The sequence below is a fragment of the Chlorocebus sabaeus genome, chromosome 1 (assembly GCF_047675955.1).
Source record: "Chlorocebus sabaeus isolate Y175 chromosome 1, mChlSab1.0.hap1, whole genome shotgun sequence".
In the NCBI taxonomy this organism is placed as follows: domain Eukaryota; kingdom Metazoa; phylum Chordata; class Mammalia; order Primates; family Cercopithecidae; genus Chlorocebus; species Chlorocebus sabaeus.
The window spans coordinates 53,636,056-53,763,389 of record NC_132904.1 but is presented as its reverse complement, the minus strand read 5'-3'; the positions used below and the strand labels follow the sequence as shown (position 1 = coordinate 53,763,389).

The window sequence follows — 127,334 nt, the reverse complement described above, 5'->3', positions numbered from 1 at the left end:
TCCCAGTGCCATCCTTCCTCCTTCCCCCCTCCCCACAATAGGCCCCGGTGTGTGATGTTCCCCTTCCCGTGTCCAAGTGATCTCATTGTTCAATTCCCACCTATGAGTGAGAATTGAACAGTGTTTGGTTTTCTGTTCTTGTGATAGTTTGCTGAGAATGATGGCTTCCAGCTGCATCCATGTCCCTACAAAGGACACCAACTCATCATTTTTTATGGCTGCATAGTATTCCATAGTGTATATGTGCCACATTTTCTTAATCCAGTCTGTCACTGATGGACATTTGGGTTGATTCCAAGTCTTTGCTATTGTGAATAGTGCTGCAGTAAACATACGTGTGCATGTGTCTTTCTAGCAGCATGATTTATAATCCTTTGGGTATATCCCCAGTAATGGAATGGCTGGGTCATATGGTATTTCTAGTTCTAGATCCTTGAGGAATTGCCATACTGTTTTCCACAATGGTTGAACTAGTTTACCGTCCCACCAACAGTGTAAAAGTGTTCCTATTTCTCCACATCCTCTCCAGCACCTGTTGTTTCCTGATTTTTTAATGATTGCCATTCTAACTGGAGTGAGATGATATCTCATTGTGGTTTTCATTTGCATTTCTCTGATGGCCAGTGATGATGAGCATTTTTTCATGTGTCTGTTGGCTGTATGAATGTTTTCTTTTGAAAAGTGTCTGGTCATATCCTTTGCCCACATTTTGATGGGGTTGTTTGTTTCTCTCTTGTAAATTTCTTTGAGTTCTTTGTAGGTTCTGGATATTAGCCCTTTGTCAGATGAGTAGACTGCAAAAATTTTCTCCCATTCTGTAGGTTGCCTGTTCACTCTGATGGTAGTTTCTTTTTCTGTGCAGAAGCTCTTTAGTTTAATTAGATCCCATTTGTCAATTTTGGCTTTTGTTGCCGTTCCTTTGGTGTTTTAGACATGAAGTCCTTGCCCATGCCTATGTCCTGAATGGTATTACCTAGGTTTTCTTCTAGGGTTTTTATGGTATTAGGTCTAACATTTAAGTCTCTAATCCATCGTGATTTAATTTTCGTATAAGGAGTAAGGAAAGGATCCATTTTCAGTTTTCTACTTATGGCTAGCCAATTTTCCCAGCACCATTTATTAAATAGGGAATCCTTTCCCCATTCCTTGTTTTTGTCAGGTTTGTCAAAGATCAGATGGCTGTAGATGTGTGGTATTATTTCTGAGGGCTCTGTTCTGTTCATTGGTTTATATCGCTGTTTTGGTACCAATACCATGCTGTTTTGGTTACTGTAGGCTTGTAGTATAGTTTGAAGTCAGGTAGCGTGATGCCTCCAGCTTTGTTCTTTTGACCTAGGATTGTCTTGGCAATGTGGGGTCTTTTTTGGTTCCATATGAACTTTAAAGCAGTTTTTTCCAATTCCATGAAGAAAGTCATTGGTAGCTTGATGGGAATGGCATTGAATCTATAAATTACCTTGGGCAGTATGGCCATTTTCACCATATTGATTCTTCCTATCCATGAGCATGGTATATTCTTCCATTTGTTTGTGTCCTCTTTGATTTCACTGAGCAGTGGTTTGTAGTTCTCCTTGAAGAGGTCCTTTACATCCCTTGTAAGTTGGATTCCTAGGTATTTTATTCTCTTTGAAGCTATTGTGAATGGGAGTTCATTCATGATTTGGTTCTCTGTTTGTCTGTTACTGGTGTATAAGAATGCTTGTGATTTTTGCACATTGATTTTGTATCTTGAGACTTTGCTGAAGTTGCTTATCAGCTTAAGGAGATTTTGGGCTGAGATGACGGGGTTTTCTAAATATACAATCATGTCATCTGCAAACAGGGACAATTTGACTTCTTCTTTTCCTAACTGAATACCCTTTATTTCTTTCTCTTGCCTGATTGCCCTAGCCAGAACTTCCAACACTATGTTGAATAGGAGTGGTGAGAGAGGGCATCCCTGTCTTGTGCCAGTTTTCAAAGGGGATGCTTCCAGTTTTTGCCCATTCAGTATGATATTGGCTATGGGTTTGTCATAAATAGCTGTTATGATTTTGAGATATGTTCCATCAATACCGAATTTATTGAGCGTTTTTAGCATGAAGGGCTGTTTGATTTTGTCAAAGGCCTTTTCTGCATCTATTGAGATAATCATGTGGTTTTTGTGTTTGGTTCTGTTTATATGCTGGATTACGTTTATTGATTTGCATATGTTGAACCAGCCTTGCATCCCAGGGATGAAGCCCACTTGATCATGGTGGATAAGCTTTTTGATGTGCTGCTGAATTTGGTTTGCCAGTATTTTATTGAGGATTTTTGCATCGATGTTCATCAGGGGTATTGGTCTAAAATTCTCTTTTTTTGTTATGTCTCCGCCAGGCTTTGGTATCAGGGTGATGTTTGCCTCATAAAATGAGTTAGGGAGGATTCCCTCTTTTTCTATTGATTGGAATAGTTTCAGAACGAATGGTACCAGCTCCTCCTTCTATCTCCGGTAGAATTTGGCTGTGAATCCGTTGGGTCCTGGACTTTTTTTGGTTGGTAGGCTATTAATCATTGCCTCAATTTCAGAGCCTGCTATTAGTCTATTCAGGGATTCAACTTCTTCTTGGTTTAGTCTTGGGAGAGTGTAAGTGTCCAGGAAATTATCCATTTCTTCTAGGTTTTCTAGTTTATTTGCATAGAGGTGTTTATAGTATTCTCTGATGGTAGTTTGTATTTCTGTGGGGTCAGTGGTGATATCCCCTTTATCATTTTTTATTGCATCTATTTGATTCTTCTCTCTTTTCTTCTTAATTAGTCTTGCTAGTGGTCTATCAATTTTGTTGATCTTTTCAAAAAACCAGCTCCTGGATTCATTGATTTTTTTGGAGGGTTTTTTTGTGTCTCTATCTCCTTCAGTTCTGCTCTGATTTTAGTTATTTCTTGCCTTCTGCTAGCTTTTGAATGTGTTTGCTCTTGCTTCTCTAGTTCTTTTAATTGTGATGTCAGTGTTTCAATTTTAGATCTTTCCAGTTTTCTCTTATGGGCATTTAGTGCTATAAATTTCCCTCTACACACTGCTTTAAATGTGTCCCAGAGATTTTGGTATGTTGTATCTTTGTTCTCATTGGTTTCAAAGAACATCTTAATTTCTGCCTTCATTTTGTTATGTACCCAGTAGTCATTCAGGAGCCGGTTGTTCAGTATCCATGTAGTTGAGCGGTTTTGATTGAGTTTCTTAGTCCTGAGTTCTAGTTTGATTGCACTGTGGTCTGAAAGACAGTGTGTTATAATTTCTGTTCTTTTCTATTTGCTGAGGAGTGCTTTACTTCCAACTATGTGGTCAATTTTGGAATAAGTGTGATGTGGTGCTGAGAAGAATGTATATTCTGTTGATTTGGGGTGGAGAGTTCTGTAGATGTCTATTAGGTCTGCTTGGTGCAGAGTTGAGTTCAATCCTGGATATCCTTGTTAATTTTCTGTCTTGTTGATCTGTCTAATGTTGACAGTGGGGTGTTGAAGTCTCCCATTATTATTGTATGGGAGTCTAAGTCTCTTTGTAAGTCTCTAAGGACTTGCTTTATGAATCTAGGTCTTCCTGTATTGGGTGCATATATAGTTAGGATAGTTAGCTCTTCCTGTTGAATTGATCCCTTTACCATTATGTAATGGCCTTCTTTGTCTCTTTTGATCTTTGATGGTTTAAAGTCTGTTTTATCAGAAACTAGGATTGCAACCCCTGCCTTTTTTTGTTTTCTATTTGCTTGGTAGATCTTCCTCCATCCTTTTATTTTGAGCCTATATGTGTCTCTGCATGTGAATTGCGTCTCCCAAATACAGCAAACTGATGGGTCTTGACTCTTTATCCAATTTGCCAGTCTGTATCTTTTAATTGGACCATTCAGTCCTTTTACATTTAAGGTTAATATTGTTATGTGTGAACTTGATCCTGTCATCATGATATTAGCTGGTTATTTTGCTCGTTGGTTGATGCAGTTTCTTCCTAGCATTGATGGTCTTTACATTTTGGCATGCTTTTGCAATGGCTGGTACCGGTTGTTCCTTTCCATGTTTAGTGCTTCCTTCAGGGTCTCTTGTAGGGCAGGCCCAGTGGTGACAAAATCTCTGAGTATTTGCTTGTCTGTAAAGGATTTTATTTCTCCTTCACTTATGAAACTTAGTTTGGCTGGATATGAAATTCTGGGTTGAAAATTCTTTTCTTTAAGAATGTTGAATATTGGCCCCCACTCTCTTCCGGCTTGGAGAGTTTCTGCCGAGAGATGTGTTAGTCTGATGTGCTTCCCTTTGTGGGTAACCCGACCTTTCTCTCTGGCTGCCCTTAACATTTTTTCCTTCAGGCTGCCCTTAACATTTTTTCCTTCATTTCAACTTTGGTGAATCTGACAATTACGTGTCTTGGAGTTGCTCTTCTCGAGGAGTATCTCTGTGGCGTTCTCTGTATTTCCTGAATTTGAATGTTGGCCTGCCTTACTAGGTTGGGGACGTTCTCCTGGATGATATCCTGCAAAGTGTTTTCCCACTTGGTTCCATTTTCCCCCTCACTTTCAGGCACACCAATCAGACGTAGATTTGGTCTTTTCACATAGTCCCATATTTCTTGGAGGCTTTGTTCATTTCTTTTTCCTTTTTTTTCTCTAGACTTCTCTTCTCGCTTCATTTCATTCATTTGATCTTCAATCATTGATACTTTTTCTTCCAGTTGATCGAGTCGGTTACTGAAGGTTGTGCATTTGTCACGTAATTCTCGTGTCATAATTTTTATCTCTATCAGTTCGTTTATGACCTTGTCTGCATTTATTATTCTAGTTATCCATTTTCATTTTTTTTTTCAAGATTTTAGTTTCTTTGTGCTGCATACATAGTTCCTCCTTTAGCTCTGAGAGGTTTGATTGACTGAGGCTTTGTTTACCTACTTAAGCCTCAGCAATGGCGGACGCCCCTCCCCTAGCCGCGCTGCTGCCTTGCAGTTAGATCTCAGACTGCTGTGCTAGCAATGAGGGAGGCTCTGTGGGCGTGGGACCCTCTGGGCCAGGTGTGGGATATAATCTTCTGGTGTGCCATTTGCTAAGACCCTTGGTAAAGTGCAGTATTAGGGTGGGAGTTACCCGATTTTCCAGGTGTTGTATGTCTCAGTTTTGCTTGGCTAGGCAGAGGGATTCCCTTCCCCCTTGTGCTTTCCAGGTGAAGTGATGCCTCGCCCTGCCTCAGCTCTCAGTGTCTGGCACTCCCCAGTGAGATGAACCCAGTACCTCGGTTGAAAATGCAGAAATCACCTGTCTTCTGTGTCACTCGTGCTGGGAGCTGGAGGCTGGAGCTGCTCCTATTTGGCCATCTTGCTCCTTCTTTTCTTTTCAAAGCTGAATAATGTTCCATGTTTTGTTCATCCATTCATCAACTGATGGACAATAAGATGATTTCTACCTTTTGGCTATTAGGAATAATGCTACTGAGAACATGGGTGTACAAATATTTCTTGAGGCTCTGCTTTCAATTCTTTTGGGTATGTACCCAGAAGTGGAATTTTTGGATTAGATGGTAGGTAATTCTGTGTTTAATGTTTCAAGGAGCCACCATACTATCTTCCACAGTGGCTGCGCTATTTAACATTACCACCAACAGTGTACAAGGGTCCGAATTTCTCCACATCCTTGCCAATACTTTTTATTTTCTGTTTTTATGATGCTGCCAATCCTAATGGGCTGAGGTGCTATCTCATTGTGTTTTTGATTTGCATTTCTCTAATAATTAGTGATGCCAAGCATCTTTTAATGTAAATATTGGCCATTTGTATATCTTCTTTGGGGAAATGTCTGTTCAAGACCTTTGCCCATTCTAAAATCAGGTTGTTTTTCTGTTATTGAGTTGTAGGATATTTTTATATATTTGGATAATAACATCTAATTAGATACATGATTTGCAAATATTTTCTCCTATTCTATGGGTTGCTTTTTCACTGGGTCCTTTGATACACAGCTTTTAATTTGGGGCTCATCCAATTGACCTATATTTTCCTTTGTTGCCTGTCCTTTTGTTATCTCCAAAAAATCACTGCCAAGTCCAATGTCATGAAGATTCCCCTCTATGTTTTTTAAAAGAGTTTTAAAGTTTTAGCTCTTATGTTTAGGTCTCTGCTCCATTTAGAGTTAATTTTTGTATATGGTGTAAGGTAAGGGTCCAACGGCATTCTTTTGCATGTGGATATCCAGTTTTCCCTGCATTGTTTGTTAAAAATAAGCTCTATTAACAAATACGTTTTTTTTTTTTTTTTGTATGTTGGTACATTTTTTGAGAAGTTTAGCTTCACTTTTAGATTGGTACCATGGAGAACTTTGTCCAGCTGTTGGGGATGGTCTGTAATGGGTGAGTTTCCTTAGCATTCAACCAGGGCAGAAGTTAGTGTGGAGAGATGGTTCTCCAATGCATACTTAAGCCATTGGTTGAATGGTTTGAAGAAAATTTTTTGTTACCTAGAAGCATAGATTCTGAGTCAAACTGCCTAGCTCCAGATTCCACATCTACTACGTATGGATAGTTACCTGGTCATGCACAAATTACTTACCTTCCCTGAGCCTCATATTTTCTCTCTGTATAATAAGGATAATAATAGTGGCCCTTTCTAATACTCAGTGACATTAAGAATTAAGTGAGTTAGTAATGAACACTTAAACAGTTTCTGACACATAATAAACATGTCATAAATGTTAACTATCATAGTTATTATTATTCTGTAGCTGTATTTGTTGTCTATACGACATAGCAAATTACCACAACCTAACAACTTAAAACAACTCACATTTTGGCATCTAAAAATCAATTAATGTAATGACCATATCAAGAAAAAAGGAAAAAAAACCGTATGATCATCTCAAAGGATTGCAGAAAAAAGTATCAAACAAAATCTAACACCTCTTCATGACAAAAACACTCAACAAACCAGGAATAGCAGGAAACTTCCTCAACCTGATGAATCTATGAAAGTCCTACAAAAAAAGATAACACCCGACTTACCAGTAAAAGACTAAATGCTTTCCCCCTAAGATTAGGGGTAAGACAAGGATATCTGCTTTTACCACTTGTATTCAACACTGTACTTTAGGTTCTCAACAGGGCAAATAGGCAAGAAAATGAAATAAAAGTCATTGAGATTGGAAAGGAAGAATACAACTATCTTTATTTTTTGATGACATGATCCTGTCTATAGAAAATCCTAAGGCACCTACTAAAAAATGATTAGAACTAATAATCAAGTTCAGCAAGGTGGCAGGATCCAACATCAATATACAAAAATTAATTGTATTTCTATATACTTGCAATCTGAAAATAAAATGAAGAAAAACAATTTTATATAGAACAGCATCAAAAATGATTAAATACTTAGAAATAAATTTAACAAAAAAGTATCAAATGTATACTCTGAAAACTGCCAAAAATTGTTGAAAGAAATTAAAGAAGATCTAAATAAATGGGAAAATATTTCACATTTGTGGGTTATAAGACTTAACGTTATTATGATGTAATCCCTCCCCAAATTGATGTACAGATTCAACATAATTCTACTCAACATCCCAGATGATTCTTTACAAAAATTGACAAGTAGATTTTGAAATTTATGTGAAAATTCAAGAAGTTTCAATAACAAGACAAAACAAAACAAACTTGAAAAAAAAACAAAGCTGGATGACTCCCACTTCCCAATTTCAAATGTACTACAAAGCTATAGACAATGTGGAACTGGCATAAGGATAGACATGTAGATCAACATAATAAAATTGAGAGGACAGAAATAAACTTTCATGAAATTTATGGTCAGTTGATTTTCAGTAAGGTTGCTAAAGCAATTCAGAGGGGAAAAAAAATACTCTTTTCAGAAAATGATGCTGGGACAACAGGAAAGCCAGATGCAAAAGAATGAAGTTGGAGTGCTGCCTTATATCATATGCAAAAATTAACTCAAAAATGAATCAGAGACCTAAATGTAAAAGTTAAAATTATTAAACTCTTAGGATAAAATATAGGGGTAAGTCTTCATGACCTTAAATTAGGCAATAGGTTCTTAGATATGACACCAAAAGCGCAGGCAACAAAAGAAAAAATAGATAAAAGGAACTTTATTAAAATTAAAAACTTTTCTATTTCAAAGGACACCACCAACAAAAACACAACCTGGAGAATGGGGAAAAATATTTGCAAATAATATATCTGATAAGGCACTTGTATTGAGAATACCTGAAGATCTCTTAAAACTCAATAGTAAAATGACAATACAATTTAAACATGGGTGAAGAATATGAATAGACATTTCTCCAAAGCACATAATGGTTGCACAACTAAATATACCAAAAATCATTGAGTTGTACACCGTAAATGGGTGAATTATATATCGATAAAGCTCACTGACACACACACATTTATTATCTCATAATTTCTGTGGGTCAAGCGTCCATGTCTGTGGGTCAAAGGTTGCAATCAAGGTGTCAGCCAAGGCTGGGTTTTCCTGAGCTTTGATTGGAGAAGGATCCACTTCCAAGCTCCCTCATGTTGGCAGAATTCATTTCCTTGTGGCTGTCAGATTAATGGTAACTTTCTTCTTCAAAGCTAGCAATGGAGAGAGAGAGGCTCTAACAAGATGGGTATTATATGATCATGTAAACATAATCATGTACATACTTCATCATCTCTACTGCATTCTGTTGGTTAGAAACAAGTCACACTTGCTGACCATATTTGAGGGAGAATTATTAAAAAGTGTTAACTATAGGAAGTGGGAATCATGTGGACCCTCTTAAAGTTTGTCTACCACAGTAACATTCTTAGGGCCAATTTTTATAATTAAGCAAACTAAATTAGTTTCTAGTACCATTTCTGATCCTAGTTTGTAGAGGAGCTTCTTGACTGCTATTTTGGGATTATTTTCAAATTTTTAACATATAATCATTACTATTAATTGTTACAATTTATGGAGTATTTGCTTAGGGGCTGACATTACTATGTACTTTTTATATATTATTCTATTTCATACTTGGAAAAGCCTATCAGGAAATACAGGCTCATTTCTTCCAAGGTCACATAGGTAGTAAGCGATGGAGCTGGAATTCAACCCAGATATTATGAATCCAAAGCCTACCATGCCTTTAAATACTATCATATAGTAATTAGATTAGTGTGTTTTTGTGTGTATGTGTGTTGTGTATGTTTTAAGCCTTAGCAATGTGTTATTATAATTTCTATTGGAGTAAGTCTAAGTAGAAATATCATTTATTGTTTAACTAAAAAGTGTTAGACATTTATTGGGCACTGGTGGTACAAGGCAAACTAAACAGACTGTTTATTAACTCTTGTGGTCTTAGACAACCTTGACCTACTTTGCTTAACGTTTTTTGTGACTATGTTATTTGGTACATAAATACATAAAATTCTTATAGCTTTCTGTTGGGTAGACTCCTCTATAATTATGAATTCACTCTTTTTGTCTCTAATAATACTATTTGCTTGACATCTATTTAAATATAGCTATACCAGCGTTCCTTTGATTAGTGTTTTTGTGGTATATCTTTTTCCATCACTTTACTTTCCTCCATTCTGTGGACTTATGTTTTGGGGTCTCTATTGTAAGTAAAGATTTTTTTTTTTTTAAACCTACTCATAAAATATTTCCTTTTAATTGGAATTTTTAGTCCATTTACAATTAATATAATTACTGATATATTTTGGTCTAAAACTTTCATCTTTGTATTAGCCTCATTTGTTGATATAGTCTGCCTCTGTGTCCCCACCCAAATCTCATCTTGAATTTTAAGCCTCATGTGTTGGGGAGGTTGCCTCTAGAGAGGTAATTGAATCATGGGGGCAGTTACCCCCATGCTACTGCTTTTGTGATAGTGAGTGAGTTCTCATGAGATCTGGTGGTTTTAAAAGAGGCTTTTCCCTCTTTGCTTGGTACTTCTCCTTCCTGCCATCATGTGAAGAATGACATGTTTGCTTCTACTTCTGCCATGATTCTAACTTTCCTGAAGCCTCCCCAACCATGCAGAACTGTGAGTCAATTAAACCTCTTTCCTTTCTAAATTACCCAGTCTTGGGCATTTCTTTATAGCAGTGTGAGAACAGACTAATACACTCGTTCTATGTTCCTCTTTCTCTTTTATTTCCTTCTTTGAATATTTTTTTACTTTATCTTTTATTCACTCGTTTATTATACATTTTTAAAGTGGTTACCCTGGAGATAAAGAAGAAAAATCCTTTTCTTTTTTTGTCACTTTCTGGCTGATGTAACACTTTAAACCCTCCTCCTTTCTTACGTACTATTATATAACTATCTATATTTTTAAAGTATTATAGGATATTATTATTGTCCCATTAATTCAATTTTGATTTAGATTTATCCATGTATTTTCCCTTTTCATTTGCTCTTTACTTATTTTTTGTCTTTTTATGCTTCCTTCTGTGTGTAGTTGTCCCAGTATCCATGGGGAATTGGTTCTAGGACCTTCTGTGGATACCAAAATTCATAGATGCTCAAGCCTCTGAGATGAGATGGTGTCACATTTGCATATAACTTGACTGCTATTTTGGGATTATCCTCCTGTGTACTTTATATTATCTCTAGATTACTTATAATATGTAAGACATTGTAAATGTAATGCAAATACTTATTACTCTGCACTGTTTAGGAAGTACTAACAAGAAAAAAAGTCTGTACATGTTTAGTATAGGTGCAATTTTGTTTTGGATATTTTCAGTCTGTGATTGGTCGACTCTATGAATGCAGAACCCATGGATATGAAGAGTCAGCTGTATTTTCTTTTAGTTCACCAGTTCCCTCTCATCTATCTATAATATGCTGCTAAATATATCCATTAAATTTTTCATTTCAAATTATTGGAATTTTTTATTCTAGCATTTCCATTTAATTCTTTTTGATAGTTTTTCTGCCAAAATTTTTCTATTTTGATATTTAACCTTTAAATGTTTCAAAATGATTATTTTAAAATCTGTGCGGGATAACTCTAATGTCAGGACCTTTTTTAAGATTTATTTTTTATTGTATATATTTAAGGTATACAAAATGATATTTTGATATACATGTTGACTTGATTTGGCCCTTTGTCCCCACCCAAATCTAATTTGAATTGTACTCCCATAATTCCCTTGTGTTGTGGGAGGGACCCAGGGGGAGACAATTGAATCATGGGCGCAGTTTCCCCCATACTGTTCTTGTGGTAGTGAAAAAGTCTCACGAGATCTGATGGTTTTATTAGGTGTTTCTGGTTTGTGCCTTCCTCATTCCCTCTTTGCCTGTTGCCATCCATGTAAGACAGGACTTGCTTTTCTTTGCCTTCTGCCAGAATTATGAGGCTTCCCCAGCCACTTGGAACTGTAAGTCCAATTAAACCTCTTTCTTTTGTAAATTGCCCAGTTTCAGGTATGTCTTTGTGAGCATTATCTATTTCTTGTTGACATTTTCTCCAAAGATTCAGTCTTTTGGGGTACCAACCAAAATCCTTTGGGATTTATTGAATCCCTTCTTCTTTGAAGACCGTGAACTTCACTTTTTGTCACTCTAGCTCTGTGGTTTCTGAAAATGTTGCTCAGTTTCTCAGCCTCTCTACCATTGCTTTTACATTTAGAATTGGCATTTAACTCTAGGGAAGCCTCAAATGCTAAGCTAAACTCTTGTATTTTTCCATTTTATTCTTACCATTCCCTAAAATTTTTATAATCATAGTACTTTTACTATGTCTCCAAACAGATTTTTAAAATATTTTGTTTAGATTGTTTTATTGTTTTTAGAGAAAGATTTGGACTCAAACAACCTAGTCTGCCATTGCCAGAAGTAGGGGCACCACTTAGTTTTTTTTAGATGTTCTTCTGGGCTTGACTTACTGTGCAAAATAATACCATAGCCTCAGAATTTAAAATAAGACTTTTCTGCTTACTATGGAAGAAAGGAGGGAAGTGCTTACCAACCAGAAGTTTGGTGACCACCACCATATCCTAGATCTTTAGTCCCTGAAAATCATAGCCTTTTTTTTTTTTTTTTTTTAATGCACAAGTATAGTGCAAGATCTCCTCTGATAACTGGCTTATGGTTAGCAAGAGAGGAGTTGGTGTTTTGGTACTCAGGTAGGAAAAAGCTCATGATACTCAGGGAAAGTGAGGGAAACCTAATAGTCCTGCATTAGGGAATTTCAAAAAGTTTTTGTAAGAGATACTGACAACATACATTTTTGAGATATCTATCATTTTGTTGAGATTTTAACTTTCTTGACAAAATTTTATATTTTGTACATCTTTCTTTGTTATATCATGTTACATTACAGAGAGAGATGAAGGACTTAATTCTTCCTCACTTGGTACTGGCTAGTACTGTTTCAGCTGGGGAAGGAGACTTGGAAAATAGTATCTTTTCCAATATTTAGTAGACAGAAGGGAAGGCATTTATCTCTTTGTTCTAGCCTGCTTTCAGAAAGGACTGGAGAACTTCTGAAAAAGTTCTCTGACTTCTTGGAAACACCCTACCCAAACAATGACTTTGGCTAAAATTCATGCTTTTCTTGGGGCCAGCTGATTATTCCCTAAATAGTGTGCTAATGATGAAAACCTTCCAAAGTGGCTGTCATCTTGAGTGACACAATCATAGCCTGTGTACAAACCCTTGATAAGAAAATGGAAAAGAAAAAAAAATCATCAAGATAAAAAAATTGCCTGAAGATAATGATGGTGAGCAATGAATAGTGAAGGGCACAGAACTGCTTTGTTTTCCAGGGATGGGAAAAAGAGGCAGAGAGGGAAAAGTTCCGTGTTGATCCCAGGGGACAATTCCTTACCTTCATTGTTCATCTTATAGTCAAGTGAGGAATGGCTTGCATGACAAGATACTGCATGGAAAAAGCCTGGGCTTTGGAGGATAAGGAAGACCAGGTACTGGTTCTACCACTTAATCAATACATGATCTGTGAATATTATTCACATCTTTGAGACTCATCTGTAAGATGGGGATAATTCTTCCTTCACTGGCTTGTTACGAGTATGAACGTAGAAACACTGTGAATGTGTAATATTTAGCAGCATCAGATAGAAAAAAGAAAAGCCTGGTTTGGTTACTTTATTGTTATGGTTAAATGTGGATTTTGGCAGCAGGCAAACTTGAGTTTGAATCCCACTTTCTACTTCCTCATCTTTCAGAATTAAATGAAGTGATGTATGTGAAATGCTTGGTGTAGTTTCTGTCATACAGCAAATAAGGGTTTCTGTGCCCAGTAAGGGTTATCCGCTATTATTGTTGTGGTGATGATGATGATGATGATGCTAATGATGATGATGTAGGGGATCTGCTTATTTGTTTTCACCCATTTGGTGATCAGAACATTGTTTATTATAGTCAGATTTGGCTCCCTAAGTCCAAACATATGTCTTTAATTAAATAGCATTTTAATGTAAGATCTAAATAGATTGACAGAAGAATTTCGGGTGAATTTCTGAATTCATGCTCTAGAATGAGAATTAGATACAGTTCATGCTACCTTAACCTCAGCATAAACATATGCAGCCAATTATAAATGACCTAGAAAGTGTTCTGAGGAAAACATCTACTGGTTCCTCACCAAGGAACAGATGAACATCCTTATCAGATAAGTTATGAGGATATGTTTGTTTTCGCTTGGCATGTATTTCTCTTACTCCATTCTAGAGAGTCCTGTCTGTGCCATCTGATGCTCTTGTTTTACAGTATTTGAGCTGAGATCCTACCTTCCTGTATATCAAGAACCTTAACATCACAGTCAGCTCTTGATTATCTGAGCCGAATAGACTGGTTTGACAAGCAAGATAGAGCAGTGACCTGGTAAGTGCTTACCTTCCTAGAAGTACTAGGAAGCTAAGTGGATTGCTATTTACCCTCCCTGCGTTGGGACTAGGAGAAGGGTGACAAAATCTGTAGCTGAGCTTAAGAGATGATAGAGAAGCTGAGAAGGAGAAAATACTCCACTTTAAAGGAGGTTGTAGGCCTATATGCAGAGTTAAGTTGGCAACAGAAAAAGCATTGAATTTATGTTTTAATTATTTTTCTACTTTCCTTGACATTATATTGCCTTTCTTTTTTCCAGCTTCTTGATTTAAATGCCTAATCTATTAGAGATAATATATATATATAGGGAATGAAAGAGATGAAAGGGAATGACTTTTCTTCTGAATAATGCTTTGGCTGGACCCTACAGGGTTGAATATGTAATTCTTTTTTTTTTTTTTTATTACTTTTCAGATATTTGATACATCAGTTAGGATTCCTTCTGTAGCAAATAACAGAAAACTGACAATTACCTTGAGGAGTTATTTTTTCCTAAGAAGTTTGAGGTAGGAGGGTTTCAGGGCTGGTTTATTCAGCGGTTCAATGATACCATCAATGACGCACATTATTCTGATCATTCTGTTCTGCTACCTTTAGTATATGGGGATTGTTCTTAAGTAAGTTTCTTTCATGTTGGTAAGGTGCAGCTTTGAGTGTCACATGCCCATGACAATTTTCAGACACAGAAAGGGGACAGTTTCTTTTTAGCACTGAAGTAAACCTTAGCAAGAAGACATTCATCTGACTTTCCTTCAAAGTTCATTTGTCAGGATGTTTCAAGTGACCATTTCTAATCGCTAGTGGTAGGAATGAGACCGCTATGATTTGATTCAGACCAAACAAGATTCTACCCCCTAGAAGCAGGAGTGGAACCTGCCTCACCTGAAACAGATGGCTTCTTGGAGAAGAGGGAATATTTTTAAAAATCAGGTAAAATTTGAAATAAGATAGGAAGAAAGAAAAAATGGTTATTGAAAATGCAACCAGCATGGGCTGCTACTTCCTGCAATTGTGGTTTTAGTTTCCTCTTAAACTTAGGAGTTATGTAGGGTCTTAGAGAAAGTTTTAAAGTTTAAAAATGGTTGAGGATTTTGGTTTGTTTCTACTTAATTTTGGATTGTGGTTAATAATGTGGTTTGATGCTTTTACTTTTTAGAATTTTTGAGTTGATTTTTGTTTAAGGTATAGAGAATGTTTGCATTTTATGACTACATGAGGAAAAAAGAGTAGTTTCTGTTCTTGGGTCGATATTGTTAATTACATCATTCAGATTTTATATGTTTCTATCTTTTAATAACTTGATATTTTTCTAAATGTTCTATTTTAGAATAATTTTACATTTACAGAAAAGTTTGCAAAAATAGTACAGTTTCCCCACACCTACGTAGTACAGATGGTTTCCCTTTGCCTATCTTTCCTGAATGTTAATCAGCATAACTGCAGTATATGTGAAAAAAACTAAGACCTTAACATGGGTACAATTCTGTTATCTAAATCTCAGAGTTTGTTCAGATTTTACTAATTTTCCCCGCTAATGTTTAACTCGATCTTTAACAACTGAGAAAGCTGTATTAAAATGCCTCATTGCTATTGGATTTTGGCCTCCTTTTACTTTGCATTTCTGGTAATTTTTTTGGCTTTGTATGTTTTAATTCTGTATAATTTACCACGTACAACTTCAAGATAATTTTATGTCAATGCAGATCTTATCCTTCATCAGTACAATGTGATCTTTTAAATCCCATTTAATGACCTTTTTTTGAACTCAGCATTTTCTGAGGAAGACAAACCCTGACTTTTGTTTTTGTTTTTAAATTTTCCTAGTATTCCTTTCCTATTCTTTTACTTTCAGCTTTATGAGTAATTTTGTTTGGGTGGGTATAAGTCAAGGTCCTGGCAGGAAACAGATGCCATGCTCAAATTAGGTAACTTGATGAGAATTTAATAAAGGGACTGTTTAGAGAGGTGTGAGCAAGGGTGTGGAGAAACCACAGGGACAGCGTATCACCCTTGGACTTAACCATTGGGCAACATTACTACCCCTTCTTTGCCTGACAGAGCCTGAAGAGAAGGTGCTGCCTAATGGCAGCTGTGGCCCTTGGAGGCGGGAGGCAGCCCACTGTGGTGATCCTGCCCAAGGGAGCCAGGGAGATAACGCCCCAGCCTCATTCCCCTCCCTCCCGCCCTCCCTCAGACCTTAGGCTGGTGCTTCCTCTGACCAAGCCCACCTGGAAGCTGGAGGCAAGGCCGTGTGTGAATATATTGGTATTGGTTGGCCTCCTGGTTCACAAAGCAGTGCGGTGTAACAGAGTAGATCTGGAAAGCAAATGAAAGCAATCTAGTAAAAGTTGTGCTGTTTTTCTATAGATCATTTACAGCTAGATTTAGTTCATGTTAAATCTAATCTGAGAATTCTTTTTATGCATTAGGTTAACTTTTTATTTTTATTTATTATTATACTTTAAGTTCTAGGGTACATGTGCATAACGTGCAGGTTTGTTACATATGTATACTTGTGCCATGTTGGCGTGCTGCACTCATCAACTCGTCAGCACCCATCAACTCATGTTAACATTTACTGTTGTAATAGATGTGTTTAGTTTTTATCTGTCATCTAATTTCTATTTTCTGCTTTTTTAAATTCTTTCTTGTTATTTTCTAGTATTCTATTGTTGCATGTTTGTTTGCTTTTTTATCTTTTCTGCTTCATTAATTTGGGCGGTATTCAGCTTTACTACTTGGTAAGTCTGCATATATATACTTAACATAGTTAAACATAATAGCCATGTTCCTTATAATGATGTTTCAGTCAGTGGTAGGCTGCATCTACAGTGGTGGTTCCATAAGATTACAATGGAACTGAAAAATTCCTGTCACCTAGTGACACTATAGCTGTTGTAACACTGTAGCTCAATTACTTTATTTAAAAAATAAATGTACTGTAGCCTAAGTACACAGTGTTGATAAAGTCTACAGTAGTGTACAGTAATGTCCTAGGCCTTCACATTCACTCACTACTCGCTGATTCACTCAGAACAGCTTCCTGTCCTGCAAGCACTATTCTTGGTAAGTGTCCTATACAGGTGGTACTATTTTAAAAAACTTTTATACTGTATTTTTACTGTACCTTTCCTATGTTTAAATACACAAATGCTTACTATTGCATTCCAGTTGTCTGTATAGTAACATGTTGTGCAGGTTTGTAGCCTGGGAGCACTAGGCTACCATATAGCCTAGGTGTGGAGTAGGTTGTATCATCTGTTTAGGGAAAGTACACTCCGTGATGCTCACACAATGATGACATCCCCTAACAGCACATTTCTCAGAACATATCCCTGTTAAGTGACACATGACTGTGCTCTTAGTCTTAGATTATCAACTTTATAGATTAAACAGTATCTGCAGACAGCCCCATCTCCCATGAAAGATAAAAAAATAGTATATGTACTTCCTCACGCATCCCTACTTGTTAAGATTTTGTTGGTATAATCTGGGATTTTTGTTTCAGCTTATAATACATACCTTTTTCTAACATGGTTTTTATGTCAAGAATTGTACATTTCACCTTGTGTTTTGTAATTATGATAGCTTTAGTGACAACACTTAAAGGCTTACAAGGATTCATTGCTCTGGGTAACTGCTCTGGGTAACATAACTGTCAAGTCATTGAGGCCAGATTCGGTCCTGTGCTGTGTTCTTCCGTTTTGGAGTGAGCTAGTCATCTTTACATAAAATCTTAGAGGTTCCTGGCTTTTGGCTGAAAGGCTTGTTATTTTTTCCTCCCGCCCAACTAGGCCTCTTGCCTTATCCTGAGGGACATCTTCTCTTGTTTCCCTCCCATGCTGTGCTCAGGAAGTTATTTGCGCTGGGGAAAGGTAGCTTTCTGTGGGACATTCCACATTTTTCCTCTGCGCCATTTTAGCCGTGGTTCCTCTTACTCCCATTTGTGTGGTAGGGTGGGTATCAGTAAGATTTTAAATAATGTTTTCCTTTTAGTGTTCATGGTCCTGTTTTGCATTATCTTTGTCAACTCCTAGAGTCAAATAATTTTAATTTCAGTTATGAGATAATAGTTCTTTGTGGTGTGAGACTGAGATCCTTACAGTTTCAATGTTGATGGTATATTTGCTATTTACTTTACTTACATAGGTTTGTTCACTTATGTAGGTTTTGGATAAAGAAGTTTTATAAACTTGCCCATATACTGTCATCTTTTCCTGAAATTTTTTTAATGGTTATTTTCCCCAGCTTTATTCAGGTCCAACAGACAAATAAAAATTATATATTGGAGGTGTACAATGTGATGTTCTGATGCACATATACAACATATACTTGTGAAATGATTGCCACAATCAAACTAATTAATGTGTCTATCGCCTTGGTAATCTTTTATGCTTTTTTTAATAAAACACATTCACATTTAAATTTTGAACCCATCTGATACATATTTTTCTGTGTGGTATAAACCTGACTTCATTTTGGCCCAATGTTAGTGTTTTGTACCAATATAGTTTATTGAATAATCAGTTTACTCACTCACTTGAAAAACAACCTCTGCTGTGAGCTAAATTCCCATATGTACTTGAATTTGTTTTTGGCTTTCCATTGGATCTCACTGATCTTACTGATTTCTGTCATTGCTCTACCTCCTCCCCACCACTCTAAACCCACTCACTGTGTTTCAGGTGTGACTGCCTGAGCCATTAACTGCTCTTGAATTCAGCATTGCCTATCCTTTTCCTTCCCCTTAAAGCATGTTTTCTGTCCTCCTTTCCTGTCTGGCCCATCGGTGCCTCTCATTCAGAGATACTCTGAGTTTTCAGAGTCTCCTGTCAACCTCTCACTCAGTTTGGACTTCTAAGAGACCAGGGGAGGCTTCCAGGACCTGAGAAGTCTGTTCCCATCCATAGTCCTGGCATAGAGGATGAAAGAGCTTTGCAGGGTATGAGCTTTCAAACATCTCCCACTCACAGATCCCTCTACTCCTCCCTACACGGTAAAATAATTACTCCTTCCTCAGAGCTCCAGCATGACCACAGGGAGGCCCACACTCTCAGACTGCCTCATCTCATCACCAGCAAGGTCTTGTCTAAGAACTGCTCTGTAGAGCTATTTAAAATTTGTTGGTGGGCTTATCTTCTCCAATCCCATGCATATATGGATGACTCCACAAGCTTCCCAGAAAAGTGCATAGTTGAAGACACACTTTACTATGTGTGACTGTACAGAGCTGCACGAGGACCCTCAATCTTTGAGGAATTTCAACTTTTCAAGAATTTTAGATCATTGGAACAGAGGCATTGGCAGAAATATCATTTTTTCTGTTTTATTTAAAAGGGATAATTTTAGGGAAAATTGATATTTATGATATAGTTACATTTTTAGCACTCTATAAATCTGAAGCCATCCTGATAGCTGCAGAACATAAAAATGTATTATGGATAACTTGGTTTGCTCATAAAACGGTCATGTTTCACATATTAAATGTCAAAGTATGGTTTATGAAGACAGCAATTATACTTTTACTAATTGAATTGACATTCAAACCCATTCCAGTTTATAAAAGAAAGAATGACAACACAGTAGTGTTTAAGGAACAGAGCACCTCAGAGTACTTCTGAAAACAGCACATTTCTTTGTTTCTTTGTTTTGTGTTTGTATTTCAATAGCTTTTGGGGTACAAGTGGTTTTTATTACATGGATGAATTATAGAGTGGTGAATTCTGAGATTTTAGTGCACCCATCACCTGAGTAGTGTACATTGTACCTAATGCGTACTTTTTTTTTAATCCCTAGCCACCCTCCCACTCTTCCCCTTCTGAATCTCTAAAGTCCATTATATCACTTCTTATGCCTTTGTGTACTCATAGCTTAGCACCCACTTATAAGTGAAAACACATGGTTTTTGGTTTTCCACTCCTGTGTTACTTCACATAGAATAATGGCCTCCAACTCCATCCTAGTTGCTGTAAAAGACATTATGTTGTTTGTTTGTTTGTTTGTTCATTTATTTATTTATTGAGACGGAGTCTTGCTCTGTCATCAGGCTGGAGTGCAGTGGCATGATCTTGGCTCTCTGCAACCTCCACCTCCCAGGTTCAAGTGATTCTCCTGCCTCAGCCTCCTGAGTAACTGGGACTAAAGGCACCCGCCACCACGCCCAGCTGATTTTTGTAGTTTTAGTAGAAACAGGGTTTCACTATGTTAGCCAGGATGGTCTCAATTTCTTGACCTTGTGATCTGCCTGCCTTGGCCTCCCAAAGTGCTGGGATTACAGGCATAAGCCACCGTGCCCAGCCTATTTTATTCTTTTTAATGGCTGGGAAGCATTCCATAGTGTAAATACACCCCATTTTCTTTATTCATTAGTCATTGGGCACCTTGGTTGGTTCCACATCTTTGCCATTGTGAATTGTACTGCTATAAACAAATGTGTACAAGTGTCTTTTTCATAATAATGACTTCTTTTCCTTTGGGTAGATACCCAGTAGTGGAATTGCTGGATTGAATGGTAGATCTACTTTTAGCTCTTTAAGGAATCTCCATACTGTTTTCCATAGAGGTTGTATTAATTTACATCCCCACCAGCAGTGTGCAAGTGTTCCCTTTTCCCCACATCCATGCCAACATCTATTATTTTTTGACTTTTTAATAATGACCATTCTTGCAGGAGTAAGGTGGTATCTCACTATAGTTTTAATTCGCCTTTTCCTGATGATTAGGAGGTTAAACATTTTTTCATGTTTTTTGGCCATTTGTATATCTTCTTTTGAGGAATGGCTATTCGTGTCCTTTGTCTACTTTTTAACGGAATTATGTGGTTTTTTTTCTTTGTGATTTGAGTTCCTTATAGATTCTGGATACTAGTCCTCTGTTGGATGCATAGTTTGCAAATATTTCCTCCCAATCTGTGGTTTGTCTGTTTACTCTGTTGACTATTTCTTTTGCTGTGCAGAAATCTTTTAGTTTAATTAGGTCTCATTTATTTATTTTGTTTTTGTTGCATTTACTTTTGGAGTCATAGTCATAAATTATTTGCCTAGGCTGATGTCTAAAAGAGTTGTTCCAATGTTGTCTTGTAGAATTTTTATGGTTTCAGGTCTTATATTTACGTCTTTGATCTATCTTGAGTTGATTTTTGTATATGGCGAGAGATAGGGATGCAGTTTCATTCTTCTACCTGTGGTTTGCCAGCTTTCCCGGTATCATTTATTAAATAGGGTATCCATTCTCCAATTTACGATTTTTAATGCTCTGTCAGAGATCAGTTGGCTGTAGGTATTTGGCTTTATTTCTCAGTTCTCTATTCCGTTCCATTGGTCTATGTGTCTACTTTTAGGATTTTTTAGGTATACAGTCATATCATCTGCAAACAGTGATAGTTTGATTTCCTCTTTTTCAATTCAGATGCCCTTTACTTCTTTCTCTTGCCTAATTGCTCTGGCTAGAACTTCCAGAACTCTGTTGAGTAAGAGTAGTGAAAGTGGACACCCTTGTCTTGTTCCTGTTCTCAGGAGGAATGCTTTCAACTTTAACTGATTTAGTATGATGTTGGCTGTGAGTTTGTCATATATGGCTTTTTACATTTTGAGGTAAGTCCTTCCAGTGCATAATTTGTTGAGAGTTTTTATCATAAAAAGGTGCTGGATTTTGCCGAATGCTTCTTCTGTATCTATTGAGATGATCATATAGTTTTTGTTTTTAATTCTGTTTGTGAGATATATCACATTTATTGATTTGTGTATATTAAACCATCTCTGCATCCCGGGGATAAAACCCATTTGATAATGATGAATTATCTTTTTGATGTGTTGTTGGATTCAGTTTAAGGGAGGAGACCAACCCTCATATTGTCTTATGCCCAATTTCTGCCTCCAAGGAAAGAAGAATTAAAAACTAAAAGGCAGAAATGAAATCCACAGGCAGACAGCTCGGTGCCGCACCCTGGGCCTGGTAGTTAAAGATCAACTCCTGACCTAATCGGTTATGTTATCTATAGGTTACAGACATTGTATAAAATGCACTGTGAAAATCTCTATCTTGTTTTTTTCCGATCTAATTACCGGTGCATGCAGCCCCCAGTCACGTACCCGCTGCTTGCGCAATCAGTCATGACCCTCTCACAAGCACCCCCTTAGAGTTGTGAGCCCTTAAAAGGGACAGGAATTGCTCTCTTGAGGAGCTTGGCTCTTGAGACAGGAGTGTTGCCGATGCCCCTGACTGAATAAACCCCTTCCTTCTTTAATTCGGTGTTTGAGGAGTTTTGTCTGTGGCTCGTCCTGCTACAAGTTAGTTAATATTTTGTTGAGGATTTTTGCATTTATCAGGGAAGTTGGTTTGTAGTTTTCTTTTTTTTGTGGTGTCCTTTCCTAATTTTGGTACCTGGGTGATACTAGCTTCATAGAATGTTTTAGGGAGAATTCTTTCTTGCTCAATAGAAATTTCTGGAATAGTTTCAGTAGAATTGGTACTAATTCTTCTTTGAATGTCTGGTAGAATTCACCTATGAATCCAACTGTCCTGGGCTTTTTAGGTTGGCAATTTTAAAATTACTGATTCAATCTCGTTGCTTGTAACTGGTCTATTTAAGGTTTCTATTTCTTCCAGATTTAATCTAGGAGGGTTGTATGTTCCCAGGAATTTGTCCATTTCCTCTAGATGTTTTAGTTTGTGCACATAAAGATGGTCATCATAGTCTCGAATGATCTTTTGTATTTCTGTAGTATCAGTTGCAATGTCTCCAGTTTCATTTCTAATTAAGCTTATTTGGATCTTCTGTCTTCTTTTCTTGGTCAGTCTAGCTAGTGGTCTATTGATTTTATTTATTTTTTCAAAGAACCAGCTTTTTGTTTCATTAATCTTTGATTTCTTTTTTGTTTAAATTTCATTTAGTTCTGCTCTAATTTTTGTTATTTCTTTTCTTCTTCTAGTTTCAGGTTTAGTTTGTTCTTGTTTCTCCAGTTCCTTGAGGTGTGACAACAGGTTGTCAATTTGTACTCCTTCAGACTTTTTGATATAGGCATTTAGCACTATAAACTTTCCTCTTAGCACTGCTTTTGCTGTATCTCAGAGGTTTTAATAATTTATTATTATCATTCATTTACATTTTTTTTTAAATTTTCATCTTGATTTTATTGTTAATCTAGATATCATTCAGGAGCAGATTATTTAATTTTCATGTATTTGTATAGTTTTAAGGGTTCCTTTTGAATTTGGTTTCCAGTTTTATTCCATTGTGATCTGAAAAGATACTCAATATAATTTTGATTATTTTAAAATTTATTGAGATTTGTTTTATGGCCTATCATAGGTTCTATCTTGGAGAATGTTTCATGTGCTGATAAGAATAATATATATTCTACAGATCTTAGGTAGAGTGTTCTGTAAATATTCATTCATTAAGCCCATTTGTTCTAATGTGTCATTTCAGTCCATTGTTTCTTTGTTGACTTTCTGTCTCAAAGATATGTTTAGTGCTGTCAGTGGTGTATTGAGGTCTCCCATATTATTGTTTTGCTATTTATCTCATTTCTTAGGTCTAGTAGTAGTTGTTTTATCAATCTAAGAGCTCCAGTGCTTGGTGCATATATATTTAGGATTGTAATATCTTTTTGTTAAATTGATCCCTTTATCATTATATAGTGACCATCTTTGTCTTTTTTTTACTGTTGTTGCTTTGAAGTCTGTTTTGTCTGATAGAAGAATAGCTACTCCTGCTTGCTTTTGGTTTCCATTTACATGGAGTACTTTTTTCCACCCTTTTACCTTGAGTTTATGTGAATCCTTCTGTGTTAGGTGAGTCTCTTGAAGACAGCAGATATTTGGATTGCAATTTTTTATTCACTCTGTCATTCTGTATCTTTTAAGTGGAGTGTTTAGGCCATTTACACTCAACGTGAATATTGAGATACGAGGTATAGTTCTCTTCATCATATTAATTATTACCTAGTTTTGTTTTTCATTGTGTTATTGTATTATAGGCCCTGTGAGTTTTAAGCTTTCAAGAGGTTCTATTTTGGTGCATATCAGGCATTTGTCTCAAGATTTAGAAATCCTTTCAGCATTTCTTAGAGTGCTAGTTTGGTAGTGACAAATTCCCTCAACATTTGTCTGTCTGAAAATGACTTTATTTCTCCTTCATTTATGAAACTTAGGTTTGCAGGATATAAAATTCTTGGCTGACAGTTTTTTTTTTCTGTTTATGGGGGTTAAAAATAGGACCCCAATCCCTTCTGGCTTGTAAGATTTTTGCTGAGAAGTCTGCTGCTCTAACTTCAAAGAGCAGTACAATAAAAGCATCAGGTAACCTACAAAAACTGCTCTTGGAATTCTTCCCTTCATGTTGACTTTAGATAGCCTGATGACGCTATGCCTTCGTGAAGGTCTTTTTGCAATGAATTTCCCAGGAGTTCTTTGAGCTTTTTAGATTTGGATATCTAGATCTCTAGCCAGGCCAGGAAAGTTTTCCTCAATTATTTCCTGAAACAAATTTTCCAGACCTATTATTTTCTCTTCTCCCCCAGGGACATCAATTATTCTTAGGTTTGGCATTTTTACATAATCCCATATTTCTTGGAGATTTTGTTCATTTCTTTAGATTGTTTTTTCTTTATTTTTGTCTGATAGGGTTAATTCAAAAGCCCATCATCGAGCTCTGAAATTCTTTCTTCTACTTATTCTAGTCTATCGTTAAAACTTTCCACCCATTTTGTAATTCCCTCAGTCTGTCTTTCATTTCCAGAAGTTCTGATTGGTTTTTCTTGATGATATCTATCTCTCTAGAAAATGTTTTATTTATATCCTGAGCTACTTCTTAATTTGTTTATGATGTTTTTCACCTTTCTCTGATATCTCCTCAAGTAGCTTAACAATTGACCTTCTGAGTTCCTTATAGGTTATTTTAAAGGTTATCTCATCTTGGCCTGGGTCCATTGCTGGAGAGCTAGTGTGATTTTTTTTGGGGGGTACTATAGCATTCTGTTTTGTCATATCACCAGAGTTAGTTTTCTGGTTCCTTCTCATTTGAGTGGATTATTTCTTCTAATTGTTCTTGAATTTATGTTTGACTTGACAGTATTTCTTTTATTTGTTGTTAAATTTCTTTTTTCTTCTTAAGGATAAGACTTTCATGCTTATAGTTAGTTATAACCTAATTCAGTTCTTAGTGCTTTCATGGGTGAAGACTCTGTAAGAGTTTCCTGGTTACAGAGAGTCTTTGTATGATAGCTTTCTCATATGCTGGTTGTAGTAGCAATGTGCTTGGTGTGTGAACAAGTACACTATCTCCTATGGGGTTGAAATAGTACAGGTCTCTTAAAGCTTATCTTATTCTCCTGAGGCATACACTTTTTTAATTATTTATTTTCCTCCAGTAAAAATAGCACATTTCTTTCTGCTCGTTTGTGAATTTCACAGTTACTGAATCAGGTGGAACTCAATCAAGACTTTCAACTTTCAGAACTTTAGGCCCTCTTTCCCCATGTATCCTGACTAGGCACTGTGTAGTGGCAAATACCAAGTACTAGAGACAGACTGCTGGGGTCTGAATCCAGTTAATCTCTTTGTACTTCAGTTTCCTCATCCATAAGACATATAATAAAACATTTATTCATAATGCTGTAGTAAGGATTAAATTTATATATATATATAAAGTCTTCAGAGGAATTCTTAGCATACATGGACTTTATAAACATTGGCTATTACGACTTCACAATAATTCCTTAGGTTCTGTCCTCCACAAGGAGTAAATGAATGCAACTACCAGAAAGTTTATTTTCCTAGACTTTCATATTTGGAGTAAAGGACAGGAATACATTAATCTGTAGTTTTGGGACTACAAATTTGTGGCACTGGGGAAGCAAATTCAGTTCATAGATGCATTTTGTTTGACCTGAAAATGTTTACAGTTTTTTTTAATTTGAGGGCCTTTGGGTGAAACATACATTCCCCAGTTAGCCACAGTCCCTCACCTTTTCCTATCACTTTAATTTCTATTTACCTGCCTGACTCCTGTAGATGCTTTATTTAAGCCAGCAAGAAGAGATCTACTGTAAAAGCAAAAGAAATACATAGTCCTTTGGTCTTTCTGCAATTGCAGAAACAACTTATAAACAGGTATAATTTCACAGGGAGTCCTGATATTGAATTTATCTGGTAAACTTTTAAAATAACTATGATTATCATGCCCAAGAAGGTAGGAAAGGTTGAGAATGTTGGTAGATATCTGGAAGCTCTAAAAAGAAACCAAATGGGGTTTCTAGAAGTCAAAATACAATAACTAAAATATTTTAGTGGTTGAGTTTAGTAGTTGACTAGATACAGCTGAAGAGAGAACTAGTAAGTTGAGTATAGCTTAGAGAAAAATATTAGGAATGACGCAGGAGAGACAAAAGGCAAGAAAATACATTAACGAGAGTAAGAAACATGGAGAGCACAATGAGATAGTCTAAACACATCACTGAAGTCTCAGAAGGAGAGAAGAAAAAGTAAAACAGAAACAAGAAGACATAATAGTTGAGAACTTTTCAAAACTGATGAAAGATCTCAAGCTACAAGAATACCTAAAAACTCCAAATATAATAGACAAAAAGAAATACACAAAAAGAGAAGCACATCATAGCAATCACCTGAAACTTGTAAGCAAATTGAAAAAATTATGAAAGCAGAGGAAACAATGCAGATTATTCTCAGCAATGCAACAACTAGACTGTTGATTTCTCAAGAGAAACAATGGAAATTAGAAGGTAATGTAATTTCCATTTAAAATGCTGAAAGAAAATAACTGCCAATCTAGAATTCTGTACCCAGTAGAAATATTCCTCAGAAATGAAGATATTATAAAGACATTTTCAGAGAAACAAAACTGAGACAATTAGTTACTAGTAGAACCTTAAAAGGAATTAGAGGGAATTCTAAAGGACATTAATCAGACAAAGGAAAATAATCGCAGACAGAAGATTGAAGACCCAAGGAGGAATGAAGAACAATGAAAAGGGTAAATAACATAGCTAAGTCTACATTGATATTGACTATATAAAATGACAAAAATAAAGTCTTGTTGTGTTTGAAAGATAAAAGTTAAAATAAAAGTTAAAAGTTAATGTAATCAAAATTGCATTAAAGCATTCTAAGTTCCTTGTATTGATCAGGAAGAGAGTAAAAAAATTAACAATTAACATTTAAACTTTGATGATTCAATAATGTGAACTATGACAAAAGCCTCTGTGTCTAAAAAATAGTGACAGATGACAGAGTCCAAATCTCTCTAGACATCCTCTGAAAAAGACACCGCTTTTTTTTCCCTACAGTGTGTCTCGGTTAGGACATCTCAACATCATCGAGATGTCAGTTCTTCCTAATTTAATTTATAAACCTATTGTAATCAAAATAAAATACCAAGAAACTTTTTTGTTCTGGAGCTAAAGTGCCTGGAAAAATTAAGATACAAGAATAACTAGGAATAGTACTGAAAAGCAAGAGCTCTGAGATGGAACAAGCCTTATCAACATACTATTAACATACTACATTAACTAACATACATACAACATACTATTAACACACAACAACTTATTAAACATACTACAACTTATTAAACATACTACAAATCCTCTGTAACTAAAATGGTGTGGTACTGGCACATGAATAAACAAAAAGACTATTGGAATGGAGCAGAAAGTCAAGAAACCATGTATATAATACAGGTGGTATCTCAAATCGCTGGGGCAAATAATTACTTTTTAATAAGTAGTATGAAAAAACAGATAGCCATTTGTAAAATATAAATTTATATCCTTCTCTTATACCATACACAAGAATAAATGCAAGATGAATCAGGTATCAACATATACAAAATTAAACTATACAAGTACTTGAAGAAAACATGGGTGAATTCCTGTATATCCTGAGTGGAGGGGAAAGTTTCCAAATTGTAACTTAAAATCCAGATGCAAACAAAAAAGATTGATAAGTTTGACTACAGAAATCAATTTTTTTTTTTTTTTTGATACAGAGTCTCACTCTGTCTTCCAGGCTGGGGTGCAGTGGCACGATTTCGGCTCACTGCAAGCTCCGCCTCCCGGGTTCATGCCATTCTCCTGCCTCGGTCTCCCGAGTAGCTGGGACTACAGGTGCCCGCCACCATGCCCGGCTAATTTTTTGTATTTTTAGTACAGACAGGGTTTCACCATGTTAGCCAGGATGGTCTCAATCTCCTGACCTCGTGATCCGCCAGCCTCGGCCTCCCAAAGTGCTGGGATTACAGGCGTGAGTCACCGCGCCTGGCAGAAAATAAGTTTTAAAAACATTTTTTAATGGCAAAGAATACCATAAGTAACTCAAAATGCAAATGACACATTGGGAGAAAATACTTGCAATATATATTACAGATGCAGGTTGATATCCCTAATATATAAAGAATTGTTTTTGATTGAGAGGGAAAAGTGACAAAAAATGGTAGTAAAGTGACAAAAGACATGAGCAAACAATTTATGAAAAATATTAAAATAGCTCTTAAATACAAAACCTCACTCAAGATAAGATAAATGAAAGTTTAAACTAAACTAAGATATTATGTTTTACCCTTCAGATTGGGAAAAATTCAAAAGCTTGACAAATGTGTAGTAGATGAGGTTGCAGGGAAATATGGAGTCTCATGTATTGCCTATGGGAATGAAAAAATGATGTAATTTCTGTAAAGGAGAATTCCAGAATATCTGATACAATTACATATTCGCTAAGCCTTAGACTTAGTAACCCCATTTCTAAGAATTTACTCTGAAAATACACTGCCAGCAATGTGCATAAAGTTTTTCACTGCTGCATTTTGTGTGAATGCAAAATACTGGAAATTGCTTAGATGCTTACATATAGGAGGTTGGTTGAAAAAAGATATATAGCACCTACATACAGTGGAGTATCTTGCATCTGTTTAAAAAAAATGAAGATTATTTCCATGAACTGATGTGGAGTAATTTTCAGAATATATCTTTAAGGGGCCAAAAGCATACTGCAAAAGTGTATGTATAGAATGCCATCTTTGGTGTAACAAATAAAGGGAAACAATAAAACATGTGATTTGCTTACTTCTGCCAAAAGAAATGAAGGGGGAAAACAGTAAAAGAAGTTACTTACAAATATAAGAGGAATGATATTGAAGGGGCAGGGCAAATATTGCTACTCTTTCTATGGGCCTTTTTGCATAATTTTGACTTTTGGAATCATGTTAATATCCTACATAACCCAAAAAGCAAAATAGAATAATCAGGAACAGAGAAATTAACTAAAACTAAATGCAAACAGACATAGAAATTCAGCTGTATTTCAAATTAATCATATAACCATATTGTAGGGGGAAAAAACCACCGGTCTAAATAACTTTTGAACACAGCTCTTTGACTCTACTATATATCCTCAGTTTAGAGAAAATAATTACAAATTTTGAACTATTTTTCAGAAAGCTTCCTTTTGGTGGTGCAAGTAAAGCTATTTTGAAAATAATTTGAATGCATTGTAGGACTGAGTGATTGAGTAAATGGCTTGGTGTTTTTGGGAACTAGGATTCTAAATGTGGAAGAGAGAGGTCTCAATATTAAATAGGGAAATGTGAGGAAGAACTCTGTGGAGCTGGATGGGAACTGTGAATGCCAGTATGAATGCAGGATTTCTTATTTGTAAGATATACTTAGCTCTACAATGAAAAGACACAGATATAGTGACATTCCAGTAGCAATGAGTGTATCTAGTGCCAAAGTCACTAAAGGGAAATCATTAAAAAGAAACCAGGAATCATTGGAGAAATGGCTCATTTCTCAGGGAAGGTACAAGATAGATCTGGAACTTTTTTTTTTTTTTTTTTTTTTTTTTTAGTGCCAGAAAACAAGAAAGCACTCAAAAACAAATAAAATGAGGAGAGTATGTTACAAAGATAAAGAAACCACCTTGAAAGGTCACTGACTGGATCAAATCTGGGACAACTTGAGCATCAAAACAATAGGAACATATAATTATGTTTTATACATATATATAATTATATTTTATAACCTGTTTAAATAGGGATGAGTTTAGGTAATAGATAGGTGATAGACAGATAGATAATAGACAGACAAATGGATGAGAAGGGGGAGTGCTCAGTTGATATATGCTGCAAATATTTCTTCCAGTAGAATGCCAACTGGTAAATATGGAGGAAGCAGTAGAAGTGGAAAAATCACTATTTTATAACCATCACAATAGAGACTGGATCAGGCATAAATCATCAATATACGTGAAATTGAAGGAGAAAATTTGATGAGGAGTAGGATGTTTTGATGATCTCAAAGTATCTCCCCATAGATCTAGATACAATGTCTAGATAGGACATTCTAGAACCCAAAATTGCAGTATTTGAAATTTAGATCTCAATGCACAGGCTTAACTGCAGATCGGACATAGCAGGTCATTAGATAGTATTCAAACCTTGACATAGAGAAAAATATTAAAACACAGAAAGTTTGAAAGTAAAAGAATGGACAAAATTTTATTATCTAAACATTAATGATAAAAAAGTTTATATAGTTGTATTTTTGCCAGACAAAGCAGAATTCATGGCAAAAAACATGACTAGAAATAAACAGGGACATTTCAGAATTGTAAAATATTCAACTGAAAAATAAACTTAAAATGTTTATGCACTTAATAATACACCTTCAAAATGTATAAAATTGACACAACCATGAAGAGAAGTAAGCAAATCCACACTTGTATTGGAAGATTTTTTTTAACACATTGGTCTTGATATTCGACAGGCAAAAAAGGGAATAATAGAGACATTTAAATGCATAATTAGCAAACAACCTCATAAATATTTTTTAAATACTCCACGCAACAAATTAACAGTATGCATTTTTTTCTTTTCAAGTATACATGAAATATTTATATTCTAATTGACTCTATGCTGGGTCATAAAACAAATCTCAACAAATTTCAGAGAACTGAAATCATACAGAGAATGTTCCCTGAAAATTTTACAATTAAACGTGAAATCAATAACAAAGACATAATTATGAATTTTTCATATATTTAAAAATTTAGAAATATATTTCAACATAACCCATGAGTCAAAGAAGAAGTCACACAGGACAGTAGAATATTTAAGCTGAATAATAATAAAAATATCAAAATATGTGTGCGTGGCATGTGTGTGTGTACAGTAAAGAAGAAAGACTAAAAAAATCATTGACTCAGGCACATTTCTCTAAAAGCTGGAAAACTAACAGCACATTAATAGCAAATAAAGTAGAAGCAAATTAATGGTAAATGTAAGCAGAAATTAATGAAACAAAAGTAAAATGGAAAGTATCAACAAACCCAAAGTTAGTCCTTTGAGAAGACAAACATCCTTGATATACCTCTATTGGGATTAAGAAGAAAAGGTGGGGATCAGGTGGTTGGAGTGGCACCGTTCTAGCCAGTAAATGACCTGCGACATAACTATTTGCAAAACTAATGGGGAAGGCCATTCAGGATAAAGATAAGTTATATCACAGGAAAGCAATTGAAAATGCAAAAATGAAGCATCTGAATGAAGGACTAATTACACTGAATTCAGCACTTATGAATCTTATCTGCAGACATGTACAGACTACATCCTAAGATTGACTCTGCTTCAATAGAAATACACGAACCAGTGCCTTACTGGAAGTGATCTGTGTGTTTTAAGAACTGGTATATATCGGTAAATCAGGGATTTCTTCTTGGTTTGGATCCATTGCTGGATATGAAAGATGGCAAGTCCGGATAGAAGTAAAGGGAAGACATTAAAAGCAAAAAATAAAAATAAATTAAATAAAACAATGCCCCCAGGTTGCCGGAAGCAAGTGGAGATTCTGAATAAGTCAAGGCATGTTGAAGCACTGAAAACAGCAGCAGCCGGGCGTAATGTTTGAAGTGGTAATCAGAATTTCAGTCCTAGTGTCATAACTAGCAAATGTAGACATTCTGAAAATGGTGCTTCCTCATTGGACTCTAATAAAAGTTTGATACCAGAGAAAAGTAAAGTATTCTCTCGGAATTGCAGAAAACCAGTAGAAGAAATCGTTCATTCCGAAACAAAATTGGAACAGGTTGTTTGTCTGTACCAAAAGCCAAGTAAAACAACAGATTCCCCAAGCATAGTCTTTATACAAGAGGCAAAAAATTCACTGAACACTTCTAAAAAACCATTCTGAAAACCATTTTGAATATTAGACAAATGTAACAGGATCCCTTTTTGAGCACAAAGGGGCTTGTAGTCTAAAGTCCAGTTTCTGTCCACTGAGTTTATTGAGTGGTGGTATTCAGATGCCAAAGTCTACAGCAACCAGTACTGTGGATAATAAGAAACTGAGCAGATGGTTTTCCATTTAGAAACAAACTTCAATTCAGAATCACATTTGCCTTTTATTAGAGTGACAACATTTTAAGTTCAGAAGGCTCACGTTTTGTGCCTGTTGAGAAAACACCTAACTTGGTGAATTCAGTCACTTGTAACCAACTGTGTTGATGACATTCTGAAAACTGAAGAATCTAGTAGAACCTGTCCTTCCAGCATTTCAAATTGTGAAAGTGCAGATTCAACTTGGCAGTCATCACTTGACACTGATAACAACAGCCATTATCAAAAGAAGAGGATGTTTTCGGAGAACAAAGAAAAGATTAAATGCATGAAAACTTCAGAGCAAATTAATGAAAATATTTGTGTAGGTTTGGAAAGGCAAACAGCATTCCTGGAACAGGTCAGATATTTGATTATCTATAGTATAAATTATGAACTATTTGATAACAAACTGAAAGAATTGAACGAATGCACTGGGAAGATAGAGTGCAGGAATAAACATGAAGGAATAGCTGATGAATTTTTGTGAATTGCTTCACAAAAGAAGGAATTGCTTCACAAAAATAGCAAAACTCCAAAGACATATTAAAACAGTATTATTCTCTCAAAGGAATTGTTTGGAACCAAACATGTTATCCAGTAATGGAGCCTGTAAGTTTGCAAATTCAGACCATGAATTTGGATAAGAATCTGGAGTCAGGGCCCAGCACAGTGGCTCATGCCTGGAATCCCAGCACTTTGGGAGGCCAAGGCAGGAGGATCTCTTGAGGTCAGGAGTTCGAGACCAGCGTGGACAATATGGTCAAACCCTGTCCCTACTAAAAATATGAAAATTAGCTGGGCATGGTGGCCGGTGCCTGTAATTCCAGCTACTCGGGAGGCTGAGGTGGGGGAATAACTTGATCCTGGGAGGCGGAGGTTGCAGTGAGCTGAGATCACGCCTCTGTACTCCAGCCTGGGTGACAGAATGAGACTCTGTCTCAGAAAAAAAAAAAAAAAACAACATAATCTGGAGTCAGTTAATAGTCCAGTTTAAAGAAAGTCTTTTGAGAATTATGAGCCTTCTAATGCTTCAAAAAAAGGAAGTAAAAAATTAATTTGTCACCAGATCAAAATGAGTGTTTCTGAAAGTAACAATGATGATCTTATATTGATTTCAGTGAAAAGTCCTAATTTGACAACTCCAGTTAAATCCAACAGATATCAGAAAAATTACATCAGGAAATTCCATCAATTCTCCCATTGCTGAAGTTATGGCTGTACAGAGGAAACTCGATTCTACAACTGATTTGACAAAAGAAGGCCTATCCAACGGCAATACAGAAAGTCCAGTATCCACCCTGGAGTACCTTTGAAAGCTATTTTAAACTCAAAAGAAACAACCTCATTGGCACAAAATGCAGCCCAGGTTCCTGAGTCCTTTCAGCACCTGCCACCACTCTCAGAACCACCACCACTAATACCTGAATTAGTAGATAAAATCTCAGACACACTTCCTCACCAGAAGCCTGAGCTCAAAGTGAAATGCGTTTTGAGACCCAGTGTTCTCCTGTAGAAACTTACCACCTCTTCCTGTGTTATGAGGACCCTAATAATAAGTTAATTTGGAAGAAGATTGGAGAAATTAAAGCTTTACCACTCCCAATGGCCTGTACTTTAACTCAGTTTTTAGCTTCCAACAAATATTATTTTATTGTTCAATCAAAAGATATTTTGGATGGTATGGACCATTCTGTGATATAAAATCTATCCCTGAGCTTTCTGAAAATCTTACCTAAAAAAGAGGTCTTCAATAATTATATATTATACTACAATTTTTCCATATTTGTGTTGTTTACAATATCACTGTAATACCATTTCCCGTTGTAAAAGGTCAGCTCAGATTGTGAGCCCTTTCTATAGAAACAGTCCTCTTCTATATGCTGTAAGTGGCCAGTAATTTGATGAACTTCTGATGTGTATTAAATATATCCTTCCAGTGGATAAATTCTAAAACATACACTCTCATGAACCCATGTTGCTGAGGTGTGTTGTGAACAATACCTTTGGTGATTGGGGAACTGCTGCTTTCATCAGAAGACCTAGAATACAAGCAGCCACTGTTTCCTCCATTGACAATCAGCATTTAGTGACCTGCTGTGGTCAGCATAGCTACAGAAAAATTGGTTCTTTTTTTTTTTTGAGACGGAGTCTCACTCAGTCGCCCAGGCTGGAGTGCAGTGGCACGATCTTGGCTCACCACAAAATCGGCTCTTGACTGAGGCCAGGTCATCCTTGGGGTGCACCTCCACCAAGATTTTATGAAAAGATGACATTTTGAGCTAGATGATAAAAATAAATATAAAAATTTAAAGATTTCATGAAAAAAAAGAAGAAAAGGGAGAAGACACATATATATCCAATGTGAGGGATGAAAAATCAACTTTGCTAGAGATTCTGCTAATATTCCAAATAATAGGATGATACTAATGGGATATTATTAATAAAACAACCTAGATTTAGATTAGATGAACAATATCATAGAGAAATGCAACTTAAGATCTTCATAACTTTGGGATACGAAGAGATTTTTTTAGGCAGGATATTTAAAAAGTTCTAACTATGATGGAAAATAGATGAAGTTTGCCACCTTGAAACCAAGAACCTCTCTTTTCATCAAATGACTTGGTGAAAAGTAAGCCAACAGTGGGAGAAAAGATTTGCTACTCATATAGTCAACAAAGAGCTCCTACGCCGAATACAAAAAGAATTTCTAAAAATCAATAAGGAAAAGTCAAACAGCCAAATAGAAAACATTGGCAGAAAACTTGAATAAGCACTTCACAAATGAAGAGATCTAAATGACACATGGAAAGGTGTTGGGCCCCATTACTAATTGGGGAATGTAAATTAAAACCGTGAGTTACCGATGCACTCACCAGAATGGATAAGCTCTGGAAGTCTGTGATACCAAGTCCTGTGCAGCTCTGGAGTACAGGTGCAACAGCTGGCACTCTTCCCATTGAAGGAAACCAGAACGTGTCACTCCAAAATCTACCTCTTTGAAATAAATATTTTTGAACTGAAGGCAATTAAAAAGTAGCAAAGGGAGAAAGAGCTCTTTCTATTCTCTCCTCTGCCCCTACTGCCTAAAGACAGGATATAAATTATCCTTTACTGGAGATGACTGCTGTTAGCTCAGAGATGGCTCCAGAGGAATCTACAAATAACCCTTACTCCATTAGTTTCTTCCCATATTCTACTCACAGCTACCTCTGGAAGCTTAAAACTTTGCTTTGTCTTGTCACTTCTCTAAAATTTATTATTCTTTGTTGAAGCTGTTAACTAAGCCAGAGTTTCAAGTCACTGCTTTGAGGTACCTTTCACTGAAGTTTCTCTTATGTGATGCATGCTGTTTGCATTTATACACTTGTCTGTTTTCTCTCTTGTTAATCTGTCTTTAGTAACAGGAGTCTGTCCCAACAATACATTTATAAGGGCTGAAGAAAAATTATGTTGTTTCCTTGGCATCATGCATTGCTGGTGGATATGCAAGTTCACATGATTTCTATGGAAAAGAGTTGTCAGAATCTTCTGAAGTTGAACATATACATACCCTATGATCCCAAATTTCTTGGAATTTCCAAAATTTCTTAGATTTATACCCACAGAAATTCATGTACACATGTACTTTAAGATTTGTATAAAAATATTCATAGCTGTGTATTGACCATGGCGCCAAACTGGAAGTGATGTGCATGTGTATCAGTTGTAAAGTTGAATGATCTAGAGCCATGTGCTAATTATGTCTGATGAAAAAGCCAGATTCAAAAAAGTAAATACTGTATGACTTGATTTATATTTAGTGCAAAAACTAGGCAAAAAGTTAGTGCTTAGGAATGTATGTTTAGGTAGTAAAGCTATAAAGAAAAATATAGAAGTAATTGCCATAAAAATCAGGATAATGTTGCCCTTGTTGAGGAGAAAACATAAGGTGGCTTCTGGGTGTTGATCATCATCTAAATCAGGAGTTGGTAAATTACAGTCTGGTACCTATTTTCATAAATAAATTTTATTGGAACAATGCAGGCACTTTTGTTTAATATTGTCTGTGGCTCCTTTCACAATGCAACAACAGATACAGATGCTGTGACCTGAATGTTTGTGCCTTTCCTGCCAGATTCATATGATGAAACCTAATCACCAATGTGATGATACTAGGAGGCCTTTGGGAAGTGATGAGATTATGAGGGTGGAGCTCTCATAAATGGAATTAGTATCTTTATAAAAGGGGCCCCAGAGAGCTAACTTGCCCCTTCTACCAAGTGAGAACACAGTGAGAGGGAACCTTATAGGCCAGAAACTGGGAAACAGGCCTTTACCAGACGTGGAATCTGAGTCAGCTGGCACTTTGATCTTGGACTTCCCAGCTTCCAGAACTGTGAGAAGTATATTTTTATTGTTTCTAGGCCACACAGTTTATGGTATTTTGTTACAGCTGCCTGAACGGACTAACACAGCAGAGTTAGGTAGTTGCTGAAGGGATCAGCTACGTAAAATATTTACTCTTGCTCTCTAGAGAAAAAGTTTGCTGACCCCTGACCTAGACTTCCACCTGGGTATTGATCTCATAGGTGCTTCTTTGTGACAAATCACTGCCCTCTACATTCTATTTCTGTTACACATTTTTCTTTTGTATATCTTTCTGTGTATATGCTGTATTTCACAAGAAGATGATATTCAAGCTCTATATTTGAGTTTCAGCAGAGAACAACAGAATTGGGTGGAGACGTGGGCACTGGGAGGTGGGTGATTCACCTTCTTAGAACCTCCTTACATACAATTTGCACTTACTGGTCAGCCAGTGTATACTTCACAGGTTTCCAGAGTTGTTCAAGAACCATCAAAACATGAATGTCCCTTTTTTTTACAGATGAAGAAACTGAGGCTCAGGGAGATTTAACTGTCTTGCAGATTTCTCAGAACTTGGGGGAGAAGATGGGATTTCAATGCATTCTGTCCAACTATGAAGTGCGTAACACCATGAGGTTGCCTCCTACCTATTGTTAGAAACAAAACAAATAAGGAGGAAAAACTCAGCCTGATCCTCAGGCATTTTAAGGGCCCGTAGCCAGCTCCTAAATTTAGCCAGTATTTTTTTTCTCCAGAATACATTTAAAAAATGCTTAACTGGATCAAGTTTTTAGTCTCCTTAATAAATTGCTTTACCAAAAGGCTTGCAGAATGGGAACTACGCCCAGGAAACTTCTAGTCCTTGTAACCTGCCTGTGGTTGCACAGGAGGACCAATCTTCAAACCCAAGTCTGTTTCCAAAGCTTGCGGTGGCCGCAGGTGACTGATAGCTTTAATCATACCCTACTCCAAGCCTCTCTGCAAGCCTTGAAAATGAAAGGATGGGATTGGCCCAACCAATCATTCCTGACAGAGCTTCGTACTCTGCTTTCTTTCCAATACTCTCAGAGCCACAAAGGAAACAATCGCCTTTCCCAGGAACAGTACAGGCTGAGATGCCTTCTCTGGATTTGCTGTGCTTCGGCAAAGCCCTTATTGCCTCCTGCTCCACAGTTCACCAAGTGTAAATTATAGGGAAGATTAACCTGCTTATTATTACAATTGTTCACTCAACTCTTAACACCAAGAGCCATTACAGGGAAATTAGACTTCGGGGAATGCTATTTACAGCTGCTGGACTGGCACCCAGGGGACTGCTACTAAATTCATTTATATGTTTTTCCCATGGAAATTCTCAGTGGATTTAGGTTACTCTTTTAATTTCCTAATCCTTCAGTGACCTTACATTGTCCAGCTCATCATAACCCCTTCCAATGACATTTTCTTTCCCATCATACTTGAGATTATTTCTCTAACAGGCCGAGTTATGACCCACTCTTGCTAATCCTCAACATATCAGGGGAGCTGTGGGCTAATGTGTTTATAATGGCATCAGAAAGACCTAGGTTCAAATTCCGGCCCCGGGAAAGAAGAGGCAAAATAACCCTAGACAAGTTATTTAATCTCTCAAAACTTCAGGTTCTGCATACATTAAATGCACAGTTGTTAAGATGCAATGAGGTAATACATACAAAACATGCAACATGATATCGGGCTCATAGGAAGTGATGGTGGCCAACATGATAGTTGTTTAATTCTAGGTATCTATTATTGTTGTTGTTTAATGAAATCCTGGCTTTATTTATAGACTGAGCAGACTGGGAGGGACCAGGAGCAATGGGAAGGGTTTATGGAGCCTGATGGAAATGGGACTTGTCAGGATGGACTGACAACATTCAGCGAATAGATGGCTTGGGAGTAGGATATCTGCCCTTCCCACACACTCCCACCCATCGCCCACATTCCCTGGCTTGGGACCTCTGCTGCTTTACCTACCAGACCTCATGTGATCCTGCATCCCAGGGCTGGGCATGGGCCCTTGACTCTTCATAAATTCCTGGCTGTAATTCTGTGTTCTTTCTGGCACTGACTTCATAGCAGCAGAATTTTAATAGACATCAAACATCTGGTTCTGTTTAGCTTCAGTTTTCAGTTAGAATATAGTAAGTCATCCTTTCCTCACCACTCCAGACCTTGCATATTTCTGAAGACACATTGTTTCCCTTCTTCGCTAGTGGCAGGGATGGGCCTCTGCCCTGCTGTAGTTTTGGTATTAACATTTTTAGGGCCACTTAATCTAGATGTCACTGGACTTTCAGTCCTGTTTTCTCACTTGCGCCTATGACAATGACTCTGAGGTTGCTGGGAGCCAGGATCACCCCTACTTTACTGGTGAGGGAATGGGTAGTCTAAGACCAAGTTATTTCTGGGTCTAGATGCCACATCTCTTGGGTCTGTGCCAGCACGCTGTGCTCTAAAACCATCATTGTCTCCTTCCTAGAGACGAGGCTTGCAGCTGCAGATGGGTATCAACTCATGGGAAGCCACTCCCTTCAAAGACCTGGATGACTTTATTCTGGATGTTTCTAGCAAGGCCGCAGGTCCAAAGAATGAAGAGGGCCCTGATGGACCCTCTGCACTTACAGACTTAGTGTCTGAACCTACATGTCTCACCACCTTGTCCCTTCCTGTCTGTTCCAACCTGCCTGGCATCAGCCCTCACCTGTTCCCCCCATTCCCTCCTCTGCCTGTTCTTTCCCTTGGCTGTAGTCAATAGCTCCTTCCACCTTCCAACTTTTGGCTTCATCTCCTGGCCACTGACACCCATGGTGTCTCTGCCTTTAACCTGGCCCCAGCATGCCTTTGTGCTGCCCTCTTAGGAAACTTTCATCTTTTTTTTTTTTTTTTAGATGGAGTCTTACTCTGTCACCCAGGCTGGAGTGCAGTGGCACGATCTCGGCTCATTGCAACCTCTGCCTCTAGGTTCAAGTGATTCTCCTGCCTCAGCCTACTGAGTAGCTGGGATTACAGGCGCCCACCACCATGCCCAGCTAATTTTTTTTTTCATATTTTTACTAGAGAGGGGGTTTCACCATGCTGGTCAGGCTGGTCTCAAACTCCTGACCTCAGGCGATCTGCCCACCTTGGCCTCCCAAAGTGCTGGGATTACAGGCTTTAGCCACCACACCTGACCAGAAACCTTCATCTTGAATTTGTCTTCTAGACCCTGATGGCAGCTCAGGAAGTCCTTGCAGGCCCCAAGTGCTCCATAATACAATCCTAGAAGCACAGTCTGATCTGGTGCTTGTATATCTGATGCCATTCAGGTCCCATATGCAGACCTGAGGCAGGCTGGACATGTAGAATGGTTGAATAACTGGGCAAAATTTCTAGTTATCTCTGTTCCTCCCCTTCAGAAGGAATATGATATTCCACACTGCTGGGGTAATGCCTCATCATCTCCTGAAGTGGCCTGGGCTGCTCTGCCCAGCCTGTGCCTGGCACAGGCTGCCCCTCACCTGGCAGGAGTCTATGGGCTTTGCAGCCAGGGCCTGCATTTTTTATATCATCCTAAGCCAGCAATATCTCTGCCACCATTCACCTTGGCTCAGTCTGCTCAAAGTCTCTCCTGCTTTCACATATCAGTCTGCTCACTGTGGGCTTGCCCCTAGTTTTGGACCTAGTTTACCTACATTCCTGGACTTGATCCCACCAGTTCAGCTCCTTGCTTACTGCAGGTCTGTTCTCTCTTTAGCTGTGGCACAGTGGGATTGACCACCTGTGCTGGTTAATTTTATGTGTGAATTTCGCTGGACCTTGGTGTCCAGCTAATTGGTCAAACATTATTCTGAATGTTTCCATGAGCATGTATTTTTGGATGAGATGAACATTTAAATCCATGGACTCTGAGTAAAGCAGATTGCCCTTCATTATGTGGGTGGGTTTCATCTAGCCCATTGAAGACTTTAATAGAACAAAGACCGACTTCTGCCACCAGAGGGATTGTGGCAACTGACAGCTTTGGACTTGACCTGCAACATGGGCTCTTCCCTGGGTCTACAGCCTGCCAGCCCACCCTGTGGATCGTGGACTTGCATGACTCCATAATTGTGTAGGCAGTTCCCTTCACTATCTCTCTGTATAGATACACATCCTATGGGTTCTGTTTCTCTGGAGAACACTGATTAATACAGCTTCTAACACAGGGATGGTTAAGAGAATAGATTCCAAAGCCTTAAAAAAAAAAAACTTACAAATTTTAATGATCAACTTAAAAGTTATGTTTTTCGCCTTTTTTATTGTGGTGAAGTATACATAACATAAAGCTTACTATTTTAACCTTTTTTTTTTTTTTTTTGAGTCGGAGTCTCGCTCTGTTGCCCAGGCTGGAGTGCAGTGACACAATCTCGGCTCACTGCAACCTCTGCCTCCCAGGTGTAAGTGATTCTCCTACCTCAGCCTCCCAAGTAGCTGGGACTGCAGGTGCCCACCACCACGCCTGGCTAATTTTTTGTATTTTTAGTAGAGACGGGGTTTCGCCGTGTTAGCCAGGATGGTCTCAATCTCCTGACCTTGTGATCCGCCTGCCTCGGCCTCCCAAAGTGCTGAGATTACAGGCATGAGCCACTGTGCCCAGCCTATTTTAACTATTTTTAAGTGTAGAGTTCAATGGCACTAATTTAAGGACATTCACATTGTTCTGCAATCCACCTCCACACTCTCATCTTTGCAAACTGAACTCTGAACCTATTAAACAATAACTCCCCGTTTCCTTCTCCCCTCCAACTCCTAGACTTTCTGCTTTCTGTCTGTATGAATTTAACTACACTAGGTCCCTCATATAAGTGGAATCACCCAGTATTTTCCCTTGTGTTACTGGCTTTTTCCCCTGTGCAAAATGTCTTTAAGGTTTATCCATGTTGTAGCACGTGTCAGAACAGAACAACTATTAAGCTGGGTTCCTTGAGCAATTTTCTAAACTGCTTGAGTCATCTCATCTCATCTGTAAAATGGGAGTTGTAAGAGTATCAGCCTTATGGGGTTCAATGAGTTAGTATGCAGAAAGTTCTTGAGCAGTAGCTGGCTCACTGTGAGTGCTCAAAAGATGCAGCCTGACCTTATTAGGTTCCTTTCTGATCTGGTGCCAAGGGTCCTTTTTCAAGATCTGCTGCCCTGCTCAGAATGGTGCTCTCTGGCCATCCCACATCTAGCGCATGGTTTTCTCAGTGAATATTTGTGACATGAATGTACGCATGGAACTTATTGTCTCCCCAGCTCTGGCCCTGGAGGGTCAGATGAGGGACAGAATCTCTAAGCTGTGACAGGGAGTAAAATAGAGCTCTCTTAAGTACCACAGTTACTTAAACTTCAATGGTTTTCAATATGGTACCTAAACCCCAGTAGCAGTAAGCTAATGATTTCATGTCAGGATGAAATAGCAAGCAACATTGGTCTACAACTTGGAGTTGATGGCCAAGTTCAGAGTTTAAGACCTTGCTTTGCTATTTGTTGGGAGTACAACCTTGAAATACTAATCTTCCCCTGAAAAACCTTAGTTTCCTCATCTGTCAATGTGGATTACAAGCTCTATTTCCCAGGGCTGCCATGAGAGCTTCACATGAGATTTTGATGGAACTCACTTTGTACATGATTCTGCACCACGAGGGCCACCCTCTTCCTCGAGTCCCTGCCTTGCTTGGGTGGATCTCAGCTACCAGGAAGCAGCACACCATTTGCAGTTTGGATTCAATTTCCTCTTGACTCTTCTTTTCATTACAAACATGATAAAAGTGAGAGAGACAGATGGCAAGACTTGATTCACTTTTACAAAATGTTTTTATGGTGTGAATATAAAACTGAAAACGAGGGGAACGAGAAGGTTGCAATATCAGGGGAGTTGGGGAGGTGGTGAGCTCAGTGGGGAGGTTTTGGCTAATTGCCCATGTTTTGAGTGGTGCTCCCCGCCACCGGTCCACCACTCTGGACACCCTAGGACATCACTGTCAGTGAGGAGAGACAGACAGCAGATAGACTTTCTCCTTAAAGCACCTTCCTGAAGGGACACTCAAAGTCAAGACACTGGTCACTTACTGGCCGATGGCTCTGGGTCGGACCAAATGATGCTGCCTTTCCTAGCACGGGGAGGCAATGTTCTCTAGCTGAAGCCAGGGCAGCACAGAGTCTGCCTGAATTCCTCTCAACATTTGATTAGGCCAGGCTTTCTCAACATGGCACCATCGATATCTTGAGCTGGATAGTTCTTTGTTGTGGGTGCTGTCCTTTGCATTTTTGTATGTTTAGCAGCATCCTTGGCCCCTACTCACTAGATGCCCGTAGCACCCTCCCCATCTCAGTTGTGAAAAACAAATCCCCCCAGGGGCTGGCAAAACTGCCCCCTATTGAGAACTACTGGGTTATGCCCATCAGTTGGGGTGCCTAGGTGTGCCCTTCTCGTGGGGCTGGATAAGCCAGATGGAATAGGCAGAGAGTTACCTGGCAGCCCTTTACTGGGGATCTTTTGCTTACTCTCCACCCTGAATCAAGGAGCTCCACTGGCCTCTGGCTTCTGGTTGGCATTGGCCAGTAAGGAACACAAGGAGGAGATCCAAGGAAGGGCAGAGGGTGAGGTCAAGGTATTCGTTCACCCACTTCCCCTCTGCAGGTTTGAGGGGATGGCTGCCTCCCTTGCAAAAGGTCACCTCTCCCTTTTAGTGGCCTGCTCCAGGTTTTGGGACCTGCTTCTCTCTTAGCTGCATCAGGTCTGGGGGTTGCTAACAGCTTCTCTCCCACTGCTGCCAGCCCCAGGGTGCTGCATGCTTTGGTCAGTTACCTCCACCCTGTCTTCACCTTTCTGAATTTCTCTAATGACTACATTTGAATGTGCTGTTTGCTTGCTGTTGAAACATAACTGATTTTTACAAACAAATATTTATTTTTCTTGCATTAGTTCATTTGACCATTCATTTGTTCAACACATTGATTTTCATGTCTACCTGTCCTGGGCCAGGCATGATGCCAGGTACTGGGGGCACAGAAATGGATCAGACATCATTCCTGCCTGAAGAGAGCTTACAGTCTTCCTGTGGAATAAGACGGGAGGATGGTGATAGTCCGAGACCTGGTGCTCAGGTGCTCTATGAGAGGTCTGGCAAAGCCCTGGGGAAGACACAGGAAGAGTATGGCCTAGGAAGCCTGGTGACCCAGAGGAGAAGGTACTGGATCTCCTGCAGTGATGACACATCATCAGGTGGTTCTAAGAGGATGTCCCCAGATCACAGCAGCACATCCTAGGCAGAGGCACAAAGTCTGCAGGCTCCTCTCTCCAAGCCCTGGGGACTCTCTCTGGGGAGGAGTAAGCTGTGCATGTTGAAGCCAAGAGCCTTCTTGCCAGGGCTCCAGAGCTCACTCACCCTGAGGCCCTCCACTCTTTGGCTATTTGAAATCTGTGACTGACGCTGTGAAGAAAGAGAACATTCCAGTGCAGAGAAGTCTTTCTCCGCAGCAGCTGCCAAACAGGCTCCTTGCCGAGGTACCTCCCTGCTGCCTGCCAGCCAGCCATATTTCAAAGGTCACAATTTCCTCCCTGTGGTTTTCTACAGAGCTAAAGTCTCCAGGACCCTGAAATAAATTAAAATATTGATTGATTCTTAATATTATCTCAAATCTCTCAAAATCTCCAGGTCTTATATAAATCAATGTGCCAGTTCCAGGGACTTATTCAGTAATCTGCAAAGTATCCTGGTAATTACTTTCAGGCTGACCCCGTGGCAGAGGGAGGCCACCTTTCCATCATTTTTAGGGCCCTGGGTACAGTAACTGATCAGAGGACTCTCTTTTCTTATTTCAACTACTGAACCTCTTCAACACAGTGCCTTGGACAGCACAAGGCAGCCCACCTGCTGGAACGAGTCTGTGGGGCAGACCTGGGTTAGGAACTCGCCTCTCTGCTGCCCTGCCTCATTCTGCTTCTCCCCTCCACCCCTTCCACCTCATCCCCTGCCTTTTACTCCAGTGTCCTTAGCTTCTTGGCAAGGATAGTTCAGAAATTAATTTAATAACACTCTATTTCTGCAGATTAAGTAGAGAGCTTGTCTTATTGGGGAAAAGCTGTCTGAAAGCCTCAAGCACATGGGCCCTTCTGATGCTGCCCAAGGCAGCTGCCTGGATTTCAGGAGTGAGGGTGGGATGGGAAGAAGGAGTGGGGAGATGGGCCATATGCCTCTCATAACAGTGCTCGTTTACACTGCAGTAAGTAATAACGCGACTTCAGCTCATTAGGGGCCAATGCGGTTCTCAAAGAGGGGAGTGTGTTCCTAAGGAAGCTAGAGATGATGCCTTGTGCACGGTCCTCCCCATCTGACCCCAACCACATCGGAGCCTCGCATTCTGCGGCAGCATCCCCTAACATCCTCCTGTCCTGAATGCCAGAGAGGTGTATGGCCAGCCACCCCGGAACACGTTTTGTTCTTTCACCATTCTTAGCCTTTGAATATATTAATCTCTTTATCTGGGATGCTTTGCTCCTCTTTCCCCCATCTGAAAAACTCCTGGTCATCCTTCAGAGCCTAGTTCAAGACCGGGTGCAGTGGCTCACACCTGTAATCTTAGCACTTTGGGAAGCTGAGGCAGGCAGATCATTTGAGGTCAGGAGTTCGAGACCAGCCTGACCAACATGGTGAAACCTGATCTCTACTAAAAATACATAAAATTAGCCGGTGTGGTGGTACATGCCTGTAATGTCAGCTACTCGAGAGGCTGAGACAGGAGAATCACTTGAAACTAGGAGGCAGAGGTTGCAGTTTAAAAAAAAAAAAACCTAGTTCAAATGTGAACTCTTGTGGGGAACTCCCACACTTCCTGTGTTTTCCTCTGCAGTTGAGGATTCAGACAAACCTCAAAGGTATTTGCAGACATGTCTGCAGGTGTCTGGCTTCCCATCACCTTACAGTAAAGCTCTCATGGTGACCTACAAGAGCCCATGTCATCTACCTTTCATAATCTCTCTGGGCTCCAGTAACATTGACTGCCTTACTGTTCTTCCAAAGCCGGCAGCCAATGCCCCCACCCCACTCAGGTTCCTTGCATTTGCAGTTCCCTCTGCCTGGGACGCTGTTCCCCACAGCAGAGGTGGAAGAAGCTGTTCTCACAGAGGGGACATGGGGGTCACATTTTAGATCTCCAGGTGAGCAGGGTCAGGGTGTGGGGTCTTCTGCTCACTTCTGCTTGGTGCAGGGTGAGCTTCAGGACACCAGTGGGGACACCCTGTGGAGCAGTAACAGACAGATCCACAGACCTTGAGACTTGTGGGGAAAGGGAAACCTGGGGCTCAGGAACTCACCTCGTGTGCAGACACACCCAAGACCACCCCTGGGAGCCCAGAAGCATTCAGAGGGCACTGTGGAGTGGTTGTGATCCTGTGTGAGCGGAAGGGAGTTATGACACAGTGAGGTCTGAGGTACTGGGACTCTATTCCCGCCAACAGGCTAGAGGAGGCGAAGAGCTTGCTGTTGTATTGACAGCATCGTCTTGGGTTACAAATAGATTTCACACTGAGACATACGCCTACCTATTCAAAGTGGCTGAAGGGCTTCAGGCCAACATCATGGAAAACACTCTCCAACCAACCATCTCAAGCCTTTCTGGATTAAGACTGATATATTCAAGTTTATTTTCCTCAAACTGCTGAGTAGAAAATGAGAGAATTTTTTGGTGGGTCTTTGCATAGGCCCAAGCAGGTGGGGCTTCCAACCCTATACCACAGGGTGATCACACATACCCACATGCACACACACACGCATACACATGCACCTGCGCCATGGCAGGCAGGAGCTGCAGGAGTGAGGCTGGTACTTCAGTCGATGGTGCCTTTCCTGTGGGGAACCATCTGTCCTTTTCCTTCTGCCAACTGCAGCCAATTCTCTGGTTCTTCTTTTTCATCCCACAGCTCCAAATTCTCAAGAGATGGGGTACAGATAGTGGTCATAATCTTATCCCTCCCCACAACATGGAAACTTAGGGTTCAAGACAATATGTCTACTTTTTTGTTTTTACTTGAGAACATCTGTGAGCTAGGCCAGCCTACAGGCCTAGTGGGCTGCAGCTAGAGCAGGGAGCTTCTCATCAGGATAGTAGGAAGTGTTAGGATGAGATGAGGCTGAGACCTAAGGCCCAAGAGGAGGGACTTAGGTGACTAATATGAGAAGGCCAGGAGAAATGTTAAAACTGGGAGCAGACATGGAAATCAGAGAACCAGGGAGAGAAGAGCAGGCATAGTGGCCACAGAGAAATTGAGGAAGCTCTAGGACAATGTCTTGGAATAGGTACGGTATTTGTTGCTGACTTTCACAGGCCTGCAAAAATATGATAAATGAGTGGACAGTCTGGGTTTGAGGCGTTGGAGTGGGATGAACAGTTAGCCTAGATGGTTGACTTCTAATATGGGAGTCAACTCCTTCTCCTTTCTTAGTCTTGCCTTTACATAATCGTGTTAGGACAATCTTCATTCTTCTTGTTTTCTCTAAGGTAGAGAGGGATAATAATTATCAGAAATTTTATTTTCTGAAGAGAATGGGAATCTGAATTTATCAATCTTTATTCACTTTTCACTTTTTTTTTTTTTTTTTTTTTTTTCAGGGGCAACCACTTCACTCTTATTCTACATCTCTTTTGAGGAGATTCCTTCTAGAACTTTCCTTTCACTCACTCCAGGGAATGTTGCAGTCCTAAACAGGGACTTAGAAAAGTGGAGTTCCAGCCCCTTCCCCATTAATTACTGACTGCGTGACCCTTAGTATGTCACTTACCCTCTCTGGGCAATTTGGCTACATTATCTTCAAGGGCTTCCCAGCTGTGCTACTCTGGGATTCTCTAAGTCTGTCTTCTTTATGGATTAATCTCTAAGCCACAATGACACCTCCATCCAGAAATGCCATTCCAAATGTTCACTGGTGAGCAGGTGTCTGCACACAGACCCTGCTCCCCAGATGCTACAGGCAATTTGGGAACTATATTTTTAAAATCACCACAGATGGGAAGACTAAATTGAAATGAGACTTGTTTGAAAACGCTGCTTTTAGCATTTTAGCCCCATCCTTCATCCTTCATTGCATTCAACTTTTCAGATGGCTGCCCCCAACAGCCCATGATCTTTTTGATTGCTCAACAAAGTCTCCTGGAAAAGAGCTTCTGATCACTGCTAGCTCTGTGGCCTCTCCTTCTTGCCATCCCATAATTCTTGTTCTAGTTCATTTCAGGGCTATTGAAGTCCCATATGATCAATGTTATGGCCTCATTAACTGACTCTGTTATCTGCATAAACATGGGCAGATTTGCTTTTTCATCATGCCCTAGAGGTCTATAACAGCATCGATGATCTTTCCTACTGTCTTAATTCATTTTGTGCTGCTATAATGGAATAACAGAGACAAGGTAATTTATAAAGAACAGAGATTTATTTCTTACAATTCTGGAGGCTGGAAAGTCCAAGGTTGAGAGGCCTGCATCTTGCAAGGGCCTTCTTGCTGTGTCATCCCATGGTGGAACATGGAAGAGCAAGAGAATGCATATATCCATGAGAGAGAGAGAAAGAGAAAGAGAGAGAGAGAGAGAAGTGGGGGTGGACTCATTTTTTAATCAGGAACCTACTCCTGCAATAACTAACTCTTGCAATAATGACATTAATTCATTCACGAGGGCAGAACTCTCATGACCCAATCACCTCTTAAAGGTTTCATTGTTCAACATTGTTGCACTGGAGATTAAGCTTCCAACACATGAACTCTGGGGGACACATTCAGACCACAGTACCTACCATATCAGGCAGTAACCTTAATCTAAGTTCTAGGCTGAGCATGTTCATTTGCATATATCATCTTTTTATCCACACAGTAGTGCTCTTCCTGCATCTATATTGCTACTTTCCTTTCCCACACAAAATTTGGGAACTATATTTTAAAAATCACCGCAGACGGGAAGATTGTTTCCTGAAAAGTCTTTTTTTCAGATAATATCTCCAGAATTGGGATGATTTTTAACCTTAAGCCTGCCCCCGACTTGTTGAATGACATGCCGTCTGGGTGTAGTGCTTGTCCTGGGGGCTAGTATTGTCCTGGGAGTAGCCTGTCAGTGGGCAGAGCCTCAGGTGGGCTGGATGGTGAGCTGTAAGACAGGTCAGGAGGCAGGTGAGGGCTGGGGTGCAGTCATGGGATGAGATGCAGGTGTGAGCAGCTCAAGAGCCAGGGCAGATGGGGTCCAGGCAGAAAGGGCTAGCTGGGAACTGGGAACCAGGAGGTGAATGGAGAAAGTCAGAGTCAAGGGTGTTGGTAGCCAGGTTGAATCCAGAGGGTAAAGACCTGGAGCCAAGGCCAGCTAAACCCAATGCTGTATTGGGAACCCAAGCAACTTGATAGCCTGGGACCAAGGAGAGAATTCTGGGGATCTTGTTTGTGACTGTGGAGACAAATTGTCTGAATTTAAATCCTGGCTCTGCTCCTTATAGCTGAGTGTCTGGGAGAAAATTATTTAACTTCTCCATGCCTTGGTCTCCTCATCCATAAATTGGATGACTATAATAGTGCCTTTCTTATAGGATTGTTTAAGGGAGTTAAGACATGTAAGGTTTTTAGAAGTGGTACTTGGCCCATACTGGCATCAGATTCAGCTATTTTCTTGTAAAAATTGATCATTAGGTCACTTTGCACATGGTGGATTCTGCCTCAAGGGGATGTTGTAGGCTCTGAGCAGCTTCGGATGCTGCTGTACGGGAGTGTATTCCAACTCAGGGAAGGCCTGGCCTTGGTTAGCATGGTGCTGTGGTCCCAGTTCATGCTGCTGCCATATGTTTGTTAGTGGGATAATTGAGCAACTGTCCATTTTTATTTTTAAGTTCTGATGGAAACGTGGAAATAAAAGCACAGTATATTTCTGCAATAACCAGAGTGTGGGCTTTTGTGTTATCAGTCCTGAGTTCAAATCCCCTCTCTTCTATTCATTTATCATATGACATTTGGTAAGTTTTCACCTTTTTGAGTCTTGGTTTTCTTATCTACACAATGGGGATACCAACCTGTATCTCACAGAATGAATTGGGGGTTCAAGGTAAAGTATGTAAAGCATCTGGCTTAATACTTCCTTTCTTCTGAAAGAGCTCCCATGTTGGCTGGGGCTCTAGTTTCACCTGATGGTTCTACTGGAGAAGGATCCACTTCCAAGCTCACTCACATGGCTGTTGGCATGTTCCTCACGGGATGGTAGGCTGAGGGTTCTTGGCTGGCTGGGTCCATTCTCCATTCTTTGCCATGTGGGTCCCTCCATAGGGCAGCTTACAGCATGGCAGCTTGGCTTCCCTCCGAGTGAGCAAGATGGAAACCAGAGTCTTTTTGTAACCTAATATTGGAAGTGATATCCCATCATTATTCATCAGCATCCCTCACTCAAGGTAGAGGGTATTTTACAAGAATGTGAACACCAGGATGGGGCACCACTGGGGCCATTCTGGAGGTTGCCCATCACATTCTGAAACTTCTTTTCCCACACACATGTCCCAGTACTTCTCTCTCCAAAGCCATAACCTCTTAGCCATAACCTCTGAGACATTTTTCACTTCATCCCGCCCCTCCCTCAACCAGAGCTAAACTCCAAAGGCACTGAGTCTTTCAATCTTTGAGCAAGAAACTTATCTTAATAAGGGTTCTCAATATTCTATTTCTCATGTGAAGATTCTCTTTTTTCCTCCTAGAGCCCTCTAAAGTTTTGATTTCTTTAAACAGAGAAAGGGAAGCTTTTTTCTCTACCCATTCCCAAGAAAATGTAGTAGCCAAAATCTGTTTTAAATGTGTGACTTACTACATGATAATTGACCTCTTCCTTCATCTTGTATTCAAGAAACTTCTAATTTCAGTAATGTTAAAGAGTCATGTCCTCTGACCTGACCCCAGTGGGAGGGTGGCCCTACCATCCACTGCAAAGCTGAAACACATCTGACTAGGGTTTGCAGATTTCTTCTGCCAGGACTCACACTGGGATTCAGTAGCCGTCAGGCTGAGAAGGAAAGGGTAAGAGATGCTGAGATGGAACAGCTGATAGCAAAGTGGGGATCAGCCTTAAGGAGAAGCAGAGAGGTGGGATGCAGTTAGACATAGAATGCCTGTAAACAATTAGACTTGGGGCTCGGCGAGGAATCCTAGAGCTAACGACGTGTGTCATAATCCTAAATAAAAGCCAGTGGTCAGAGTTCAAAAGAAGTCAGAGGCGGTGGTAAAATAGCAGCTGGAATAATCCTGGAGACTTAATAAAGTACTGAGAGGTAGGTGCTAGGATTAACGGGCAGCATGGGGCTCAGAGAGATATAGCAATTTGCTTAAAGTCACACAGCCCAAAAGTGGCAGAGGTGAGAATTGAAGGCAGGTCTGTCTGACGCCAAATCTCACTGTCTCTGCAGTGTACCATACTGTTGCCTAGATGTTGTCGTCTTTTTTGTTGTTGTTGTTGAGACAGAGTCTCACTCTGTCACCCAGGCTGGAGTGCAGTAACATGATCATGAACCACTGTAGCCTCGACCTCCCAGGCTCAGGGGATCCTCCCACCTCAGCCTCCTGAGTAGCTGGGACTGCAGGTGGATACCACCATGCCCAACTAATTTTTGTATTTTTTGTAGAGACAAGGTGTTGCCATGTTGTCTAGGCTGGTCTCAATCTCCTATACTGAAGGGATCCTCCTGCCTCCTCCTTGCAAAGTGCTGGGATTACGGGCGGGAGCCACTGTGCCAGGCCTGCCTAGGCTTCTGACTATTGGTTGACCTCCCCATCCTTCACCACAGATCCTGACTCCTTTCTGACCTCCTTGATGGGTTCCAGGCTAGCTGATGCCCAGGACAAGGAAGTGGCAAGGACTGGTGAACAATGGGTGGAAGAGCAGCAGAAGGCGAACTTCATAGAAAATTATTTGCACGACCTCAGAGGTCTCCTCTGCCCAGGCTGGGGCCTCACTCAGTCCTCAGAGATACTGGGAGAGCCCAGAACCTTAGCGTGGTGGAGCCTGGCTGAGCCTGGTTGGGTCCTAATCAGTTTCCTACTGGTTGACGCCAGGGCCGCAGATGCCGACAAAGATGTCTGCAGGCAGGACCCAGCTAGGTGAGTCCGCCTTGCTGGCTGTGCGCTGCCTTCTCACTGGGGCCTGGAGTCTCCCTCAGCTTCCTCACTGGGCCTTTCTCACCTGAATTCTGCCCTCCGGATGGTTGGCTGTAGTGGCAGCACTGTGCCTGCAGAGGACGTGAGGTACGTTGCCCAGGTTTCCCTGGGGTCCCCACGCGTCCAAGATGAGACAGTCCTCAGGTTGCTGACAGCTCTCAGCTGAGTCTCTCTTTAGGGATTGACCTCAGATGAGCTCTCAGCTGAGTCTGTCTCCAGGGATTGCCCTCAGATGCCGACAGCCACCTCACCCGTCACATCCCCTTCCCAGGGGCTGCACATCCAATGTCGAGTCAGTGCAGGGGATTAGAAGGCCAGGGTCCTCGCCCTACCTCAGTGTATCTCTGCAGGGCCATCCCAGCTCCCAAGCTTCCCTGCAGGATTGCGGAGGTCTTCGCTGCTTCTACACTACTGTTCAGCTACTCCTTTTGTCCCATCCTACCCCGCTGACTACTCCCAGGGGCGTGGAGCCTGAGAACACTTCCTGATAAACACTGCACGCACCTTTTCCATTTCAGAGGTGCTTCCGGTAGAGGGACCTGCAACAACTCCTATCTGCTGTCTTGGGTCAACAACGTGGGATCCTTCCTGCTACAAGTCCTGTCCTGAGGCCCAGCTTAGCCAGGCGTGTGTGCACCACATTCCCTAACCCCCTCTCTGGGGCTGGGTCCATGGCTCTGACCCTGAGAGAGTGAATCAGGCAAGTCCAACCCCTCTAGTGTCCAGGGGTGAAAGTTCCAAGGCAAGGCACTTGGCCACCGTCACATAGCAAGGCCATGGCCAGGAGTTCTCCTCGTCTGCATCCCAACATTTCTACTATGCTCTATGGCTTTTCTCTTTGACAAATAAAATCCAGTCCAACAACCTTTCTTGACCTCGTGCCCCTGCCCCTAGTGTTCTTATTTTAGAGTTCTCAGGTTTCCCATCACCAGGGATATCTTTTGTGTTATTTCAAACTTCATGCTCTGGAAAATCCTATCTGCCATATGCCCTTCATTTGCAGATAATAATAAATTTGTTTTCACAGTTTTATCAGCAAAACCATATGTAACTGCCAATCAGAGCTTCTGATCCATAAGAGATAATCAGAGTTGGTATAAATATTGAATTGATATAAATTGAAGCTTGTTGCTTCATTTAGTTTGGCAGTGGTAGTGGAGTGGTTATTGAGAAAAACATGCGCAGTTTCCACGAGGAACTTCAAAATTTTGAAAATAGCACATAGACATCTGTGACTGTTTCAACTGCAGAGATAAAACAGGGCCTTGACCCCCTACTCTACAGCATGAAACTCCCGGAGCCCCCTGCTGGAAGGTGCATAAAGGCAACGTTCCTCCACCAGACACTGAAACCACCATCCCTGGGCTCTTGGTGCCATGGAAGCCGTGCGTGCTGGACTGAATGCCTCCTCGTCCACCATCCCTGGGCTCTCGGTGCCATGGAAACCTTGGATGAGGGTCTGGATGCCTTCTCGTTTAAGGGGAAACTGGGCAGGGCTCTCTCCCTGCCCCCAACATTAGCACCCCTCCATTCTTTTGATTTTTGAAGTTAATACACTGAGGCAGAGAGAAAGTGGGCACCACTTAAACTGTGATTAGCCATTTATCCCTTAGTTGCCACCTAAGCCCTTCGTATGGTTTCCTGACAGCTCCTTAAAGCCAGATGATTTGGGGTCCCAGCAAAGTCTCTCAGTGGTAGTTAGGGCTCCAAGGTGGATTGAGAATGGCTCGTGGTTTCTCCAGGTCCTGTGTTTGTAGGCATGACATGTCCAGGTGTAGGGGTGGGTGCCCATGGCAGCTCTGCTCAGCACACCATCCCCGGCCCAGAAGCACTGACATCACACATCACAGAGCTGCCCTCAGCTGGCGAGCAGGGCTTGGGTGTGAGGTGGAGATCCTGGGCTCTCCCAAACATGCGCCATAGAGCACCAGCTTCAGTTCTCATGGCAGCCTAATCTTTACCCAGCTTGCCTCCAAGATCCTGTTGGCAGGAGTGTGCACCAAACAAGCGGCAGAAAAATGATCTACATAGAGATGGAGGAGACAGAGCTGCCCAGGGAGCCCTGCCTTGTCTCAGCTGCAGCCTGGTGTGCTGAGGTCTCTTCCTACCCAACCTTCTGTAGACTTCCTACAGTTCTCCCCCAAGTCACTCACACTCTGGAATCTTCCCAGTGGACCTTAGCATCATGAGGAGGCCAGACCTTGCAGGAGGGGGACCATGTGCCACAGAGCTGATCTGTCATTCCTCAGAGAGATGTGAGATGAAATTGTCCGTGACTCTGCCCCAGGGATCCTGTATGGGGCTGGGGTCTGCACATGCCTATGCCAGAAACCAGATTATCATTTTTTTTTTCGGACAAAATGTTAGTCCATGGAAGATAAATTCTGCCTTCTGGCATATTATGTATATAATAATATATAATATTATATACACATATTTTTATATGTGTACATTTCAGTTACTTAATTTTTAATAGGAATCATGAGATATGTATGATCTTTTCAAATAAGGCTTTAATTAAAATTCTTTAAAAGTTTTAATTTAATGAAAGGGACTAGGAAACTTGAACAAGAATTCAGGTTAAGAAAGTTGATGGAGCTGTTTTGAGACAAGTCATTGAGTGTACAAAAGATAAATTGAGTTAAAAATATGCTTGCCTTTAAATAATACCACAGAAAAGCACCAGGTTATTTCTAGATAATCTGGTCTGGGATGCCCAATTGTTTAAACAAAAGGTAGCCTATCATAAGAGAAAAACACAAATAAATAAAAATAATAATTATAAATAAAACAAAACCCTCTAGGAAAATGGCTGATTCAAACAATTGTCAAAGCATCTTCAGACTGAGCTTATCATGTGCATTTTTTTCAGCAATTGAAAATGAGGTCAGGCTCCAGTGAGCCCAGAGACCTCATGTTAGGGATGCACCACCACCTATCAAACCCTGAGTGCTATACCTTCATGCCTCTAATTGTTTGGGTTTCTTCCAGTCCCAAAGGCTGGAATATCTCTTTGACTTTTTAAGCCCTCCTGATTTCCAGAAGCTCAAGCGCTATATCTCTTTTCATGTCCAGAACCTGAAACTGCCTTTAACAGATTCTCTTTATTTTCTTTAAACTACTAAAAATATTATTCCTGGTCAAGCGGCAATCCTGTGCCCTCCTTCAAGCCAATGTGCAGGGGCAAGGGCACCACAGGAGATGCTGGAGGAGTGGTTGCTTTTGACCTATGGAAGATGACTACCTGTAGCTGTGGGATTAGGATCCAGTAGGGCCGTGATCACAGGGCCCAAAAAAGGGACCCCAGGCCTTGAGCTCATAGCTTCTCACAATTTTAACTCATTACCACTGCAGCATCAAGGTTCGTATAAGGAGGTCAGTAAGGGGCCATTCTTCTCTTAAAACCTCAAGATTGTTTGCTAAACTTCTGCATGTTAAACCCTACTGGTTGTGGGTGGTATCCTCAGGTGACTCCCACAGATAGCTTAAACTCATTCTTCCTTGTAAAGTTTTGTGCTTTGTGTGTGTGTGTTTGTGGGTTATGACGGTTGCTAACTGGCTGCCACCTTGCTGCCCTGGACATGGCTGATTGGATCAGGCCCTTTGTATTGGACAAGAGGGAAGCCAATCCCCACTGAGGTGTATTGATGTGAAACCTATTAGCCTGACTATTCAGTAAGAATGATCTGTATTGCATAGCAATGAACCTAGTTAATCAAATCCTCACTTTTGGAAAGAGAAAATGCAAGGTATACACAATGGAGCAGGGTTTGCTTGAATTCAAGTTGCTTCCTGAATGAATATGAACTATAGTTCTGGTTCCCTGTGAGAAGCCCCGGACAGTTAGGATGATAGTATCCCATGTTCCAGCTGTAATAGCTTCCTATTGCTGCTGAAACACATGGCCACAGACTTAGTGGCTGAAAACAACACTAATGCATTATCTTGCTGTTTTAGAGGTCAGAAGTCTAAAATCAAGGTGTCTATGGGGCTGCTGTCATTCTGGAGGCTTTGGAGGACAATCTAGTTCCCTGCCTTTTTCAGCTTCTAGAAGACACCTGTGTTCCTTAGCCTGTGACCCTTTCCTCACGTCACTCCAACCTCTTGCTTCCATGACCACCTTCTTGTTTCTGTGGTCACATCTATTATTGTCTTTGACCCTGCCTCCTTCTTGAAAGGATCCTGTGATTACATTGAGTCCATCAGGATAACAGGAGACTCTCCCCATTTCAAGATCCTAATCACATCAGCAAAGTCCCTTTTGCCATATAAGGTAACATATTCATAGTGATAGCGACAGGAGGCAGCCAAATGCCTAGGCTGATAGAAGCAGGTCCCTGATGAAACCCCACTTTCAAGCCAAAAACAGCCTGAAGGCTAGAAGACTGAGCTGCTGGTCTCAGATGAAACCTGTGGCCCCCAGTAAGAACTTCCGTTCCTGTTTGCCTGCCCTTTTCTGAGAGATTCTTTCTGAATAATGCCTTTTAACCAATCGAATGTTGCCTTTTCCAAGACTACCTATGGCTTGCCCCTTCCCCATTCTGAGCCCATAAGAAGCCCCCAACTCAGCCATATTAAGGAGACTTTCCTGCCTTTGGATAGGGAGACCATCCTATGTCCCCTTTCCACTGAAGGCTGTTTCATCACTCAATAAATCTCCCCGTCTTTCTCACTCTTCGATTGTCAGCGCATCCTCATTCTTCTTGGATACAGGACAAGAACTCAGGAACTGGTGTGCAAGCCAGACTCTACCTGTGTGGGCTGAGTGGGTGAGCCATCTCCTGCAGCAGATAGTGTGGCTGAGTGAGGCCTAGGTGGGGCATTGCCAGCTGGAGGTCCTGGCTTGCAAAGTGACCAAGAGGAAAATCCTGCATCAACAGCTTCTGAATTAGGATGTGGAAGACTTTGACAGGGGGTGGGGACATCATTACTCAGGCTGACCATATGTGTTTTGATATAAATTCTTGCAATAAGCCTGCATTTCTGATGGTAAGCATCTATCCAATTCTATGCTATTTGTGTTTCAATATATGTCCTGCACGCATCCCCTGTAAGGGACAGTCCACGTATTACATGAACAGCCCCTCCTTGACAATAGTTGGTAAATGGTCAATCTAATTTCTGGTTAATGACCTATTGAGTAATGACCTATTGACTTGCCAGTTGCCAGTGACCCACTGACTTGCCAATCATCAATCAGGTTCTGAAGAATTTGGCTGTAGTGACACAGGCCTGTAGCCAACTGATGGTAGGCTCTTTTGACTAGGAATGAATCTAGAGTCAGGATTAGGTCAGCCATCCCATTAGAGAGCTGGGTACAATATTTGTAAGCAGAGGAAGCTGAGTGATCAAGAGAAGCATGAAGTAGAAATAGAATTAGAGCGCCCCTATGGCCTTTGAGAGACTGAGATGACTAGGTGCAAACCCTGCAGGGACTGGCTATGCTTCCTACCCTGCCCCTTTTCATATAAGGTCTTTCTGTGTCATTGTGATAACCTTCATCTCTGTTCTTTAGCCAGTCAGAGAGCAATTTGATTCTTTGCAAAGCAAACAGCTTCAAATAGAATATTCTTTTATTCCTTCACACCGAGATGGTGACTTATAAGACCCTTTAAAGCACAGATCCTGTGTTCAGCAGGTCTTCCAAAATGTCAGAAGACCAATGAAGAGAAGGTAGGATAGTTCCCCTGGGGTCCCCTTATATCCAGGGGCTTCAATTCCTATGCCCTGGTGGCTGTCATTTCCCACAGCTAGAACTACTGAAACTTTAAGGGCAGACCTGGCTTCTCCAACATTGATTAAGACAAACGGTTATTTGACAATTTTCTCAAGGTTGAGTCACTGAAGAAAAACAACAACAACACCACCCAAAAAACTACTCTCACATTCCTACCCTCACCATGTTATCTCAGCCCCAAAGTCCAGACTTCTGCCTCACTCTCCCTGTGCTCAACTCTAGGTCCTCACCCTCAACCAGAACCATCTTCCTGGAGTGCCTTCTGCTCTCTGGACTCCCATTGCCACAGCCCACCAGGTTCTGGCATCTGTTCCAGCCATTCCTGGGCTTACCATGGCCTCTGGACATTGTGACTTGCACCTGTCAACCTCCTGGCAGGCTCCTCACCATCATGCCCCTATTCTGCCAGGATGGAGGCTTTCTCTTATTCCCCACTAGTAGGTATGAGTGTGAACCCCACTGCCTCACTCTCTTTGTACTCCCTACCTGCCTGAGGATGACCCTTCAGAAAACACCTGTGAATGGACTAACAAATTGATTTTTGTTTAGCAGCATGCGTTTGTGCAGTGAAGTATTAATGGGGTCTCTGCTGCCTCCAGTGCCTTAGTTGTCAGGGAAAAATTGAAGAAGACCTGAAACTGCTGAGGATTCAACTGGTGATTTAATTTTCCCTAATTTTTCTACCTCTGGGGAACTAGGCAAATTAATGAGAAGCCACACCTCTCAACTTGGCTGCAACATGTGAGCTGTTGTCCAGGGAATGCAAGTTTATGAGCTCAGCCACTGTGTCTTGTGGTACACGGTCACTGAGGGTCCTGGGGCAGTTGTTCCCATTCTCCGTGATGCTGGGCCCCAGGATCCAGGGCACATCGAGGGGAAACCCAGCTCCTTCATTCCTGGGGTGAGAGAGTCTGCCCCTTAGACCACCCTGCCAGCTTCAGTGTTTTTATTTCTCTCTCAGTTGTGGCTGCTTCTACCATGGAACTGATGTTGCTTCTCCATAACTCCTGGGGGTGCCAGACAAGACCTGGGTGTGCAGAGAAGATCCCAAGGGACAACATGTTGGATTCCTGAGCCCAGCACATAGCACCAAGAGCTCTGCAGTTGGCCCTGCAGCATGATAGCTCTCAGTCCCGGCTCCAGTCCTGTTGGTGAGGAGACCCCAGGAAGTTACTTATTCTTTCTGGCCCTCAGCTGATTCCTCTTGGCCCTGTGAGCTCTCAGGGTGCTTGTAGACCTAATAATCTGTATTTTATTTGTTTTCCAAAGCATTGTGTAGCCTTCTGCATTAAAGAGACTTGCAACTTCTATAGATTTTGCCGCCAGACTTTCTGGTGATGAAAATGTTTTGGAGAGAAGCCACATCTTTTCCTTCTGTTCTGAGGATGTTAACAAAGCAAGTCTTACACATCATTACAAAGAGGCTTCCTTCCAGTTTCCTTCAGGGTCTTGCCTCCTTGGATTTGGAAAGAGCTTTATTCTCCCTTCGTCTCTTCTCCTGTCTTCTGGTATTCCTTCCATCTCCCTCTTGGCAGCAGTGCCACATGCATTAGAGGGTGGGTGTTTCCTGCTTGTCTATCAGCTTGGTCATGTGGCCCACATGTGGTATTACAGGACATTCGACTCATTAGAAAGTCATCATAAAGTTCCTGGACTCTTGATCTGGGAGGGAACAGGTTTCAGCCCTAGGCAGGCTGCCGACTCCAACAGCTTCTCCTACCAGGTAACTGCTTCTGATTTCTCCAAGCAAAAATATAGCGCTGCCCCCGGGGATCCCCCAACCCATTAATACATCGTTTAAGTGCTTCCCAAACTGGAGTTCAGAAAAAAACTGTTCTTGTCTGGAGGATGTTAACTGATATGCCAAAACATAAAATCTTCCACTTAAATCTTTTCTTATTTAACCATGAAACAAAGTTAGTCATACATTTCTACTCCAGAATTTCTCAGAACCTTTAAAATATTAGTGTGTCTTGGGAGTCTTCTGAAATGGGGATTAGTCTGTGGCACTTGCTAAGTTTATTTGGCCTTGGGACACTTTGTTTCTAGAGCTCTGATTAACATCTCCCTCAAATAGTGTTTAGTGGAACACATTTAGGAAAACATTTTTCTATTACAAGATTTATCACACTGTATTGCAATGATTTATTCATATGTCTGCCTTCCTCACCAGGCTGCTATTTCCTAAAGGGCAAGAAATGTATCTTCCTCCTCTCTTTATCTCTAGCACCTAGCACAGTGCTTTGTAGAGTTGGTCTCCTATGAAGCTTTTGCCAGGGTCACCAACAGCCCCGTCTCTGTTCTCATCTTATGCAAATTCCCAGCAGTGATGCACTCAGTTTGGCACTCCTTCCTCTTTCAAACCCTTTTCTCTTGGCTCCAGTCACACCACACTCTCCTGGTACTCTTCCACAACACTTAGGAATTCTTCTCCCTGATCTGTTATGGAAATATTGAAGTGCCCAGGGCTCTATTTTTGGAAAGTTCTGATGCTATAGCTACACTCTTTCCCCAGGTGACCTCGAGCAGATCCATGGCATAAAACACTTTCTGTAGGCTGGTGATTATCATGCTTATGTTTCTAGACATGGCCTTTGAGTCAGACTCATGTCTACTGCCTATTTGATATATTCTCCTAGATGTTAATGTTTAACAAATCCAAAACAAAGCTTATGATTTACCCAGCAAACCTGTTCATCCTCCAGTCCTTGCAACATTAGTAAATAGCATTATCATCCACCCAGGGGCTTGCTTGTATCTCAACTCTAAAACACATTTGTCTTATTCTGTTTAGTATTACTATAAAGGGACACCTGAGGCTGGGTAATTTATGAAGAAAAAGGGTTTCTTTGGCTCATGGCTCTGCAGGCTGTACAGGAAGCATGGTGCCAGCATCTGCTTCTGGTGAGGGCTTAAGGCTGCTTCCAGTCATGATGGAAGGTAAAATGGAGCCAGCCTGTGCAGAGATCACATGGCAAAAGAGGAAGCAAGAGAGAGAGCCAGTGCCAGGCTCTTTTTAACAAGCCAGGAACTAATAGAGAATTCATTCATTAATGCTAGGGCAGCACCAAGCTATTCATGAGGGATCTGCCCCCAGGACTCACACACCACCCATTAGCCCCCACCTCTAACATTGGGAATTCAATTTCAACATGAGGTTTAGGGGACAAACATCCAAGCTATAGCATCCTCCTAATTCTTTACCTTCCCTTTCAACACACTGGCACATCACATTCCACTAGTACTATTTCTGTGATCACTGAGATTATTGTTTGCCAGATACTCACCCTCCTCCCCATCTCTCTGCAGACCATACTTTCCCACCCAACTGATTGTGAACCTGTTTAGGTGACTTGCTTTGGCCACTGGGATGTTAGCAGATGTGTTCAGAACTGAACGTGTTTGGGAAGTGTGGTTTGGCACTTGCATCCTGTGTCAGTTATCAACATATTACCTCTCAGCTCCAATTCACCCTTTGTTGCTCCATCTGTGGAAATGGCCAAAGGCCCTTTATGTCTTTTTCCTTTGCCAGCTGGGATAGATTTCAACTTTGTTGTTGAGGGCCCTGGATGTGCTCCATCCCCTCTGCACACCTGCCCACCAGCCTGGGATGTCCGGCTCCCCAGAGGATGGTTTTACTTGCCTGTGGGCCATGGAACAGCTTTGGGTTAGGAACCCGGAGAAGTTCTCTGCCGTTGTATTTCTCTTGGACTATTCTGATAGCCTGTGAACTGGTCTCCTTTCTTCCATTCTTGCTACCCTGAAATAAATCCTGATCCTAACTGGTTAGTGATGTTTCAGTCATCATGTATAAAGTTTTCATACATATCATGTTCTGATTCAGACTAATTTAGCCATTCTAGCATATTGATTCATCTATTTGATTTTGGGTCCTTAACACAATATTTTCATTATGATATCTTTATAAAATACTTCTCATATCTGGTCCTCCTTGCTGCTCTTCAATGCACTTTTTCAGTGATTCTTTCCTGTTCATACTTCCAGATGAAGTTTAGAATCATTTTGTCATGTTCCCCAGAAAATTCCAATATTATAAGTTCATTTGGGAAAATTAACATCTTTATATAATTGAGTTTTTGCATATAAGATATTGACACATTTATATTTAGTTAACTTCTTTTATGACCTCAACAAAATGTCCTGATTTTCATTATCTAGGCCTTGCACTTTCTTTCTCTTCCTCTTTTATTTTCTCTTACAGGCATTTAAGTCTTTGCTGTTATTGTGCATGGGATTCTTTTCTCTTATATTCTTTAAATAATTACTGTTAGTATACTAAAAAGTTATTGATTTTTGCATGTTTATTCTGTAATCAATCATCTTATTGAATTCTTATTAATTCTATGTGTTTTCAGTAGATTCTCTTGAGCTTCTTAGATACAAAACCATATTGACTATAAATAATGATAGCTTTTCTCTTCCTTTCCAATAACTATACATCTTACTTATGTTTTGTATCTCATTATTCCAACCAGAACTTCTATAATGATGTTAAATAACAATAATGTTCTGGAAAATTTTTACATTCCTATGCAAACAGAATGAACATTGACACTTTTCTCATTCTATGTAAAAAAATTAACTTAAAATGAATCATAGACTAAATGTGGGCGCTAAAACTATAAAGCTTTTACAAGAAAGTGTGAGATAAAAAAATCTTTGTGTCCTTGGGTTAGGTAACATGTTTTTTAGATATGACACAAAAAGCAAAAATCATGAAAGAATGATAAATTGAATTAAACTGAAACATTGATAAATTGAATTTTATCAAAATGGAAACTTTGGCTTTTTGAAAGACACTCTTAAGAAAATGAAAAGACAAGCCACAGACTGGAAGAAACTATTTTCAAAACACAAATTTGACAAAGAACTTATATTCAGGATATATAAGGAATCCTTACGACTCAGTAAAAGGAAGACAAATAGCCAAATAAATAAATAAGTGAACAGTTTAAACATATACTTCACCAAAAAAAGATGTATTGGTGGGAAGTAGACACATGAGAAGATGCTCAAAATCATCAATTATTAGAAAAATAAAAATTAAAGTCAAACCAAGATATCACTATACATCCACTAGATGGTTAAAATTTAAAAACTGATAATAGCAAGTGCTGGTGAGGATTCAGAACAACTGTAACTCACAGAAAGTGTTGGTGGGAATGCAGAACAGCACAGCCACTTTGGAAAACAATTTGACAGTTTTTTATAAAGTTAAACATTTGTTTAATATGACCCAGCATTCCTACTTTTAGATATTTACCCAAGAAAAAAATTTGTGTTTATACAAAACTCTATACAGAAATGTTTATAGCAGATTTATTGATACTAATCCCAAACTGAAAACAATACAAATATTCATCAATCATGGAATAAACAAATTTTGGAACATTAATACAATGAAATATCATTCATGCAACAACATGGATGAATCTCAAAACACAGTTTGCTGAGTGAAAGAAGCAGGACTCAGAAGGCTGCCATCTGATTTTATTTATATGGCATTCTGGAGGAGGCCAAATTATATAGAGAGAAATCAGATCAGTGGTTTCCAGAGCTGGGGTGGAAGAGGACATTAACTATAAAGGAGCTTGCGAGAAATTTTTGGGGTGATGGATACTCTATGTATTGAATATCATAGTGCTTCAATGACTGCATTTATTTGCTGAAATTATCAAATTGTTCAGTTTAAGTGAATAAATTTTATTGTGTGCAAATTGGACCTCAGTAAACCTGACTTTTAAAAAAGAGATATGCAGTCAACAAAAATTATTGTTTTGTTCTTTGTTTTAATAGGAATGACATTATTTATGTATTTTTTCTGGCCACAGGTTTTAAAAAATAAGACATTCTTTATTATGTTAAAGAAATAACCTTCTGCATCTTTAAGATTTCTTAGTTGCCAGCAACAGAAACTGATTCTGGCTGATTTAAGCAAAAAATAAATTTATTGGCAGGATTCTGGATGGTTCAGAGAATCACCAGGAAGTCAGGAACAAAGGGTTCCTGGGCAGCTGGCACCACAGTGCAGGTCATGACATGGAACACAGGGGAATGGCTGCTGCCATCTTTGACCATGGGATGCCACATCTCGAAACACCAACTCTGCTGGTCCCCAGAGCCCGGATACAGCTACTTATGCTTCTATCACTGTGTCCCTGGAAACAGATGTTGCTGCTATTACTGGAACTGCCAAAAAAGATTCTCTGCTGCTTGGCTTTTTTGCTCCCCAATCTGAGCTTATGCTAAATGTCTCATTGTTGCTGCAAGGAGGGGGCATATACCCAGGACAGTGAGCACCTGGCCTTTCTTCCATTTCTACAGTGAAAGATGGCTCTGCCTCCCACCCAAACTCAGAAAGCGGGGAATTTCCCAAACATTGGAAAACCTTCAGATGCAGAATGCCCTCCCACTAAAAACATTCCCATCACTATCCACTTGTATCATTTAGTTCTAGTATTTTAAAGAAAGTTCACTTTTGGAATTGATTTTGAATCTTCATAAATGATTTTCCTTCTCCTCTTGAGATAATCATATGGTTTCTCTTATTTGACCCATTGATATGTTCTATAAACAGATTTACTAATATTAAAACAGCTTTGCATTCTTCGGTAAACCCTATTTGGCTATGGTAAATTATTTTTTTAATATACTGTTGAATTCAATTTCCTGGCATTTTGTCTAGAATTTGCACATTTATATTTATGAGTGAGGTTGGTCTAGTTTTATTTCACGCTGTCTCTTTGCCAGCCTCAGTGACATTCTGGGCTCTTCCTCCCAGGGATTTTGTGCCCCCCTGGTTGGGATTTGAGCCCTGAACTATTTTTCATAAACCATAGGCTTTACAACAGTCCACGTGGCTCATTGAGTGTGAGGAAATTATAGGAATGGACACAGATATGGTGAGAAATTCTAGATGCCCGAGGCATCACTTAAATCACTCTGGACATTTAATAGGGCCTACCATGTGCCAGCTGCTGAAATATTCAACCTGAAGCTTAAATAAGCTTCTCTGTGGGTAGAATTTAGATGAACCATGAGAGTCATTTGAAAATAGAGACTGTGAGAGGAGACAGGAAAGGCCATCTCATCTACCTGTATCTTAAGGTCGGGGGTGGGTGTGGGGGCGGGAACCTGAAGTCCAGAGAAGGGAAGAGACCTGCACCCGGAATATGATCCAGGTGTCCCTGACTCTGTCCCTTGCTCTTTCATACACAGGACAGCCAAAAACAAACAAACAAACAAACAAACAGAAAAGGTCCAGACTCTGGTGAAAAACATGTTTCAGGCCCCTCAGCAAGAGTGGACAAGACAAACATCTTTACAAGGTTTGTATTTGTATGCTGTATGGTTAGATGCCAGGTCCCTTTCAAGATCTCCTGGCCTCGGGAAATTCTACAGACTTCTGCCAGCTTACACATCCTACATTAGTCCTGTTCAAAGATAAGAGACCATCAAATATAGCCTGAAACTTAGGCCAAGGCTTCTGGAGCCTGGCTGCAGACTACATGTATTAACTGTGTGCTCTCAGATTGTAAAGCCGCAGTTTCTCATCTATAAAATAGGATAATAGGAGTGTTTAGAGTTAAACTAGTTCTAGGCTCAGAGAAGCACTCATTTGTTTCTGTAAGGAACCTGCTCTGTGCCATGCCTGTGCCTGATAGTGAGACTACAGAGATAACAGTGGTTCAAAATGATATGTTTTATTGTAGTGTATCTGTATCTGTTCCAAATACATGACTTTTTGTTCATAGGAATGGCATCTTTAAAAAGTTCTATCTTTTATTTTTCTCTTGAGGCTATATTTAATAGAACAAAAGGTCTTTGGATAATTACTAAGAAATCGCCTCACCACCCTCTCCAGGCTCTGTGATTTTCAGGTGGGGGTTTCTGGTGATTTCCCAGCTGGGCTCCTCTCTCCAGTGCAGCCCGTAGTCCTGGGGGGATCTCCTGCGACTGGAGTCCAGTGCAGCAGTCTCAGGATGGTCAATGTGAATCCCCATTTCCACATCAGGGAGGCATCCCCTCACCTGTGGGTGTTCCCCCAGGCCATGCCTGGAGGCAGAGCTGAGCTCTCTGGTCTGTGTGGCTATCGTCTTGTTTTGCAGTTCAGTGTCTGCAAAACTTTCCCTTGCACGTGGTGCCCACCTCCAAGTCCCCAACTCCAGCATCTCCATGGTCTCCATCTTGTTACTCTCCAGAACATATAACAGACCAGGGACAAATCCTGTTCCATGCAGAAGTCTGCAGATAGCTCTGACTTTGTAACAGCCCTGGCCAGGCGAAGAGTGGACCCAGGGTAAAGAGGAGGCCCTGATGCACAGCAGGAGATGTGATCTGGAATGACCGGGCAGAGCTTTGCTTTCACCTTGACTGTCACTAACTCACTGAGTGGCTTTGACTAAGTCTGTTTTCCTCTCTTGAGGAAATGAGGGTCTTGGTTTTCTCATTTTGTACAATGAAAACCCTTTCTAGAGCATCAATTTTCCTGGGCCGTTTGGCTTTAAAATAAGGTAGGTGAAGACAGGTGGTCTTTGGGAAGGTTAAAGCTGTCATGATCATCGCACTCTTACTGGTTGAGGTTTTGTTGAATTAACATCCAATATGAGAAGATGCCTTAGTCCGCAATCATTTGCTTACTGAGAATAGAAACCATCTAAACTCCCCTTAAGTGAAGAGACAGAGGGGAATGTCTAGACACCCAATTGTAGAGGAATTACAAATGGCTTCACAGAGACTGAAGGTCATCGGGTGACTTCTTTCTCTTTGTTTGGTGCCATGTGCCCGCCTCTGCTCTAGTCTTCTCTTGGTAGACCAGTTCCTTCCCTAGGGCCTGTAGTTAACCTCCCCTACTGTGAGGTTCTGCCTGGTATGGGCACCAGTCTGGCCCTGGCTTCTCCTAACCTATAGCTATGATACTCAGCCCCACAGAACTGTCTCTGTGAGTGAAGAACCAGCTTGGGTGAGGGGTCCACCCTCAGTCCGATCACGTGTGTGTGCTGAGTAGGATCCCATGGTACTGAGAACTGAGATCAGTGTGGTGGGTCCTGGGGAGAAGGTCCTCTGAGGGGTAGCCTAGTACTCTGCTGGAGCTAAGTCATCTGTTTCAATGTTTCATTTTACAAAGAAGTAAAATGAATAATGGAGTTGAAATGACCAATAAAGGTCACACAGAGAATTAATGGCAATGCTGTGACTTGAATTCAGTCCTCCCAATCTATAACAGAGGCATCGCTGCAGTTCTTCTGTAGTTCAGATGCAGAGGAGTGTTGATGCTTGGTGGATGTGCTCTGTAATGGAGACGTGGAAATCAAAACAACATAACTCTGTAGCCAGGCTGGACGTGCCGGGTGTGTCTTCATGAGGCCGGGAGTTACTGTAGGTGGGCAAGGGCTGCCTGCCATGAGTGGAACACTGATACAATTCTGGGGTCCCACTCTGAAGTCTGCAGGCTGGGTGAGGAGGCACCAGATGGATTTGCACAGCAATCTGGGGGACATTCTGGGGGCTGATTTAATGCCTCTCCCAGGGCTCACTAGAACTGGGCAGACCATTCCTACAGTGTTCGTCAGCCACGAGGAGGCCTCTCCAGGATACATCTTGGATGTCTTCTGTTGCCTCCCAACTTTCCACCTCCATATATGGTGACAGAAAGCATGTGCCATACTCTGTACCCACACCCTCCCAACTGCACCAGAAAAGGGAATGTTTATTTTGAGAAATGCGGCAGGCTCTGGGGATGTACCAAGCAAACAGGCAGTGTTTCTGCCCTGAAGGGGCTTCTGACCTAGAGCAGAGGGCAGACAGAACCACACTATGCTATGTGCTGTGAAAGGAAGGGGCAGGAAGCTATGAGAACACCTGGGGGGTCCCTGACCTGGCTCAGAGAAGGCCTGCCAGGATGACCTCCCTGAGGAAGTGTTTGGGCTGAGAACTGAAGGATGAGTTATGACCATAACTAATATTTTTGAGCACACACTAAGTGCTCTGTGAATGTTGGGTCATTTATTTGTCTAGCTAAAGGTTCTATTGTTGCCTCCATTTCACAGATGAGAAGACTGAGATACAGTTAGCTTTTGCCAATTGTCTAAGACTACACAGTTAAAAAAAAAAAAAAAAAAAAAGAGGAGGGTACTATACAGCTGGAGATTCAAAGCCTGTCAGTCTGACTGCAGAGTCTGCACGAGTAGCCACTAAACCGCAGCAGCTGTTAAGTAGGCAAGGGTGTGACAATGACAGAAGGGAGGCTCAGAGAAGGCACTGAGAGAAGGCCAGACTGGTGGAACCCAGCCAGGAATTGCAGCCAGGGCCAATACGAGGCCTGGGGCCTTGCAGGACCTTGAAGAACCTTGTAGGGGCTTGTGGACCACATTAAAATTTGAGTTTTTATTCTGACTGAAATAGGTAGGAAGACAGAGAAGGAATTTAAGGACAGGAAATACAAAATGAAAATTGTATTTTAAAAAGACTATTCTGTTGTATTTGTGGAATGGTGAACAGATTGGAAGGGGGTAGGAGAAGATGCCAGCAGACAAATTTAGAGGCCACTACAGGGGCCCAGAGGAGGGGCCATGGCAGTCTGAGGGCAGGGAGGCAGCAGTGGAGGAGAGAAGTGGGAGGGAGAACTGGGGAGTTCTTTAAGAGGGAGGATTGACAGTCTTTTGTAATATGGGGGCTGCAGGAGAGGGAGGTGCTGAGAAGACTCCTTGGATTCTGGGTTGTACATCTAGATGGAGACTGGTGCCATTCACTGCCATAGAAGGCACTGGAGGGATGGACTTATTTTCTGTACTTGTCCACACTTTTATGCATGTATGACTCTCAAATTCTAAGGATAATTTAACTTTGAGGATGTTTAAGAATAGTAATGTGTAAGAGGTGGTTTCATGGCTCTGGGAAATGAGAAAATGGCAACCTGGTATTTTCTGTCACTTATGGATCTGCACTGTTACTAAAAACATGACTTAGAGGGTGGAGCCGGACACACCTCACCCCCAAGCGGGCCAAAGGGAATGAGATTCTTAGGCAGTCTTTCTGAAGGCGTGGCCTCAGCCCTGGCTTTCCAAGCTCACTTGGCAGGAAATTCAGAAAATGTATACTACTTGCTAGAATTCCACATTCCCCAAATCCAGGTTCTCTGAGGGAGGCCTAAGTATGGAGGAACATCCATGTAATCATGTGTAACAGGCATGAAGCAGGGGAACAGAAAAGTACCAGGGAAGCTGTGGAAAATTTCTACTCCAGCCATTGTAGATGGGAAAAAATTTGGAAACAGAGGACTAGGAAAAAGCCACCAAATAAATGAACTTCAAGTAACAGGGAGAATCATTCACCTCCTACCCGCCTAAAAACCCCTCTTCGGCCGGGCGCGGTGGCTCAAGCCTGTAATCCCAGCACTCTGGGAGGCCGAGATGGGCAGATCACGAGGTCAGGAGATCGAGACCATCCTGGCTAACACTGTGAAACCCCATCTCTACTAAGAAATACAAAAAACTAGCCGGGTGAGGTGGCGGGTGCCTGTAGTCCCAGCTACTCCGGAGGCTGAGGCAGGAGAATGGCGTGAACCCGGGAGGCGGAGCTTGCAGTGAGCTGAGATCCGGCCACTGCACTTCAGCCTGGGCGGCAGAGCGAGACTCCACCTCAAAAAAAAAAAAAAAAAATAAATAAATAAATAAATAAAAAATAAAAAATAAAAACCCCTCTTTCAGCAAAGAATTTCCACACTCATCACAGGCAGGTTGAAGCAGGTTGTATTGGATACTGTCATATACGTCCAGATCCCCCCTTTGGGAATGAGGCACTCATTCCTCCAGCAGCTGGGAGTAGTGGCTGCTGACAGCTCACAGCTGAGGCCCCTTTGGAAATTGCCCTCTATCTCCCAAAGTCATGCACTCTTCCCCGAGGCAGACTTGCCTTCCTTCCAGACAGCCCTGAAAGCCATCCCAGCTCCATACAGAATCAGTTCCTGTTGCAACTGCCTCTCAGCTCGCCTTCTCCCTCCATCCCACCCCCCTTCCTTCACTCCCAAGAACACACCCCAGTAAATCTCCTGCATGTACAGCTCCATCTCATAGCTGTTTTCTGGGACATTTGACCTAAGACACTGTGCTGGCTTTGTAATGTGTCAATTTGCTTGCTGACATGCAAGGATTCCCTTTGCATGTGTTTCTGGTTAAGGAGGGCGAACTAGGAGATCCTCTAAAGATTTTTTGGGGGCAAAAGGGAGGCAGTAGCCATCATGTAGCACATGCACACTGTTGTTAACCTGCTGACTCACCTCCTTGGTGTGAAGCAATAGCTGGGCCAGGTGTGAGTATTTAGCTCAGGGTTGAGGGTCTGGTCTATGCAGGATTTCCTCTTCACCAAGGTCAGAGGCAACAAGAATAGCAGGTTCCAGCCTGTCCTTGTGAGGTCCCAGCTTGTGCCTGTGGGATTCCAGCCTGTTCATAATCCTCACTTCCTGATGCCTGCCTTGTGGTCTTTAAGCGCCACCATCAGACACAGAGACAGTCTTACCTGGACTATTTAACCAGCTCCCACAATGCAGAGGTCAATTACCTGTAAAAGCTCTGTTAATCTCTCTCCCTATCGCTACCCCCACCGCCTTGCCCCTCTCTTTCTCTATCTCTCCTACTAGTTCAGCTTCTCTGGTCCAACTCTGACTGACACATTCTACACACGGAAAGGGTAAAATTCCCACACAAACTAGTGCAGTAGCTAATAGGGTCAGGTTTAGTGAGAACAACAGGAGCTTAGCTGACAAAGTCTGCTCTTTGAAGAAACAAATATGAGCAGGAAGTATGTCCACCCTGGTGCCAGGATGTGGAAGACCAGGTTATCCCGACCCAGAAACAAAGGTGAAACAAATGGGAGGGCATCACACGACAGAGCTGGGCAATATTAGATGAGACCCTGCCCAGCCACTCCTGATTTAAGGCTGCACCAGTGTCTAACGTGGAGGGGCTGGCGGTTAAATCCTTACCTCTCATCTGCCACAGCGTAACACTCAACTCTGGATGTGTGAGCATATATAAAATAATATACAAGTTCATTCCATAGTTTGCCTCAGTGCCTCCTTTTGTGTTCCATCAAAGGCCCTGAATTTAACTGCCCCTCCCAGCCCCTAGCTAACTGGGGCACTGCCCAGGTACGGCTAATCAGAGGAGCCTCCTCCTGCACAGATTCAGGTATGAGCTGAGGCTTTTCTTCAGGGGTTTTTGCCTTTTCCAAGAGCATCTGTTTTGTAGTCATGCTTGCCCCTCTTCTTTCAGGAAATAGTTACTGTACTTTTTAGCTTTTGAGCGTGACTGAATGCTGCCCCTCAGGGTTTCCTGGGTTGGGAGTGATTTTCCCAACATGGAAGGATGAGGGATAATCTAGGAATAAGGAGGGGAAGCAGAAACAGAAGGTTTCCAGCTGAGTAATGAGAGCGGGGGAAAGAATAATAGCCTCAAAGGAGAATGGGAGGAAGAGGGTTTATTAGCCACTATTTGAAAACACAATGGTCCCAGAGCAGAATTCTGAATAGATTCCATGGTTTTTACACATATTTTACCTGCAAAGCTGGAAAAAGCATGTGAGAAAGGAATACGGAAACTCCTGAGGACAGCTTAACTTTCGATTCTGCTCTCCTTAGAAGATCCAGTCTCTTGCTCTTTAGCCCTTAGGGCTTTATCCAGGGATTCCTTGCCTCTTTCTTCTCAAACCGTCCCTCCCTCAGAGGATCAGACTAAGTATAGTGGAGCCAGTTCTCTTGGGAAGGCTGTGCTGCTTGGAGGCTGCTCAGGAATGCTTCTGAAAGGGCTGAGAAATCCTTTCTTTTTCTGTCCAACTCCCCCAGCTATTAGCATATCTGCCCACTTTGGTAGGCTACAAAACTTCCCCGCCCCCGCAAAAGATATTCACCTCCTAATCCCTGGAACCCGTGATTACTTGATGTGGCTAAAAAGGGCCTTTGCAGATGTGATGGTGAATCTTGACGTGGAGAGATCATGTGGATTATCCAGGTGGGACCTGAGAGCAATCACATGATCCTTATTGGAAGGGGGCAGGGGTAGATTTGACACTCACATAGAGAAGGCCACAGGAAGATGGCACAGAGAGAGACATAAAGACGTAAACTTTGAAGATGGGAGTGATATGGCCACAAGCCAAGGAATGCCAGCAGCTGTTAGAAGCTGGAGGAAGAGATTTCAGGGGAGAGCAAGACCCTGCCAACACCTTAATTTCAGGGCAGTGATATTAATTTCAGACTTCTGGGCTCCAAAACTGTGAAGGAATACATTTCTCTTGTTTTAAGACACCAAGTTTGTGGCTTCTTTGTCACACAGCCACAAGGACCTAATATATAGAGCCTTTGTGTGCTTCTGTGGAATGTCTTCTACATTAACCCTGGGAGAGTGGGGACCTCCAGAGAAACGGTGTGGGGAGGACACTGTGCAGAGATCTCAGTCCCTGAGCAGGTAGGTTTGCTGGTGGGAGGGAACTGAGTTTAGACCTCGAAAAAGACCACTGAGTACAATGAGACAGGACAGCCCAAGGGCTGTTGATTTGAACACACATGTGTTTATATTCTGGTGTGACTTCTGATTTGTTATTTCATTTTAAGCATGCTATTTAAACTTTTTGAGTTTCCTTCTCTGTAAAACAAGAAAAATAATATATACCTTATCAGCTATAGGAAGAATTTAATGGGATGAGGCAAGTTAAAAATACTGTGCATAATTCTGGCACATTTAAATGCTAAGAAGGTGATTCCTACAAGAACAGAAAAGGTATGCCAATTCAGATATGGTTCTAGCAAGTCTAGCTTCTGGGAGGACAAATCCCTGTGGTCTGACTGCCAAATTGTACCTCAGTTCACAAGGTTGCCAGAGCTGCAGTCACTGTCAAGATGGTGTCTGTGTGCTTTAGAAATATGGTGTTCAGGATGTAGGAAGTGGAATCAGGCTGAGGGAGGGAAGGTGGCAGGGTCCAGGTAGATTCTAGGCACCAGTCCTAGAGGGTCCCAGGGTAGCAGGCGGCAGGACTGGCTACATCATTTGCCAGGCTCAGTGCAAAATGAAAATGTGGGGCCTCTTACTGAAAAATAAGAATTTCAAGACAGCAATAGCAGAGCATTAAACCAAGCATGGAGCCTTTTTGAGAACAGCCCCTTCTGAACACAGGGTCTTGTGCAATGGCATAGATTGTAGGTTCATGAAACAAGCCCTGCAAGGTTTGAGATTATGGGGAATTCAGCATAAAGTCCAGCCTGAGAAAGGCAGAGTCCTGCTGAGTCCCAAGGCAGTGCTGCTCAGCCCCGATGTGCATAGGAATCACTAGCCCCTCTATGTTCATACTATTACTGATAACAATAACAACACCAGTGACAACATTACCTTAGTAGCCTGTATTTATTGAGCACAAACCATGTGCTAGAAACAAAGCTAAGTCTTTTACAAGGCATTATCTTTTTCTCTCTGGTTTGAAAAGAATTAATACCAACCTACGCCAGGTGATTTTCAGTGATCTTATTATATATTAACTTATTTAAAGGCATATAAACGTTTTACTACTATTTTTCATGCATCATCTTGCATATGCCTTCCATCATCCCTCTAGCTGGTACCAGCACATTATGCCCATTTGACAGATATGGAAACTGAAATTGAGACAGGTTCAGTAACTTGCCTGTTATCTGTCTGGGTCCAGAGTCCATGCTCTCAAGCTCTCAAGTAGTTCATCCTCATTATAAATAAACTGAAAGGGATTGAATGTTGGTTAACACTAAACAATCTACAACATGCTTTCATGCATGGTAACTCACTACAGCCACCTGTGAAGCATTGCTGGTGTCCAGTTTATGGATGAAGAGATTGAGGCCTGGGGGTGTTAAGTGAGCTGTCCAAGTTCACAGCCAGTAAGTGGGAGAAGCCAAGCCCAGGGGCTGTGGGCTCTGGGAGCACACCATGCTGCCTCTTTTTCATTGGAGGGACAAGGGAATGAGGTGTATGCAAGGATCTGCATCCAGCTCCCGAGTCTGATGAGTTTGGGCAGCGGCTCCAGGGAAAGGAGGAGTCCAGGAACAGAGCAGGAGGAGGGGGCGGGGGTGGGTGGGAGGCTCTCCCAGGAGTGGCCTTTCCAACAGCAGGCGCTGTACTCCTGCTGCCACTGAGGAGTCAGACGTTCCTTCTTCTGAAGGACTCTCCCCTGTTTCTGGTGAGCACTCCCCTTCCCCAGGTCAGACAGGCAGCTGAGCAACAAGGGCTAAGAGAGAGTTCAGACTCTTGGGCTTGAAGCCTGACTGTCTCTCGCTGGTAGATTTTCCTCAGTTTCAGTCAAGTGGAATTAATAATAGAGCCCTTCTAACAAGCTTGTTATAAGGATGAAATGAATTAATCCACATATATCTCGGAGAAGAGTGCTCACCTCAGAAGAAGCACTTAAGCAATGTTGTAAGTAGGTGTCCTCTTCCTGCAGAGAGCTCTTATCCTCGGGTGTTGGTTGGGACCATAGCAGGTCCCCCTGAGCTGAGAGGCCAGCTTCCTTGTCTGAGCAACTCTCAGCCTTCCCCTGCTTGGCTAGGCCCAGCCCTGGACCCCATTCTCTTCCTCATTTTCATTCTGCCAACATTTTGGCAGCAGCTCATTGTTGAGATTCTATGAGATTCTTTTTTATCCACATGGATTATATATAATCTTCAAAGAAAATGACACCAATTTTCTCTCCAAGTGTGATAGACTAGATCAGCTGCCATCGGGGTAAGGAGGTCTCAGTTCTGGTCCCGGCATTACTATTTGTTAGCTGTGTGATTTTGAGGATAGCATCAAAATTCTCTGGGCCACGGTTTTCTTGCAAAACAAGGAAGGAGTTGGATTTATTTATTTATTTTGAGATGGAGTCTCACTCTGTCACCCACGCTGAAGCGCAGTGGCACAATCTTGGCTCACTGCAACCTCTGCCTCCGGGATTCAAGTGATTCTCCCACCTCAGCCTCCCGAGTAACTAGGACTACAGGCATGCATCACTGCACCCGGCTAATTTTTTGTATTTTTAGTAGAGCTGGGGTTTCACCATATTGGCCAGGCTGGTCTAGAACTCTTGACCTCGTGATCCGCCCACCTTGGCCTCCCCAGGGGCTGGAATTACAGGCGTGAGCCACTGCACTTGGCCGAGTTTAATTTTTGAAAAGTGCCCTGAGCCATCACTCCATGCCAGATAATGTATGGTGGGGGGTGGGGGGCACTGGGGCGGGGGCACCAGGGGATGTAAAAACAAAGGTTCCAAGTCCCCCCTCAAAGAGCTGCACTCTGGGGCAGAGGAACACCATGGTGAAAGGACACATCATCTCCTAGCTATGTTTGACTCTGGCACTCTAGAATTATCCCTGTTGTCACCCTTGACTCCTACCAATGCTATCGTGCTAAACAGTGAACAAATATGTCTGTTACTAGTCTTTGCTCTTTCCGCAGGTATCTGTTCTGTCTAAAGAAAAACTTCATTAGACAATCCAAGTTCTGAACCATTGGTTTAGCATGGTATGCGTCCCCCTAAAAAGGTCCTCTTACTGATCGATGACCAAGGTTATGGTAATGGCTTCCAAAGTTCAGATTCAGATATTAGATGTGGCCCTGAGTTTCTCAGGGTTGGTAATACCAGAGACATTCTCCCAGCTCACCTATACCCTTTTCCGGGAGGCTTCTGCCTGATATTTCAAATCAGTAGGCCTGGAGGCTTCAGTCTCAGTAATTCAACAACTACAGCAGCTGGTTCTTTTCCCTTAAGATTTAATACTTGTCATTTATCTATGTCAAAACTGTAAAGGAGCAAGTTTCCAAAGACAGATTTATTATGTGTGCTGAGTGTCTCAGGTGCAGCAGTGCATATAGATGGGCCGAATTCCATATTTTCCGTGGGTTTTTGTTCTATAAAAATAGCCACTTTTACTTTGCATTCAGACAAGTGAGAAATATACAGTCTTGAGCTGTGAGTCACCACGGGGCACTTACAGACAGTAACATTACTGTGAGACTGGGCTCTAGCCATTGGGTCCAGGATCAGCTGCCTAGCTTGCGCATGGGTTGGCTTAGGCAAGGAGCAAGTTGTAACCAAAGCTAGCTACATAATTTGTGAGGCTCAGTGCAAAATGAAAATGTGGAGCCTCAAGGTTAAAAAGCAAGAAAAAAAGCGCTGTTATAGATAAAACTTTTTTCTTTCTTCTGCAGTCTCTCTCCCAGCATGTCATAGTGTTTTTCATTTGTTATTTAACATCATTCTAAGAAAAATGAAAGTTTTCAATTATTACCGTGAATTTTACAGTTTATCTTTACATTGTGCAAGGCAAATATAAATGCAAATATAAAAGCACTTAATGTGTATGTGGAATCACTGAACTTATACAATTTGCATTTTGCAGCCCCTCCCTAAAAGGTGCCTTGAACTGTCCAGAAGAGACAAACCGAAGCCCGGCACTGGAAGGGAGGAAAAGAGAGATGACCCTCTCCCCGCAACAAGGTATGTTGCTGGCTGTAGCTGGCTGAGGGAGGGCTCCAGGTGTGAGGACACTTGCAGGGGAGTGTGGAGCTTCATAAGTGCCCCGGACCTCTGTCCCTTGATGGAAGAGGCATCCGCACTCTTCCTGCTTCAGCCAAGGAACCCTGCCCGAGGCAGCCAGAGGCAACTGGGGCTGTGGGTCTGAAGAAATTAAGCCAGACATCTTTCCTTTCCACGGTCTCTCACCCCTTCAACCCATGGCAGTTGGCTTCCCTGGATTTTTGAACCTGTGTGCTGGGATGTGCTTGGTACCTGGATTAAGTAGGTGAGACTTGATCCCCTGGAGATGGGGCCTCCAGCTAGCCATCCAGCAGGTGTGTAGGGGTGCTGCCGAGCCTCACTACCAAGACTTGGGTGTGCACTGGGCCCCTGACTCTCCTTGTGTCTTGTCTGAGGTGGAGAGCAGACACAATTGTGCGGTGGGGCCTGGGGGAGAGAGAGACCCCACAGCCCCCGCTGAGAACCATCCTGGAAAGGTGGCAGGAGGTAAGACCACAAGTAAACTGAGGTCCTAAGCCCCTGTGAGTGCCCCATTATCCCATCAGACCTCACAAAACACAAATTCAAAGATACAAGTCTTAAGAATTTCAAGATGGTGACCACAGAGCATTAAACCTCCTGAGGAGGAAGCCCCTGCCCCTGAGGCTGCCCTGACTGTAACCCTAGATCCACAGAATGGCTTGGGACTGACACTACCCTACTTAGTAATCCTTGAAGCTCTGACCCTTTCAGGACCATCACCCAGCAGGCCAGTGCGTTTCAGGGCCATGACAAAGAGGGGAACAAGGAACAAATGTTGGAGACAGAGGCAGACCCTATCATCTGTGTTACCTCAATAAAGTCATTCCACTTTCCTACATTTACCTTTTACCACAGGGTGAGGAGGATGGTGTCTACCTTTCTCCTTTGCCTCCCCAAGATATTAAACACAGAATGCTAAAGGAAATGTATGCGGGTATCTCCAATCCTTAGAAAGCAGATGTCATATAATCACAGGGCTGAAGAGAAACTGAAAGCCAGCTGGGTCGATTTCTTACTCCAGACTTCAATTCCTCCTTCAACATTCCACTAAGAAATCGATCGGCCTCTGCTTGAATCTCTCTTGTGACAGAGAGCTCACTACCTTTCAAGGTATCTCATTCAATGATTGGATAATTCCTATTGCTGTAAAGTGCCTAGAATAGTGTCTAGCACATATTAGGTACTCCATAAATATTTGTTTTTTTCTTTCATAATTGAGATTTTATTGTTTGCATTAAGGATCAGTAACAGACATTTCAATTTGTACACAATTCTTAACATACATACCAACAATCTAAAAAGGCATTATTGTAATTCCTTTTTAAAGTTGTTCCAGTGATTTTCCAGCTTAAAATTTGGAGGCAATTTTTCCTTAAAAGGCTATCAAATACCACTATCTTCACATATTAATCAACTGTTACCTAGTCCCACCAATTCAAAATTATATAGCATATATACCACATACTCAAATTTTCAATCTTCCACAGCACATGAACAAAGTTATTAGGGAAACAGGACTGTGACCAAAGATGGTACAGAGCGCACACAATGCTGACAGGGAGAGCCATGTTCAAGGGCTAGCTTTCTTCAGGAAACAATTCTACTGAAAAACAACATGGCACTAGAAGTAATTTAAAATGTCCAAGACATTAAATGCAGGACTATGACTCTATGTTGCCATTCAGCATGCATTATATTATAGTATATAAAAACTAACCCCCCATCTAACACCCAAGACAGTCAAAGCCTCTCATAATTCAATATCCCACACTATCTTCTGGTTGTACCAAAAAATAAACAACCAGCGAATGACTTTACCTCTTAAAAAGCATATGCTTAAAAAAATGGGATGAGGTGGGACTCCCTCCTTAAAAACGTTTCTAGAGTTACCAAAAAACTTGCATTTACGAAATAGTTGATAAAAATACTCTTCTGGATTGTACAAGAAGGGAGACAGGGGCCGCTGAGACAGGGTACGTGCTATTAATCAGACCGGGCTTCTTTCTTTCTGGCATCATCAGAGGCTGAGCTCTCTCCGATTTTAGTTTCTCCATTTTCTGTAGGTAGATGTTCTTTAGTTTCTTGGTTAGCCACTTGGCCTGTTTTCTCTTTGCTCCCCTTTTCTCTTTTGTTTGCACTTTTTTTGTCTGAAGATGTGTCCTTTCCTGCTGCCTTTTTGGCTTCGTTTCCACTTTTGCAGGAGCGGATTTAGCTGAAAACCGCACCGGTCCCCTCTTGGGCTCTTCCTTGGCTGCCCCTTCGGTGCAACTGCCCTTCCATAGTTTCCATCTGAAGAGTTAGCTCTCCCTTCTGGTGCAGAACAGGGAAGCCTAATCTGTCTTCCATGAGATTCAAGAAGCTGCTCCTCCTGGGGCCTCTGTGGGTATCCTCCGTGTTGCTCCTAAGCTCTTATTCCTCAGGTAAAATGGTGCTGAGTCTACTCATCATCGGACTGTGGCGCCTAGTATTGGACACCACATCCCTGATGCACCCTGACACCTCATTTCTCTCCCACATAGAACCTAGTGGGCACTGTGCCCCCGCATCTATCTGAAGAACTGCTCAAGAGGCTTTGTGGGAGGTCTGGCTCTTCCTCACCCCCGCCGGACTTGACGTGCCTGCCCCCCACCACCCGGCATACTTCCCAGCATACTTCCGGTCAGGCAGCAATCAGCTCGCTCCTCACGGGGATCAGCTGTGGTGACTGAGACTGGCTTGCTCTTGCAGCCCCAGGAACACAGAGGTTCATGCTGAAGAACCAAATGGTTCCTACAGTACAAGCAAGTGCCAGGCACTCCGCAGGAGGCATCACTGGCACCTCCTAATTGATGAGCAGTCCAGCTCTGAAGCTGCGAGCTCTAAAGCCGGATACCTCCTCCAGGTGACTCTTTCTGATCTTCCTCTCCCAGCTGAATAGAGTGAACTTCAGTGTTTCTGGCCTCCAGTTCCTGAACTCTGCTTCTTCTAAGGCAGGTAAGGCAGTTTTGTTCCTCTGCTGGAAGAATAATTTCAGGCCTCCGTATGCCACATGCTGGTCCTTTTGCCTGGAATGCTTTTCCTGTCTTCTCTGCTTTCTCCTTCAAGTTTTAGCTTAGGCATTGCCTTCTCCGGGAAGCTCTTCCTGATCCCCATTCCTACCCACAGTGAGTCACTTACTCTCTGTTCCTCACTTCCACTATGTTTCTGCCTGTCTCCATCATTCTACTCATTAGCCCAGGTGGCAATTATTTGTTGTGGTGTTTGTTGCAGGTAAAGATGGTCTTGTTTGTTGTTTTTTGGTTTTTGCATTTTGCTACTGTGTTTTTGATAAATGAATAAATACAATAACACCACAATAATAGCAGCTAAAAATTATGTATTGAGCATTCAGTATGTGAATGCACATGCATTTTCTTAAGTATTCCAATAACCCTGTGCCATGGTTATTATCTCAGTTTTAAAGATGTAGAAACAGGCCCAGATGAATTATGTAACTTGTTCAAGCCCATGCTAGCAGTTTGTGGCGAGTCTGGGACTTAAACCTAGGTCTTTTAAAAAAATTATTATTCCAAAGTCTTATTTTAAACTTTGTAGTATGAATGTTGATCCCAAAGATTTTAAGCACTCCTGAATGTTATATCTTGCATCTAAGAAGATAGGCAGTTCTCGGAAAAAATCAACTGCTTAGAATGCCTTTTGCATAGAACTGCTGCTAACATTTCTTTTTGCCAATAATAGAATTTAGACTCATATTAGGCAGTGCAATGTAGCGGTTAAGAACTCAGACTTTGGAGTCTGCCAGACCTGAGCTCAAATCCTAGCCCTGATACTAGTATCCTGTGTAAATTACCATAACTTGCCCAAATCATAGTTTGCTTATACGGTATATAAAAAGGGGCTAAACTATGTTGGAGAAATGAAACTGTTATTTACAGATGCCATGATTGTGTGCTTATAAAATCTAAAATAATCTACAAACTATGGTAAGCTGAAAAATGCACCTCCCACCCCACCTCCCACTCAGGATATCAGGTCCTAATTTCTGGAACTTATAGATGTTACCTTATTTGAAAAAAGCATCTTGGCAAATGTGCTGAACCCCCAATTCGCCTCAGTAGGGAAAGCACCAGGTTCACGAGGCCAAAGAAGAGACCCAGAGCCAGCAAACGAGACGCAGGGTTTTATTAGGGGCTCACACACGGGGGAGAGAGTCCAGTGGTGGTGGGCTGGGCAGGAGACCTGCCTTACCTACAGGAATGGTCCAGTGGCAGTGGGCAGGACAGCATAACCACATGGCCTAGTGGCGGTGACCTGGGCAGGAGAACCACAACTTCCTTTCTAACTGTAATGAAGTTAGAAAAATTTACCAATGTTACAAAACAAAGTCCAGAAATAGACTCATATATCTAATTACCTGATTTGTGATTAAGGTAGTGCATAGGAAAGAAGGCATAGTTTGTTTATTAAATGTTGCTCCATCATGCACTTTATACAGCATTTCACTTAACAGCCTCCATCTAATGACCTCCACCTGGCAACCTTCATTTAACCCAAAACTCAAGGCCTCAGTCCCCTGTACAGACCAGCCCGTGTCCCACAGGACTGGCCGGGGGCTCTGATGTTTGTGATAGAAAAGGAATGAATCTCCAAGCTGGCCACTACTAGATTCCCTAGCTCAGCACATTCAGGTGCACCTGCCATACAGGGTCATTCTAAGAGTATGTTTAAATCATTGCTTTTAGGTGCATTTACCCTATAGCAGATGTAATTAAGTTAGAGATCTTGTGGTGGGGAGATGATCTTGGACTATTTGGTTGGGGCATAAAGGCTGTTGCATGTGTCCTTATATGAGGGAGGCTGAAGTTGGTCATACACACAGACAGAAGAGAAGGCCATGTGCAGATAGAGGCAGAGATTGGAATGATGTGGCCACAAGGAATGCCAGAGCCACCAGAAACTGGAAGAGGCAAGAAACAGATTCTCCTCTAGAGCATCTGGAAGGAGTATGGCCCTGCTGACACCTTGATTGTAGCCAAGATTTTGGACTTCTGGCCTCTAGAGCTATGAAAGAATAAATTTCCATGGCTTTAAGCAACTAAATTTGTGGCTAATTATTGCAGGAGGCTTAGACAATTAATACACAAACTATTAGAATTAATAAATGTAATTAGTAAAGTTGTTGGATACAGGTCAATATACAAAAATCAATGGTATTTCTATCAGCAACTAACAAGTAAAAATTAAAATAAAATGTTATATTTATAATAACATCAATAAACATCAAGTTCATAGGATTAAATATAATAAAAGATGTACAACTTCAAAATATTATTGAGAGAAATTAAAGATGACTTCAATAAATAAAAAGATATATTATGTTCACGAATTGGAAACTCAACATTGTAAGATGTCATTCCTTCCCAAATTAATATATTGATTCGATATAATCCCAGTAAAATTCTGGTAGTTTTTTTTTCTTTTGCAAAAATTGATAAACTGATTAACAAGACCCATTATCCATCTGTTTTGATTTTGTATTTGGTATGAAATAGGAGAAGTAAAGGATAGCAGCTCTAAATGTAAAAGATAATAAAACTGTAGAAGAATACCTAGGATAACATTTTCATGATCCTTGAGTAAGCAAAGCTCACCTATTTAAAAGGACAGAAAAATTGCTAACCTGAAAAAGAAAAATACAAGGACAAAATATACTTTGGTTTTTCAAAAGACATCAATAAGAGGGTAAAAATATAATGCAAAAATGAAAAGATATTTTCAACACATATATCCCACAAAGGTCTTGTATCCAGAATATATGAAGAACTCTTACAAATCAGTTAGAAAAAGACAACCTAATAGAAAAATGGGCAGAAGGCTTGAGTAGACATTTCTCAAAGAAAACATCCATGTGGAAAAATAAGTAAACAAATAAAATAAAGCCAACCATGTGAGAAGGTACCTGACTTCATTAATCATCAGGGGAATGCAAATGAACGTCACGATGTACCACTGCACACTCACTGGAAGGCTACAAAGGAAAAAGGAGGTTTCAAAGGCTGGTGAGATTGTGGGGCAAAGTGAACGCTCCTATACTAATGGTGGAAATATAAATTTGTACACTTCTTTCGGTAAAGTGTCAGTATTTAATAAAGCTGAACATATGCATGTCTTACTCTCCAGCTATTTCATTTCTAGCTATATACCCAATAGAAATGCACTGAAGTAATCACCAAAACAATATGTGCTAGGATGATCATAGAACTATTTGTAATAGTAAAAATAAAATGGGATATTACCCATATGTCCAAAAACAGTAGACTGAATAAATTTTGTCTTATTCACATAATGGAATACTATACAGAAATAAGCAAAAATGGTCTATATTCATGTGACAATGTGAATGAATCTCAGACAACATAATGTTGAGTGAAAAAGGCCAGACCCAATACAGAACCTATTTGTTATTCCGTTTGTATAGAGAACAGAAATGGACAAAACGAATCCATGCTTCTAGATATTAGGACAATGGTCACCCTTGCATAGTCATGGTAACTGGAAGGGAACCCAAATAGGGACCTCAGAGTGCTTGTATTCTATTTCTTGATCTCAGTGCTGGTTACATATGCATTTAGTTTGTGAATATTCATTGGGGCCAATATCTATGTGCACTAGAAAAGTAAGTTATGCTTCAACAGAAAGTTAATAAAAACTTACCCTATATTCTATGGTGTTAGGATGAGGATTAAGAAAAGTAATTTTTTAGCAAAGGTCCTGGCACTTAGCAAATATTAAAAGTGAAAACTATTTTTATTTTTGCTGTAAAACATAAGTTATTTTCTAATGATTATCTGCTACAGCTAATGCTAACAGCTTCATTTTTAAGTTGCTTGATATTAGTCTGACAAATGAAGGCCTGTCCAATCCTGATTCTGCTGCAGTGACTTTGAAATTTGTTTAAATTTGTGTAGCAGTGTTGAGCATCATGAGATTTGAGAGCTGAACCCTGCTGAACCAAAATGTCTGTTAACATGAAATTATTGCTCTCCATTTTGAATATTTTTCTAAAGCAGTTCTGGCAAGTGAGGCCAAGAGCCATGAAAGGGCCATAACTAAGGTTTTCCAGAATCACCTCTGACATGGATTTGACGTACAGGTGTGTTATCTAAGTGAGATTCAGAAATGGCTTCAGACAGGACTTTTACAGGTACCAGTGAGTTTGAGGAGCGTTAGAAATGCAAAATGTCCATGTTACCTGGCCCCTCAGCACATACTGGTCCCATTTGCACTCTGTACAAAGTTTCTTATTGTCTCCCTAATGTTATAATGATCCTAAGGCCAAATTCTCAGATGGACGCAGATGTAATTCACGTTGAACATCACAGTTTATTTGCTTATACTCTTTCTTATTGCAGAAAGTCTCAAAGTGGTTTACAACTGCTATTTGAGTCATATTTAGGGGTACCTGCTAGGCTGTGACCTCCCTCCTCTAAGAACTGCCTCTCTCAATTATAGTGGGGGGCCTGGAAATTGTGTTTACACCTTATTAACCCTCCCTCCATACGGGAACAGAACTGGTGGAGATGGCTGACTTAAGATGGGCCAATTGCAGTCTTTCTCCTGAGAATTTGAAATTAGTACCTAAAAACAGCAGTCTCTTTCCACTAATTGGCTTGACTGAGACCTTGTCAAATTACCTGTTTTCACAGAGAAGAAAACTGGTTTATGGAGGAAGACAGAATGAAACAGATGCATAGGAGAAAGTAGAGGGAATCTTTGGGGAAGAGAAAGGTAAGAGACTAGGAGAGAGAATGCTTTGATTTCTTATATTTCTCTCAATCCTGGTATTTGTTCTTCCTCTGATCCAGCTATACTTCCTCTCCTGTGTCCATGAAATAACCCCCATGATGTTTAGTTTAGACTCCTCCCATTATGTTTAGTTTAAGCAAGCTCAGGTAGGCTGCCCACAGTCTCCAACTAATATAGAACATGTTGCCACAAGATAAAGTCACATCTAAAATGTGTTGACAAATGGAAAATGAGACCTGAAGTCTAGGATGGTGTCTTGGGAGAGATGATACCAGTGGAAGCCACAAGGCCTAGTGAATTTGCTGCTAGCAGCCAGCAGATCTGGCTTTCAGTTTTCTAGTGGCCAATGCCAAGGAGCAGGACTCCTCAGGCATCAGTGGTTCTCAACCCTGATTGTATGTTAGGGACACTGGGGAGCTTCTGAAAAATACTTCCAGGCCCTACCCCAAGAGACAGTGATTTAATTGGTCTAGGCTGGCATCTGTATGTTATAAAAGCTTACTAGTGATTCTAAAGTATGACCAGAGTGAAGAGCCACCAAGTTATACTATTCACAATATGTAGAAATAAAAGTAAACAGATAAACCAAACAAAAACAACTCCTTAAGAGAAGCACAGGAGTGGAACTGAGAGAGAAATTCCTCCTGTGGATTTTTAGCTGGAGGGCATGTGTGATACAAAGAACAATGTCCCCAATAATATCCCTATAGTAAATACTCAATTTTCCACAAATGGGAACTCATGGAATTATCCCCAAGTACCACTCAGGAAAATCACCTCTATAGTCATGGGCCAAAGCATCCTTGCCACTTGGCTCCATCCCGGAATGTGTTTGAGAGGATTTAGAACAGATTCTTATGTAAGGACTCCAGAAATTAAAACAATTTCTTTTTCCATGGAGAGGGCCTATGGTTTTTCTATTAGTCCATTTTCACACTGCTGCAAAGAATGACCTTAGACTGGGTAATTTATAAATAAAAGATGTTTGACTCACAGTTCTGCATAGCTGGGGAGGCCTCAGGAAACTTACAATCATGGTGGAAGGTGACAGGGAGGCAAGGCACGTCTTGCATGGCAGCAGGAGAGAGAGAATGACAGAGAGAGAGAGAGAGAGAGAGAGAGAGAGAACACATCATAGGAGAAACTGCCCTTATGATTCAATCCCCTCCCAACAGACCCCTCCTCTGACATGTGGGGATTACAACTAGAGATGAAATTTGGGTAGGGACATAGAGACAAACCATATCAGTTTTCATCTGATTATCAGTAGTGGCGCTGAACCTGTGAAGCTTAGGAACCACTGGAAGAGAAAAATTCATGGACTACTTCTTTCTGACAATTTTCTAATCACACAGGATTTTTTTTAACTGCTCGATTGGGCTTCCAGGTAGATGGGTACCTGGCACGCAATGCAGCTTGCTGTGCTGCTGACTTGAGCATGGAGCAGGTCTGCCTCACTGGTCAGCTGCCAGGCTCAGGATCAGCATTTACTTAGGAAAGCTGAGGAGCCTGGCAAGGACACAGACATAAATAGAAAGCAAAGAGGCAGGCCAAGATTTTCCTCAGGAAGCATACACTCCAGTGCACAGACAAAAGGGTAATTGAGCCCCCAGAATTCTCCATCAGAGCACGAACAGCAATAATTTTTGCTTGGAAAAAATTTAAAGCAGGTAGGCCAAATACCCAATTTGTTCATAAAATATTTTGGTAAACACCCATGGAACATTTAACCTTGAAAAATATAGTTTCCTTGTGCCCTTTCCATGCTAAATTGTTTGCAAAATATACGACTATGTGACTTGAATTTGTGAACTTGTTTCTTAGGGTTATTGGCCACAAGTCAGTTTAATATTGGAGGCTGTCTACAAAAAAATAATGACTTTGTTTTTAGAAGCATTTGATTTGTGGTCCTGTTTTACAACATTAACTAGATAGTAGGTACACTATCTATTAAGGTTAGTCTCAGCTCATGACACTATGTAATCTGTGAATAAGTGAATACCCCTCTTTCTATTTGTTATAGCAAAAGAGTAATATCCTGATAGTCTAATCACCTAAGAGATGCTAATTTAACAGAAGAAAGGCCAGAATAAATATCCATATTATTTCTTTGGAAGATGCTATCTGAGCCATCAGAAGAATATCTTTATTGGGTACATCCTAGATCAGGTGTTGGCAAACTACAGTCTACTGGTCAAATCTGGCCAGCAGCATGTTTTGAATGGCCTGCAAGCTAAAAATGTCTTTTATATATTTAACAGATTGAAATAAATCAAAAGAAGAATAATATTTTTTGACATATAAAAATTGAAACCCTACAAGCCAGAAGAGATTAGGGGCCTATATTCAATATTCTTAAAGAATAGAAAGTTCAACCAAGAATTACATATCTGGCTAGACTAAGCTTCATAAGTGAAGGAAAAATAAGATCTTTTTAATACAAGCAAATGCTGAGGGAATTGCTACCATCAGGCCTGCCTTATAAGAGCTCCTGAAAGAAGCACAAAATATGGAAAGTAAAGACTTATCAGCCACTACAAAAACACACTTAAGTACACAGACCAGTGACGCTATAAAGCAATCACACAAGTCAGGGTATAGACAGCAAACAATATGAACACAAAATCTAATACACACATATAAATACTAATCTTGAATTTAAAGGGCTAAATGCCCCAATTAAAAGGCAGAGTAGCAAACTGGATAAAGAAGAAAAACCTAATGGTATGTTGTCTTCAAGAGACCAATCTTACACACAATGACGCCCATAGAATCAAAATAAAGGAGTGGTGAAAAATCTACCAAACAAATGGAAAACAGGAAAAAGCAGGGGTTGCAATCCTAATTTCAGACAAATCAGACTTTAAATCAACAAAGATCAAAAAGGAAAAAGAAGGGCATTACATAGTGGTAAAGGGTTCAATTCAACAATAAGACCTAACTATCCTAAATATATATGCATCCAACACAGGAGCACCCAGATTCAAAAAGCAAGTTCTTAGAGACCTTCAAAGAAACTTAAACTCTCATACAATAATAGTGGGAGACTTCAACATCCCATTGACAGTATTAGAGAAATCATCAAGGCAGAAAATTAAAGATATTCAGGACCTGAAGTCAACTAATGGACCAAATGGGTCTGATAGACATCTACAGAACTCTCCACTGAAAAACAGGAGAATATACATTCTTCCCATCTGCATGTGGTACATACTCTGAAGTTGACCACACAATTGGACATAAAAATATCTACAGCAAATTAAAAAAACAAAACAGAAACTATACCATCTACATTCTTGGACCACAGTGCAATAAAAACAGAATTCAATATGAAGAAAATCACTCAAAACCATACATTTACATGGAAATTAAACAACTTGCTCCTGAATGACATTTGATCAAATAATATAATTAAGGCAGAAATAAAGAAGTTCTTTGAAACTAATAAGAACAAAGATACAACATATCAGAATCTCTGGGACACAGCTAAGGCAGTGTTAAGAGGGAAATTTATAGCCCTAAATACCCACATCAAAAAGTTAGAAAGATCTCAAATTCAAAACTAAAAAAATGAAAGAGCCAAGAGCAACCAACCCCAAAGCTAGCAGAAGACAAGAAATAACTAAATCAGAGCTGAACTGAAGGAGATTGAGACATGAAAACCATTCAAAAGATCAACAAAACCAGGAGCTGGTATTTTGGGGGGAAAAAAAAGATAAATAGACTGCTGGCTAGCTAATGAAAAAGAAAAGAGAGAAGATCCAAATAAGCACAATTAGAAATGACAAAGGGGATATTACCACTGACCCCACAGAAATACAAATAACCATCAGAGAATATTATGAACACCTTTGTGCACACAAACTAGAAAATCTAGAAGAAACAGATAACTTCCTGGACACATACACCTTCCCAAGGCTGAACCAGGAAGAGATTGAATCTCTGAACAGATCAATAATGAGTTCTGAAATTCAATCAGTAATAACCAAAAATGGCCCTGTACTAGACAAATTCACATCTGAATTCTATCAGATGTACAAAGAAGAGCTGGTACAATTCCTACTGAAACTATTCCAAAAAGTTGAGGAGGAAAAATTCTCAACAAACTAGAAATTGAAGAAAATACCTCATAATAAGAGTCATCTATGAAAAACCCACAGCCAACATCATAGTGAATGAACAAAAGCTGGAAGCAGTCTCCTTGAAAACAGGCACAAGGCAAGAATTCCCTCTCTCACCACTCCTATTCAACATTATATTGGAAGTTCTGGCCAGGGCAATCAGGCAAGAGAAAGAAATAAAGGGCATCCAAATAGGAAGAGAGGAAGTCAAACTATCCCTGTTTGCAGACAATATGATTCTATATCTAGAAAACCCCACAGCCTTGGCCCCCAAAGATTCTTAAGTTGACAACAACTTCAGCAAAATTTCAGGATACAAAATCACTAGCATTCCTGTACACCACCAACAACTAAGCCAACAGTCAAATTAGAAATGCAATCCCATTCAAAACTGACACACAAAAAAAGGCTGGGCATGGTGGCTCATCCCTGTAATCCCAGCACTTTGGGAGGCCAAGGTGGATATATCACTTGAGCTCAGTAGTTTGAGATCAGCCTGGGCAACATGGTGAAACCCTGTCTCTACAAAGAATGCAAAAAATTAAACGAGCATGGTGACATGTGCCTGTGGTCCCAGCTACTCAGGAGGCTGAGGTAGGAGGATTGCTTTAGCCAGGGAGGTGGTGGTTGCAGTGAGCCAAGATTGTACCACTGCACTCCAGCCTGGGTGACATGGTTAGGCCCCATCTCAAAAAAAAAAAAAAAAGCCACAAAAAGAATAAAATACCTAGGAATACAACTACAAGGAGGTGAAAGATCTCTACAGTGAGAATTACAAAACCCTGCTCAAAGAAATTAGACATGACACAAACAAATGGAAAAACATTCCATGCTTATGAATAGGAAGAATCAACATCATTAAAATGACCATATTTTCCAAAGCAATTTATAGATTCAGTGCTATTCCAATCAAACAACCAACAATATTCTTCACAGAACTAGAAAAAAACTATTCTAAAATCCATATGAAACTAAAAAGAGATCAAAGAGCCAACACAATCCTAAACAAAAAGAACAAAGCTCGAGGCATCATGCTACCCAACTTCAAACTATATTACAAGGCTATAGTAACCAAAATAGCATGGCACTGGTACAAAAACAGACACATAGACCAATGGAACAGAATAGAGATCCCAGAAATAAGACCACACACCTACAACCAGCTCACATACATACAGATGAAATATCCAAAAGTAATAGATAATAAAGGAAATGTTCTTAAAAATGGGAAATAACATTTTTGAATCATTTGGTTATTTCAACAAATATTTGTTGATAAATTAGTATGTGCCTAAGAGCATCATGCCCAGGGTATTCATAATAGGCTCAAAGTCCAAAATCAGGCAGTTGAGACCATCCTTGACTAGTTGTGGGCACAAGAAATTTTGCTCCGGTGCTTCAGTTAGCTTGAGAACTTTGTTTTAATCAACTGTATAAAATGAGAGTTTATTACTAGGCCTCAATAAGAAAGTGGCCCAGGATCTACAAGGTCTGAATAATAGTGCCTGCTTTGTAAAGCTGTGAAAATTAAGTGTCCTGTACCTCAATCAGTAATTGCATACCTCTTGTAATTATTTTCTGTATGGCCATTGCTAGTTGTTCTGGCATGGATCAATTAGAAGGGCAGAAGTTTACAATAAGATCAAGAGTTACCAGTGCTTTCTCTGTTCCTTGAGGTTATTGGTTTTTTGTTTATTTTTTATACTTTAAGTTCTAGGGTACATGGGCACAACGTGCAGGTTTGTTACATATGTATACATGTGTCACATTGGTGTGCTGTGCCCATTAACTCGTCATTTACATTAGGTATATCACCTAATGCTATCAATCCCCCCTACCCCTTCCCCACAATAGGACCCAGTGTGTGATGTTCCCTTTCCTGTGTCCAGGTGACCTCATTGTTCAATTCCCACCTATGAGTGAGAACATGCGCTATTTGGTTTTCTGTTCTTGAGATAGTTTGCTGAGAATGATGGTTTCCAGTTGCATCCATGTCCCTACAAAGGACAAGAACTCATCCTTTTTTATGGCTGCATAGTATTCCATGGTGTATATATGCCCCATTTTCTTAATCCAGTCGGTCACTGAAGGACTTTTGGGTTGATTCCAAGTCTTTGCTATTGTGAATAGTGCCGCAATAAACATACATGTGCATGTGTCTTTATAGGAGCATGACTTACAATCCTTTGGGATTATCCAGTAATGGGATGGCTGGGTCAAATGGTATTTCTAGTTCTAGATCCTTGAGGAATTGCCACACTGTTTTCCACAATGGTTGAACTAGTTTACAATCCCACCAACAGTGTAAAAGTGTTCCTATTTCTCCACATCCTCTCCAGCACCTGCTGTTTCCTGATTTTTTAATGATTGCCATTCTAACTGGAGTGAGATGATATCTCATTGTGGTTTTGCTTTGCATTTCTCTGATGGCAAGTGATGATGAGCATTTTTTCATGTGTCTGTTGGCTGTATGAATGTCTTCTTTTGAAAAGTGTCTGTTCATATCCTTTGCCCACATTTTGATGGGGTTGTTTGTTTTTTTCTTGCAAATTTGTTTGAGTTCTTTGTAGGTTCTGGATATTAGCCCTTTGTCTGATAAGTAGATTGCAAAAATTTTCTCCCATTCTGTAGGTTGCCTGTTCACTCTGATAGTAGTTTCTTTTCATGTGCAGTAGCTCTTTAGTTTAATTAGATCCCATTTGTCAATTTTGGCTTTTGTTGCCGTTGCTTTTGGTGTTTTAGACATGAAGTCCTTGCCCATGCCTATGTCCTGAATGGTATTACCTAGGTTTTCTTCTGGGGTTTTTATGGTTTTAGGTCAAACATTTAAGTCTCTAATCCATCTTGAATTAATTTTCATGTAAGGAGTAAGGAAAGGATCCAGTTTCAGCTTTCTCCTTATGGCTAGCCAATTTTCCCAGCACCATTTATTAAATAGGGAATCCTTTCCCCATTTCTTGTTTTTCTCAGGTTTGTCAAAGATCAGATGGCTGTAGATGTGTGGTATTATTACTGAGGGCTCTGTTCTGTTCCATTGGTCTATATCTCTGTTTTGGTACCAATACCATGCTGTTTTGGTTACTGTAGCCTTCTGGTATAGTTTGAATCAGGTAGCGTGATGCCTCCAGCTTTGTTCTTTTGACTTAGGATTGTCTTGTCAATGCAGGCTCTTTTTTGGTTCCATATGAACTTTAAAGCAGTTTTTCCAATTCTGTGAAGAAAGTCATTGGTAGCTTGATGGGGATGGCATTGAATGTATAAATTACCTTGGGCAGTATGGCCATTTTCACAATATTGATTCTTCCTATCCATGAGCATGGTATGTTCTTCCATTTGTTTGTGTCCTCTTTTATTTCAGTGAGCAGTGGTTTGTAGTTCTCCTTGAAGAGGTCTTTTACATCCCTTGTAAGTTGGACTCCTAGGTATTTTATTCTCTTTGAAGCTATTGTGAATGGGAGTTCATTCATGATTTGGTTCTCTGTTTGTCTGTACTGGTGTATAAGAATGTTTGTGATTTTTGCACATTGATATTGTATCCTGAGACTTTGCTGAAGTTGCTTATCAGCTTAAGGAGATTTTGGGCTGAGACAGTGGGGTTTTCTAAATATACAATCATGTCATCTACAAACAGGGACAATTTGACTTCTTCTTTTCCTAACTGAATACCCTTTATTTCTTTCTCTTGCCTGATTGCTCTAGCCAGAACTTCTAACACTATGTTGAATAGGAGTGGTGAGAGAGGGCATCCCTGTCTTGTGCCAGTTTTCAAAGGGGATGCTTCCAGCTTTTGCCCATTCAGTATGATATTGGCTGCGGGTATGTCATAAATAGCTCTTCTTATTTTGAGATACATTGCATCAACACCGAATTTATTGAGAGTTTTTAGCATGAAGGGCTGTTGAATTTTGTCAAAGGCCTTTTCTGCATCTATTGACATAATCATGTGGTTTTTGTGTTTGGTTCTGTTTATATGCTGGATTACATTTATTGATTTGCATATGTTGAACCAGCCTTGCATCCCAGGGATGAAGCCCACTTGATCATGGTGGATAAGCTCTTTGATGTGCTGCTGGATTCGGTTTGCCAGTATTTTATTGAGGATTTTTGCATCGATGTTCATCAGGGATATTGGTCTAAAATTCTCTTTTTCTGTTGTATCTCTGCCAGGCTTTGGTATCAGGATGATGTTGGCCTCATAAAATGAGTTAGGGAGGATTCCCTCTTTTTCTATTGATTGGAATAGTTTCTGAAGGAATGGTACCAACTCTTCCTTGTACCTGTGGTAGAATTCGGCTGTGACTCCGTCTGGTCCTGGACTTTTTTTGGTTGGTAGGTTATTAATTATTGCCCCAATTTCAGAGCCTGCTATTGGTCTATTCAGGGATTCAACTTCTTCCTGGTTTAGAATTGGGAGAGTGTAAGTGTCCAGGAAATTATCCATTTCTTCTAGGTTTTCTAGTTTATTTGCATGGAGGTGTTTATAGTATTCTTTGATGGTAGTTTGTATTTCTGTGGGGTCAGTGGTGATATCCCCTTTATCACTTTTTATTGCATCTATTTGATTCTTCTCTCTTTTCTTCTTTATTAGTCTTGCTAGTGGTCTATCAATTTTGTTGATCTTTTCAAAAAACCAACTCCTGGATTCATTGATATTTTGGAGGGTTTTTTTGTGTCTCTATCTCCTTCAGTTCTGCTCTGATCTTAGTTATTTCTTGCCCTCTGCTAGCTTTTGAATGTGTTTGCTCTTGCCTCTCTATTTCTTTTAATTGTGATGTTAGGGTGTCAATTTTAGATCTTTCCTGTTTTCTCTTGTGGGCATTTAGTGCTATAAATTTCCCTCTACACATTGCTTTAAATGTGTCCCGGAGATTCTGGTATGTTATATCTTTGTTCTCATTGGTTTCAAAGAACATCTTAATTTCTGCCTTCATTTCGTTATGTACCCAGTAGTCATTCAGGAGCAGGTTGTTCAGTTTCCATGTAGTTGACCGGTTTTGATTGAGTTTCTTAGTCCTGAATTCTAGTTTGATTGTACTGTGGTCTGACAGACAGTTTGTTATAATTTCTGTTCTTTTACATTTGCTGAGGAGTGCTTTACTTCCAACTATGTGGTCAACTTTGGAATAAGTGCGATGTGGTGCTGAGAAGAATGTATATTCTGTTGCTTTGGGGTGGAGAGTTCTGTAGATGTCTATTAGGTCTGCTTGGTGCAGAGTTGAGTTCCATTGCTGGATATCCTTGTTAACTTTCTGTCTCGTTGATCTGTCTAATGTTGACAGTGGGGTGTTAAAGTTTCCAATTATTATTGTATAGGCATCTAAGTCTCTTTGTATGTCTCTAAGGACATGCTTTATGAATCTGGGTGCTCCTGTATTGGGTGCATATATAGTTAGGATAGTTAGCTCTTCCTGATGAATTGATCCCTTTACCATTATGTAATGGCCTTCTTTGTCTCTTTTGATCTTTGATGATTTAAAGTCTGTTTTATCAGAGACTAGTATTGCAACCCCTGCTTTTTTTTGTTTTCCATTTGCTTGGTAGGTCTTCCTCCATCCCTTTATTTTGAGCCTATGTGTGTCTCTGCATGTGAAATGGGTCTCCTGAATACAGCAGACTGATGGGTCTTGACTCTTTATACAACTTGCCAGTCTGTGTCTTTTAATTGGACCATTTAGTCCGTTTACATTTAAGGTTAATATTGTTATGTGTGAACTTGTTCCTGTCATGATATTAGCTGGTTATTTTGCTCACTAGTTGATTCAGTTTCTTCCTAGCATCAATGGACTTTACATTTTGGCATGTTTTTGCAATGGCTGGTACCTGTTGTTCCTTTCCATGTTTAGTGCTTCCTTCAGGATCTCTTGTAGGACAGTCCTGGTGGTGACAAAATCTCTAAGCATTTGCTTGTCTGTAAAGGATTTTATTTCTCCTTCACTTATGAAACTTAGTTTGGCTGGATATGAAATTCTGGGTTGAAAATTCTTTTCTTTAAGAATGTTGAATATTGGCCCCCTCTCTCTTCTGCCTTGGAGAGTTTCTGCTGAGAGATGTGCTGTTAGTCTGATGGGCTTCCCTTTGTGTGTAACCCAATCTTTCTCTCTGGCTACCCTTAACATTTTTTCCTTCATTTCGACTTTGGTGAATCTGACAATTATGTGTCTTGGAGTTGCTTCTCTCGAGGAGTATCTTTGTGGCATTCTCTGTATTTCCTGAGTTTGAATGTTGGCCTGCTTTACTAGGTTGGGGAAGTTCTCCTGGATGATATTCTGCAGAGTGTTTTCCAACTTGGTTTCATTTTCCCTGTCACTTTCAGGCACACCAATCAGACATAGATTTGGTCTTTTCACATAATCCCATATTTCTTGGAGGCTTTGCTCATTTCTTTTTACTCTTTTTTCTCTACATTTCTCTTCTTGCTTCATTTCATTCGTTTGATCTTCAATCGTTGATACTCTTTCTTCCAGTTGATCGAGTCAGTTACTGAAGCTTGTGCATTTGTCCCATAGTTCTCGTGTTATGGTTTTCATCTCTATCAGTTCTTTTAAGGACTTCTCTATATTGGTTATTCTAGTTAGCCATTCATCAAATCTTTTTTCAAGGTTTTTAGTTTCTTTGTGCTGGTTACATATTTCCTCCTTTAGCTCTGAGAAGTTCGATCGACTGAAGCCTTCTTCTGTCAACTTGTCAAAGTCATTCTCCATCCAGCTTTGTTCTGTTCCTGGAGATGAGCTGCGTTCCTTTGGAATGGGAGATGTGCTCTGATTTTTTGAATTTCCAGCTTTTCTGCACTGCTTTTTCCCCATCTTTGTGGTTTTATCTGCCTTTGGTCTTTGATGATGTTGGCATACTGATGGAGTTTTGTTGTGGGTATCCTTTCTATTTGTTAGTTTTCCTTCTAACAGTCAGGACCCTCAGCTGCAGGTCTGTCGGAGTTTGCTTGAGGTCCGCTCCGGACCCTGTTTGCCTGGGTATCAGCAGCAGAGGCTGCAGAAGATAGAATATTGCTGGACAGCGAGTATTGCTGTCTGATTCTTGCGGTGGAAGCTTCGTCTCAGGGGTGTACCCAGCCGTGTGAGGTGTGAGGTGTCGGTCTGCACCTAGTGGGGGATGTCTCCCAGTTAGGCTACTCAGGGGTCAGGGACCCACTTGAGCAGACAGTCTGTCAATTCTCAGATCTCAACCTCCGTGCTGGGAGATCCACTGCTCTCTTCAAAGCTGTCGACAGGGACATTTACCTCTGCCGAGGTTTCTGCTGCCTTTTGTTTAGCTATGCCATGCCCCCAGATGTGGAGCCTACAGAGGCAGGCAGACCTCCTTGAGCTGTGGTGGGCTTCGCCCAATTCGAGCTTCCTGATGGCTTTGTTTACCTACTTAAGCCTCAGCAATGGCAGGCGCCCCTCCCCCAGCCTCGCTGCCACCTTGCAGTTAGATCTCAGACTGCTGTGCTAGCAATGAGGGAGGCTCCATGAGCGTGAGACCCTCCGGGTCAGGTGTGGGATGTAATCTCCTGGTGTGCCATTTGCTAAGACCCTTGGTAAAGCGCAGTATTAGGGTGGGAGTTACCTGATTTTCCAGGTGTTGTGTGTCTCAATTTCCTTTGGCTAGGAAAAGAAATTCCCTTCCCCCTTGTGCTTCCCAGGTGAGGCGATGCTTCGCCCTGCTTCAGCTATCACTGGTCAGGCTGCACCCCTGGACCAGCACCAGCTGTCCAAGAAGCCCCAGTGAGATGCACCTGGTACTTCAGTTGAAAATGCAGAAATCACCTGTCTTCTGTGTTGCTCATGCTGGGAGCTGGAGGCTGGAGCTGCTCCTATTCGGCCATCTTGGGCATGACCCCCGAGGTTATTGTTTAACCACAAATGAGGTGAGTGCACACCGTGAATCCTAGGATACAGAGCAAGGTTAAAATGTATTTAAATAATCAGCATTGTGCTTTGTAGGAAGAGGGAAAACATCACCTTTGAGGCAATTAAAATAAAATTAATAGCCCCCTGGATAGAAATTGGTCCAGCAAGATCAAACTGACTTAGAGATGATGAATCTAAAACCAGGGAATCTCTTCTGTGATATTAGAGGGTGTGGAATGTTTAGAAGCAATACTATTCCCTTAATTCCTTAATCAAGTATGTCATCTGTGCAAAAGAATTAGAATTCTGAACAGTGTGAACTTGTAAGTCTACTGGATTTTCAGGGAGTGGGGTAGAGTAGAAACCCTTAAAGGGATAGGTTCTGTCAGAAACAGGGTTTGGCTTTTAGGACAAATGCAAACAAGAAGGGCTCTACCTCTGCTCTTTATAGGGTGAGCTTTTCTTTGCAACCACATCTATAGCAACATATTCTGGCTGGCCATTGTACAAAGAAATGAAAATTTGTCATAATTTTCATAGGAAGAAAGGCAAAAGTGAATGAAATTATTTCAGTCATGAGAGAGGGTATAGGAGATTAAAAGGATATTAAAATAACCATAAAAAAGCAGTATACATTTATAAGAAGTATAAATTACAATAAAAGCAAAAGGTTAGGAGCTTAAAAACAACAATTAAATAAAATGGGTGAAATTCAGAAGAAAATGTAAAAGTTTATACACCAGCAAAATTAAAGGTTACAAGTATAAAAGTAAATTAGATGAAAGATTAAAAGGATGAAGCCATAAAAGTAAAAAGTGAGCAAAAATCTAGACATAGACGGGATTTTAGGGTTAAGAACTAAAATTTAAAATTAAAACTGTAAAAGTAAAAATAAATAAGTCACAAGAATAATAAGATTGGAAAAATAACATGTTTAAATATTTATGATAGACATTTAAAAATAATAATGACATTGGTGTGGCAGGAACCAGCTAGAAGAAATAAAAAAAATGTCTTGGTGTAGCTCCAGCTTCCCAAGCTCCAGCTTTAGAGGTTAGTCAAATCCTCTAAAGTAGGAAACTAAAGAGGAAAGATGGTGTCTTACAGCAGATTCACCTTCTACACAGAAACTAGCACTATGGAAAACCAGTAGAGTTGCTGGCGCTTGCCTGGAATGAGAGGAGGCGTGACTTCTTAACATCAACGGCTAGGGTCTCAGGGTTGCCCAAGCCTGCCCTTGGGCAACTTTCCAGTAAAAGCACTGAGCACTGGCTGCGCACAGTGGCTCATGCCTGTAATCCCAGCACTTTGGGAGGGTGAGGTGGGCAGATCACTTCAGGAGTTCAAGACCAGCCTCGCCAACATGGCAAAACCCTGTCTCTACTAAAAATTAAAAAAAAAAAAAAAAAACTACAAAAAATTACAAAAAAGCTGGACATGGTGGTGCATGCCTCTAGTCCCAACTGCTTGAGAGGCTGAGGCACGAGAATTCCTTGAATATGGGAGGTGGAGGTTGCAATGAGCCAAGATTGCGCCACTGCACTCCAGCCTGGATGACAGAGCGCTGAGCACTTACTATGTTACAGAGAGTGGCCTGGGTGCTTTCACATTTGATATTTCATGTAGTAATATTCCTAATAATTAGCTTTTGGAGGCACCAATTATGCATGTGTTGGATTTTTCTATCTTCCAGTAGGCACTGACATCTCCATGGTTTAGGGAAATACAATTGTTTAAAGTCACACAGCAGCTGAGAATTAACCCACATCCAGTCTTTGTTCTACAACTTTGTTCATCTGAAAGCCTTTACTGTCTAATTTTCAACTGCCAGACTGAGGAGCTACCCCTTTGTATTAATTTTAGGTGGTGACTATTGACTCCCAGCTGATAGGGATGAAGCAATTGACTTATTTCTAATTCCATCATCTTTTGCCCTTCTCCTCTCATTTTTCACGTTGTCACAGTGTGTGCTATTTACTTTGCATTATGTCACTTTTACCTCCATGCTTGCTTTTTATTTTAGGTCTACAGTTAAATATATTGAATGCTTTGACAGTCTTTTTGCCAGATTTTCCTCAATTACCTTTTGTTTGACTAGAATTCATTTTCTGTTAGTTTCCTCAAGGACGACCCATGAGAACAACATTTCCAGAGTTATTGCATATTTTAAACTATTTGTTAGCCATTAGGCTTGAAGGACAGCTTGGCTGGATATCGAATCTTTATCGCTAATTTATTTTCCTTGAATATCTGATAAGAATTTCACTTCACTATGTTGGTGTTAAATGATGCCATGAGAAAGTCTGATGTCAGCCTGATTTTCTTCCTTTTATAAGTGATTTGATCTTTTTGTTTGGCTGCTCAAAGAATCCTTTAACATCTAACAATTTTATTAGGATATGTCTCAGTTTGGACCATTTGACATCAGTTTTCCCTAGTACATGATTTGCTCTTTCAGTATGTAAATTCAAGTCTTTTACTTCAGGAAAGTGTTTTTGAATTATACATTAAACATTTATTCTGTTTCATAGTTTTGGTTTTAGTCTTTGGAGACAACAGTTATGCATGTGTTTGATTTTCTGCCTATCTTCTTTCATTCTAATTTTCTCCCTAATTCTTTTTATCTCTTTCTCTATTTCTGTTTCATTTGATCACTTTTCTCATTCCTATCTTTTGTATCATTTACAGGCATCTTGTGTGTATCGTCTATAGTGTCTTTTCTTTCTTGTGTTCCTTTTCATACATTCTTTATTTCTGAAAAAATTGATCTATTTTATTCCTGAATTTTGCCAGTTTTCATCTCACTTCCCTGAATTCTTGTATTTCTGAATTTTTTGTCTTTTTTTTGTCATTGCTTGTGACAAATTTTTAAACTTTATGATGGAGTATTTGGTTATGATGTTTTTCAATCTTGAGTGTTCTTCATTAGCACAAGAGTTTTCTAGTCTGTGTAGCTGAATAGATCTTATGCCCATGAATATTTGTTAGTCAATTGTATTAGGTGGATTTCTGGATCAGCCATCTGCAGGAAGTTATTTTGTGCATATATTGGGGAGGGTTGTGAGATGAGTTGGGGGAAGAGGATATGGAAAATCTCTGGGCTTTGCAAGTCAGTACTTCCTCCTCTGTTACTTAAGTAATGAGCCGTTTCCTTCAAATATGGCACCCAGTGTAACCATACCTGCTGTCTCTGTGCATCTAACCTGGCTCAGAAGGGCTTCTGATTTTCTCTGTTTGTTTCTTTATTGGATGCCACCACAAATAGGAGCAGCCCTTGCCTTCAAATGTCTGTTTGTGCTTTCTGAGGTATGCCATTCCTAGATCTGTTGGGGCAATTTTGACAACTTCTCTCTGTTGCTTCTTACCCTACTCACAGACGTCCCACTTTGGGTGGTTATTCTCTGCTTTTGGGAATGCATTTTTTGTTGATGATTTCTGAGTTCTGCTAGTTAGACCCTTGTTCTCCTGACTTCTCTCATGTCTGCCTCTTTTGAGGCTCTTCGAGTCTCACCTGCTTTGAGCATTACTTAAATGTGACTTGGAGTTTGTGGGTTTTCTCTGTTTCCTAGTCCCATGTAAAATCATGTTTGTGTTTTTCCTTTTTCTTTTATTCATTTTCCTTGTTGCTCTACATGGTTTACAAAGGGAAAAGTCCCAAATAGAAGCAAACTATCTGGTATTTAAAAGATTTCTCCAGTGATTTTAATGTCCAGAGGGTAGAATAACTATTTAAAAAAAAAAAAAAAAAAAAAAAAACCAAGAAAAAGATATACATAATGTTTAGTGTAATGGTTATTCCTGGATGCAGGAGGTTGTGGAAGGCAAGAAAATGCAGTAGAGGAAAGAGAGCTTCAATGGTATTGGTAATAATTTATTTCTTAAATTGGGTAGTAAGTTCATGGGTGTTTATGTTATTTACCATATAATTATGTGTGATTAAAATATTGCATAATAAAAATAAAAACCTTTAAACATTCACAGAGAAAACTATATTTTAATGACTCAAAATATAATTAATGTTAATTTGACTGTTGCCGATAATACCATTGTAATAGATTATATATATATATTTTTTTTTTTGAGACAGAGTCTGGCTCTGTCGCCCAGGCTGGAGTGCAGTGGCCGGATCTCAGCTCACTGCAAGCTCCGCCTCCCGGGTTTATGCCATTCTTCTGCCTCAGCCTCCCAAGTAGCTGGGACTACAGGCGCCCGCCACCTCGCCCAGCTAGTTTTTTTGTATTTTTTAGTAGAGACGGGGTTTCACCGTGTTAGCCAGGATGGTCTCGATCTCCTGACCTCATGATCCGCCCGTCTTGGCCTCCCAAAGTGCTGGGATTACAGGCTTGAGCCACCGAGCCCGGCCTGTAATAGATTATATTTAAGGATAACAAAAAAGCAGCTCCATGTGGGGACCCGAGGAACCAACCTCATTATTCCCCTCAGCCCAGACAGACAACATGACCTTCAGAAAATCTACCAGGATTTGAGTGTTCTTTTTTTAAAAACAAACAAACAAAAACCTGTTATGGCGTCTATAACTGGACTTTAAAACAAAAGGAACTTTTTGGACAGTAATATTCCTAGGCTCAGCATGAAAGCCTCTCCTTCCTTCCTCAGGCTTTTATTTTTTTTAAATTGATGAATGAGATGCATTAAACGTAAGTGGTTGAAAACAGGGAGGCAAGGCAGATGCCTCCACTCTCCTACCTCCCTAGGAAGCCCTGATTTGGTGGCTTCTGAGCTGGATTTGTGGCCAGGGTTCCTGTGCTGGGTTTGCTAACCCCAGGGCCCTGTTGACTTTCACTGGGCCAGCATCCATGTATGTCACTGTGAGAGGAGGGACTGGGATGTTTTGTTTACCCACCTTTGGCAGGAAGCAGAGGGTGCCTGAAGCCAAGAGGCTTTCCTTTCCACCAGGCGCTGAAGGTGGCTCACAGGGATGGGAAATCTGAGTCCAGAGGATGGATAGTGACATGTGCTGGTTCAAACCAGAAATCCAAGCATGACTGCTGAATAGCAGGACATGTGATTACTGTGGGGTGTTTCCTACCAATTCTTAGACATTTATCATCATTTCCAAAAAGTTTTTCCAAAATCTCAAACTTGCCATTCTTTCAAAAACATGTTTTAAAAAGGAATAGTTTGTGGGGTTTTTGTTTTTGTTTTTGTTTTTTTTTCATTTATAGCAAAACTCCAGGGACACCTCCTTGTCAGACAAGGCTCTATTGCTCCTACAAATAGAGTTCATTATTTTGTCAAAGTGAATTAAAATAGAATGTCACTTACTGAATGTCATATTTCTGGATGTGACATTGTATATAAAAGGTCCCCTTTTTTTTAAAAAAAAAAAAAGAGAAAATCTGAAAGCCTTGGTTGGAAACCCACTTAAGATAAAGAAATATAGGCATTTAAAAAATCCCATTTGGGTTTCATAAAATTCCTTTCAAATGTGACAGTCTGGTAGAAATCAAGTAGTTTTCAGTTCCCAAAATACAATCTTGATAAAAAATTTATAAAGCTATTTGGAGGAAAGATACTACATAAATTGAGAATAAATCTTATGGGTCCCTTAGAGAAAAGCTGGGAAATTTCCACAACTAAGTGGTAAACAGTATTTGCTTCCTGCAAATAAATACCCTTTTTACTATTTGGAGTGAATCTCTTTCCATATTCCAGCAATTTACACCTATGGCAGCTAAGGATGGCCAGAGACACTGGAAGGTGACAGTTACCGGGACTAGACGCTAACCCGAGAGAGAGTTGGGTGGTCCCCTGCAGGCCACATTTAAATACTCAAGGGTCCATAACTTCTGCACCTCAGATTAGTTCCTGAAAAACCAAAAACCATCACCTCCATCTTTTGGTGGCAGGTAGAAATAGCCAGATAAATTGAAGAATGTTTTGTCTTCTTTTTTGCCAGATAAATTCTTCCCAGAGTACTTATGACTATCTGAGAAAAGAATGAATGAGAAATTATGGAGCTTTGGACTCATTCCTACATGGTTGAACTTACTGCTTTCCCCCGTCCTTACCATGCACCTACCTCCTTTGCTTGATGAATTCTTACTCAAGTGGTTCTTCTGTCAAGATTCTCCCTCACATCTATGCAGGGATAATCAACTCTGGGCCCCCAAAATACATTGTATAGATCTCTACTGTGGAACCTAAAACACTGAAATGCACTTAGGATATAAGTGGTTCTCTAATCCATTAGACTGTGAGTTCCTTAAGAGTAGAATTTTGTTTCATTCAATTCTATATCCCTAACATTTAGCACATAGTAGGTACAGGAAAATGGTTAGTTAGGTGGTTAATAAATAGTTAGATGGATAGCTGAATGGATGACAGGGTAAATTAAAAAACAAATGCATGATTAAATGAGCAAATAAAAACACAAGTGAATACATGAATTCAAAAGTGGAGAAATAAATATACATGAACAAATGGACCAATGAATAAACCACTTGTCTATTCCCCACAGATATGTATATATGCATACATATATATTAATACATCCTTCACAACATGTTATTCATTTTAAAGTAATTTCCCCTACATTAAAATTCATTTTTAATATCCTTGGGAAAGGTGCCAGTAAATTCTGAGGTAATTCACTAGAGGAGACTCAGGGATCAGAGTAGCCTTGTCCACTGGTGGGGGGCAATGTTACCTCTTGGGGGTTGACCATGATGGGTTTATTGCTGAAGTCCCCCCTGATTCAAGGACCTGCTTCCCATTTCAGCCCTGAGCAACTCCTTGGCTCATTGGATTGGAGCCTCTTAAGACAACTATTGAATTCCAACAAGATGGTTCAGAACATGCCCATGGCCATTTGTATATGCACTTAGTCCCTGACATCTGCCTTCCCACAAGGAGAATGAGTTGAGAGGTCCAAGGCCCAAAGATTACTGAAACTTCAGCTTCAGTGAGGCCTAAATTTATATCTCAGAGCGTTGTGATTCAGGGAAGTGCACAGGGCACACAGAGTACAGCAGGTCTTGCTCCAAATCCTCGCTCTGCCCCTCCTGTGCTGCATGACTAGCGTGACCTCCATGAGCCTTAGTTTGCTCAGTTGCTGAGTGAGGATAATAATACCTATGAAGAAGGCACCTGTGATAGGTGCTTAATAAAGGCCAGTTTCTTTCCTGCCCAATAAAAAAAAAAATTGAAAATGGTAGTAGTTGAAGGAGAGAAGCTTCTCTTTAACATGAGGCCCTTGGCTTTGACCACCAAAGATGAGGCTCCACAAGGGCACTGATTCCACTTGAATGGAATGTTGGCAATGTTGAATCCCACCAACAGCCCCATTGTTTCTCCAGCAGTGATTCTGGGGTTCCTGCCTCATCTCCCAAGGTAGCCTGTGGCTACCAACAGCTGCAAGGAACTGCCCTGCTGAGCAATTAATAAGCAATGAAGAGTGTCACCTGGGTAAATATTAAAAACAAGGAGATGAGACCCCTTGGCTCCCATTTCAGTATAAAGCCTGTTCTGCCATCTTTGTCTCCCAAAGGTCAAGATAGTGCTTTAGAAAGTGAGAATTTAGAAAGAATGCTGTGTCCTCGGCACTGCTCACCTGTGTCCAGCAGAGGTGACTGGAAATGAGGCTCCCAGGGCACTGTTTCTGCAGAGAAAATCCAGCCATCAAACGTATGTTGGCCTAAAGAAGCATCTCAATCCTGGGGGGTCCTTTTTCAGAACAAGGTTGTCAAAGCCAGGAAGGATTGCTAAGCAGCAGAGGTGTCCCCATGAGAGCAGAAGGGCTCGGGAGTCATTCAGATCTAGATCCAAGCTGAGCAGATGTGGACAGGTCACACTAGCCAGGCTAGCATGAGGTGCTGACCCTGAGAAGAGAGTGCCTCCTTAAATTTGGCACCCTAAATGTCTCACTTGCTTAACCTTGGTCCTGGTCCTGGGTCATAGAATCTTAGCTTCCTCGTCTATAATGTGGGAAGATAATAATACCTAATAATAATTAAGGTTATTAACATTATTATGTTTGCTTTACCCAAATTAACTGATTTAGTCCTCATGAGGCTATGAGGTAGGTACAATGATTATCTCCTTTCTAAAAACGGCCAAAGTGAGGAGCTGTGCTATTCAATAGTCACTTGCTAATATTCCCACATCTAGTAGCTGGCAGGCTGAGATTTGAACCATGGGAGACTGAACCCTGCATCCAGCCTAATTACCACCATGCTACACCAGCCACAGTGCAGGGTCTGTGTGGGAAGAACAACATGGGTGATATAGACGAGAAAACAGTGCAGGGGAGGGATGCTTTACTAATAAATTGAGGTGGTGCTCAGTCACCCACATAACGTGTAACTGGGAGGATCCAAGGTGACTTTGAACCCAAAGACCCAGCATGGGCAGGAATAGCCCTGGCACGCTGTACTCCAGCAGATTCTGGTACTGGGGTTTCCTGGAGCCTACTCCAGACCCAGGTTCTGGGCGATTGACTTCTCTTCCAGGGCCTCCATCCTGACATCATTAATCCAGGCCCTGTGTGGCTGTCATAAGGTTCATTCACATTCATATTAGATAATACCTGTTAGTGATGCCCATTAATGAAGCAGAGCAAGTTGTTTACAATTAACTTGAGAAATTTATGGCTTCAGAAAACAATTACAGGAGCTGATATAAACACATTAAGTAGCTATAGCAATGCCAAGTTTAATTGCTTTCAAGAAGAATCATTGATATTAATGCCACAGCCATCACTAGCCATGTTTGACAGCAGCTTGTAAATTCTTCAGTCCTATGAGCCAACAACACCCCAGGTTATTTGGAATGGGAAACATCAATCCTGGGAAACTGTTCATGATACAGTGCTAAGTAAAAAAAGTAGGCTTGAAAACTGTATATGGTGCCTTTCCAATTTAGTGAAAAATATTTTTTTGTATATGTATTTCCTCCTACTCTGACATAGATACATATTTTTATGAATATGTATAAGTATAAATATATTTCCTTTTAGTATGAGAAATGCAAAAAATGAAAAAAATTACTTATGAAGTACATATAAAAATACATAAATAAGTGATATTGGGTTTTTCCCACATGATGGAATTACTTACTATTTTAATATTTTCTTTATGACTTTTTACATTTTCCAAAAATTTTATGGGAAGAATTTATTATTTTATACCAAGAAAAAAGTGAAGGGTTAAAGGATAGAAAAAGAAAAGGAAAAAATGATAGATTTTTCTTTTCCAAGTAAATTACTTTTTGAAAGGTAAGCAGACCCTTCTGTAATAATTGTATGTGCTACTTGGTTGGCATTTCAAGATGCTTTTTATTTTTGTAAAATAAAATTTTGGCGATAACAAAGTAAACTCACCGTTTTCACAAACATGATTCTCATTGTGGGGCTATTCCTGCCCTTGTTGTACAATTAGGGAAGAAATGCAGCACCCTTCAACTTTTAAAAATATCAGCTCATGAAAATACTGCAAGAGGCTGTTGGCAGAACTCCCACACTGCGGGTGCCTGCATGTTCAGGATAAAACACACCAGCCAGTCATTCTGGACAAGGATGAATTCTCAAAGGACTCATTGAATAAACCTCCTGTTGACAAGCCTGTATACTTAGAAGAGGGGTGAGAACCCATCCTTGCCAAATGATTCATCTTCCCAAAATGTCACAAGTGAAGCAAAGGGACATTTAGCTAAAAACTGTGAATGCCCTTTCAGAAAATGCACTCCCAGAATGTCAGAGGTATCTGACCCAACCTGCTCCTTCCCCAGCCAAGACGAAGTGCTGAGATCCCATGGGGTCACCTGCTAGCCAGAGACAGTGCTCATTCTGAACATAGATAGGCTCTCCTTTTTGTTAACATTTAATGAACACCACTGACTCTGTGTCAGATAGTGGCCTCTTAGACTCTTCTTAATAAAGATTTTTAAGCCCATGGTCTGGTGGTCCTTAAAGCATAGTCACTAGAATACTCATTTTGTTAGGTGCTCCTTGAAAATTCTTTCATCTATTAAATTTGGGAAACACTGGTCGTTCTTCCCCCTCTTGGAGATTCCTAATGGTATCAGCTTATCAAAGTCTTGGAGGAGTCCCACAGTAAAGGAACTTGCTTATCTCTGTTTAATGCAGTGTTTCCCAGACTCATTTGAGCACTGAATGCTTTTGGTTCTGTAACATTTCTCAACATCTTAAGCTAGTGTTCCTCAAAAGACAGTTTGGGAAAAGTCAGCAATTCATTTAGTTTGAAGATGCAGAACAACTAAATTTGGAGTTGTACCAGCTGGGCAAGTTATTTCATCCATGTGGCATGCTGCCAGGCACAGGGTAAACCCTGAACAAACATTGGTTTGATTAGTTGAATCAGAGGAGACAATTAAAACCCAAATCAGTGAAGTAACGAGCTCAATTGCAAGCTCACAATCCAGGCCCTGTTTTATTTTTATAACACATTCTAAGAGACATTCCAACACTAAAGTAAAAATGCTATCTGTAAATCTTTATTCATTTAACAGTGAGTTCACTCTCTTACTTGAATTAGAAACATAGAACTGTGGACCTGGATCATCCAATCTACCCCTCACTTTAGAGGTGAAACAGATGCTCACTTAAGCCATGTGATTTGTCTGAGGTCACAGGCTATTAAGGGGGTCCAGGATTCAAGTCTTGCAAGTCTAAGTTCGGGTGATTCTCAGGCTCTCACCTCCCACCCATGTTCTCATTACCATCCACACTGCCACTCTGAGGTGACATAATACAGTGAAACCAACAAGACATTCAAAATGAGGCAGATTTGGATTTAAACTCTAGCTCTTCAAACCAGCAGCAGAGTGACATTGGCCAAGTGGCCTAAATTCTTTGTGCCTCAGTTTCTGCATCTGTTAAATGGTAATCATAACTCACTTCACGAGCTATTGAGAAGATAGAATGAGATAATCCATAAAAAAGATCACTGTTCTAAACTCTGTGTGGAAGAAATCTTATCCCCTTTTTTCATTACTATTTTGAAGAGCTCTTGATTCCTTTTCCTCCTCAGAATGAAAACCCAAGTTTTCTCTGTAGCTGTTTGTCACTCTGGAGTGGTCCTTTATATTTCAACAACAAGAACCTTTCTATATCAACAGAAGGAAACAGAATTAATAAGTGAATTGCCTGTTGATGAAAAAATAATGTTGAATTCCAAGGGTGAGACTGAGAAAAAGAGAATGTGTGACTTATCACACCCTGGGCTCTGTTTTCCAATAGGGCTTGTAGATACAGAAACCAGGTCACTTCATACAGAGGGACCGAGAGCCATCTTTTGACTGTTACCTTGTCGTTTGCTTTCGCCCAGTGGGACAGCCTTGCTAATGGGCCCTGACATGGACACGGGCAGGGCCACTGGTGCAGACAGCAGTGCATTTCCCTAGAAGAGTCATTAATTTAAGGCTGGCAGAGGGCTTGTGTCTCCTGAGAGCCAGGCGAGACTTGGAGCATTTTGCAGACAGCTAGGCCATGAGCAGGCCTTACCAAGCTCTCTGGCTATAGCACAAGGAGCATTTATTTATCTGGCTCCTTTGAGACAGGCATCTTACTTTTGACATGCAAAGAGACACCCTCCCCTCCACAGTCCCCTTGTCATCCCACCCTCGCCATGCCTTTACTCTAGGCCTCATCTCTCATTTGGCCCATTGTGCCAACCTCTTAACTGGCCTGCCACCTCCTATCTAGCCCCTTTCATGTTGATTCTCTGCAGCCAGAGTCATTTTTCCAACTGCTGACCTGCTGCCAATGGCTTCCTATGGTTTCTAGAAAAAAGTCCAGAGACCTTACTCTGACATTTGGGATTCTCCAAAACTGGCCAGTGTTCCTTTAGCCTTACTTGAAATTCCTCTCATATGTGCCTCCTTTCCTCCAATCACACTGAGCTTCTTGACATTTTTTTTTTTTTCTATTTCATACCCTGTTGTTTTAAGTCTCTAAGTCATTGCAGTGGCTATTTTTTTCTGAGTGGCATTTTCCCCTTCTTCTTCATATTCGATACTCAGTTCAAATGTCAGCTCTTTGATTTATTCTTCTTATACTCCCTAAAATTAATCATCCCCTCCCTTGGATTGTCACACCTCTCTCTTTATACTCTTTATAAACAATAATAAAAATTTCCATTTCCCTCTCCAGATTATGAGCTCCTTTAGTGCTGGACCTGTGTTTATTCATTTCAGCATTCCCTGTGCCCAGCTCAGTATCTGCTCAATAAATGAATGGATTAGTGGATGGATGGGTGGTTAGATGAGTAGATGAACGGATGGAAGAAAGGAGGAAAAGAAGGAATAAAGGAAAGAAGGAAGGGAAGGAAGGCAGGAGGGAGGGAAGAAGGGAGGGAGAAAGGATTAGTTAGTGACTATGTAGATATGGTAGAGAGAATGTGCCCCACATAGATTTAAATGCTGGAGTACAGTTAAGGACAACAGTTTTGTCTGCAGTGGGGAGGTTGCAGCTGATGTTGTGATAAAACAAAAGGAAGTTGAAATATAAAATAGAAAAGCAAGCTTGTTTTTCTCCCCTGGAGAGCTCTGGGCTTTGGAGAAATCATAGGAATCACAGAGGAAAAAGAGAAAAGGAAGTCAGTCTCCCTCTGCCAAGACTCAGGGGACAGAAAGTAAGAAAGGAATCAGGTTGGAAGAAAACCATCGCAGCAGAGAGAGTGAGTAAACATCTAAACCACAGAAACGAATTGTGCATTTTGCTACCCAAGGCACAAATATTCTCCTCCAGCGCTGCTAAGTGCCCTGGAGAACTCCTTGTGTCTAAGCATCACTGAGAGAGAATTCTGTGATTTCCATAGAAGCAAGTTACACCTGTGGGCACAGGTAACATTGGTTGATTAATTTCTTTATTAATATCTTTCTCAAACACTGAGTGTTTGCAAGTGGGAGCTCTGGGCTGAGTGGAAGGCCTTTCTCCTCCCATGAATGGAGCCTTGAGCTGAGAGAAGTAACCCATCTTCCCGAAGAACCAAACACAACACTGTAACTGCACTTCACTCGTCCACGTGGAATGCTAGGTATTGAGGCACCGAGAGTGGAGATCTCACTCCAATTCTAAACAATTGAACAATAAAATGGGACTTGAGACAAGGAATTTATTTGCGAAATGTTTCCTGGCTATTGAGAGAGGGACATGCTTGGGCTGGACAGATTCGGTAGCTAAAGGATTTAGATATTTTGAATCTGTAATTAAAAGACTCAACACAAAATCCAATTTCTAGTCTTTCTGATCTGGGAGGATAGGGATTTTGATAAAGACCCCTGGCTGGCCTCTTTATTGTAGAATTCATTAGTTCAACTAAACACTTATGAAACGTTAACTGTTTGCCAAGAATTGAGTAGGGCACTGGGAGCCCCTGCTCTCGGGGAGCCCTGTGGGAGAAGGGTGTGCCAATAGTCAGTGCCATGTCATATGGCCAGGGCTCTGATGAGGGTATGGGTGCCAGCACCTAGGGCCCACGGGGTGAGATGGGGGTGAAGTGCCTCATATTATGTGGGAAATCATTAAAGGCTTCACAAAGGAGGAAGGCTTAGGAGGAGGAGAGTTTACCAGAGGGACAAGAGGAAAAGGGTGTTCCAGGCAGATGGATTAGAGGCTGGGGGAAGATCAGCACAAAAAGACCAGTAGGGAGTGTGGAAGCAATCTGGATGTGAGATGCTGGGAGGAAGTGTGAACTGGAATGATGGCGGCAGGAGTGGACAGAGGAGGACAGATTGGAAATACTGTTAGCAGATGGAATTGACTGGGCTGGATAATTGATGGAATGTGAGATATGGCCCAGGCAGAGTCAAGGATGGACTTATGTTTCCAACTTGCATGACACTTGCACAGTGATGGGAAACCAGAGTGGGGAGGATCAGACCTAGGGCAATGCAGAGAGTATAGATTTGAGTGTGTGAGTTCGCTGAGTCTTAGAGGACCTCTGGGAGGAAGTAGCAGGATAAATGGATCTGGAGTTGAGGACAGGGCAGAATGGAGACACAGGCTTGGGTTATCCATGGGCAGATGACAGCCATTGGGAAATACGTCAGGCTCTGATGATGTCTTGTGAGGTCAGCAACTGCCAGTGGGGAGGTTGTAAGGCCTGGTGCACGAAAGCCTTCGCTTCCGCTGGTCCATTTCTTGAACTGTGTGTTTGCCAGGCCACCCTGCCGCCGTTGCCACTGCTGTCACCCACCTGCCCTGCCTCTTGCTACCCTGGCCCATCCCTATTCTGAGTGACTACAGCATAGTCAGGGCCGAAAGATAAAAAGATGGCAAACAGAGCTCAGGTGACCAGTGTCAGCATTGCAACAGCAATGCAAAGGAGCTCAGGCAGCCTGAAAAATGGGGCCACTGTGTCGCAGGCCTCCTGGGTGGAGGGGCTAGAAGTGGCCTGCTGTCAACTGCTGCGGGAGGTTTCTTCTGTCAGTGAGGAGTTCAGCATGGCAGGATTTCTGAACTGGGGAAAGAATGAGTCCTTCAACATGGGTCTGAGGGCCGCAGGTGGCTTTTCCCATGTATCATTTCAAAACGCACTGTGGGTAAAGTGTGGCAGGAGAGAAGCTTCCTGCACCTCTCTTCGTGGGTTTCATTTCACTCTCCACAGGAAGACCCAGGCAGCGAGGGCTGGGGGCTTCGTGCTAGGAGTTGTGGGCCCAGAAAAGGCTGGCAGTAGGGGAGTGGGGGACCCAAGGGACATTTGCACCAAATCCCGATGGCCTTGCCTCTGTAAGATTCAAGATGCTGCCATCTTCTGGGTGTCCAAAGCCGAGGTGGCAGGAGGAAGGCCTGGGCGTGTGAAGTGGAAGCCTGTGCCCTCATCCTTCATCCAACTTTCCCACAAGGGGGACCACTAAGGCCAGCCCTGGGAGGTGTGATTTCCAGCCCCTGCCTCTGTATGTGGAGCATAGATTCCTTAATGGAATTTCAGATGTGTGTTCATCAGTCTGAGTCAGTTTTCTTTGTTCAACTTCAGACACATCGCCTACCAATTCTTGGAACAGATTGCTGTTGAGAGGAAAAACTACTTCAGTTAGGAACAGACTTTGCTAAGATTTGTTGAATGTACCTGTCCTAAAAACAAAACAAAACAAAACAAAACAAAAACACCACACACACACACACACACACACAACTAGCTATGGATAACAACTCCTTTGGCATCTCCCACACAGGTGAGGCACACCGAGCCTAAGGGACATGCCTCTGGTCCCTACTGGTGATTGTCAGAGCAGGCCACTGAATGCTCTTAACCACTGTGATGGTTAACACTGAGTGTCAACTGTATTGTTCCTTCAAGTATTGAGGGTGTGCCTGCCTTCACTCACCCCACCTTCTACTCATCCCACCACGAACCTTAAAGGCACAGGCACCCACATATCCCACAGAGGATGCAATGGGCTAGAACTGTCTATTGGCCTAGCCAGGATGGGCTCTGGGGGCTAGACCAGGTGGAAGGCAGGATAGAGGGTGGTTGTATTAGTCAGGGTTCTGTAAAGGGACAAGACTAATAGATAGATGTATATATGAAGGGGAGTTTATTAAGGAGTATTGACTCACACGATCACAAGGTGAAGTCCCACAATAGTCCGTCTGCAAGCGGAGGAGCAAGGAAGCCAGTCCAAATCCCAAAACCTCAAAAGCCATAGGGAAGCCAAGAGAGCGGCCTTCTCTCTGTGGCTGAAGGCCTAAGAGCCCCTAGCAAACCACTGGTGTTAGTCTAAGAGTCCCAAAGCTGAAGAGCTTAGAGTCCAATGTTTGAGGGCAGGAAGAATCCAGCACAGGAGAAAGATGACCACCAGAAGACTCAGCCAGTCTCGTCCTTCCACGTTTTTCTGCCGGCTTTATCTTAGCAGTGCTGGCAGCTGATTAGATTGTGCTCACCCAGATTGAGGGTGGGTCTGCCTCTCCCAGTCCATCGACTCAAATGTTGATATCCTTTGGCAACACTCTCACAGGCATGCACACCCTCAATACTTGAAGGAACAATACGGGTGACACTCAGTGTTAACCATCACAGTGGTTAAGAGCGTTCAGTGGCCTGCTCTGACAATCACCAGCAGGGACCAGAGGCACGTCCCTTAGGCTCGGTGTGCCTTACCTTTCTGGGAGATGCCAAAGGAGTTGTTATCCATAGCTAGGTGTGTGTGTGTGTCTGTGTGTGTGTGTGTGTGTGTGTGTTTTGTTTTTTTTGGACAGGCACATTCAACAAACGTGGGGTAAGGCAGGTGGATCTACTTCCTGTCTACACATACTCTCTTGCCTCCCTGCACCACACACACACAGTCAGAAGCCGTCACCATTGGGCTGCCTTAACAAGTCGGGCTCCGGAGTACAATACAAGTTAAAATCTAAGATTGAGGAGGGGCAGCTGTTATGGGCTCTTACTGTGGGGCAGACACTATGCTGTGGTATTTTACACCTTATTTATCTTTCACAGAATTCTCTGCAGGGCAAGGCTTCAGAGAGGTGAAGCTACTTGCCTAGTGTCACTCAGCTAGTAAGTGGTGGAGCCAGGATTTAAACTGTTGACTTAAGTGAACAGTTCAAATCCTGGCTCCCGGTGATAGCCTCTTGCTGTCACCCCGTGCTGCCTCCCCATGCTGCCTCTGACAGAGCTCGTCCACAACTGTGCACCTTGTCTGTGTCTGACCTCCTGCAGTCTTGGCTCCAGCCACACTTGTGTTTATCTGGCTGACTTGCTTACAGCGCAAGCAAGATTTCTCATGTTCTCTCTTCCTTCTTGGATTCCTGTCACCCTTAGTTTTCAACTCAGTTCAGTATCCAGAGTGTCATCCTCAGAATTTCCCCTTTAGCTAACTCCCTGTCCCGCACCGTTTCTGATGAACTGGTAATTTCTCTGACTCTGTCTTAGACATTCTGTTCACTTTCCACTTTCCAGCTACCAGTTCTCCACTTAGTACAGGGTCTTGTTCACAACTGTCCTCTCCATCTCCAGCTGGAGGAAGCTGGTACTTACCCAGGGGTTGACTTGGCAAGTGTCTCAAGTCTGTGTCCTGTGCGGGTTTAGGAGACGAGTCAGCTATCAATGGCTGTTTGTTTTTCCTTGTCTGAAGAGAAAACCCGTGGGGTAACGGGATAGCCGCTGAGTCAGGGCCCCAGTGCGGGGTGAGCAAGTTCCCTTTGGACTGAACTAGCTGAACTGATATTAGAAATATCTGCTTATTCCCTTTTCTGGGCCCTTGGCAGTGCCTTTTCTATTTCCCCACATCTATTTCTGCATGTATTTTATTTCCCCTCTGACTTTGGACCAGAGACTTTGACACATCCTACTGTTATCCTTGTTGAGAGACTTCCAAATATGGCCCCGGCTGCTGCTGGTCCACGGTTTTGTCTCTTGGGTCATGGAAAGAACTAGCAGTAAGCTGATGATTGACACTCTCCCTACATGTCTCCCCGTCCCTTTCTGCCCAGCCTGGTGCAGTGGCAGGAGCGGGCTGTGGTGTGTTACAGATGCATTTGATAACAGTCTCCTCTCACCCCTCACGCCTCCACACCATGGCTTCCTCTGCAATATTGGCAACTCTGTGCCCAAGGGGGAGGCTGGAAGTACTGGGGGGCTGACACCCCTGGGAGCAGCCATCAGCCAGTGATGGATGGTCACTGGAGGATAAACACCCGGCTTTCTATTCCTCTGGTGGGGCAGCCGTGAAGTGTGTTCCACATTATCAGGTGTCCCCAGTGAGCGTCCCTTCAGTTTCTCATGAGCAGCTTGCTCGTTTACTCACCCGGAGTTGACTCCCTTCTTGTGTCTTACTCCCCTAGATGAACTTGTGTACCAACTACTTGTACTCAGATCCTTAGGGTCTGCTTCTTGCGGGGAGGGGAGCCCAACCTACAACAGGGTCCTACAGCCAATGTTCTTGATGGCTCCAGCTTCCATTCAGTGTCTTTTCAATGGGACCACAGTTCACAAACTGCCACGCTGGTTTCAGGACCGAGGGCACATGCCAAAACTCCAGTGAGTGTGGGAGTAAAAAAAAAAATATATATTGTTTAACATAGGCATCTTTAATGGAAGCAAGTTATGGAGCTAATAATACTGATAGTTTCAATGGACCAAATTAAATTATGCTTCCCATCTTGTGTCTTAATTAAAGGGATAAAAACTGTTTCACATTTTAATTAGCAAGTATGTCTTGAAAAGACTGAAATTAATATGGGAGTCATCACCATAGGAGAGCAGCCTTCTGCCAAGATTCATAAGGCCAGAGAGAGCACAGAGAACGGAATGGGATTCTGGCAGGAATGAGAGCAGCCACTGCTGGAACTCAAAAACTTTGGTTTCTTGAATTTTCTGAAAGGATAAAAGCAGGAACCTGGTGGAAGGCATGCCGTTTTCTTTTTTAGAGAGGTCCGCTTTCTCCATGTGAACCTTCTTTAAGACACTTAAACATTGCATCTAGAAACTATGAGAGTATAGAGGATGGTGGGGACAGAGAATGCCTGCTAATGACAGCTCTGCCTTGCTTGGCCCATCTCCTGGGAGGCGAGTTCCTGGAGTTTCTGGAAACCTTATTGGCAGAGCCTGAAAACAAGGGGTTCTGCCTCGCGAGTGTCTCAAGTCCATGTCCTGTGCAGGTTTAGGAGAGGAGCCAGTGCTGATGGCTGTTTTGTTTTCCTCTGTCTGAAGAGAAAAACGGTGTGGGAGCAAGGCATGCATGCTGCCACTGAGTGTTCAAGTCCTTCCACAGCCCTGTTGGCACACTTGTTTATTTTTTTAGTTTGACTTTTAAAAATTTCACAAGTAACACATACTTGGGAAAAAAACAATTTGAAAACATATATGGAAAGATGAAAGAAACAAAACAAAAACGTAATCCCATCACCCAGATAATGTGTTGATTTCCTCTTTAGGTCTGGCCCTGACCCTGGCCCCGCGGCCACTCCACCCGCATGTATCTGTATGTATTAGCAGATACATCTACTAATGTATCTGCAGATAACGTGGGGAGGGTGGGGTGGGGGTGGGGTCTTGTGCTCACATTCTCCTGCAGCTGCTGTTTCTAAACGCTTTCTCCAATCTCCATTTGTAATTCCCTCTCACATCTTCCCGTGGCTCCTGCTAGCTCTTCCAGCCTTTTCTGATTCACTCCATTTCAACCATGAACAAGCCCCGCCTCCTTCATTTCCCAGAGGCAAGTTAATACAAGTCTATTGTATAATGACCTGTAATAAAGGGTTTGGGTAAAACGGGATTTCAGCTGGAAAACGGAAGATTAGACACTATTATTCCTGCCATTCTCTGCTAAGCCCAAGGTCCTGCTACCAGATTTCTTGGCCCTGCCCCCTCTCCCCAGACTCTCCTCCCATCTCCTCTCTTCTTGGTTGTCCCATGTTCCCCAGAACACCTTTCTCTTGGGTGCCCAAGGGATCGTGAGAGGTGTTTGAACCAGAACAGCTCCATCTTGAATACGGCCTGGGTAAAATAAGGCTTGAGACCTGCTTGGCTACACTTCCGAGAGGCTAAAGCATTCTAAGTCACAGGATGAGATAGAACGTTGGCACAAGGTACAGGTCATAAAGACCTTGCTGCTAAAACAGGCTCCAGTAAAAAAAGCTGGCTAAAACCCACCAAAACCAACATGGCGACAAGAGTGACCTCTGGTCATCCTCACTGCTACACTCCCACCAGCACCATGACAGTTTACAAATGCCATGGCAATGTCAGGAAGTTACTTTGTATGGCTTAAAAAGGGGAAGAACTGATAATCCGTTCCTTGTTTAGCTTATAATCAAGAAATAACCATAAAAATGGGCTCTGTCTATGGAGTAGCCATTCTTTCATTCCTTTACTTTCCTAATAAACTTGCTTTCACTTTACTGTATGAATTTACCTCATTCTTTCTTGTGCGAGATCCAATGAACCTTCTCTTGGGGTCTGGATCAGGACCCCTTTCCAATAACAGGACCACTCTAGAGATCCTATTACTTTGTTGTGCTAAGTAATTTATTTTTCTTTTTGTCTCAATATCTCATGTATAGACTAGCCCATGGCCTTCCCTCTCATAGTCAAAAGGCCAGGGATTTTCTGAATCAAATAGACATCTACCATAGAGATGAATTTGCCATCCTTCTGGAAGGCAGAAGTAGTGGAGTTTTTATTTTATTTTGTTTTATTTTATTTTATAATTTTTTCCTTCCTATGAAATAAGAAAGCCTTTAGTGACTATTCTTTAAATTGGTGTGTGTGGTGGCATGAACAACCTCTGAACCATATTTTGGACTTAGTTCTTAGAAGTGAAAGTCTAGGTGAGGAAATATGACGAATTTCAAGGCAATCTGCTGAATGGCCGTACAGAAAGAAGGGCTCACCCTCCCTCCTGCAGCATGAAGTGAGAGCCTGTTTCCTCTTATCCTGACTAGCTTTGGATAATATAATTTACAGGGGAAAAGAATTGTCCCGTTTGACAGGTACAAGTCACGCCTGCACGTTGATGTAATTTGGAAAGCTGTTTTGAGCTGAGTGTGGTTAGAGCCTGGGAAGGTGGAGCCCTCTACGGAAACCCCAGGCATCACCTTTTTTGCAACAAGCTTCCAGATGGAATCTTAAATTCTGCATGGCCATTTATCACAGTTTCCAAATGCCACTTTCCAATTTGCATCAGACCTTTTCTACATATTAATATGATTGTGTTACTAATGTATATGTTTTTGCTGTTCTACCAAATTTGTGTTTGAAACACTAATGAGCCTAATAAAGGTGAGCCGGCTCCCTGGGGGAAAAGGATTCAGTTGCTTCTACTTGTGGTTCATAAGGATGTCCTGAGAGGGTCATGTGGAGTCAGAACAGACTCTGGCAGTCCACTCTTTGTCCTCTGCTGCCTGTGCTGCTAAATGTTGGCTCCAGCCCAATTCTTTTTTTTTTTTCCCTTTGAGACAGAGTTTCGGTCTTTTGCCCAGGCTGCAGTGAAGTGGCACGATCTCAGCTCACTGCAACCGCCACCTTCCTGTTTCAAGTGATTCTCCTGCCTCAGCCTCCCAAAGTAGCAGGGATTACAGGTTCCTGCCACCACGCCCGGCTAATTTTTGTATTTTTAACAGAGACGGGGTTTCACCATATTGGCCAGGTTGGTTTCGAACTCCTGACCTCGTGATCTGCCTGCCTTAGCCTCCCAAAGCGCTGGGATTACAGGCATGAGCCACCGTGCCCAGCCCCAGCCCAATTCTTGACCTCTAACTTCTCTTGCTCTGGGCAAGGTCTGCTAGTCCTTTTTCTTTTTCTCACTCAAAGACAATGGACTTAGGTTAGAGGGGTTCAGCCCGTTGCTTTGCCCAGGAGTTTTTATTTATTTATTTTATATATTTATGTTTTTGAGACGGAGTCTTGTTCTGTCACCCAGGCTGGACTGCAGTGGTGCGATCTTGGCTCACTGCAAGCTCTGCTTCCCAGGTTCACGCCCTTCTCCTGCCTCAGCCTCCCGAATAGCTGGGACTACAGGCGCCAGCCACCATGCCTGGCTAATTTTTTTGTATTTTTAGTAGAGATGGGGTTTCACCATGTCAGCCAGGATGGTCTTAATCTCCTGACTTCGTGATCCACCTGCCTCGGCCTCCCAAAGTGCTGGGATTACAGGCATGAACTACCATGCCCGGCCCTTTTTTTTTTTGAGACAAAGTCTCTATTGCCCAAGTTGGAGCGTGGTGGCGTGATCTCAGCTCACTGCAACTGCCATCTCCTGGGTTCAAGCAATTCTCCTGCCTCAACCTACCAAGTAGCTGGGACTATGGGCATGCACCACTATGCCCGACTAATTTTTGTATTTTTTGTAGAGATGGGGTTTCACTGTGTTGGACTGGCTGGTCTTGAACTTCTGACCTTGTGATCCGCCTGCCTTGGCCTCCCAAAGTGCTGGGATTACAGGCATGAGCCACTGTGCACAGCCTGCCCAGGAGTTTTGGTGGAGGTGGGATCCAGGGCCCAGATCTAAGTTAGGAGTTTCTGCAGAGGTGATTCAGGCCAGGGAGAGCCTGATGGTCAAACCATAGTCCAAGTTCTTAGAGAAAACTTTTCCCAGTCTCTGACCAACTACATTGCTTTGTCCTGCAGGTGCCTGTTGTGGGTGCCTTTGAGTGTCATTGCTGGAGCAGGCCTCCAACTCTGAACAGGGGTTTGGGCTCTAAAAGAAGCTTCTGGAGCATTTACTGCCACCCTTTCTGTCCTCTCTGCCCCCGCTCTTCCCGAGGCCTGAGCATGAATACAGATGCCACTACCAGTTGGGTCACTACCAGTTGGACCTTAGGGATGCGGGGTTCGTTTTGCCCACTGTAAACTGACAGCAGTGCAATGGCTTGATCATGGGCCTGTCCTGCTGACCATGGGGCCCCGTGCGTGGTGTCAGTGCTGCCTCAGACCTTTAAGCCTTTCTTCACCCAGTTGTTCACAAGGACCTGCCATCCCTTGAAGGGGAGCCACAGCCCCCAGGATGTCAGCCCAGGGCAGGCAACGTGGACTCCCCTTGTTCATCCTCAGCCTGCTTCCACTCCAGACCCCGCTTTTGCCCCATTCTGAATTCTTGACTCCACATTCTGATTTCTTGACTCCACATTCTGATTTTGATTCAGCATTTTGAGACTTTGGACTTGCCATGTGTGCTTTGGGTTTCAGGATCTAAGCTTTCTCTGGAAGTCTGAAGGGCATCTGTTTTTCAGCTTTTCATGCTCCAAGATGCTGCAGGTGGCAATTCCTGTCTGGGCTCAGCCCTGGGCCCTCAGCCAGGGCCTCTGCAAGGCCAATGTCGGGTTCCCTTGTCTCATGTGCAGGGGTGCTTAGCAGGGGTGGCATGGAGAGGAAAAGTGAAAGAAACCCCTTAGCTCTGTGTCAGAGAAGCTGAATGCAACCTGTGGACAGTGGGTCAATAGCTAGCTGGTCTTCATGTCCATCCTTCCAAAGGTACAGATGATCAATGACGAAAAAAACAGAGGCACAGTCTCCCCCTTCCTGCCCTGTCTGTTAGACCACACCCCCATGACAGGAAACTCACACAGCTTGGGCCTGCTCCTGCCTGCCCCAGCCCTTCTCAGCAGCAGACACCAAAGCTCTTCACCATCAGGACCTGGATCCTCTCTCACCAGAGGGCATTTGAAACTTCAGCCAATTCTCCAAGTTGAAGAAGGAGGGTTTTGAGCTTCTATTATCAGTATGCAGTTCCTAAGGAGAGACTCGGGCTCTTAATCACTTACCTAGGACCAACCTCAGCCCAAAGCCACTGGATGGCTGGTGTTTCCTGGTTTGACCTTAATTCTTACCAGCAATAGAGCCTGTATTGGTTTTCCAGGGTTTCCACAATAGATTACCACAAACTGGGTGGCTTAAAACAATTGAAATTTATTCTTTCGATTATGGAGGCCAGAAGTTCCAACCCAAAGTGTTGGTACGGTTTGTAGGGTTGGTTCCTTCTGAAGGCTCTGAAGGAGATGTTTCTTCTCTAGTTTCTGGTAGCTGCAGCAATCCAGGGTGCTCCTTGGTTTGTAGATGTGTCATTCCAACCTCTGCGACTGTCATCACATCACCTTCTCCTCTACGTGTCTCATCTCTCCTTCTCTTCTCTTCTAAGGACACAGTTCATTGAATTTAGGGCCCACCCAGGTAATCCAGGATGATCTAATCTTGAGATCTGTCTTTGTTTGTGTTGCTGTAAAAAAAGACCACAGACTGGGTAATTTATAAATAATAGCAATTTATTTCTCACAGTTCTGAAACAAGTACAGGATCAAGGAGCCAGCAGATTCAGTGTCTATGAGATCTGCTGTCTCTGCTTCCAAGATGGCACCATGTTGCTGCATTCTCTAGAGGGGATGAGCACTGTGTCCTCACATGGCAGAAGGTGAAAGGGCAAAAAAGGGCAGACTCCCTCCTTCAAGCCCTTTTATGAGGGCACCTAATCTCATTCATGGGGGCAGAGGTCTTACGACTCCAATCACCTCCTAAAGGCCACATTTCTTAATACTGTTGCAATGGGGATTAAGTTTCAAAATACATTTTGGATGGGACTAAATATTCAAACCATAGGAAGCTCCTTAACTATTTACATCTGTAAAGGCCTTTTTCCCCCCTACAAATGAGGTCCCATTCACAGGTTCTAGGGGCTCTGGCCCTTTGCTGATTTCTTGCTCCAGCCTGTGAGCCTGGCTAACATTATTTAGCTCCAAATCTCTCTCACATCTGAGTTCCTCCAGCAATACCTTCCCTATTTGTTGACTAAATTCTACCCTGAATGTCAGAATTAATTTGCGTTTATGGTACCCCATTAAACACAGAATAACAAAACACTGGACTCTTGACTGGCCAAGTCAGGACATAGGCAGTGGCTCAGGGCAAGGGCATATGCTTTAGCGTCAGGCTAATCTTGGTTCTTGGCTCCAACACTCATTCCCATTTCTGAGCCTTGGTTTCCTCAGTTGTAAAATGGGTTTGGATGATGATGCTTTTCTCAAGGGTGGTGCATATGTGCACAAGGCCCAGGGCATGAGGGATGGCGCAGGGGTTTCTTGCCCCTTCCTTTCCTTTCTCTTTTTCCCATCCACCCTATGGAGTATGTGTCTTTGTTACTACAGAAAAAAGAGGCAGGGTCCACAATGTGCTAATATTGTAATGTGCTAATATCACAGAGTTATGCTTAAGAGGAAAAGATTTGCCCCCCACTCCTGGTAAGAAGTAAGAAATAAGATAGAACTAGAAGTCTGTGGCCCAGGACCCTGATAATTCACAGCAGGGTGAAGAGATCAAGGCATTTCTGGAAAGAGAGAGAAGTGGCACCTCATCAGCCATCCAAGACAGATTCTGTGTGAAGTGTCTACTCTTATAATACAGCACCTGCAGAACTTTTCAGAATTTACAGGCATAACTAAAGGGCTGCAGGCAGGAAGTGCTCAGTGTCTTAATTCTGTCTCCTAGTTTCTTCTCGTGGACCAGCACTCTTTGTCCTAGCTTCCTCTCTTGCACACCAAGCCACTGCTAAGTCAAAGCTAGCCTTTTGATCCCATGATAGTGCAGAAATCAAATACTCCCAACATCCCCTTATCCTCCTATGAACAGGCCAATGCAGTGCCCCATGTGCCAACCTTAAAGCCACAGTTGCAATGACTGGCAGGAAGGATGATGGTTAACATAGTTATTGAGTGAACAGTTGGAGTGAGGGTGAAGTTTAATCATTGGTTAGTTTTAGTTGGAGATGATCTTTGATTATGAGCATCACACAGTGCATATTTTCAGTCGTCTCTACTTTAAAGCAAAATTGAGAACTAAGAAGTCTTATCATTGTCTGACAGTCACTATGGATTTCTGTGATGGGTGAGTTTAGTTTAAGCTAGTCACAATTGACAATGAATATGCAAACAGATTCTAATGAAGACCTTTGCTCATCTCCCTACCTCATTGTATTATGCCACATTGTGGAATGTGAGTATCTCTCTCCCATGCCCAACCCTGAGTGCCTGCTGGCCTGTCCCCAGGTTGCCTTCCCCAATCTTCCAAGATTATTCAGAGCTCGAATCCCTTAGATCTAAACCCAGGTCGGCGTTTCTTTACCAGCGAGAGAGCACCCACTCATACAGCCCTCTGATTAATTAACCGAGTTCTGCCAAAGGCCTTTTTGTGGATGGATGGGGGAGAGAATGTATCCCTCTAAACATGCTTAATTAAGCTGGTTGAAACACTGAACTCCTTAGCAACAGGTTGGGCCTGGAAGCAAGTCTTGTGGCATATTTGCACAAGGTGCTCTGTGTTTGCCCATTTGAAACGGGATTGATCTATCTGGAGGATGCCTCGCATGTCTTGTATTAGGACATTCTTCCTTGGCACAGCAACATGGCCCTCCCTAGGACTCTCCTTATAGATGAGCTGTGATTCTATTATTCAGAGAGGTTGGCTGGCTGCCTCCAAGCAAGGGATACAAGATGTCCAGATAACAGTGATGCTATTCAGAAGTGATATTTGACATATTTAATAACAGGGAAAGCACAGGCTCTGGCCAGTCAGAACAAGCAACAGGCATAAACCACAGATAGAGCTGTTCTGGTAGGTACTTGCTGAATATCAGCTGTGGAAAAAGTTAGAGTTTACATAGAGCTTCACATATATTTCCCTGTTTGATCATAGCCACAACCCTATGAGAGAGGTTTGGTACTTCCTTAATTTTAGAGATTTCCTAATTCTGAGGTTCAGAGAGGACATATGTCTTCCCCAGAGCCACACAGGTCATCAGAGAGCTGGAAGCCAAGTACCCTCCTCCACGTTCTCTCTACTGTGCCACGTGGCTTGTGTTGATACAGACCCTTGGGCTGGACCAATTCTGGAAGATCAAGAGCTGACTGGTGAGCCCAGGGCGAAAGTGGTGGGGGTAGGGTGAGAGGCGCAATGCTCTGGGATTCGTAGAAAAGTCAGGGTGGAGCCAGCACCCCTTTCTGTACCCTCCACTCACATAGCACTATGATCCTATAGGAGGCCCGGGGGAAGAAAGGGCTGCACAGAGTCAGCACAGAAAGGAGCATTCTTGAGAAACAAGGACACAGATGTTTATTTGGGAGGTGATCCCCTGAAGCACAGTGATGAAGTAAGCAAGGTTAGACATAGAAGACAAAGAAACAATAAAGTGAATGCTCTGATGAATGGGTTACTGTCATGGGCAACTAGGGTTGATCCTTGGCAGCTTTCTGAAAACCATGTGGCCCTTGCCTCAAAATCGTGCCACTGGAGGGCAGGGAGCCTGGGGTACTTATTCACTCCCTGCCATCCCCACCCCGGGCATTAACTCCCCTGCATGTCATGGTTGTGACTGGCCACTGAGAGCAGGCTCTCAGGCAGGATGCCAGCCAGGCAGAGAGGAGGGACATGCACTGGGGTGAGCTGAGATGTCCTCACAGCTGCAGGTAAATTCAGGTGGGCTGGATATGGGATGGAGGCTCCACAGCATCTGCTACACTCATGAATCCTGAATGACAGTAAAAAACAGGAGACACTTTTACCACTGTGGGCTCATTTTCTCCATGCAAGGGAGGGAAGCCTCCATGTTTCAGGTATATGACATGCCCAAGACAATGCTTGATGTTTTAGGAAACTCAGGAAGTGTGTCCCTCCATCCTTTAACTATGAAATGTCAGCATCTGGACTTGCCTGTCCCCCATCCTCTGACTTATTTGGGGAACCTCTGCAGTGGGAGGGAGCTTGCTTTTGGCTCTGGTAGGAAATGCTATATCCTCCCCACCACCAACTGAAATATCCCCTCCCTTCCATGGCCCCCAACCTCACACCAGTCTGCAGCTGGTACCTCTGCCCTGCCAGAGGGTCTGGTGGGGACATCTGACAGATACAGAATGTTTTAATTTTGGAAGCCATTGATCTAGAGCATGTTAACAAATGGCACCTGTTGGTCCAAACGTTGTTTGCCATCCATCTTGTCTTATCTGAGCACTGACTGCATCTAGATGGGAGCTATGTCAGTCCTCAGGGACATATTGCTGTGCAGGGTTCCACTCCACAGCCGAGAGGAATTATCCCTCCAGCCTAAGAATGACAAGGGCAGTGCCTCTGTGAGTGGCTCAGGGGCCAAGAATAGGAGAAAGTGAGTGGAAATTGCCTGGGAGTGGCTAAGAAAAAAGTCTTTTCACCTCCATTCTAAGGGTGAGTCTCCTGGTACATGAGTTGAAGAAACTGGACTGTTACTGACAAACCTCAGTAGGTAACTTCATTGATGTAGTAAGTGCTGAGCCAGGGAGTCATCAGCAAGGGGTGGAGAAGCCTTTATCCTGTTGTGTGAACCTGGGCACATCATTTGTCCTCTCTTTCCTTTCATCACACCACCTGTAAGATATGCGGAGAAGTCTCTGGCCTGCTCCATCTCATTAGGCTGCTGAACTGGGTTATGCAGTACAGCATTGGAACAAGTAGAAGGAACCATGGGAATGCATTTTATTTATGAATCAATGTAAATGAGTCAGAGTGAAGAAAACCTAGGTAGCGTGGGCACAACTGGTGCAATTACTCACCTACAGCCTTGGGGTAGCATCGGTGATATCAACCCATCTGAATCAAGGCACAGCCTGCCTGCAGAAGGAATGGGGCCTAGGGAGAAACTGGGCTTCAGAGAGGAGGGTTGTTAGCCTATTCCCAGCTTTGCCTGAGAGATGGGTGTTCTGCTTTGGCATGAGGACAATTTCTGGATCTTGGTGAAAATAATCTCACTTCCTAATAGCCCTCTTGCCTTATTCTGACATACCAAGCAAGCCCCTGAAGAATGTTTTGGCCTGCTCAGTACTATAATAGGGTGTCCTGGTACAGTGGGCATTGGTTGGGTTTGCTGCCCGGCATCCACCCCTGCATTGTGGTACCCATATCCAACTTCCCTCTTTCCCCTACACTCATCCCTTGTGCTTGGGAGGCACCAACTCTTGGCTTAGGGGTGGAGCATGTGATCTAGGCCTCAGGCAATCAGAATGTAACACTCCTCTGCTGGTCGCAAGGCTTGGCTCAGAGTTGGCTATGTGACGTCATTAGGACCAAGGAGATGCAATGAGATGCATGCTGAGGCTTCCAGGGGAGACTCTTCCACTCTTGCCAGCTAGACTTGAAGCTGGGAAGATGGGATCCTGGAGGCAGGAAGCCATCTGTCCACCATATGGAGCCTAAATCAACAAGGTAGAACCCAGAGAAGGAAAAAATTGAGTCCTGATGATACCATTTGATGCCTGAATCCAGCTGTACCTGAAACTAGACTTATTCCCTGGAACTTTCAGTTTTGAAAGCTGATAAATTTCTTTTGTACTTACATCATTTTGAATTAGAATTCCTGTCTCTGGCAACTGAAAAAGTCTCAACTGAAATGCCTGGACAAGAGACAGAGCACTCCAGTCACCTTTCCCAATCATTAGGCTGGTGTTCCCACAATACAACATGACTTTTGAGCCTGGTTGTGTGAGTTTGCCCCTGAAAAATGACTTTGGGGTACACTGCAGAAGTTCACTTTCTATACTTGGATGGCTGAGAACTTGGCTGGGGTATAACCCACCCATGAAAGACCCTTCTTGAGAACTTGGTTGGCGTATAACCCATCTATGAAAGTCCCTTCCTGAGTGACCATTTCTGGCACTGAGTGACATCTCTGTGGCCACTGTGGTTGGTGCCTTATTTGTGTCTTCTCCTAATCACCAATATGTCCCTGTGAACCCCCTTCCTTCATCATAGGGCTGGGGAAGATAGCAAGTACTAGCTCACGTATCACTCATCCCTTTATTCATTCAGGCATTCTTAATTCATCGAATAAGTGAACAAGGAAATGGTAATAAATCCAGTACGTTGACTGAGGTGGGAGTAATATTCAAAATACTGCATTTTACAACCAGTGTGGTCTACAACAGAAGTTGTAGTTCCCGAACATTTCCATGTGAGGGTGCCTCTGGGGGATGCTGGCCTGCGCCAGGGACCTTAGCACAGCCCAGCATACGCCTGCAGGGGAGTCAGTGCCAAGTGCCATCAGGGCACTGTTTCCCCTCAGGGCTCTGGCCAGGAGACATGTGAGCAAGGAGGTTGGCTGGCGCATGTCTGGGGTCATTGAACGAGCACAGAAGTATTTCAATATTTTAACAGCTGGTATGGCTTTATTGGTGAGTACTGGCTGCACATCAAGCCTGAATGAAGACCAGGTTTTAAAGGGCTTTGCACGCTAAGTTGAGAAAGTTTTATTCCATCTCGAAGACAATGGGGAGTCATTGGGGTATTAAGGAGACTGGCCTGACCAGATCTATGAGGTAGGTGCATACTTCTATTGACAGCACAGGAGACGACTGGATGAAGGACCAGAGACAGTTAATCTGGAAAGGAGGCTGGCAACAGTGAGGCAGCTGGGCGGTGGGGGCGGGGGGGGGGGGGTCCATGCTGGAACAGTCTTTTCCTTTTAGGGACCACTGAACCCAGATGCTTGGAAGGCCATGGTCTTGAGATGATGTGTGTGGTCTAGTTGAGTTTCTGTAAAACTTTCTTAAACTTGATACTTTCTCTAACAATGTGGGGTAGGAGCCAGCTATTTTACGCAGTTCGTTTCCTATTGTATTTAGGAAGTTCCTGAACACTCCCAGGAAGCCTGTCCTTGCAAGATATCGCCCTTCATTCCTTGACTTCGATGCTCCACTGGGATTCTGAAAAGCTTCAATTCACTGATACACATCGGCGGGAGCTGCTGAGCCATTTAAGCTTTGACTATCTCTACTTGAAAGGCATGAGATAAAGTTTTCCACTGCTGGAGAGGAGAGCATGTAAGTGGCTTAGGCTCGCAACCAATCACACTCCCTCAGCAACCCTGAGAGGGTCTTTGAATGTTAATTTCGTGATTCAAAATGAGTGGATCATCAACCTTTGGGAAATTCATTCATCAAACATACACTAGGTCCCTACTATGCACCAGGCACTAGGGAGGACAAATGAAGCTGCAGGAAATGCCAGAGGTTTCCTCTGCTTCTTCCACACATCACAAAGCACATCATCAGCTCATACATGGAAGTGGTCTAGGCAAATCCAATATCCCTATTCTATTTCCATTGGGCAAAGCACTCTGTGCACCTGGGCAGAGTCAGTGGCCAAAGCCGCTCAGGAGCTCCAGGGACCGCCCCCTTCCTGGGTCTGCTTCCTCCATTTCCCTAAGGTAAATCTTCTTTGGCATCCAAAGCCTGTGGTTCCAAGAAGCCACAGGTCAAAACAAGCACTAGTGTGCCAGGTCACCTCTGTTATTCCCAGTGTCGGAGAACCATGCTCCTGCAAAGATCTTTTCTATGGAACCCTCGATGGCTTCTGGAGAACTTGGAAGTAGTAACTATGAGGGCTCAGATCAGCCACTCAGCCTAGACCAGACTTTGGCTTTGGGGATGGTATTGCAATTAAGTATGCAATATGGTTTTTTGCTGATAATCCCCTTGCTGCTGCTGGGAGGCAGAGGCAAAGCTGCTTCTTACTAGAGAGATTTCTTTTTAATTTAAAACTGGACTCTTAAAGGAACAACTAACTCTTTTTGTATGTACTGAACATTTAGAAACTAACATTGTAAAGGATAAATTTTGAACACAAAGGTCGAGTAGTTTCATCTTATAGAATCTTGGAATAGCCTGTCTGGCTAGGTGTGGATGTGGGGAGGAGGACTAGTGGGGAAGAATTGCTGAGAATCAAAGGGGAAATAGAGGGAGGCTGAGGATGGGAGAAGGAGGAGGCAAACTCAGGAAGGATTCTAATTGTCCTGAGGGCCAGCCTTGTCGATGGCAACTTCTCTGAAGGTACCCAGGGATGCTGAATGGCCTAACAGGAGGAATCTTCTGGAACCCTAGGTTAGAGTTAATGCTTGTAAGAGCTAATACTTAGGGTGCACTATTCTAAGTTCTTTGCCTGTATTAATTAATTTGATCCTCATGGCAATCCAGTGTGATTAATTTTATTATTAGTAGTACCATTTTCCAGATGAGGAAACAGAGGCAGAGAGAGGGTAAGTTATTTTCCCAAGTCTCAGAGCTGGTGAGTGCTGCAGCTGGGATT

The 127,334-nt window shown here is 41.7% G+C and overlaps 1 long non-coding RNA gene and 1 pseudogene across 2 annotated transcripts; both read left to right on the top strand.

The window, feature by feature from the left end:
- Window positions 1-14,403: 14,403 nt before the first annotated feature.
- On the top strand, window positions 14,404-126,714 carry LOC119624495 (uncharacterized). Of its 2 annotated transcripts, none has more exons than XR_012095475.1 (5): window positions 14,404-14,758; window positions 75,910-76,007; window positions 78,587-79,040; window positions 83,753-83,834; window positions 125,873-126,714. It is a non-coding gene; the product is annotated as an uncharacterized lncRNA (long non-coding RNA). The 2 variants fall into 2 exon arrangements; XR_012095476.1 differs by lacking the exon at window positions 14,404-14,758 and adding an exon at window positions 64,647-64,840.
- Window positions 31,027-34,096, top strand: LOC103240213 (activating transcription factor 7-interacting protein 2-like; annotated as a pseudogene).
- Window positions 126,715-127,334: the final 620 nt, after the last annotated feature.